General features: G+C 38.0%; 1 long non-coding RNA gene across 2 annotated transcripts; it reads left to right on the top strand.

Moving 5' to 3' along the window:
* Positions 1 to 72,458: 72,458 nt before the first annotated feature.
* On the top strand, positions 72,459 to 131,797 carry LOC131835304 (uncharacterized). 2 transcript variants are annotated; one of them, XR_009355122.1, is made up of 6 exons: positions 72,459 to 72,597; positions 73,494 to 73,660; positions 73,788 to 73,947; positions 107,380 to 107,505; positions 128,340 to 128,476; positions 130,875 to 131,797. It is a non-coding gene; the product is annotated as an uncharacterized LOC131835304 (long non-coding RNA). The 2 variants fall into 2 exon arrangements; XR_009355123.1 differs by lacking the exon at positions 128,340 to 128,476.
* The last annotated feature ends 12,382 nt before the right edge of the window (positions 131,798 to 144,179 follow it).

Raw genomic sequence — 144,179 nt, 5'->3', positions numbered from 1 at the left:
AATCACCAAGTAGGCATTGCCTGTTTTCGTTGCCTGGCATTATGAATCTCATTTCAGTTGGATCATATTAGTAGATTAGGGCAAATTAGGGTTGATAGTCTAATGTCTATGGTTAAGATAGATGATGGACTACTATGCTATTTCTCCAAAAATAATACCTACTAATTCATGGCTCCTTACTTCTGTAAGTCCTTACCCATGGATTAGCTAATCACCTTTGAAACCTTCCAAAGAAATTGGAGGCCTGAGGAGTTCGAGCCACAGTTTACACAGTTTATAAATGGCAGAACCAGAAGACAAATACAGATCTGCCTGAAATCTCCCTTTCCTACCCCATTTGGTTCTCTCTGCTTTCTTACCTGGTCTTTGGTTTCCCACTTTATCAAGCCCAGCTGGAAGAGGTCCCTCATGACTGTAAACCTTCATAGTACTTTGTTTTCACCTTCACATGGCTCCTATACTTTTCTATTAGTTATTAAAGTCATTTGACTTTTTGTATCATTTCCGAAATCAATAATAAATTCGTTGAGAGGAGGGACATGGTTACATACCATTGTATCAATCAAGTCTTTTTTTTTTTTTACTAACAACTTCATAAAGGGTCCAAATTCTATTTTTCTCTTCATCACATTTAGTGTATTAGACTTTCAGTTTTTCTCCTGTCAATTACAAGATGGCTATCACAGATCTAGGCATTTCGTTATTGTTAAAAGTAAGAAGAGTGGGGAAGGCAACACAACTGAGCTGTCTACTCATGCCTGTCTCCTGTGAGGTAAGAAAACCCTCCCAGGAGATCCCTGATTAACTTCCTTTCTATTACGTCCCAATACATGGCCCCTTTGTAGGTCTTCAAGCATAGAAACACTACCATGGTTCTGAATTTCCTGAAATGTAGTGATTTATGACTGAAGAACTTAAAAGCCCATTTTGTGCTTTAATGAGAGTTCTGTGTGATGGTAGGTAGAACAGAAAGCTAAGAGTGTACATACATGCTGCACAGCTGTTGAAGGTCCCTTCCAAGAAGCCATGCTCATTTCTATATACCAACTGTATAGCACCTGAAATTCAAAGTCACAAATTGCAAGACAGTGCTGATCTTTAGGATTGCTTGCAATTAGTCAAGCCCTCAAATGTTACTGAATACTAAGGGTCTACTTTACCTTCTTTTGTGATGAACAAGGTGGATTGTATATGTTTCCTACTGAATTATTACCCCTTACATTCTTGAGAGAGTCTTTGCTGACAGCTGACTTGTAGACCCAAGCACATGTTTAGTTATAGTTCCCTCAAGTGCCAACAATAGGCAGAATAAACTTTAAAGATGTTTCAGGTAAATAGCATTTCACCCTGTACCTTGGTACAAATTGTGAGTCAATTATTTATGAGCAGAACCCAATTTGTTTAAACCTCATTGACCTTTAATACAGTTATGACATGTGTCTTGACTTGATTCTTCCCTCTATTGATTTGGTCTGGAAAAGTAAAACAAGAGGTGAAATGGCCCCTCAGGGTAAGTTAAAATTGTAGGTTATGGCCATGTTAAATTGCTTTAGTATACTTTGTGTCCTTTAGAGTCAGAAAATGAAGCTATAAAGTAAGTTGATGTAAGTAATTCTTGTTTTTAAAAGGACCTTAAAGTGCTCTTAACAATATCATGGATTTGATAAGATCTGCTTTAGACTTCTTAATTTAAAATGAACATAAAGATGGTAAAGCCAAAAGAATGTTGAAATACTAGTGTTGTGCTAACAGCTTTGAAAGTGAATTCGTGGGAGAGGACTGATAGGAATTCTTCACTATTGTCTGCCATACTTGGGGAAAATTAGAGCAGCAGTTTCATTTAACTGCTAGGAATTTCCTGGGGGGCATATCCAGGTGTACAAAATATTTAGGAGGGTTTCAAAAGTTTTTGCTCATTACTTATGTGTTATCAAGTTCAGACAGTGTTTAAAACTCGGGCAGTTTCAAGTTTGAAATGTTCATTTTTGTGACAGGCAAATCTATTAAATCTGAGTGTTCACAGCTTTTTCGTCTCTTTTACCCCTTCCCATATTTGTCTGTAATTATTGTGGTATTGACGGGCTAAGTGGAGGGTTGGAGAAGACAGAAAGAAAACATTAATTCTCATAGAAAAGGAGAGAGAGCATCATTAGTTGAAGAAAAAAATATACTGTTTGGGGAGTAAAAATGGAGAAAAACAACAAGAGCCAACAAGGGAATGTGAGCTGGGTTTGGGACAGAATATTGTGATGTTTAGAGAGAGGGAGGAGAAAGAGTTGAGTAGGGTTCATATGGAGAGAAATAAAGAAAGCTGGTTTCAAAATATGTTACGCTGTATGATGAATGGTGTGCTTTGAGATAATTAGATATTTGTTTAAATTGTTCTTTCAAGGTAAGCACACGCTGGTTTGGCTTTATGCTGGTCCCTATTATTATCCTTGAAGTTGTCATTTCTTGCATTTTAAAGTCCTTTCTTTCTTATATACTGATAATAACCATTCTATTGATTGGTGACCTGTAAGGGAAGTATGTAACAAGAAGAAAGAGATCTCGAGCTGGATGAAATGGGACTGGAAGGGGAACATGGAGTAGTTTTACAGCACACAAATGCTGGACCAGAATCTGAGGCTTTTGAGATAATGGACCAATTTGGGAGAGAAGTTTGTCATTCCTAGGACCTTAGAAACCGCTTGAACTTCTTTGGTTTCAGTTTATCCTTCTATGAATTTGATTCGAGAGCTCCGTTTGCACAGAGGCTAGGATAAACCTTCGAGAGCTCTGCCCAACATGATGTACTAATTTAGAAGTTCCATGCTCTGGAGATTATCGGTCAACCATATAGCTCAAGAGCCTCTGTGTGAGGACACTGGAATGAAGGACGTGAGAAGCCATGTATGAAATGGCAACTATTGTTTTACAACTAGGGATGAGGTCGCAAGTTTGAACCAAACAATCACAGTTCTTTTGGTTAAGAACTCCAAACTCCATTGTTGTCATCAAAAATAGCACAACTTGTGGGAGAGAGTTGGTACCAGCTGCGAGTTAGTTTCTTTAGCTCCCTACCTGAAAGAATCATTCAGTGGGATCCACTTCAGCTCTGTGGATCGGGCTCTGTGTTCTCTCTGTGTCTGCCAACACACAGAAAACATTTTTGAGGACTGGTGATCTGGTGTGAATGCTCTGTTCTAGATGCAATGGTGTCTACTCTCAGAGTTCGTCCTCTAGTCAATGATAAGCATTAGACCACTAAGAGTGGTTTCTAACAATAATTTTCAGATTGCTGCAGTTCCTTGGAGCTTTCCATGTATTATCTGAGTTGTTTTAATAATAATCCTGCAAGACTGACAATCTGTATACGTCTGTTGCTGTTATTTTGATTACAAAAACAAAACTTAGATTCTCGGGGGTTCAAAAACTTATCTACATTGTTTGGCTAAAGCTTGTGACTTACATCTTTTGATATCAAATCTCATATCCTTTAAAATGGAATTGCATTGAATTGAAGTGACTGAAAATTAATGTAGTTGTAAAAGGGGCAGGAAAAGTTTGGAGATAGTTGTTAAGGAGTTAATCATTCTTAAAAATAGGGAATTTGTTATAGGTTCTAAAGAGGGACAAGGATTTAGAAAAAAAGATATTTGTAGAAAGTAGAAAGAAACGAACAGCTATAAATTGATGGCATATTCAAGATACATTTGAATGTATATTTGTAATTTAAAAAGGTATATTAGAGTAATAGCTAACATTTAGTGAGCACATACTATATACCAGATACCTGATATATGTTATCTTGTTGAATTTTTATAACTCAGAATCATAGGTAGCAGAACTAGGTGGCCTAGTTTTCCTGATAACACTTTGTAGCACCATGGGGTCCAGAGAGGGACTGCATGATGGATAAGATAGGTATTGAAGACAATACCGTGCTTAGCATGGAAGACTACTCTGAGGCAAGAAGGGTTTCAGAGAGGGTTTAGTACAATTTGGTAAGTGGCCCTCAGTGTAACTCTCACTAGATTTCCTTTTGTCATTAGCAGACTCACTCAAACTGGGCTCTTTAGGTACACTAGCTCTTTTAAATGTCCCTTCAAAAGACATCCCCCCTCTCACCCCCCAGAGGTAACTTTGTTTCTCACTGTCTGCTCTTCTCTAGCCACCCGGGACAGCTTCCCCATAAACCAGGATACAAGATGATTGGTTCTTTGTCGTTGACTTCTTAGTATCCAAACACCACTTACTCAGAGCCCTATTGCATGTGGCTAAAAAGTACTGTTTTTTCCTTAGATCTTGTATTTCTGTTAATAATGACTTCCGATGTCTTCTTTTTTAGATGTTAACATTAAAAAACAACAACAACAACAACAACAACGACAAAACCCAAACCCTTCTCTATTAGCCAGTTTTACCCACAAAGTCTATTCTCTCTCTTAATGAACTCAAGCCATGTTGTATGTTTTAGCTGGCCAACCAAGACAGCGTTCACTTTGTTCTAATATTATTTTTCTCCCCGTTCAATCTCAAAAAATTCTTAACCAAGTCTTCCCTGAAGGTTTCAAATAAATCATTCCTCCTGATGTTATGTTCTATTTCTGCCTTTAAAATCAAAACAAACAAAAAAACCAAAAGCGAAGACAACCCCCCCACCCAAAAGCAGTCTGAACCAACCCACCAACCAAAACCCCCCCTTCCACGTCCATCTTTGGGGTTTGTCCTCATTTATTAGTATCCCGTTTTTCCAATGCAGTAAGAAAATTCCCAGCCCAAACTTCCTAATTTCCCTTTTGTTGTTTTTATTAATAAGTATCCATTTTAAAGGATAGTAATCACCTCTATTGGATTGTAAATCTCCTTGAGGGCAGGAGACTGTGTCTAACTGCTAATAGGTACCCACACATGTATTAGTGAGCAGTGCTACCTCTAGGGGGTCAATAAGTACTTGTTGACTCACTGATTCTATAAATATAAACGGCAAAATAATCAGACATTCTGCTAGCACCTAATTTGCTCCCTGTAGGTAAGTTTGTCTCTCTGGAAGCATTGATTCTTTCAGGAAACCAGGGGTCCATTTAGCGAATTACAACAGCCTTGTGCTAACTGGTACCCTGGTGGCCTGAATGAGTTTAAGAGTCTCCCCAAATGAAGGACATCTCCCCTGAGAGTGACTCTGAATCTTGTTGAATACCTAACCCAACGTTTATTTTCTTCCACAGCATGAAAATGCTGAGACAAAGATTCCTTTGCCTTTGAGCCTTTTAGCCGTTTCACACGTCAGAAACTCTCAAGCCATAAAGGAATAAAAATGCAGTTCCTGTACCATATTCTTGCTGTTTTACATTTTTAAAGGAAAGCATTACTAAATTACAATGAATGCCAAGTGGGAAATTCACAATTTTCCTTGTAGCATTGGTTTTTGTTTTGTTTTGTTTTCTTTGTTCTGTTTTGTTTTGTAAGTGAGCGGCTTTCCAACAGATCCAGTTGTCAACAGTGCCCTCCTACTGTTTGACTCACATTCAGGAGTCATTTCTATGTGCACCACAGTACAAAAATTTTGCAATGCATCAGAGGAACATGCAGAATACTCTCTAGATGTTTCTTCCTCAGGCCCAGGCTCCTAAAGCTTTTCTGTTTTGCAGAGTTCTGTACCAAACAATGATCCTTTCTGCAATTTAAGGAAACCTACAACTGGATAAAGTTAATGGATGAATCATTGCATTCCAGCAGGGAATGAATCCTGTCTTGGATCCTGAGGAATCTGGTGTCTTTTGTTAGGGAGTGAGCTAAAAATTGGAAGCAGGTCCTTAAGAAGTGCTTTGACTCTCAAAGCATAGTATTTCTGGGGCCAGAATTTATCATTCACTACAGTGCCATGTTCCTTATTTGACACTGTTCCCCATTAAAATTGTGTTCTTCACTGTGTTTTTATTGTACCTATATACACACGCGCACACACACATACACACACACACAATCATGCACGTCTGTGTCCTGTATATGTAATAACTTGATCACTCTTGTTATGAATGACTATTAATATTTTAAACTTTTCTTCCTCTAATTTCAGAGAGTAGAGTTTGAGTCTTATTTATCCTTATGTTTTTCCGCCCTGACTCCAAGCCTGGAACCAAGTTATTGCTCAATAAACGGTAATGACAATATTGGTTTAGGGAAGACATCATTAGGAAATAAATTTTAATTTACAGAAGTTTATTCAAGTTTCCATCATGATTATGGTATTATGGCTTGCCATTTTGACACTCCTAAGGGGAATATTTATAGACTAGTTGGCAATTTACAATTATTCTCTATGGTCAATGTTAGCTAATCAATTGCATATTAAAATTGAGGGTTTGTATGAATCATCTGGTTTAAAGTTATTTCTTTGTTGCAAAGATCAGTACCATGTAAACACACCAACATCATTTTTAGCAGCATTTTAGCTTGAAGGAAGCCTTTACTTTATAAGGCAATGTTATAAATGAAAGTGTTAGACAAGTGCTCCTAAAACCCTTCCCCTTTGCCTTTTTGGCCTTAAACATCTCCTAAGGAGATGTTTAAGAGATCATGGATTTGACATGTATGAAGACCATATGTCTTCATAGCATGTCTGAAGAGGTTCATACAGTTTTTTTTTTTTTTTAGAAGATACTACTAGAAGGCAAGTGGTATGTTTACTAAGGACAAAGAAAATTATATATTTCTGATACTAATCACCTACATGACAATGTAATTTTGGTCATAAGGACACAACAACAGAATGCTGATGGCCCAGTATAACTTGCACTTCTGCTGCAAAAAGCACCATAGTGAAGGGGTGTCACTGGTAAAATTTTCATTTCTACAAAAAGCACAGGCTTCTTAAATGTGCCATGTGGTGGTCATTTTGTCTGAATTAAAATGTTCTTTCTAAATTTTTCTGTCGTTCTTTATTCTAATTTCCATTTCTAGATTTTTCTCTTCCGTGTACGGTAAATTTGGGTGTAAAAAATGAACCCCAAATCCAAAATAAGAGATGGAGGATGGGAAAAGATAGGATGATTCTTGCAAGACTGCATCATATATTTTATAAAGAGAGAGTCTCAGCAATTTATTTGGCTGTGCCGGGTGCTTGTTTAGGGAGCTAGAGATCTAGGTTTTCATTCTATCAACATCTCTTGCTGTCAATTAATTAGAATATATATTCCTATTAATTCAAGGCTATGCAATGCCTTCTTTATGTACGCTGCAAGCATGTCCGTGAAACTGCATCTGTCCTCAGTTATACCATGCAGCACCCTGGCCCAGAAATCCAGTGTTTCTGTCCCAATCTACATATTGTATGCTTGCCAAGCTGTACAGATGCTTTTTGGATTGGAAATATTGCGGCTTTTCATAATATTTTTAAATGTTGAGAATATAGATATTAACTCCACCTCTTTACAAATACTGGGAAGTAAAACCCATTTAACAGATCAAGGAATTAGGTCACCTATGATTTGGCTATAACATGCAAACCATATGAAAGATGGCTAAGTATCTTCCAACAATGGATTTTCACGAATTCGTACAGCTGTCTCACAGAAATTAAGGCCTCATGTCCTCTTCTGAAATGATCTGGACACTTTGAAAATAGAAGTGCTAAACCCCTTTCCTCTATCCTCAAATCTGCATTCTTTTATGGAGCTCTGTACCTCGGCTAATGGCATTTCAGTATACCCTGTTGCCTCAGTTAGGACTCTTTAAGTCATCCTTGACTTATGTCCCTTATTTTCCATGTCCAATTGATCATCAGACCTGTCAGTTCTCCCTCAGAAGTGTCCTCTGGCTAAAGTCCCTTTATATCATCCTCATGGCCACTGGCATAGGCCCTCATCATTTTTGTTTGGAGTATTCATATAACCTCCTATCTGTTCTCCCCAGCATCCGTCTTCCTCCCCTCCAGTCCATCCTTCACCTAGACACCAGAATGATCTTCCTGAAAACAATTCTCATCAAGTTACTTCTCCCCTTCAAGACCTCAGCTGGAGTCCCCTTTTTCACAGAATGAACGCTAAACTCCTATAGTTGGACCTATAAGATTTTTGGAATTAAGCATCAACTTCTCCGGTTATAGTTCTTGGCATTTTCTGCATGGATTCTCCTCTCTGCCTCCATTCCTAGACACTCATATCAAACTCATATATTAACGAATCATATTAATTAATGCCTTTGCCCATGTTTTCCTATGGCCTAGGATGCTTCTTTTCTCCTTCACCTCTTGCCAAGCTGGTACTGTTTGAGACCATGCAAATATCATCTCCTCCTGAAGTCCTTCCTGACGTTGGCAAAATTGCTCTTAACCCTGTTCTAGACTTTTCTCATCATGCCAGTAACACTCCTTTTACAACACTTACTGCTTTGTATTTTAATGATCTGTTAACAGGTCTGGTTGTAAACTCTTTGGAGAGAAGGACCTGACTTATATTTGAATTTGCCAAGTACAAGGATGTTTAATAAATGCTGCATGAATGAATGAATGATCCATGTTGATCTTTTCTCCATACTACAGTGCTTTGTAACCAAACCCAATGATACTTTTACTGTAAGTTCTTATACTATAACATCATATATGCTTTCCTAAAACAAAACAAATGCACATGATAAAAAGGGCTCATTGGGCAGACACCTCCAAACCTTATGCAATTTTTACTCAGAGCATAATAAAAACCATGTTTGGTATCTGAGCTAAGTTGGATCTCCCTGGCATGCAGTCTTCCTTAGTGTGGCTGGTATGGCCATAGTAGGTATCAATAACAAACAGTAATAGTAGAGTGGAGATGCTGACAATATTCTGATTAATTAAGGAGGAGTGGATAAGATAATGAACATAGATGGAAATGGAGTTAGAGCCAATGAGGTGGTTGCTAAGGTGGGCCCTGGGACCTTACAACCTGCCACAAGCTAAGAGTTTCCCCAGGCTGGGGGAGCATCTCTTTAGGGAAGGAGCCTAGAGTGCAAGCCCTCATTTGTAATTGTCTAAATGTATATACTGCAGCCTTAGAAAGTGTTGCTGTGACAAAAGCAATGACCATGCTGGGAAACATTTTCTTTCTTGCAGAAACTTATGATTCCCCTCTTGCTATGTTTTGGTTCCTCTTGTAGACCAAAATCTGCATAGTGAAACAAGGTGACTTTCACGTTGCGCAAACGTCCCCCTACTTATCAATTATATTCCCCTGTTGATCAATTGCATGTGAGCTACATCACGTTCTAACTGGGGGCATTCCAACAAAGTAGACAGTATTCGTATATTTGCATTGTCTGATTACCTAATGCCTATTCTCTCCCCTTTCCAATGAAATGCTATAGCTAATTCTTTGAAGATAGAGACTGTATGTAATACTGAAAGAACATGATTTTTTTTTTTTTTTTTTTTTTTTTTTTGGCTTTGACATCAATTTCTTTGAGTAGCAGATGCTATTTTTGCCAGTCATTAGTTTGTTTCCTCTCAAATCCATTCTCTGCTCTGCCCCTCTCTGGTGTGTGTTGCAGGGACCTACACTTCTCAATTTCTCTTCTCAAATGGCTTCTGCATAGTTTGGGCCAGTGGTAGGCACAGGTGGAAGGCTGGTGGGCAGTGGGAGAGAAGCCAGGTAATTCTCCTAGTTCTTTCCCTGGACCTTCCCTTTCTGTCACTTTCTACCTTTCGTCCAGGGGGTTTCTAGCTCCCGGAGGATCATCTCTGCCTCCATGGTCTCTGTTCTCACCAGGCTATTCTCAGTTGGGATTCTAACTCCCACTAGGCAGCCCTGGCTTTTGAGCTCTAGGAATAATCCTTCCCTTGATCCTTAGAGATGGCAGAGGCTTCCTGTTGTTGCTAATTTCTGGGTTGCTTCATATTTTCCTGTCTGGATCCTCCTAGCTCTTCCATCACCACGTTACCATTTCACTGTAAATGATCTATGGTGGGTTTCCCTGATTGGACTCCCATATGCTGTTAAAAAACACTGCAGAGTAAAATCAGACTTGCTACAGGTGCCCATTGCCCAGCTTGTTAGATAGAATCACCTCAATTTTATCCACCCTGTGCGAAGATAATGGTGAACTATAGCCCTAATATGTCCCTGGGAATGTTAGATGAGGTCTCGTGAAGAATTCCTGAAATATTAAGAAAGCCCCCCTCAAGTCTTTTCCAGCACCTTGATCACACACTTGAACTCTGACATTCTTCTCATCTGCAACACAGGCTGTCCAGCCATACTGCTGATGATGCTTCAGGACACAGCCCTGATGACTGTGCCCAAGGTTATAATATCTCATCTCTCCAGGTTTTTTTTCAGTAGACAATTAACAGGGAAGGGGATTTAAATGTGCTGAAAATCCCAGAATTTCTCTTGCCTTTATTTCCAAGCAATTCATAAAGAACAACAACACAAACTTCAGTTAGATCTGAAAACAAGCAAGTTCCAAACCCTTTGAGGAATGCCAAAAATAAAAAGGATCACCCCAGCAAGGGAGGGGCGTGGGGAACTGGCTCAGTAAGCACACACGGCAAAACCTGATGTCAGTATCTCCTGAAAAAACAGAACTGTTGATGTTTTCAGGAGAATAGGAGGATGGGATGTTCATACCCCCACCTAACAACATGTGCTGGGCACAGAAGCTGTAATCACGCAGGCTGACTAAGGAAAGAATAATGTAGCTCTTTGGAGTCGGGATTAAGTTGTGTTGGTTGATGGGTTTGGAAAAACAATATTATACTTGGCTTCTAGATAAATACTGCAGAGACCTCTTGTAAATCTTCCAGTAATTTTTTGTAATCCTTCACAAGTAGTAAAATCATTGCTGTGAGGCAGACAGGAGAGGAATCCACAAATAAGACATCTGTTATTGTTATATCAATGATGATATATGCCCAACTCTGAAATAACAACATTTAACAAGAAATGGAACCTTATCCAAAATGAGATCTCACTCACTTCCATGACTTCATTTGCTACATTAATAAGAGTAAACTGAAGTTTATAATTGAGTGATCTTATCTATTAGCATTAGTAATATATCACAGGTAGAGGGCTTTATATTTTAGATTAATGGAATTCAAAATGTTGGAAAAGTTCTATGCTAACATATAGCATGCATGGACACATGAGGATGGTGACATACCGAATGAATAGAAAAAAAAATAATAAACTATTTGCTTTTTGTGTTCTATTTTGCTGTGCATTTTTTTTTTGTATACTTCTACCTCCCCCAAGTTTTCAGGCTTTTTTTTTTTTTTTTACAAGTTTAAGATATTTTGCAACCCTCTATTAAAACAACAATGAAAGAATGTTGAGGTTTTTAATTCTTTCAGGAGACATGTAATATTACGAGTCCTGATATTTAAAATGAATATTTAGAAAAATAATGTATTACTTGAAACTAACACATTTTTCTAACATACAGGTGAAAAATTAAATTCTAAGCTCTAAAGGCTATGTCACCATATGTTTGGAGAATTTTTAAGAACCTCAAAGTAGAACTTTGGCAGTAGAATAGGCAATTATTTGCCAACACCGGATTTATGTGCAAATCCTAAGACACTTAAATAGAATCTTTTTAAATGCCTTCAAATGATATCCAGGAATCTCTTGTTTTTACTCTTATTTCCATTATCTTGGTTTGGCTTCTGTACTTTATGTCCAATTAAAACAATCATTGGCTTACTTTTGAATTTGCAAGGTAGCAACCCCATGCATCCTCAATACAATACACATAGAAGAAAAGACCTTGCTCTGCTCTCCTGCAGATTTCCAGCTCAAACTGTGTTTAATCCTTTTCCAGCCTTTGCTGAAATTGGTGACTAAGCCAAAGTTAGAATTTTGTGTGAATCTGCTTAGAAAGTAGGCATTAGAGCCAAGTAGGAAACATCTAGGCCTCTCCACATTTGCCACCACTGATGACAGCAGACTTTTGGAAGCTCCTTCTTTCGTGGGCTTTCATGATGGCCTTTTCCCCTGGCTCTTCTACTACTTTGGCCTGACCCTTTCTTCTCAGTGTACTTTATTAAACTGTCATTCCCCTTCCCCATCTTTGTATGTAAGGGCTTCTAGGTTTATGTCTCTGGTCATTTTCCATACCTTTATCATTTTATCTACATACTTTTTTTGAGCTGTATTGAGGTTTCACTGACACATAGGAATTGTGGTGAGAACACTTACTATCTACCATCTTAGCAAATTTTAAGTATACCTTATAATATTGCTAACTGTATTCACTACCTTGGACATCAGATCTCCAGGATGTATTCATCGTGTATAACTGAAACATTGTCCCCTTTGACCAGTATTTTCCCATTTCCCTCCCCCCACCCCCATCTACCATGCTTGATCATCCACAGTCAATGGCTAAGGAGAGCGGCAGGTATTGTGAGTTCTACTTGAGACCTGCATATATTTCTAAGGCACACTGTATTAGAGCATCACACTGTGGAGAAGTAATATTGTACATGAACTCACAAAGAACATCCATTTTGAACTCTTACTAGGCCTGCTTTTCAAACTACAAGTTGCTGAAGTGTGTTCTCTTTTTAATGTGTGTATGTATTTCTTTATTAATATTAAACAATGATTAGCTTGAATTTTTTTTCAAAAATGTTATTTAGCCATTATTGAGAAACCTCAGAGTATATATTGACATGGAGCTCTCTAACAATTTACTCAATAGTTAAAATCACCAGCTTTAACCTTTGCCACTCCTGTTAGGTTTATATAAATGTGTATGAACTGAGGACTTCCATCTTTAAGCTCAGTCCTCCTCAATACTTGGACTTAAATCTTAAGAATGGGAAGAAACACAAGGATTATGCCTCATCAGGGAGTGTGATCTAGAATAAGTCTTGCTTCTGTAAGGTCTCTATGACCTGCTGTTGTAAGATTAGTTCTGGTACTCTGGTACTTCTAAAATGAAGGCTTCCCTTCATCTTTCTATGTCTATTCACTGAGTATAAACAGATATCTTCTTGAGTTTTCAGATAAGCATTTCAAGATCTGGTAGGCATTGGCTTTCTGCCTTAGATCCCAGACCACTGACAGAGATACCTTTGTTTATTTCTATCAGCTGCCTTTTCTGGGAACTAGACCTTGCCTTTGGTACTTCTAGCTCCTAGACTGGCCTTGATCTTTAAACAGATTGAAACCCCAATATGGCACTGTTATCCATTGAGTTTGAGAATCAAAAAAGTTTGGGCACTCCAGCTGCTGTCCTCATCGACCAGCGAACTCTATGGATGCAGATGCTCATTTGCATTGTGAGGACTTCCTTCAGGGGCCAGCTCTATTGTTGGTCACATTCCCATTTTCAAGATAAACTTGCTCTTGTTTTTTGTCCACCACCCACTGAAATCTGAATATGCTCCATAGACAAAGCTATACAAATTTGACAACTTTCACTGGTTTCAACAGGTGAGATCAGCCTTAATGAGATAGAATCATGCGTTATTAGAAGAAGGTTTGATGATTTTATTATCCTCTCAAAGTAATGTTTATTGAACATCTAAAAGGTTCTATTTCATTAAATACGAGGAAACAGAACTACAAGACTTTGTTTCTATCTTGAAAATGTTTACATTCTAATCAGATAGACACTCATATTAGTGCATATGCACACGCGCGTTCACACACACACAAACACACACACACTACACAAGGCAATATAAATCCGAAGTGGATCAAACCAATCAGAAGAGCTCAAATAAGAGAGAAAGGACTCTGGTGTGGGCTGGCCGGGGAAGGTGTTACGCATGAGACAGAAATCAAAGTATCAAAGAAAGGAGCAGAGACTGATGTATAGGGGAAAAGGAAAAGAACAGCAGAAGTTGGAGGAAACACCTTGAGCACGAGTCTGATGGCAGACCAGCATCACTGGAGTTGAGAACTTTGGACGGAAATCATAAGGAAAAGATTTCTTACTTTTTAATCAGTTTCATTTGGAGGGGATGGAAGTTTCCCAAGGCAGCAGAAAATTGGGAAGAGCTTTCTAGTCTCCAAGCTTTGGGAGTAATATGTCATATTAGTGGAAGCAATAGGTGGAAGAAAGAGGTGGCACTAAAAGGAACCCCAGAAGAATGTTTTCAATTTAGCTCATAACTCTGTAAAGGCAAAGATTGACCCTTCCCTACTGCCACTCAAACCCCCAGGCTTGGTACTCCAGGGAAGCTTACTTTTCCCAATGAGGCTATCCTTATATATATTGCAACTGTATGTCCTTATATATTGCAACTGTATTTTGTACGTGATTTATAGAAATATTGGGGGGATGGGAAAAGGAATTTGTCTTGGGTATGTGATACCTGTGCTTTCCTTAATGAAGGAAAACCTTGATTTAGATTGCTTTACTCAATGCTAAGAATGTGGGGAAGCAGTTTTTGAAATCATACAGAACAGGAACTCTGGAACTGTAGTGTCGTACGCAGTGCTTAGTGAGGCAGATAACATGTGGTGAGCTGATGGTTGCGTACCCTCCCATCTGGATTCTATGCCTTTTTTCCTCCCTTCCTGCTCATCACTCCTTCCTCTGCTGCTCAAGACTCTGTTCTAGTGTCTCATTCATGTCTGTTCTCTCTGCAAAGAGCCCTCTAAGTCAGAATTTCCTCTTCCAACCACTCTATCCACAGCTCTTCTTGTCTTAATGATAGCACAAATACATGGCATTTGTTGAGGGTTTCGGAGGTCCCTGGCACATACAGTATGTCATGTCGTGATTGCTCTCTCCTAGAGAAACATCAGTGATTAAAATTTGAATGTAAAGGGACTAGTCCAACTTCTCTGACCATCTGTTTCCTTATTGTTAGAATAAGGATAAAATAGTCACCTTATAGGTCAATGTTTAAGATCACAGATGAGGAAACTGAGTCACACATAGAGGAAATGTGCTAAACCAGGGTCCAGCTCATGAGATCTGACAAAAGCTTGTGATTATCTCATTCTGCTGAGCTACAGCATGAGGACTTCAAGCCCCAGGGGAGGGGAAAGGGCCATGAGATTTTCTTAGTCCCTAGGGTTGCCAGATACAATGCAGGGCATCAGTTAGATCAGAACTGCAGGTAAACGGCAACTAATTTTTAGTACAAGTACATGCTAAATATTCATGGGAAATGCTTATACTTTATTATTCATTGTTTACTTGAAGCTCTAATTAAAGTAAACTTTACCTGGATGTTTTGTATTTCTTCCCCTAAATCTGGTGATCCTACTAGTACTCTATAAATCACAACATATAGACAACTGCTGAAGTGAAGGAATGTGGTCCTTGAGGCAAAAAGGAAGCGAACTTTTATTACCAAGCCATTGCCTGTCAGAACTGGAAAGGAGCATAAGGTCACCCAGTCCTCATTTCACCAAAGAGTAAATGGAAGATCAGGGTGGGGAAATGACTTGCACAAAATCATAGTGCCTATAAAGTGCCCAGACTTGCAGTCTGGCTTCCATTGCCCTTGTTTAAGCCTTCATCCACCGCACTTAGTGCTGTTGAAAAGTTTAGAATCACCCTGAAGTTTGCTGGTGAGGGCAGTAGGATTGTCTTATGCCTTATGGGGGCTTAATAAATATTTTGTCCAAAATGATGATATAATCCTGATCTGGTAATTGGGACATGCTTTCTGTGGCATAGGGACACTACTAAGTCTTGTTGATACATATCACACACACATATGCAATAGTATTGTCACACACACACACACACACACACACACACACACACACTCATTCTTAGGACTTGCTATCTCCCAAGTAGATTATTAGATGCCCTTGGTAATTATGACACTAGATAAAGTTAACCAATTTTTATATTCCTGAAATCTACAGTAGCTAAAGGAGAAACTAGGGCCACATAACATCTAAATTAGGGGAAAGTAGAAACTTCAGGGCTATGTTATTAAAAACAATTTCCATTAACCACATATGGCTATTGAGCACATGAAAGGTGACTAGTTCTTTTTTTTTTTTTTTTAAGGTATTTATACATTTGAGAGAGACAGAGCAAGCAAAAGCATGAGTGGAGGAGAGGGGTTAAGGGAGAGGGAGAAGTAGACTCTCCACCAAGCAGGAAGCCTGACGCGAGGCTCGATCTCAGGATGCTGTTATCTTGACCTGAGCTGAAGGCAGCTACTTAATCAACTGAGCCACCCAGGAGCCCCAAAAGGTGACTAGTTCTAAAACTAGTAGAGAACTAGCTGAGATGGACTATAGGTATAAATTACACACTCTATTTAAATAAAGTGTAAAAAATGTAAATTATAAAAATATGTTTTTATATTAGTTGCATTTTTAAACATTTTTGGTGTATTGGGTTAAATCAAATATATTATTAAAATAAATTTCACCTGTTCTTTTTATTTTACTCTTTTTACTATGACTACTGCAAATTTTTAAATTGTGTAAATGCATTAGATTATATTTCTATTGGGTAGCACTTGCCCAGAGGATTCACTGTTTGTTTAAATGAAAACAAACAAACAAACAAATAAAGAAACAGAGATTAGGAACCCCCCACACACATCTTGCCATCTTTTGATGATAGTATTTAACTCGTTTATTGGCTTCATTGAAGATTCATGAAGTTGTTTTGGAAAGTGCAAATCATTCTGGAAATATAAAATATCTTTATAGTCATTATTGTTCTTAAAAAAAGAAAATAGCTGGCTATGGGTTTTCTTTCCCAAAGTCAGCAAATACTTACTGAACTCAAGGTGCTTCCTTCTTTAGGGTAAGTCACATAGGCTGAGTTCAACTAAATCCCTCTGTTTCCTCATCTACAACCAGAGATCTCTGAAGGGGAAGGCCTGTTCCCAGCACCCATGGGGTACAGCACTGTCAGAACAATGAATAATGTGGCCCCATTGTTGCTGACAGATGGGAATCATTCACTTCTTAGTGTATGTTTTCTGAAATGCTTTTGAGTTCATGCCCCCATTGCGGCTGTTGCCATGGTCTTATGCTTTATGATGTTAGCCCCTTGCCCCTTACTCTGCTTTCCCAGAGAAGAAAAGAGACTTGCTGCAAATTTCACAATTGTAAAAATATTTTACTAGTCAGTGCCTTTGTAATTTCTTCTTGTATTTCCCATTAAACTTGGGTAATTCGCAGATACAGATAATAAAAGCTATCAGATATAGGGAAGCCACAATCTGATTCTACTTCATTAGAAAGTGCCCTAAGAAATCCTCCTGCGTTGGGAGCTGCATCGTCAAGTCTTGCCTTGTTCTGGTGATGGTAAGTTTTATGCTCTTGTTTTTGGCACGGAGGATCTTTTGCATTTTTGGTTAGCAGCAAAAGCCAGGATATCTCTTATGATGTCAACTTATGCGCGGTAGAAGAAAAGAGGAATATTTTGGAGATTTTTTTTTTTTTCCATTTCAACCTCATCTTTGTTAGTGCATCTGCACTCCACCTGACCTTTCTTGGTTCTGTTTTTAATTCTCCTCATATACCAGCTTTTAGTGGAGACTGTGTGCTTTAAGTAACGAAGGTCAAATTTCTGAGCCCTTGTATGCTCACCCAATGATTTCTAGCCCTCTTTAATCCTTCCCTACACCAACTGCTGCAGTAATGAGGGGCAAGGGGCGGCTGAGGATTGAGGTCGTGAGCTTTCAGTTTGTAGTTATATATTTCTCTGGTGCTTACGTACAACAGCTCTTCTTAGTTTCCTGGAGGTGGGTTAAAAAAAAAGAAAGAGAGAAAAGGAAAGAAATCACTGAATCCTACTACAATGTATTGATACTGTTTGTGTGGGTCTTTTCCTGCTTCCCTCTGTATCTTTGTTAGTAAAGGGAAGACAAAGCTCTTGTAAGTCTTATAAAGGAATGCATCCTATCTGAGTGTATACAAGGAATGCTGCCATTTGGCCATCCAGAAGAAGCCATGGTCTCTTACCTAAAAGGCTTGAAGTACAAGAGGATTTTCCTACTGACAAAAGAATCACTAAGCCTCCTGTTCTCCTTAAAGGCATTTCTTCTGCATATCACCTCTCAGGATGTTCATGACATTAAAAACATCCTATCTTTAAATCTTGGCAAGTATGTATAAAGACAGAGTTCTAAAGCTATTGAGTCACTAATCCAGGACTTATTAAACCTATTTGTAATTATTCTACAGATTTTATTGTAAAAGAGAACAGATTTAAACTAAGAGCATGTTAGAGTCAGTTCTAAAACTCTTAGTGGAAACTTGATGTTGAGTTACAGACTTTGTATAAAGCCGTTATTATAGTTCCAGATTATAATACTGAAGACTGCTGTTTTTGATGAAATTCCATCAAGGGATTTTTGATATTATTCGTGAGAACTATAATAAACATTTTCCTTCCTGGGGTAGACAAATGGGAGAAAGATAGGGAAAAAAAAAAAAAAAACCAACCCTTCACTCGTTTATTCCTCTGTTTGTTTCTTCAATTATTTATTCATATGCTTTCAACAAATATTTATCGAGCACCTACTATATGCCAGGTACTCTGTTAAACATTGGATGTTAAACATTGGATGTGTTCTGTCTACTGACAGCTGCATATTGGTACATGTTATTGAATAATTATTCAATAATTATTGAATAGAGGCTTCTTTTCATCTGTTTAATTATTAGTTTGTTTTTTTTTCTCTAATCCCTTCTTGCTATGTGATAAGCACACTACTTGGTTTCATGGGCACATATGTATCAGTCCCAGGAAGGAACTTACATGTTATGAGGGGGTTGTGAGATGTACACGGAGATCCATAAATACGAGAGCACATGTAGCAAATAAACTGTAATGGAGGCTTGGTGATAGCTAGGATGACTTTCAGCAGGAAAGGTACCTCGTGGGATACTAGGGGAAACCACTGAAAGAAATGCCATTTTAGATAGACCTTGAGGGATCCTAGCAGGTGAAGAGTAACAGAGAATGACAAAGAGATTCTAGGAAGAGGGACTACCAAAAAGACATGACCATGTCTGAACTGTGCCTACGGTGTAGGAAACCACGTAGTGATGAGATGTAAAACTTTGTAGATGACAAGCCTTGAGTGCAAGGCCAAAAGATTTGGACTACACTCTCTAGGCATTATCAGAGATAATGTAATGAAATGGTGAGTCTCTACTCTTGGACTTCTTGAATCCCACACACTCTGGAGATCATGGGGTGTTTGAAAAGTGACAAAGAGAAAAGTAGGCTTGTGTCAGAAAATACAATCCAAGACATCGTATCTGCTTTGCTCTAGGTTTGCGTATCTTTTTTTACGTTGAGTCCTTTTCCATGCTATTATGATTCTGAGTTTTATAAAAACAGTGTTGGAATCCTATTAAAACATTTGTGTTAATGAGTGAATGATAACAGAACATCATTCTTTGAACACTTTTCCCAAAGCAAACACTTATGCTTCCTTTGCACCAAAGCCTACATCATTGCATTACTGAAGGTAATCTTCAACCATGTTGGGCACGAGTCTGAAATTCAGGTTTCTCTAGGGTAGGGGGCGCAAGCAAGTCTGCGTTCCTATGAGTGGGATTCTGTGAGGACACTAAGTGCCTCCTGCCCCTGTGTTATGAGAACAGAACTCGCTCAGATTGCTGGCCCTGCCACGTAACAGGAGGAAATAAAAAGTAAGGTAGAAGTAGAGAGCAGGTGTCAAAGAGAGAAACTACTAGATTGTAAAATCCCACTCTGTGTGATTACGTTCTGAGAAAACCTCTTCCAGATCATGTTCTGAAGAGCTATCAGATGAAGATATTTGGGAAATTACTGTGTGTTTGTGTGGCAGTGGGGAGAGAGTGTCTAATGACACATTACAGTTCTAAATATTCAATTTGTACATATATTAAATTTCAAAAAGTTATATATAATTAACATAACTGCATTCTTGTAAAAATTCAGTTGCATAGTATATTGACTAACAAGTAGCAGTCCCTTTTCCTGCCCTGAGTCTCTCTTGCTACCCCTTTGTCTACTCTCCTTGGAGGTCACCATTGCTATTGGTTTTTGGGTTCTTCCAGATTTTTTTTCTATGTGTTTATACACACAGGAGCATGCACACGCACACATACCTGCAAACTCTTTTATCTTGTACGTTCATATAGTATATGGCGTCTCACAGCTTGCTTTTTAAGAACATTCCATATAGTATATATGGATTTACTTTGTTCTTTTTAGTTGCTACATAGGACTACAGAATATGGATTCCTATAGTTATTAACCATTCCTTTATTGATGAACATTTAGGATGTTTCCATTTTTTTTTTTTCACTCTCATAAACAACACTGTATTAACTATCTTTCTAACTCTGGTTTTGTGCATGTATGAAAGTATTTTCTCAACCTCCCTATTTCCTCAAAACTCCCTAAAGTATTTCCTCAACCTCAACCTCCTCATTCGTCCCTAGAGGTGGATTTGCTGGGTCAAAGAATACTCACAGAAAAGAAGACGTAATAGGATATCCAATGTGTTTAGTAAGATTTTTAAGAAAATCTTTCTTTGGCAAAGATTTGAGTCCCGTTGAAATCCTAAATCCACGTGCCTATCAAAACTATCTCCAAAGTTCTTGTTTTATTTCCGATAATGCTCAACATCCACTCTAGAAGCAAAATATTATTGTTTGTGATGAGATATGCCAATCCCATGTATTTAGGTTTCTGTGTCGCCACTCCATTTGCCAGTGCTGAACACAGAAGAGGGCTTTACAAGGCATAGTATACCTTTACTAGATAAAATCCCCATGAACTTGATAAAGTAGAGCATGGACTTCAAAGCCATATAAGGAGTTAGTTAGGTAGTTAGGTAGTTAGGTAGACACTTGTCTTTGGTAATATAGATTTTACTGAGCCGTCAAATGACAGGAAAGCTTGAAATAAAAGCCCTTATTTGAATGTCCAATATTTGTTTCTCTCTGGCATGGTTGTCAACAACAATATTTTATATTTTCTCTTTCTCAAATGGTTCAAACACAGTGCATTAAAATAAGCATGCAAATATGAAGAAAATCAGATATTTAGAGAGTTCATTTTTTTTAAACCCTCACAGAGTAAGTTATTCAGGGTGCCCATTGTGCTTTAAAGCATGAATTTCCATACAATAGGTTGTTGGATCTTTAAACAAGCTGCCTCCAGTGTTGGATGGAGTAAACCGAAAGTCCTCGCTGAGTTTTGGGATTAACCTGATGGAAATATTCTCCAGACCCAGTTTGAGCAGAATGCTTCCCTGTTGGTCAGTGGCCTTTATAAGATGGACATGGGAATGAGGACTGGGCATCTGGGCTGTGCAGGTGGAAATAATTAAGATTCAAAATGGATTTTGAAAACTGATTTGCTTTTCTCTTTCTTTGCCACACAAAAAGTAGTTCTAGGTTCCTAAAATCTCTCAACCACTCATTAAGTAAATGCATTTGTAGAACACTTGATGTTTTCTTACTTATGATTTTAAATCAACCTACATAACATATGGAATATGTATATATATACATCTATAAACACACATATATGGTCAAATCTGTGTTTCACATCAAACATCTACTGTATGTTTCACTAGGGAGACAAGACCCATGTGTTTTGCAGAAGCTTTTAAAGCTGTTTCATTTATTTTATTAGCCTTTAATGAATGTAATTAGAACCCAAGTAATTAAATGCAATTGTGCTCAGTATGTTCCTGTTGTAAATTGCCCTAAACAATGTGCATCGTGTGAACAAATTTGTGGGATTAATCGAGGATAGATAATGTTTTTGGATAGTATTTCACACTAAACGGCCGCAGAGAGAAACAAAGAAGCTGGCGCAGTGTCATTAATCTTAGTCAACTGGCAGCTCTGGTGTAATTTGCATGACTTAGGCAGTGACACAGGATGAGGCTTGCTTGGGATGGGTGTTAGATCACTATGATACGTATGTATTTATTCCCCTTTAGTCTCCTGATTTATAAGCAGAAAGAAGTTTGCATGTGGAAACGGATAAAAACAGCAGTGTTAATGGAAGGAGTTGTAGATTACCCGAATTATTACTGGTAATATACATGTTCTTTTGTTTTCATATTGAGTATTTCTGTTTTATGGTTGTTAAAAAGACATCTGTGAATCCCTGTCAAGATAGGGAGGAAAAAAAGAAAAAGAAAAAGAAAAAGAAAAACAAATATATTGTGGCTGGGTTAGTTAGGTAGACATTTATCCTAGCACGATACTAGTGGAAGAAGTTTGGCTTCTTTTTTCTCCTTTCATATCTAATATATATTGATTCATTGCTTTAGGAACCTATCCCTTTGGGGAGAGGCACTTTTGAATTGCATTATAGAAAACCTTCAAACTCCACTTATGAAAATATCATTTGGAAATAAGCACTTGGAAACATGGATAGCGAATGCAAATGCTTTCTTTTTTCATCATAAGACGTAGACTGCAACTCTGAATTACAGAAACAATTAGATAAGACATTCTAAGAAAAGCACACAAATTGAGCTTCAAATGTCATAACAGATGACAAATAAAAGGTAAGTGAATTTGGGGAGTTTTGAACTGAAATGACCATGCCCTCATGACCTAACAGACATGCTAATCTTGGCTTGCACAAGTGTATCTGACATTTATGAGCATTTGGTTTAGGCTGTTGTATTCTTTCTCTTCTGATCCAGATGAAGTTGCTCTCAAAGTTATCTATAATGTAGCCAAATGATTTTGAGGGCAGGGTATAAAGCTGTATTATCTTTGTAACACAGTGATTACACACAAAGCTATATTTAAATATTTGCGAGGAAGAACACAGAAAGAGATATGTGAACTCTAAAGTAGGAAAAGAATATATATTAATCAAAGAACTACATTTCACAACACATTTTGGGTTGAACTTCATATAGTCTTTTCTTCTACACACAACTGTTTTATTTTGATACCAATTTCTTCCAATTGTTCAAAAATTGTATAGTGCATCTTTCTGAGTTCAATTAAAAAATATACTTTAGTGAGTTTTACCCTGAGTAAATAAAGGTTTGTTTTTCCTTAGTGAATATACAGGTTTGAATAAAACTTCTTGAAGCACAGAAACTTAGGTCTCTCTCCTTCTCTCTTTCTCTTCAATCTATATAGGCACTGTGTTGTGTGTGTGTGTGTGTGTGTGTGTGTGTGTGTGAAAGTATCTCATTTTATGTTCTTATTTCAGAAACATTTAAACAACAAAAATAATTAACAATTCATGAGCATAGCTGACTCCTATTAATATGCCATTGACCTGCACAGCCCTTTTCAACATTTAAAGACCTAGGACAACAGTATCTACTATGAGGTCAGGCCTATTGATACAGTATTAAAATGAGGCATATTTAATATGTGCCTAGAAATGATCATGTTACTGCAAAAACTAGCATGGCAGTGGAGCCACAGTTAAAACGATACAGGACTGACTTTATAAAGTTTTAATAGTATACGAATCCCTTGGAATGAGAAGAAATGCAAAAACAGTTTAATGATGAAGTCATGTATATGGCTTCAGAATGATTGGACATTAATATGAGGTGGAAGAAAATGTTTTCTATGTAGTTAACTCTTTTCCACAAATGCTACAGTCACTAGAGGACCATTTGATTTAATAAACCCAAAGGCGGTCTTTCCAACCCTGGCAGAAATCTTTTTCTAGAAAGGATATGAACGGGTATCTCCTGAGCTGAATCACCATGTGGTTCAGTCAATGTGTTGCCTGAGTGATCTCCACTATTTCAATGTACTCTCTTGTCCAAGTCAAAAATACACGTGTGGCAGAAGTGATTTGTCTAGAGTACTTAGAGAGAAGAATTTCTATTCAGTTGCGCAGAGTAAATGAAAGTAATTTACTGAAAGTCTTTGCCTGGTATTATTTTGGTATGCTGTCCAAGACATGATTAGAGGCACCCATACTAGCCAGATACACCATTAATTGCTATGTCAAGTCTTCAATGAAATCATGATTGATGCTGCAGGGTTGCAGAGTCTGACTTCCCTTAGAGCATTCGGTATCTTTTTGTACATATTATAACATTCAACTTTACAATTTACACAGCATTGTATCTCTTATCAACTTAAATATTATTCACAGATTGTTATATCTTTACAACCTATGAGATGCTTCTAAAATTAAGCCCAAAGGCTTACACATAGACACTTAGAAGGAAAAAGTTATTTTAAAAAATCTGACTTGCGTCTACATTAAGACTGTTGTTGTAGAGATAGAAATTTGATACAATTAAAGCTATGGAAGTATCTGTACTATAAAATTCCTGTTAAGACACTGGAAGAAAGAGATAGGCCTGTAAGAGTTCATTCATTATAGACATGTAGGTTTGTTTGGTTGGTTTATAAGAGAGAGAACATTTAAAAAAGAAATATAGAAAATAATTGCTTCTGTGAAATCCACATAAAATTTTTTTTTAATTCTACTTTTTATAACTGGTGTTCTCTATAACTCAAACTTTATGCCCCTTAATGTTTTTATCTACAAAATGGATAAAAAATCAATTCAAAAGAATTTAGAAACATGCATGTGAGAAAGGAGATACATTTCTAGAGGCCAAGTTTCAGTGGAAAAGTAGTAGTCTTAGTTAATGATCCTTGAGTGGAAACTCTTCAAGCACCCTGCTGACTGATGTATGGTGGCAAGTGCTCTGCACTGTGTCCAAGACTGGGGTTCAAATAATAGCTTTGCTGCATATAAGATGTGTGATCTTAGGCAATCTATTTATATGTTCTTATCCTTCACAAAGGAATTATATGAACTGACTCTAAACCAGTTTTTGTACAGCACTCCTTGGCTGGACTCAGAGCCAAAGATTGAGATGCTGTACATGCTGGAGGTAGATTACTTCTCCTAGATGCCCATTGCATCTAGACCTTGCACTGAGCACTCTGTTAGCAAGAGTAGGTTCTCTGTCTTGCTAAGCAGAGACAAGCATGAATCTATGGAAGTTTATCAGCCTTGAGTAGGTGTAGCTCTTCTCCACATAATCATTCAGGGACCCAGGTTCCTTTTATCTTGCGACTGTGTCATCTCCAAGATCCTTATTGCCATCTGAAACTGACTAGCAGAAAGGGAAACAGAATGAAGGATCACATTGGAGAGGAGGTTGTTATAGGCCAAGCCTCAGTGTAACACATATCACTTCTGCTCAAATTCTTCTGGTAAGAATTTCATCATGGGACCAGATTCTAACTTCAAGAGGGGCTGTGAAATGTTACCTATGTGCTTAAAGAAAAATAAAATGGATATTAATGGCTAGCAGTGGTCCCTGTACCAAGCAATATCCCTTTTCTGATTTATCTACATATCTGCATTTATAAATTTATATGGAGGTGGAATAGTTCTTTGAATGAAAAAGGATCTTAGATCTTTTGTTCTCAATCCCCAGCTAAGCTTTAAGATTATTAAGAATGCATTTAATGAACTGTGGAGGCTCAGATAAAGACTGTATTCCAGGACCCCCTCCCCCCCAAAAAAATGCACTCTCTCAGAGAAAACCTTTGTGAAGAGTTCAGATCCAGAAGCCAGAAGTTCTTACTGTGGTCTTACCTTGGAACACCTCTTTCCATTTCTACCTCTCTAGCCCTTGTCCTGTGGCAAGGTCATGGCACCAGTTGGCTGGGTCTGGGTGGGTTTTGGCATCAGGCATAAACTGTCTAGATTTAGTTACCCTATGGACCTCTTGATGTAAAGTGTGTGGGAAACGGGCTCAGGGGTCTTGTAATTAGGAGTATTAATGTGCATTAGCATCATTTGAAACCACACACCAGTAAGTGTTGAGTACACATGCTAACCTCATTAACCATTAAGTAACTGAGAAAATACAAACATTTAACAGATTATTTACAATACTGGTCTTTTAGTGACATAAGATTTCTAAAATGTGGTTAAGTAATGTACTCTGGACAATAACAATTAGTATTCATTAGATAATTTTAAGCACTCTTCACATACTGTAATTTTTTGATATGAGATTTTTAAGGATTTGCAGTGAGATCTGAGAGTTCGGAGGGGTACTAAGCAGGAGCCTCATCAAATTTTCATTCCAGGGCAGTCCTGTATCAGGTGGAGTGAAGACAATTAGGTAAAGACGGGGATGTGGTGGATAGGAAGGTAGCCCAGTGGTGCTATCCAGAGGCAGAAACAACAAATCAGTCTCTTCAGGTTGGATTTCTGGTAGGAGATTTGCACAGAGCAGTGAGAGCAAAGATAGTATCAAGCAAACAAGGCAGATCATGGTATTGGTAGCACCAGGGAGAGCTCCCATGGTCTTTGTAGTCCTTGGAAGGCAGGAAACAAGGACTTTCCATATATCTATCCCTGGTCTATCTTGGTAGGTCCACCCTCACGCAAAGAGTTTAGTTGTTTAAGGGCCCAGGTCAGTTAAGGACATTTCTGATCGAAGAGGAAGAAGACTGCATTTTCATGAAGTCAGGAACGCTTATGATTTTTTTGAAATCAAGGCTGTAGCATTTCCATAGACTTGAGCTTAGATGGCTTTCGGACCCACGGGAGCTCTGTGAGAAATGATTGCTGTGTTTTTTTGCCCCAGTATCGTCCTGGATCATGACCAGGGATCCCAGCAACGTAAACATCGACAAACACTGCTTTCTCTTTTCCTTGTTTTGTGCCCTCTGGAGCAAGTGGGCTGCCAAAGATGTTAAGTGGAGACAGGATCAGAGGCTTACAGGTTTCACTGCCTTAAGTGAAGGCATATTTAGAACATATTCCCCTAGGGAAGAGAAGGATTTTCTTCTAGTTTCAGTCCCAGCTGGTGCAGAGAAGCCCATTTGACCCATAGTTCCATTTAATGATTCTTTCCTATAATGTTTCTGTGTGTTTCTTACCACCAATGGGGGTGGGGGGTAGGCAGCAGTGAGGGAGAACCTACCTCCCTTCCCTCCAGCCTCTAGAAAATAAGCAGTTCCCTTTGTGGCTCTGGTTTGGGGTGGGGAGTGGGGGGCACTTCCCCCCACCTTGATTTTCCTGACATTTAGGGGGGGATTTCTCTCCCATCTCCTCCCATCAGTATTGGAAATGTAGTAAAAGAGACAACCCAATAATTGTGTGGCAGTCAATGCTTACCAGGGGATGGTCTAACCAAACTTTTACAGACTGTGGGCCTGCCTTTCACATCAGACTAGAGCACTGTTGTTAGTTTAATAAAATATTTTAGTGGCTTGAAGAAATAATTTTTGTCACTTGAGGGGGGAGGTGGTTCTTCTGACTTGTTCTTCCCACATGTGCAGAAGCTTGTCAGTAACAGAAGTCTAGGTGACAGCCAGCAGTCCTTCTTACTTGTAACTCTCTTCTGGACTTGTATAACACATACTCCTGATTTTCCTCTTACCATGCAGGACATTCCACCTTCGATTTTATTTCGAGCATATACTCTTCTTCTGAGGCCATTAGATTTTGAAATTTCTCAAAATGGACTCTAACATTACCCTATTTTTAAAATTCCTTTCTGATCTTATCTACTTCCCTCCATGCCAGCTGCGGCACCACATGTCTTCCATATTTTTATCTCCAGCTCAGAACTCTTTTTCTGGGTTCAATATCCATATATCAAATGGTCTACTCAGCTTTTCTAAGAAGATATATTGAAAGCACCTCAAACTCAAGGCATGAGAGACAATTCTCAATCCACCCCCTTTCCTAGAACTGCTCCTTCTCCTGTGTTTCTCATTTCAGTGAACCTGTAATCAGTGGGCATAAAAAATTAAGAGGGTTGTCCCTAGCCCTCAAATTCTCTTACCCTTCTGAACCAATTCATCTCTGAGTTCTGTCAGTGACCTCTGAAATATTTCTCAGATCCCTCACTTCTTTCCCTTTTTTTTCTTGGAACCCCTCTCTCTCCCATCCCCATAGTTTGGTATGTACTCTGCCAGCCTCCATTCCCACCCTCAAGTCTTATATAATTATTTACCCACTACATAGCCTGAGTGGCCTTTTTGGATCACACATCTTCTTGACTCCACTTTGCTTAAAACCATTTGGTGGTTTTTCTCTGTTCTTGGGACAAAGACTAACATCCCTAACAGGGTTTCTAAGGCTCTGTGTGATCTGGGGATAACCCCTACTTCTAGCCTACACTTGTAGCACGGGGCTCCTTTCTTGTTCCACACAACCCACAATGTCTTTCCTATTCTTAAGAAACTCCATTCTTCTGCTTACCTCCAGATGTTCTATAACTGAGGATCCCCTCTGCCTCCAACTCTCTTAATATTTCCTACTGACTCTCAACATCCCTGTTTAGACAGCAGGGTAGAAGTCCTTGTGATACTCCAGTGCCAGTACAGTCTCTCTACCTTGAAGTTCTCTGATGAGGCACCATATCTCTTTGGCTTATGATTGGATTTCTAGGAAGGATGGACTATAGGGTGAGTGGCATGGAGCAGTTGTTCAATATATACCCAACTGAGAGAATGAAAGAGTTTGTCCAGGGTTATCTTTGTCACAGTTGTTTAAATCCCATAGATCAAAAGAGTAATTTTTCTCTTTGAAAGGTTTCTATCTTTTACTTATTTTCTTCCCTGGAATCAATCAATCTATCTATCTATCTATATATATATATTTCTATATCTTCACGATATAATTTTTTTTTCCTGATTGGGATTTTTTTTTTTTCCTGATGGGAATTAAGGATTTCAAAAGAAAAATCTCGGAACTTACTTTCAGTTGGTGCATGGATATATGTGTATCTTGGTGTCTTCATTCAGCATCATCCCCTAAATTTTATTTATTTCACCAAGGCCTTCTATCAGCTATTATTTCACAGTTTTCAGAAACATCTTCCAACAGAAGTCCTGTCTGAGTCAGTCTTCACAAGACATGATTGCTCTCATCTTTCACCCATGGCACACTTCTTAGATTCATTTAACTGTGTCTAACACATTTACTCCTACAACAAGTTGTGTGGGATTATCAGAGATAGTCACTCAAGCAAGTAAATTTCTGACTAGTCATTTTGTGCCCAACACCTTGAAAAGCTGGATGCTGCTTTTCTTGAAAGGCTGAAGGCATGTGGTGCTTGGTGACAGGATTTTCAGTTTCATATAAGACCATGCCAGGCAGCAGATGGCATGGGTCCTCATAAAATTTATCTTTCATTTTGTTTCATTGTTTCCTAATATCACCATAATATTTGTGAAATGGCTCACCATTATGCTCATTTTTTCTGTCTCCTTGTTTAAAAACCTGTAAAGCCCTGCAAGGCTGACACAGAGCAATAATTCTCTCCTGTGTTTTCATTGGTACAATCCCTACTCTCTCTCTCTCTTTTTCCCCCCATCAAGACCTTGGAGAGCATATCTGCAGAGAAATTACCTTGTAACAGATGTTTGTCTATTTGTATATCTGTCTATCCATCTATCCATCTGTCTGTTCATCTATCCATCCATCATCTAGTATCTCTTCTGCTTTCTTCTTCCCTGACATTTACTTAGAGTCACCCATTCTCTTGTTTCTCACTTCCTATAGTTTCACAGGAACTGTCCTGGTTCTTAGAGTAAGTACATGGTGTAAAGAAATCAAATAACCAGAAATTCATACCAAAATTCAAGGAATTTCATACCCTTGACCACAGAGAATGATTCAGGCAGGTTACAAAGCTCAATGTAGAACAATAATATTTAGGTTCAGAATTTTTATATTTTAAACACCGTTGAAGAAAAAATTCTCTGTGTGTGTATGTGTGCGTGTATGGGTACATGTGCTAAGAGGATTGCTAAGAGTAGAGAATTTGCACCTGAGAGCTGCTGAAGCCATCTTATCACTACAACTGAAGAGCTGGATTGCCCAAGAATGAAGCCCAAACAGAAAGAGGCAGAACCAAGTGGTAGTGTGAATTTGAATCCCAATGTTAACTTTGGAGGTCCTGGACCCAGTTACACATGAACCAGCTTTACCTCTGGACCTCTTAACATATGCCTCTATTTCATTTTTGGATAAGCCAATATGAATGTTTTCCCCATTGTAACCAAAAGTGTCTGGCTAATGTATTTCTTTTCCATCAAGCTAAGGTGGTCGCTACCCTAAAGATACTGAGAGAGAACATATCCAAGCTGTCAAATTTTTCATAGGAGGTAGCAAGTTTCCTAGAAGCATCTAGCCCGAGGAATTTGTTGGACAGTGATGCTGACCCTAGGATGGTAAGCATCAGATCACCTGCCATACAGGATGGCCATTTTAGGCCCCATCCATCCCTGAATATCTGTGATATCAAAGGCTGAACAATTACATTCTTGTATATTAAAGTAAAGTATCTTGATGGCTGGCTTTCAAAGATTATTATGGAGTAGAAACCTAAAGTTTTCAACATAAAACGCCCTTCTTTCAGTGTACTTCCTACTCTTTGCCTGGACGGTTTGAGGCATCACAATCTCACTCAGGTGTTACCAGTACTCGAGCTCTCTGAGAGGTCTGGGGTGCTGCAGCTGAAATCCATAAATGACCCCTCGGTTTTGCAGAACACTGCTTACATGCGAGCACATTTTCTTCAAAGGAAGTTTAGTTCTTAAAAGGTATAACATTATAGCATTTTCATTGAGCATTCAGAAAACATTTTATTGTTGTTGCTGTTCAGAATGTACAAGTCTTCTGAGCTCATTGAAGGGCATTTTCATCTATAATGAAAACGTAACATTTATAATCCTTTTACTTAGAGATAGACACTTTCCAAATTTTTTGCACACTTTAATCCTGTCTTATTGTCAGTATGAAAACATTCCTATTTTAACAGTGCATGTAGTTTGCCTTGCTTATCTTATGCTGAATATTTTATTAAATATTTTCCCACCTCCCTACTAGCTACTCAGAATTTCAATGACTATAATTTCCCCCTCTTTGTGTGTTCCATATGTGTTCAGCCATTACCCTCTTATACTGTTAGCTCTCAACTAATTTTGTTAAAGGGGTAGTTGTCCACCTTAAGTTCACAATTACTGTTTTCACATATTTAAATCTGTGCTCGGAATTTTAGAAAAGATGGATATTTTGTATAAGAATTGCTCTCCGAAGCATTCATTTGTTATTAATTTATGTGTTTGTGATTTTTGAGTGCCTACTATGGGCACAACATCTTCTTCCTTAGACATTTTTCACGGGTCGTGAAAATTATGCTTTAGAACATTTGTTTAATGATAGCTAAATTTCACACTTGCAAAATTACAAAAAGCTGTGTAAAGATTCAAGGGTCTTTGAAGCCATCTTTGGTTCCACTTACTTGTCATTATTTAATCAGAAAAGAGCCTTATTGGGACACATATGGTGTAAATAGTTCAAAAGATATTTGGATGTTTTCATGTCAGAGGATTTTCTTACCCTTCAGTCCTTAAAATGTTGCATTTTATTTTTCCACAGCTAGGCACTTTTTTTTGAAGGTGGTATGTCTTTTTTTTTTTAAACCAGAAAGTAGCCCTATTTTTTTTTTTCTCTTTCCACAGGAAATTTTTCTTTTGTATGGAATTCTTCTGGTTCTCAGGACTGTGTGTTTGTAAAAGAAATATGCATGTCTTTAAAGTTCCATCACACAAGAGAGAACTTGTTTCTTCCACCGATTTGAATGGAATTGATCTTTAAAAGAACAGGTCTCTACATACGCAACTGAGAAATCTTAAAACACTGAATGAAAAGAGAGTCATGCTTATCCCACCAAATGTTTGCTGAAGGGGCTCAGCTGGAGACTGGAAGGGAGTGACAGAAAGCATCTGAACTCAGCGAAACACCTTCCGAGCTGTCCTGCATTTATCGGGGGTAAGTGAAACTTGGTGGGTTTCCTTTCCTAGGGGGCTTTATTCCCTCTTCACTTCCAAGCATAAATTATTCTGAATTTTAATTTCGGGGTTGGGGTTGGACACTTTCTCAGACGAAAATCAACATTTTCTCCCCCCCTAAAATGTCCCTTGGCATACTATTTGGAGACTCATGAATTACAGATGTAAAACTGAAAAATAAAAGGTGAGACAAACTCCTTAATGCCCCAGGAGAATTTTCCACTACTTCGAGATTTTGGCATGAAGAGCTTGCTGCTTTTCCCTCTGGTATCGCTGGAGTGAAAACGGACCCGAAATCCCGACTGCCCTGCTGCTGAATTCCCATTCGTTAGTAGATGGGGAAGAGATATTTTCTCGCTTCCCTTCTTTTCTTTCAAACTTCTCCTCTTGGATCGACTACAGGCTACTTAAAATAGATCCACTTACAGCTTCGTGCGGGGCCTTTATAAAATGCCATCCTTACACCCAACCTCACTTCTGCTCTCGGTGGCTCTCACCTGGCCTCCGTTTGAGATAATAAGATCTCCCTATATATTCATTTAGAGGCTGAGTTTTGCCCTTGATGTTACATTATATATTGATTATCAATTAACTTTTAGGTTGCAGTTATACTTAAGTACTTTTTACACCTAGGGAATATGGCACACACTGAATTTTTTTAATAGAAGCTTCCCTGAGGGTAACATTTCTATTCAATTGCAGTATATCATACGAGCCTTTTATGGCATCTTCGGTTTGTGGACAAGTATATTCAATATGATTTGTCCAACTTTATTTATTATGCTATAAAGTTTACTTTCAACATTAAAAATGCTCTTCATGATATCTAGGTATTTAATGCCGGATATCATGCTATCATTGAAGAATCAAAAGTTATGGAATAGGAATTAGTTCTAGGTTCTGTATTGACAGATGTGTACTTTCACCACTGACTGGCTTTATGACTATGCTCAAATCAATTAATCACACTGTGTCTAATATTTGAACATGAGGCAATATTATTCTGTCTTTATAGAGACCTCGAGCCTTTCCTTAGGATCATAACCACCTTTATAGATTCTCACTGATGGCTGCCCAAAGTTTATGCCTACTGTTCGTTTTTGAAGTTTTGGTCTATGCAGTACTCTGATTTTATGACCGAAAATTAGTGGCAACTCAGTGTGGGAACATTTTTCCATCTGCTGGCTGTGCCTCTTAACAGTGATAGAAATAATAACTAATAAAAAACCAATTGTGGGGCGCCTGGGTGGCTCAGTGGGTTAAGCCGCTGCCTTCGGCTCAGGTCATGATCTCAGGGTCCTGGGATCGAGTCCCGCATCGGGCTCTCTGCTTGGCAGGGAGCCTGCTTCCTCCTCTCTCTCTCTCTCTCTGCCTGCCTCTCCATCTACTTGTGATTTCTCTCTGTCAAATAAATAAATAAAATCTTTAAAAAAAAAAAAAAGAAAAACCAATTGTAAGTAACTTATCCAAGCCCCACTGCTTTTAAGTCATGAAATCTGGATTCAGGTATCGACTATTGGACTCCAGAGTTCGAATTCTTTATCTATCATCTATGTTACAAATCTATCAAGTATATCATTCACTTATCATTTTTAAACTATTTTTTTTGCTTAACTGTTTCCAAAAAGGAGTTGATGCAGCTTTCCATAAAACATCAACACACAAGACAGTTAAAAATTCAGATAAAACAAGGGGTTGTAAACACAGAAAAATGAAGGTGAAATTATTATAATTAAAAAATAGGGGCACCTGGGTGTCTCAGTGGGTTAAACCTCTGCCTTTGGCTCAGGTCATGATCCTGGTTTCCTGGGATCGAGCCCTGCATCTGGCTCTCTGCTCAGCAGGGAGCCTGCTTCCCTTCCTCTCTCTCTGCCTGCCTCTCTGCCTGCTTGTGATCTCTCTCTGTCAAATAAATAAATAAAAATCTTTATTAAAAAAAAAAACAACTAAACCCTGTACTAAACTGACTACTGCAATATCAACAGGAACTTAGGAACGCTGTCTACTGACAAGGAAAAAAAAAAGAAAGAAAATGAAAAGAAAAGAAAAAATGTGATGGGTTATATAGCTCTCATTTAATAAAAGAAAATATTTGCACATTTCTCAGTAGGGGCAAAATTTGTTCTGATACTAAATTTCAACAATTTAGGGGCGCCTGGGTGGCTCAGTGGTTTAAGCCTCTGCCTTCAGCTCAGGTCATGATCTCAGGGTCTTGGGATGGAGCCCCACATCGGGCTCTCTGCTCAGCGGGAGCCTGCTTCCCCCTGTCTCTCTCTGCCTGCCTCTCTGCCTTCTTGTGATCTCTCTCTATCAAATATATAAATAAATAAAATCTTAAAAAAATTTAAAAAATTAAAAAAAATAAATTTCAACAATTTAGAGCATGGATCCTTCTCACCTTTATTGTTCATTCAGCAACTATTTATTGAATGCCTATTATGACTTCAGTATTATGCCTGTCATTAGGTACTCAGCAGTGAGCAAATAGTTTTCTGTCCTTATGGAGAGTATAGTAGTGGAGGAAACGACCATTAGTTTGGAATTATAAAGCAGGATCATTGCTATGTGGAAAGGAACACAGTTCTATGAAAGCACATTACAAGAGAATATGACCTTGACTTGGGGTTTAGGAGACATTTCTTTAAAGAAGCGGTGTTGGGGCGCCTGGGTGGCTCAGTGGGTTAAAGCCTCTGACTTTGGCTCAGGTCAGATTCCAGGGTTCTGGGATCGAGCCCCATGTCCAGCTCTCTGCTCAGCAGGGAGCCTGCTTCCCCACTATCTCTCTCTCTCTCTCTGCCTACTTGTGATCTCTGTCAAATAGATGAATAAAGCCCTTAAAAAAAAAAAAAAAAAAAAAAAAGAAGCGGTGTTGACACTTAGGTCTCAAGGATAAACAGAAGCTATTTGGATGCTTGCGTATCAAGGTGCTGCCCACAGACCAACAGCACTGGCACCAACTGGGAGCTTCTTAGAGATGCAGAATCTCAGGCCCCATCTTAGATCTGCTGCCTCACAATCTGCTTCTGTTTTAACAAGATCCACAGGTATTTCCTTTGAACATTAAAGTCTGAGAGGCATGGATCTAGGGGAAGGGGTGAGATGGGACAGACGAAACAGCGTATTCAAAGGCCCAGCAGTAGGAAGGAGGACTGAGGAACTAAAATACAGGCTAGGTGGCTGTAGTCTTTGTAGTAAAATGAAGAGGCTTGGCAGGAGAAAGTAGTAGAGATCGAAGCATGCCAGGGCCACCTCTCGGTAGGCCTGAGAGACATGAGAGCTTTGAAGACTTCTAAGCAGAGGAAGAAGACATTCAGATTTGTATTTGGAAAACATCATCCCGCAGTGCAGAGCAGAGGGTATTTGGAATGGAAGCTGAGCACCCTTTTGGTCTCTATTACCATGTCTGGGTTAAGACCATGGTGTGGAGAAGGTGACAAGCAGAGAGATTTGAGGGGTATGTAGAGGGTTACATTAATTGGCTTTGGATTCTTTTTAATATGAGGGAGAAAGTGAGCTAGAGGTCAAGGATTACTCCCAAATTTCAACCTTGCCCCTCCTGGATGGATAAAGAGAGTGAGATAGAAAATCCCTGAGAGACAACCAGATTTGGAGGGGAAATAACCAGCTGGGTCTTAGACATGCTGAACTGCAGGTGTTTTTGAGACACTGGAGAGATCAAAGAAGTTGTTAGAAAAGTGGATTCCCACTGGTCTAGATTAGAGATATACATGTTTAGGAAGATGCATAGGCAAAGCAGCTTTTCACTGTACTGTCTCTTGTATTGATGCCAGTAACACTTGCTAACTTAATGAACACATTTTTTAACAAAAAGATTTCATTAATTTATTTATTTTGAGAGAGAGAGAGAGCGAGCAAGCGAGGGCGCGTGAATGTGCATGAGTTGGGGGAGGTGCAAAGGGAGAGGGAGAGAGAGAATTTCAAACAGATTCCTGCTGAGTGTGGAGCCCCGTCACGGGGCTCACAACTCTGAGATCATGCCTGAGCCAAAATTAAGAGTTGAGCGCTTAACCAAAGGAGCCACCCACGTGCCCCTTAATGAAAGCATTTTTATGGAGTGCCAGACTAATACAGTCCCTCTCTACTCTTTTCTATTGTTTGAAGTAGATTCTGGAATAGACATAATCTGAGAGAAATAGTCAATTTTTTTTTTAGACTTTCTCAAATATTGATTGTCTTGACCATGCTTTGGCAGAGGTTGGATGGGACTTATCTAAAAATTGAATTCCCTGTACTTTAAACAAGAATATTATATGTTGCCAATTGCCTAGTCCATAATAGACCCACAATAATATTTGAATTGCTGATTATTGAAGTGAGAGCTGTATATTTGAAATATCTGACTTGCGGGTGGTAAAGCTGGTATTCTATTATGAAAATTAATGATCCTGATAAAACTTCTCATTCAAATATAGTGTCATCCTACCTCTCTGCAGAGAAGGGCTGTAGAGGGCCATCTGAGCTGTGCTAAAGCTGATCTCTAAAATACCTTTGATTCTGCTCAACTATGTGGACAAATAAAAGTAGTGTGGAAGATATAATTTGACTAGAAACTTTCAGTGGAGATTTTATCAATTGACTGAATTAGCTGTAAAAATATAAATGTGACTTTTATAGAATAAGTTTACTGGCTGCAAAATATACACCCACGGTTTCATTGATTAACCCATTGCGTGGAGGGAGGAGCTGGAATCAGAGGGTAATTATAAAAATTTCCAATAACTGGTATGGTAAAAGAATCAGTCATATTGTGGAAGGTGTGCGCTAGCAAACCTGTTGGTCGGCATTACTTGAATTAGCTTGGGGGTGGGTATTCTGGGAATGAGAAGCCAGGGTGGTAGAAGCATGGTTGGTCCTCAGGGAGTAAGAGCAATTAGTGGTTTGTGACTATGAATAGCAGTATTTCATTATCTTAACAGCCAACATGGCCTGTTCTGTTACCTCCTGGCTGAAAACCAGCCCTGCCTGAAATTACGCATTTGAATAGGAAGAAATGAAACCAGTGATCTTTGATTTGCGTTTGATTAACATTCTGTGATAATTTTTTTTAGCAGTGATTAACCTATAGGTTCATCTGCCTTTTAATCCATACCTAAGAAGCTATGCCATGGGTGCTGGAAGAAATGACTAGTCTTCACTGTCTTTGGCAAGAGGGCAATAATAAGACACATCCTAATGGAATTTTGTATTTGCGAGTAGGAAGGGAGGGAAGGAGGTAAAATACAGACTAGTTGTGCACTGTTATACTTAGAATATGGTCTTTCAAATGGCTGTTCCGACTGCCTTTGATTCTCGAAGAGTTTTATGGTCTAGGATCTGAGAAGGATGGAGTCAGGGCTCTTAGCTGAGATTATACGATTTAGAGGAGGAGGCAGAACAGCTTGAAATAATCCTGCCATGGAAAAGCTTATTTTCCTGACCACTTACTCTCCTGGAGCTAAAAGCGTTAAGGGTCCAATAAGCCTGAAAGAACTATCAGCTGAGTTCAAGGACTGGAAGAAGTCCAGCTTTCTCCTTCTCGGGGCTGATGTGCTTCAGAGACCCCACGCTCTTTTCTTTTTTTTTTTTTTTTTTTTTTTTTTTTTTTTTTTTTATAATTTTTTATTTTTTATAAACATATATTTTTTATATACATATATTTTTATCCCCAGGTCTGTGAATCACCAGGTTTACACACTTCACAGCACTCACCAAATCACATACCCTCCCCAATGTCCATAATCCCACCCCCTTCTCCCCAACCCCCTCCCCCCGGCAACCCTCAGTTTGTTTTGTGAGATTAAGAGTCACTTATGGTTTGTCTCCCTCCCAATCCCATCTTGTTTCATTTATTCTTCTACCCACTTAAGCCTCCATGTTGCATCACCACTTCCTCATATCAGGGAGATCATATGATAGTTGTCTTTCTCTGCTTGACTTATTTCGCTAAGCATGATACGCTCTAGTTCCATCCATGTTGTTGCAAATGGCAAGATTTCATTTCTTTTGATGGCTGCATAGTATTCCATTGTGTATATATACCACATCTTCTTGATCCATTCATCTGTTGATGGACATCTAGGTTCTTTCCATAGTTTGGCTATTGTGGACATTGCTGCTATAAACATTCGGGTGCATGTGTCCCTTTGGATCACTACATTTGTATCTTTAGGGTAAATACCCAATAGTGCAATTGCTGGGTCATAGGGCAGTTCTATTTTCAACATTTTGAGGAACCTCCATGCTGTTTTCCAGAGTGGCTGCACCAGCTTGCATTCCCACCAACAGTGTAGGAGGGTTCCCCTTTCTCCGCATCCTCGCCAGCATCTGTCATTTCCTGACTTGTTGATTTTAGCCATTCTGACTGGTGTGAGGTGATATCTCATTGTGGTTTTGATTTGTATTTCCCTGATGCCGAGTGATATGGAGCACTTTTTCATGTGTCTGTTCGCCATCTGGATGTCTTCTTTGCAGAAATGTCTGTTCATGTCTTCTGCCCATTTCTTGATTGGATTATTTGTTCTTTGGGTGTTGAGTTTGCTAAGTTCTTTATAGATTCTGGACACTAGTCCTTTATCTGATATGTCGTTTGCAAATATCTTCTCCCATTCTGTCAGTTGTCTTTTGATTTTGTTAACTGTTTCCTTTGCTGTGCAAAAGCTTTTGATCTTGATGAAATCCCAGTAGTTCATTTTTTCCCTTGCTTCCCTTGCCTTTTGCGTTGTTCCTAGGAAGATGTTGCTGCGGCAGAGGTCGAAGAGGTTGCTGCCCGTGTTCTCCTCAAGGATTTTGATGGATTCCTTTCGTACATTGAGGTCCTTCATCCATTTTGAGTCTATTTTTGTGTGTGGTGTAAGGAAATGGTCCAATTTCATTTTTCTGCATGTGGCTGTCCAATTTTCCCAGCACCATTTATTGAAAAGGCTGTCTTTTTTCCAATGGACATTCTTTCCTGCTTTGTCGAAGATTAGTTGACCATAGAGTTGAGGGTCTATTTCTGGGCTCTCTATTCTGTTCCATTGATCTATGTGTCTGTTTTTGTGCCAGTACCATGCTGTCTTGATGATGACAGCTTTGTAATAGAGCTTGAAGTCCGGAATTGTGATGCCACCAACGTTGGCTTTCTTTTTCAATATCCCTTTGGCTATTCGAGGTCTTTTCTGGTTCCATATAAATTTTAGAATTATTTGTTCCATTTCTTTGAAAAAGATGGATGGTACTTTGATAGGAATTGCATTAAATGTGTAGATTGCTTTAGGTAGCATAGACATTTTCACAATATTTATTCTTCCAATCCAGGAGCATGGAACATTTTTCCATTTCTTTGTGTCTTCCTCAATTTCTTTCATGAGTACTTTATAGTTTTCTGAGTATAGATTCTGTGTCTCTTTGGTTAGGTTTATTCCTAGGTATCTTATGGTTTTGGATGCAATTGTAAATGGGATTGACTCCTTAATATCTCTTTCTTCTGTCTTGCTGTTGGTGTAGAGAAATGCAACTGATTTCTGTGCATTGATTTTATATCCTGACACTTTACTGAATTCCTGTATAAGTTCTAGCAGTTTTGGAGTGGAGTCTTTTGGGTTTTCCACATATAGTATCATATCATCTGCGAAGAGTGATAATTTGACTTCTTCTTTGCCGATTTGGATGCCTTTAATTTCCTTTTGTTGTCTGATTGCTGAGGCTAGGACCTCTAGTACGATGTTGAATAGCAGTGGTGATAATGGACATCCCTGCCGTGTTCCTGACCTTAGCGGAAAAGCTTTCAGTTTTTCTCCATTGAGAATGATATTTGCGGTGGGTTTTTCATAGATGGCTTTGATGATATTGAGGTATGTGCCCTCTATCCCTACACTTTGAAGAGTTTTGATCAGGAAGGGATGTTGTACTTTGTCAAATGCTTTTTCAGCATCTATTGAGAGTATCATATGGTTCTTGTTCTTACTTTTATTGATGTGTTGTATCACATTGACTGATTTGCGGATGTTGAACCAACCTTGCAGCCCTGGAATAAATCCCACTTGGTCGTGGTGAATAATCTTTTTAATGTACTGTTGAATCCGATTGGCTAGTATTTTGTTGAGTATTTTCGCATCTGTGTTCATCAAGGATATCGGTCTATAGCTCTCTTTTTTGGTGGGATCCTTTTCTGGTTTTGGGATCAAGGTGATGCTGGCCTCATAAAATGAGTTTGGAAGTTTTCCTTCCATTTCTATTTTTTGGAACAGTTTCAGGAGAATAGGAATTAGTTCTTCTTTAAATGTTTGGTAGAATTCCCCCGGGAAGCCGTCTGGCCCTGGGCTTTTGTTTGTTTGGAGATTTTTAATGACTGTTTCAATCTCCTTACTGGTTATGGGTCTGTTCAGGCTTTCTATTTCTTCATGGTTCAGTTGTGGTAGTTTATATGTTTCTAGGAATGCATCCATTTCTTCCAGATTGTCAAATTTGTTGGAGTAGAGTTGCTCATAGTATGTTCTTATAATAGTTTGTATTTCCTTGGTGTTAGTTGTGATCTCTCCTCTTTCATTCATGATTTTATTTATTTGGGTCCTTTCTCTTTTCTTTTTGATAAGTCGGGCCAGGGGTTTATCAATTTTATTAATTCTTTCAAAGAACCAGCTCCTAGTTTCGTTGATTTGTTCTATTGTTTTTTTGGTTTCTATTTCATTGATTTCTGCTCTGATCTTTATGATTTCTCTTCTCCTGCTGGGCTTAGGGTTTCTTTCTTGTTCTTTCTCCAGCTCCTTTAGGTGTAGGGTTAGGTTGTGTACCTGAGACCTTTCTTGTTTCTTGAGAAAGGCTTGTACCGCTATATATTTTCCTCTCAGCACTGCCTTTGTTGTGTCCCACAGATTTTGAACCGTTGTATTTTCATTATCATTTGTTTCCATGATTTTTTTCAATTCTTCTTTAATTTCCCGGTTGACCCATTCATTCTTTAGAAGGATACTGTTTAGTCTCCATGTATTTGGGTTCTTTCCAAACTTCCTTTTGTGGTTGAGTTCTAGCTTTAGAGCATTGTGGTCTGAAAATATGCAGGGAATGATCCCAATCTTTTGATACCGGTTGAGTCCTGATTTAGGACCGAGGATGTGATCTATTCTGGAGAATGTTCCATGTGCACTAGAGAAGAATGTGTATTCTGTTGCTTTGGGATGAAATATTCTGAATATATCTGTGATGTCCATCTGGTCCAGTGTGTCATTTAAGGCCTTTATTTCCTTGCTGATCTTTTGCTTGGATGACCTGTCCATTTCAGTGAGGGGAATGTTAAAGTCCCCTACTATTATTGTATTGTTGTTTATGTGTTTCTTTGATTTTGTTATTAATTGGTTTATATAGTTGGCTGCTCCCACGTTGGGGGCATAGATATTTAAAATTGTTAAATCTTCTTGTTGGACAGACCCTTTGAGTATGATATAGTGTCCTTCCTCATCTCTTATTACAGTCTTTGGCTTAAAATCTAATTGATCTGATATAAGGATTGCCACTCCTGCTTTCTTCTGATGTCCATTAGCATGGTAAATTCTTTTCCACCCCCTCACTTTAAATCTGGAGGTGTCTTCGGGCTTAAAATGTGTTTCTTGGAGGCAACATATAGATGGGTTTTGTTTTTTTATCCATTCTGATACCCTGTGTCTTTTGACAGGGGCATTTAGCCCATTCACATTCAGGGTAACTATTGAGAGATATGAATTTAGTGCCATTGTATTGCCTGTAAGGTGACTGTTACTGTATATGGTCTCTGTTCCTTTCTGATCTACCACTTGTAGGCTCTCTCTTTGCTTAGAGGACCCCTTTCAATATTTCCTGTAGAGCTGGTTTGGTATTTGCAAATTCTTTCAGTTGTTGTTTGTCCTGGAAGCTTTTAATCTCTCCTTCTATTTTCAATGATAGCCTAGCTGGATATAGTATTCTTGGCTGCATGTTTTTCTCGTTTAGTGCTCTGAAAATATCATGCCAGCTCTTTCTGGCCTGCCAGGTCTCTGTGGATAAGTCAGCTGCCAATCTAATATTTTTACCATTGTATGTTACAGACTTCTTTTCCCGGGCTGCTTTCAGGATTTTCTCTTTGTCATTGAGACTTGTAAATTTTACTATTATGTGACGGGGTGTGGGCCTATTCTTATTTATTTTGAGGGGCATTCTCTGAACCTCCTGAATTTTGATGCTTGTTCCCTTTGCCATATTGGGGAAATTCTCCCCAATAATTCTCTCCAGTATACCTTCTGCTCCCCTCTCACTTTCTTCTTCTTCTGGAATCCCAATTATTCTAATGTTGTTTCGTCTTATGGTGTCACTTATTTCTCGAATTCTCCCCTCATGGTCCAGTAGCTGTTTGTCCCTCTTTTGCTCAGCTTCTTTATTCTCTGTCATTTGGTCTTCTATATCACTAATTCTTTCTTCTGCCTCATTTATCCTAGCAGTGAGAGCCTCCATTTTTGATTGCACCTCATTAATAGCTTTTTTGATTTCAACTTGGTTAGATTTTAGTTCTTTTATTTCTCCAGAAAGGGCTTTTATATCTCTCGAGAGGGTTTCTCTAATATCTTCCATGCCTTTTTCGAGCCCGGCTAGAACCTTGAGAATTGTCATTCTGAACTCTAGATCTGACATATTACCGATGTCTGTATTGATTAGGTCCCTAGCCTTCGGTACTGCCTCTTGTTCTTTTTTTTGTGGTGAATTTTTACGTCTTGTCATTTTGTCCAGATAAGAGTAAATGAAGGGGCAAGTAAAATACTAAAAGGGTGGCAACAACCCCAGGAAAATATGTTTTAGCCAAATTAGAAGAGATCCAAAATCGTGAGTGGGGAGAAAGGGGATAAAAAGAGGTTCAAAAAGGAAGAAAGAAAAAAGAAAAAAAAAAAAAGAAAAGAATTTTTTTTAAAAAAGAAAACACCTAAGAAAAATGTAAAAAAATATATATATATATTAGATAAACTAGTAAAAAATCGTTAAAAAAGAAAAAGGTAACAGTTAAAAAAAAAAAATTTTACCCGAAGGCGAGAAAAAAAAAAAATGAAAAAGAAAAAATTAAATTAACTGCAAGACTAAAAAAAATCACAGGAAAAAAGCCATGAGTTCCGTGCTTGGCTTTCTCCTCCTCTGGAATTCTGCTGCTCTCCTTGGTATTGAAACCGCACTCCTTGGTAGGTGAACTTGGTCTCGGCTGGATTTCTTGTTGATCTTCTGGGGGAGGGGCCTGTTGTAGTGATTCTCAAGTGTCTTTGCCCCAGGCGGAATTACACCGCCCTTACCCGGGGCCGGGGTGAGTAATCCGCTCGGGTTTGCTTTCAGGAGCTTTTGTTCCCTGAGCGCTTTCCGTAGAGTTCCGGAGGACGGGAATACAAATGGCGGCCTCCTGGTCTCCGGCCCGGAGGAGCCGAGAGCCCAGAGCCCCACTCCTCAGTGCGCCCTCAGAGAATAGCGCCCAGTTACTCCCGTCTGCCTGACCTCCGGCCGCGCTCCGAGCTCACCGAGCCTGCGACCGGTTCAAGGTAACACGGAGCTGCGAGCTTACTGTCGGCTCTGTCTCTGTAGCCGGCTTTCCCGTTCCAATACCCGCAAGCTCTGCGACACTCAGACACCCCCGATCCTTCTGTGACCCTGCGGGACCTGAGGCCACGCTGACCCCGCATGGGCTTCGCCCCGGTTTAGCCTCTGGAGCGATGTCCCTCAGCGGAACAGACTTTTAAAAGTCCTGATTTTGTGCGTGGTTGCTCCGCCGCTTGCCGGGAGCTGGCCCCTCCCCCCGGGGTCTATCTTCCCGTCGCTTTGGATTCACTTCTCCGCCAGTCCTACCTTTCAGAAAGTGGTTGTTTTTCTGTTTCCAGAATTGCTGTTCTTCTTCTCTTCGATCTGCCGATGGATTTTCAGGTGTTTGCAATCTTTAGATAAGCTATCTAGCTGATCTCCGGCTAGCTGAAGCAGTCTCAGCTTGCTACTTCTCCGCCATCTTGACTCCTCCCCCCCCCACGCTCTTTTCTACCTTCTCTGTCCATGTTTCCACCTGCGTTCTGTGTTCTAGATTATGGTCCTCATATCTTTTTTTTTTTTTAAACATTTTATTTATTTATTTGACAGAGGGAAATCACAAGTAGGCAGAGAGGCAGGCAGAGAGAGAGGAAGGGAAGCAGGCTCCCGGCTGAGCAGAGAGCCTGATGTGGGACTCGATCCCAGGACCCTGGAATCATGACCTGAGCCGAAGGCAGCGGCTTAACCCACTGAGCCACCCAGGCGTTCCTGGTCCTCATATCTTATTGTGACTTCACCTCAGCTTCTGAAATACACTTTCACAATTAAAATCACTTCTGCTTATTTCTTAAGCTTTCTTAAAGCTTAGGTTCATCCCTTAGGAACCTTGCCTGGGCCTTGATTAATCTGACCATTCTCAACCAAGCTACTTTTTTTCAACTCTTTAATGACTCTTAATGAGTATGTTGCCACTTCTCATATGTTGGGGGGAATATCTGTTGTAATGATACTATGACATTTTGATACCGCCCTTTAAACATTACTTTAATGCCAGACTTTAGAGGTTATACTTGTAAAAAATGTAGCTTTCTCTAAAATAACTAGATTCATCTACTCTGAAAACTTTATTTGACTGATTTATAACCAAAAATATATTAAATTATGATTCCTGGATGCATACATTGGTAAATAGAATGACATATGATTAGCGCATAAATTTTAGTTTAGTGTTTTTCTTTTGTTTATTGAGTGATGTAGATTTCATGAAGAAGGACAATCTCAGGATAGAGGTTTAAGAATAAACCAGGATCTTATTCCACATGTTGCATTGAAAAAGAGTTATTATAGGAGTTGGGTTGTGTTTTTGTCTCCATTCCCTCGTATTCTCAATAATAGGTAAAAATGGTCCTCCTTATGAGTACTTACATGCACTTATATCACAATCCCAAATTAATCATTGTTTCAATGTCAAAATCATCAGTTTTAAAATAACCTCATCATGTTCATTACAAACTTAAAGGTTTGAAGATATACTTTTTTGTAACTGATACTTTTTTTTTTTTGCTTTCCCCTAATAAAATACCTTAGTGAAGGAACATCTCTGTTTCTTGAGAACCACGAGACGAAATGAGCCTACTTTCATATGTAAATGCATGTCAAACTTAAACTTGGAAGGATTGGTCCATTTCTACAGCATTTAATAGGAAAGTACAACCTTTAGATTATCTCAAAATTGAGCTAAATTTCATCTTCATCCCCAAAAGAATGAGCACGGTCCTAAAAATCCCCCTGTTCATTACCCATGGGACATTTATCTCATAGAAGGTTGGCTTTAAGAGAGCCAAATAGTCAGTTTAGCGTGACCTTAGAGAAAACAAAGACCTCATTCAGTCCAAGGCATTACGGTATCGAAACTGTAATTACCTTCAGTAGGACGTTATGCATTATTTCTCTTACTCTTGGAAACATTTGAGATATAGGCTAATTTATCGCATCCTCAACTCTTGTCAGCTTTATAAAATTCTGTTGTTTCACTTCCCAGATAATTTTTCCTTGTAAAACTTTCTTTCTTTTGTCTCCTAATAAATATGCCCTTTCTGAGTCTTTTTTTTTTTTCTTTGAAAATGAAAAGACTAAAAGGACTACTTTTGTAATTAAAAGTCATTTAAAAATAACCTCAGAGGATTGTTTTTAGATATCAAAACATCTTTATGGTCCCATTTCTATGGCAAGAAAGACAAGCAACCAGGATCCTGTACATTTTACTGTAGTCTACATTAATTACCTTCTATTAAAAAATGACAAAGACCTTTTTGAAAGGGAATCTGGCACTCTTTCCACAGAAATGATGGCAGGCACCCTACTTTGCTGATTTCTTGACACTTCTAATTACCTGTATTCATTTGAAATCGTTTCCTTTGTAGAGAGTTATTGGCATGATTTTCTGAGAACAAGAGGAAAATGGAAAACATTTTAGCAAGTTAAGGAAAAAAAATCAACAGTATCATTGTTTGCCGCTTTTGTTGAAACTACCTACACGAGTCATTTGAGGGACATGAAGGTAAATGAAAGGTTATACTTTGCCCTGCACGTTGTTGCTGGTATTTGTAATGTCAATAACTGTAGAAGGTTGTCAGGAAGCTGGAGAGATAAAGGTCAATAGCAATGACAAATATATCATTGTATGTGTTTGAATATGCAGTATCAGCCTAATCTACCAGTGGAGGCTTTCACACCCTGGAAATATCAATCAGGTGCTATAGGAAACCCACCCATTGTTTTCTAGTCTCCTAGAATGTAATGGGGAAGATCCAAAGATTGAAAACCCATCCGAGATTTCTTTGGTGGTGGTGGTGGGGGGGGTGGTATCATAATCATTGCTGAATACACACAGAAACCCTCATTAACTTCTTTTAAAAATGGGATTTAAAAGCACATTAAAAGTTATTCAGTCTCTCAGATTGTTTTGCTGGTGGGGAAATCAAACATTTTTCCTTTCACCAAAATGGGAAGACTCAATTCAGTTTTGTATATCATTGCAATGAGTTAGATGCCAGAGACCTTCAGAGATACAAGCAAAATTAAATATTAACTATGTCTTTCCTACGATCTTGACAAAAATTTAGTTGGGCTAATGGTGAACCTTTATGGCAAGTTCTGCCTCCTGTTGATTTTGACATGTTAGAAAGTGTGGTCATTTGTATTCAATAATAAATTATTTACAAATGAAATGCACAATAGGTTACTTAAACCGTATCTCTACTAAGAACAGACTTGTTAAAATGCATTTTGTTGGAGCCAAACCAAAGTATTCAGATTCAGTAGACAAACGCATCTATCTTCCTTATAGTGAATTGTGCTAAAGAATTCACTTAAAACCTTTTGGGAAATGAAAAGCAAAAATAAAATAGCAAGAGATCTTTTAAATGAATGAGCTTCAACTTGGTCTCGAAGAACACCTGCAGGACATCAAGGCGGTGTGTTTGAAACACAGAGGGATCGTATTTTATGGATATCACTTTTTAATTTTTGCATCTGCTGATACTCTCCATTAACACAAGATATTTGGAAAAATCTACTCTTCCTGAGACGTTCTGCATTTTCTTGGGTCTTCTAACCCCTTTCCCTAATGTTGACCCGATGCATTAGCCATCCTTCCCAGATGCACACACGGGCCACGTGGGAGGAGAAGTGAAAGAGAGATCTGCTCCCCGAGAGTGCAGAGTGACAGGCAAAAAGAGCAGTAAACTCAGCCGCACCCTGAGGTGACAGAATAAGAGAAAAGGCTGGAGGGGATAGAGAGGGCCTAAAGGAGAAAAGAGACAGAAAGAAAGGTAGAAATGATTTAGGGAGGGGGGAAAGAGAGAAGGGGCATCACGAAGACAAAATATACAAATAATTTAAAGTAATAAATATAACATTGTTACATAGAAGTGAGACTTACTGAACCTGCAGAGAGACAGAGAGAGAGAGGGAGAGGAGACAGAGGTTGAGAGAAAGATGGGATAATATTCAGAAAGTTGATCAGAAGAGAAAGTCCTACACAGAGGGAAAGGGAAACAAAACTAGCCCTGTCACTGATGTGTCTGTTCATTCAAGGGACAATGGATAAAAGGCTCCAACTTACCTGTCCTCTGCACTGGCCTCCTGGAAACGGACCTGTTAGAAAGCTGTGTGCCCCATCGGTTGCAATGAATCTACAGTGTGCTGGCACATTTCCTTTTCACTTTTAAATATTCTAGAGAGTTCATCATGGAGATTTTGCAGAGAGTTTTATTCCTAAAGCTTAAATTATTTCCAGGGAAATAATAATTTTAAAAGTCCTCAAGCAAAAACCATAAATGAGTTAAGTAGGATATGTTGAGATTGGATTATTTTTATCTTTCACTGGTTTCCTTTTGTATTTAGTTAGTTTTTGATTACATTTCTGACCTTCAGATAAGACTCCATGTAAGTAAACAGTCTGGCAAAATTCACCATGTGCCAAGCGACAGCTATGGTACTGTCCCTAAGGTCTTATTTATTTTGCTTTGTATTTTTTGCAAATTGAAATTATATAAACAGAAGTAGAACTTTACTTTTGTCTTCTTGCTTGAAGGTAGAATTTTCTTCAGAAGGTAACTATGAAGTTTAAGAATAATAGAAGGGCTCATGTACACTCAGTATATGTAAAGCAGAGTTAACTTTTCTTTGTAATTTCAGCAACCTCCATGCAGGTGCTGGAAACAATAGAGTCTGGGTCTTGTCTGTGCCAGGGTGTCTCCTGTTTATAGGCTTACACAAGAGTGAGGGTTTATATTTTTTCACTTATTTCTTGCCTCCCATTTGGGGGGTAAAGGTTGGTTTGGAGATGAATGATAATATAGTACAAGTAGTTTCATATTTCTTGTGATCTCTCTCTTTTTTAAAGTTTGTAGTATAGCACAAAGAAATAATGATCATTTTTTTATAATGTAGGGTTATTCTTTTATGTTAGATGACTGCTATTGAAAACCAGCTTAGTAAATCGTAATTTTCTATTGAATCTACATAATTTTGCAATTGTTTTCTTTCCTTTCACAGTATAATATTTGGGCAATAATGGAATTACATAGTAATTTTTACTTTTCTCTCACCTCTTTTCATTGTTATCACTGATCGTTTTAGTCATCAGTGACCCACCATGGGAAGCACTCAGAATTCACTGAATTATTCCATAGATTTTTCTCTTCGGCCTGAAAACTTAATATAATTTCTAAGTGTAATAACCTACTCTACAAGGTGAGCGTGCTGGAAGATAACTGTAAGTCACCAGTGTTAGGGATGGGAGAGATTAGATGTAATTTTATTCATATCTAGCTTCTCTCTCTATGTAGAAAGATAAAGTATTAGACATGACAGAGTGTGCAGTTATGAAGAAAATCACGATCTCAGGTCTTTTCTGAGGTAAGAACAGGCTGAAGCCAAATGTTCCCATATTGTAGAAGTTAACTTATGCATACTTACGCACACACACACAGACCCCTCTCTACTCTCCCTGTTTCTTTCACACATGCTGCATGAACAAAGTCTTCCATCTGAAAGGAAAACAATATCTAGCTTTTAGTGTAATAGTAATCTTTTCCAGGTATTGGTCCTTCTTCAAAACTCACTAATCTTATTTATTAAGAGTCTGCTTAAGGAAATCAAATATACACAGAATTATTGTTAGGATTTTGATACCTGTTCAAGATATTATGGTCTGAATGTAAGCAACAAAGAACAACCAAAGGAAGAAAGAATAGTTAATCAAACAGAAAAAAATAGAGTGAGAGTTATTGGTAGTAAAGCTAATGCAATTAATGGGTAGAGAGAATAAGATCAACTTCCAGTATAAAAAAAGAAAGGCTTGTTCAATGTAAGTAAGAAAAAAGATACAGGAGACCACAGTGGATCACAAGCTATTTTTATGGGTTGAAAACTGAGCCCTGTTATTCAAAGACAAAATGCTGATAGATAGTCAGCGAAGAATTTAGGTAACATAAATAACCATCCACATTATATGCATTATTAATCAGTTCCTTGTTATCATACTGTGTTTTTTAGGATCCTTCCACTTAAGTTGAATGTGCAGAATTTGGAGTAGGTCCAGAGGAAGCAGCAAAATAACTAAATGGTTGGGAAACAGTCCCGATGAAACAAGGCTAAAAGAACTGGCCTTGTTTAGTCTGGAGAAGAAAAGACTTGGAGAGAATTAATAGCAGTCTTCAAGTTCATGAAGGAACACAGTCCTTTGCAGGTAGAGGTGAACAGCTGGTCTCTGTTTCCTCTGAGGATAGTATAAGACAGCAGGGTCTTAAATGCAGTAGATGGGATTTAGGCAAGATGTTAGGAAGATCAGGGGAAGTGCAGGAAGAGGATCCTCAGGATTTAGAATGTGTTGAGGGAATTATTATTATTATTTTGGGGGGTTAGTCCAAACTGCAGAATAAAAAGAGAAAATACAATCTACAAAACAGGAACCTGTAGAGGAAAGGAGACAAAAATGGAGAGTTGTGATCTAGGGATAAAGGCCATCCAGGATGAAAGAAATACCAAAGTCTAGAAGTGTGTAGAGTTAGAATACTTGAGAAAAAGAGAAAAAAAATGAGATTAAATAGGTAAGGACAAAACCATGGAAATTTGAGGGTATGGCATGTATGTGGACTAAGTGTACAATTTTAACCAAAATTTTGTTTTGGGGGTGGGAAAAGAATTCTAAGTATTCACTTGTACAATATATACCAGCTACGAGTAATTCAAAAAATTGCTGTTAGGTCGATATCCTTGAATATTAAAAATAGAGCTAACAAATGGATTTGCCGTATTTGATGTCCAATTTTATAAGAGACAAAAAATAATAGGGAAATGGGCGAAGTAGCTTCTCAAATCTTATCCAACCTTTTGATCTTATGACACGGGAACATTGTGACTGTGTGCTAAGTAAACGGTAGTACATATATAACAGACAAAACAAGATCAAGGATGTAAAAAGGAATATTAAAATCCAGGAAAAAAAAAGATTGCAAAGGTCATCAACATCCTCATCACTAGAGACATTAGCTGAGTATACAGTGGTCTGGGCTTTATGCAGATCAAACAAAGGAATGTGATCCACGAATTGAAGAAATTTAGAGTCAAAAATTGGTTGTCATTTGATAAAAATGTTGCATTACAGGTATATTACCTGGGATTGCAGAATCCATTGCACTTAAAATGACGCTTAAGTGTATATAAATGACCATTTATGCAAGTTGAATTGTTAAAGAATGTGCATTAGCTTTTAAAATGATTGCAGAGGTTGAAATCTCCAGTTCCCTTAAACCACCATTGCAACTCAAACCAACAATCAAAATTGTGTTTAAAGATTACAAATATATTATATCATGGGTCAGGGTAAGCAGCTGGATTTCTAAATTGCTTGGTTAGTTTGATCAATTTTCTAGTTACTTTTATTTCTTCAAATGGGCCCTCTACCTCTTGGAAAATGGAATGGATTCTGCTTCTATTTAGCTTTGTTGAACAAATTTCAGTATTTCACAGCTGTATTTTGTCATCGATAGGTTTGGTCTAATGTGCTTTGTAATGGGCTATTTTTTTCTGATGTTTGAAAGTTTCCTTCACTCTCAAATGCAGAAAATAGAATAGTCCGTATTTGAATTTATTTTGCCAAGATGATAGCTATGTATATTTTATAACATTCTGGTACACAGATCCTAGCAATCTAAAAATAGATCCCTGCAAATATTTTTTACTGCTTTTAAAAAATATAGTTACAAACACTTCACTTGTAAAAAATTTTGGTTTGGAAATACATCTTAGGTTTCTCTCTCTCTCTCTCTCTCTCTCTCTCGACAAAGAAAAGCCTTTTGTTCTGATCTCGCTGGCACTACCTCATTCTGTGACTTTCTGCTGTCCCCTAGTGGCATGTTAATCTTCTTGACTACTGTGTGATCGCCTCTGGAACCAATTCTCTACTCTTCTGTGCCTTTTTGTGACTCTCATTAGCAGACATTTAAAATACTATTAAACAACCCATGAGCTGCCTTTTAGAAGCAATAACCCTTTTCTTGAGCCCAAACAGTTTTCCATTTATGAATTCTTTCCCGAGTAAACATGTCTAGAGAATGCCTGCTATCTGCATACATTGTATTATCTCACTACAATAAACATTTCAGGTTTTCAGAATTATAACACAAAACTGATGAAAGCAAAATGTTATCAGTTTTGACTGGTCTATACATAACATACGGTAGCTTAAAAGGTAATTTGTGACAGGTCAGACTATTTATGTCAATGGGTTTACAAACAGAAAATTGTACTATTCCCTTTCCTTTGCTTTTCAAAATCCTGGTTGGTTACTATCATTGTAGTATTTCCTCTTTTCATGGGGACATTTTTCTGTGAAATATTTAGAAAGATACCTTGAAACTGTATGTATTTGATGCATTAGATGCAATTCATTTATGTAAAAGATTTTGCATCTCTATACACTGTGATGATTTTAAAAAAATGTTCTTGAATTTTTCTGGATGTTATCTTTCTTATGTGAATCAGAAGTATTTTTAAAATTTTAAGATGGATCAGTTATTTTATCTTCCTTCTATGTTTTATGTGCTTGAGATACAATGTTCAGCTGTAATATAGGGCTGGTAAATTTTTCAATTTTGGTTTTTTACAGCATTTTGGTTTTCTGAATTAGGGTATTTCAAAATGTATGTAATGAGAATGGAATGTAAGAATTTATCAAAAACAATACTTTAGGTTTTTAAAAATTTAATTTTAAGTCAGGCAGAATTACTCAAAGTCTGGCTTACACAATTCTTTTAAAAGATGGCTAAAATATATTAAAAAAAAAAAAAGCTAAGAAAAATTTACAAGAAAAAAAGGTCTGACAAAATCTGGCCCATTAACTGAACATTACAGAAATCCGAGATGTATAGTGAACTAATGATTTCTTGGCACTGTCTTCTTTGGCACTTATCATGGTTTTGACAATTATCACATGAATAGCAACACTTTTTTCTTCCTGAACTTTTGGAGGGGGTGGCGGGAAGGGCTCTGGGGAAAAAAGGAGGCCCAAAGCCCTGGAAACTCCCATATTTTAGTAATTCAAGTGTACAGTTTGGCCATGTGGAAGGAAAAAAAGAAGTAAACTGCAAGGTTCCGTCAAATGACAATATTCTTGTTTCTTCAAAAGAAAAGTTGGTGTGGTTTTTGAACTGCCTCTCTTTTAAAAGGTCAGACTGCTGCCCATTTTGGTCATTTTATCTGTTTATGTATGCCTCCACTGGGATAAGATATCCAAAAACAAAGCCTTAGATTACAATCTTGGCTGAAGTGCAAAGTCATCCAACCAATCCAAGAAGTCCAATTGACTATCATGTGGATAGGAAAAAGGAAGAGTTTAAATCTCCTAAACTTTTTCTCAAGAGAAAAAGTGAACCACTTTTTAAAACCTCCTTAACACAGGAGAGGACTCATGCCCTCTCCTTCAATTTTGTACCGAAGCTCAACTTCTCAAATTCAAATTATGTGGTTTTCTAAAAATACATCCTCCATCCAACATTGTTAATTATAATAGCTATTTTTCACACAGAAATGTCTGATTTCTTTTTTTTTTAAGTTGTCTATTCAGCTTGTAAATGTTCTAAAAATGTTCTCCTGGAATTATTTTTAAAAACTCATGGTATGTTGGATAATAAATATTGTTGCTCTGTAACTGGAAACATTGGAAACAACATATTTGACAGGTTAAGAGGAATGAGAATTACATTTGAAATTTTAACTAATTTCATTTTAGATAAATGTGGTTCTTTCACCATCTTAGTTCTAATGACTAAATGGGCAAACTTCTTTGCTATTGTAGAGTTTATGCCGTTCATGCTCTTGTAGATTATTTGGACATAAGAACCGGAGAAAATTCCCTTTAGGAAAAAAATAAAATTTAAATCCAAAGACAGTCTTAATAAATCTTCTCTAATGTAATATAGCATTATCAGTGGCCTATTCTCTGCAGAATTAGTTTTTCCAAAACAAATAATAAAGCTAAGCAGTCCTACTTTTTACAACTCTGGAGACTATCTAAACAAAATGAACAGATTTATAGGGCTATTTTTAGTGTGTGTCACTTGCATTACAGTTTACATTTGCTTTCGAACCTTATTTGACATTCTTGGTAGAAAAATACAGGCAGAACACTCATTAAGGATCTTAATAAAGGACAGTCTCCATAGGGCAGTTACCAAAAAAACCAAAGTCGAGGTATGTATAAAAATGTTCTTTTGGACTTGACTTTATGTCATGCTGCTTCATTTTCAGTTTTCTAAAAAGGAAAGCCCTGAGCCAAAATGCAGATTTAAGGTTCTGTTTATAAAAATCTTTAGGCATCAGTGTAGCCTACTAATAATTAAAGTAAAAGCACATTTTTGAGGGTAGGAATTTTTACACAGCAACAGGTAAGTGCTGCCATGCCTAAATAACTATTATTTTTTCATAAATTGTATATTCACATTAAAGTGAAAATTAACTTGCTGGAGAAGTATAGTACAATGTTGTGATTTTCTGCAAACCGTTCATCCGTGAACAAAAGTGCTTGGAAAACCTTATGTAATGTTATGAAATATGTCATCACACATAGATTTATGGAAAATACCATGTTATATTTCAAAATATAGATGCGAGGATTAAATATTTGCATTTCGTCTAAACTGAGTTTCTTCTAGAGGTTTGTTCCACGTGAGAAAGGCCAGTGCCTTCCATAGTGAGAGAGACACCCCCCCCTTCCACTTGCATGTACAAATAAGGAATGAAGAATTCACCTCCTTTTGTTCATTCTCAAAAGGTATTATATCAAGAGGAAAATAGTAGAAAGATAAAAACGAGATACATATTTAGCCACTTTGTCATGTCTTTTTCTTCTTTGTAAAGGGGAACGCTTTGATAAGGTTAGAATGTACAGGAAACCTGAAGGGACACCCTGCTCCATGCCTCGTGGTGCTTTCTTATTAATCGGGTTCATGTAAAACTCCCTAGTTAAGGAAATTCCTTAGCTGTAGACATCATTGAACTGAGCCTTATAAATAGAGCTCAAATTCAAAGGTAAGAAAACAGACAAGAATTTTACACCAACCACCCCTGATAAGATATGTTTTCAAAGCAAAAAAACATGTCTACAAAGTGTTGTGGTATGGAAATGTCTGATTAAATACTTAAGAAAACACGTTTCCCACACCAGCAGCCTCTTTTTTTCTTTGCATGAAATAATTCCTTAGAATAACAGAAAAAAAAAAAAAAAAAAGTAACTTGGAGCAACTGCGGGAGCTTATTAAAATTCAGCAGACCACTTTTAAACCTGAAAAAGAGAGTTCTATAAAATTATGGCTTGATACATTGCTCTCTGTGAACTTGAGTGCAATTGAAAAGAGAAGATGATACATTTGGGCTAACAGTAATATTCATCAAAACTGTTGAAAAAAATACAAATTAAGGCACTTTGGGGGGTTTCAAACAGCTTGCTACCAAAGAGTCTTCTAAGAAAGTAGGTTTGTAACTTGATCAGTGTTTTTAACTAGTTAGAGATGTTACTACAGCTACCTGAAAAACATGCTGTAAACAATGCCTCTGGTTAAAAAATTGCTACAGATGAGGTTTTTAAACATTTGAAGCTTTAAATCATCCTATTCCTTAGGCTTTGCAGTGCAAAAGAGTAGAATTTTTATAATAAATTTATCAATTACTAATTAGTTTGGTGGTGAGTGCCTAATTCAGGTTTCTATATAATATAAGGCTGGTTTCAATTTCTTCTAGCACCGGTTTATCCTGGCCTATTTAACATATGAATTAAGCCCAAATATCTTGCAAAATTCAGTGCTGTACTTATTCCTGCCAAAATAATAAAAAATAATTTATTGTTGTAATCTCGATTTATGGTTTAGTTAGGCAGAGTGAAAATATGACCTCTGTAGGAATCCCTGTAGCCCCTTAAATTCCAGTTTGCTTTACAATGAGTTCGTGTGCTGGTGAAAGTTGGCACAACTAACACTGAATATGTCAATTTAAAAATAAGCTGCTTTTGATTTTAAAATAATGTTTAAATAAAAGAAGAAGCAAGACCTGAGTCTCCTCAAATAGATTTTGTTCCTTGTAACTTTAAATAACCAAAAAAAAAAAAAAAAGAGAGAGAGAGAGAAACCAAGTCGTCTGATAAATATATTACAAGCAGAGACAGATGAGACATTTTTCAAAATTAAACTGCTATGACAAGCAGTTGTAAAGCAGTCTGCTTTCTTATTTTTTGGTGGGGGGCTGGTGTTGGAAGTTAGGGGTAGTATAATTGAAAATGCATACCCCCAGCAACTCAAATCTTCTTTTAAGGTATTCAAGTTCCTCTTCTCTTTACCAAATATACACACAATTTTAAAAAATAATTTTGCTGATCTTTATTTTCCAATTTTGGTTTTACGATGTTTTACAACATTTGCATTACGTATTATATATTTTTCTCCATAAAGCATTCTCCAAATGGTAGTTATTTATGTGAATAATAGAAAAGATGAAAATATGGCTTTTCTCCCTATTCCATTATTGAAATGGAATATGATCATTAGCCAGGGCTGTGGTTTAGTGGCAACATTTTGAAAAATAGCCTATAATAAATAGGTGTCAAATTAATCAAGAAAGGACTATTATCATTATTTTTAAAAAAGATATATACCATTAGGATTTTTTAGCTATATATAATTGTCATGAAGAAAATAGAAGGTTGTGTCTTTTAAAAATTAGCATACTCTACCTCTTCAGAGTGTTGAAAAGATTTGGTACTCAACTTGGATTTGTGAAAATCGTGATTAAGGAACTGTTCATGATCCTAATAAAGTTCTATGATTCACCCTGAATTTAGAAGTTGTTGATGCGGCAATAGACAATCCTGTGACTAACGCAGTGTCTATCTCTTTCTTTTGTAATTTGGAAAAAGTGTTTCTGAATCAGCTTCCTCGCAGCGGAGGTGCCTCACTTTTGAGGCAAAGAAGTTTACTTTGTCCAAATTCCTTCTAGTGCTTTCACTTTGTTACTCAAGTCAGAGACAAAGAATATTTTCTCAGGCATTGATTTTTTTTTACCCTCTTGTGGTTAGTAAGAATTTATCACGTAGAGGTCCTGCAGGTTGAAATGCATATAAAAATCAGTTTTGATTTCCAAAAACCATTTACAGTGAGAGCAGAAGGAACTTCAATCATTTTATCATGTGGTTCATATCATCGAGGTATACTTTTAATTAAACACTGCTCCATAAATAAGCAAATAATAGAAGTTAGCAGAGAAGCACTTGATCTAAATCATGACAGGTGCTCATTTATCTTTGTCCTAACGAGACAATAGGAAATGACACTACGCTGTTGTTTTCTATGCATTAAGATTTCCTTCTTAAACAAATGCAATTGAGGCCGTGTGTTTTCCGACAGCCCGGCACACACTGCCAGTGGCCAGAGTTTTGTCTCGTCTTCATCCAGAGGAGGATTAATCTTGGGGATGGTGCAAACAAAATGTATGTCTGGGGTCAAAGTGCAGACTGCCTTTTGGGATCTGCATTACATTAATGTCATTTTTGGGTTCCTGACGTTAATCAAAACCAACACCATAAAGCGTCACTTAGCTAATTTGTGTATTATTGTCAATGTTACCATTAATTATGCGTTTGTGAGGAAAAAGAGGATTAATGAGATGTCACAGGTAATTTACAATGATCAGGCTCCCCAGGACATTAAGAAAACACTAGCTGGGTAAGATTACCATGCAATCATAATAGTATGCAAGAAGCAAAAGTCTTTGTTGACGGACCACACTAATATTGTCCATTGTTATCAAAACCTCTCTTCACTAGAGTAATTCCTAACTTTTAAATATCTTGCATGAAGTAAATGTTTGTTTTGGCCCAAAGTGTCATGCACTATTGTACTCATTGTGAAACTTCCCTGGAGGTGTGTCTCTCTCCAAGTTCCAAGGATAAGCTATTATTTCTCTTGAAAGGTAGGCAAGTCACAGAGGATTAATTCTTACCGTGCCCCCTGAACTCGGGTTCACATGTATTATCTCTATGAAACCATTTTAGGTTGTTTGAGTGGTTGTATTTAAATCAGGCTGGGAAAATGATCTCTTAAATCACATCCTTTTCTCCAGACTAGTCCTCACTTAGACCCCTGTAAATAAATGATTTTGCTCTCTGTCATCCCATTTTGGGAGTTGACTCAGTGAGGAGAGACAGAAGAGTCTAATGTAAGAACTGTACCAGCCCAGGATGCCTGGGGACAGATGCACCGAAGTGTAGTCCTCTACTGTAATCTGAGAGACCCTGCAAGAGCAGGGGTGTTGGACATCAGTTTCCCTCTGTTGCCCACTTGCCATGTGCTGACTTGGTGGTCTGCTCAGAGAACAATCCGGAGCTGCTGGTGTGAGGAGGGGTGGGGATCAGCATGGTTGGTCCAACCTGTTATTGGAAAATCAGCCCTGATACAGATGTTCACTTGGAGCCCAAGAGGCTGCTAGGGGAGGTTCTCACAGCTGGAGCGGAGGGAGGAGCCAGAGTTAGGAACCAAGGAGTACTCTAAAGGAATCAGGAGACAGGAAGACGGGATATGTTGAGAAAGCAGGCAGTTATTTATTTCATAGATATCTGTTGATCCCTACTCATGCATGAGGCGCCATGACAGGGTTAGGGATATAAACTGGGGAGCAAAACCAGACATTATCTCAGGGAATTCAGAGCTCAGGGCTTTGGTAGCTCAATCTGCTTGCTTTTAGAAATGATCACAATGCTATAGGGTTGAGAAGAGATCAGAAGAGGGTGTGAATGGTTTATGGAAGACTTAGTAGAAGGGGACTATTTGGGGCAATCATGTGCTATTTCAATTAGAATTTTCACTGACCCGTTTTAATTTTTGTCTTAGCCTTATTTTTGTTTATTTGAGGAATTACTTAATGAAAATATAGAATTACATATTTGCTTTCATATTCATATCTGAAATCTAGGTTTGAATTCCAGCGCTGAACCTGTTACTTAACTTCTCTATGTGTCAGTATCTTCATCTGTAAAATGGAGATAATTAAAATGCCCAATGCAGTTACGAGGATTAAATGAGATAATGAATATGAATCACTTAGCATAGGACTCAGCACACAGGGAGTGTTTATCAGTCAGTGGTTTTCAACATTAAATTTGTAACAGCAACATTTGGAAATTAAAAAAAAAAAAAAAAGACAAGTAAAACAAAACAAAACAAATACAACATGGCCATACTCCAAACCTATAAAATCTGACTATCTGAGTTTGGTCTCGATGAAAATTATTGTTATAAATGAAAATTATTATTATAGTCTAGATGAAAATTATTATTATAAAGATTCAATCTTTATCATTTATTATTAATTGCTACTAGTGTTAATGTATGCGTGGAAACTTAAAAAAAATGTACCTGGTAGTCCAGAGGGTACATACATTTTTATCATGCATTTTATCAGGTACTTATACAGATAATGTTTAGGGCCATATCATTTGAATTATGGTGTATAAAAATCTATGAAATAGTGTTGTATTGCAATTACTCTGTGTGCGTATATACATGTGTGTGTATAGATCTATTTCCCTGGGGTGAGCGCAGAAGTTTGAGATGGCTAGTGTTATATGAAAGCTGTATTTAAGAAAAATTGTCCATGTACTAGAATAAGGTCAAACCACAAGTGAGCTGAACTTCGCCATCTATTAACAAACGAAAATAAAACATTTATTACATTGTCCACTCTTGCTTTTTTATATTTATGGTATATACCAAGGAGATTTCCCTGTTGGGATAAATTTCAGAAGCAGAGAGGGGAAATCAGGGGGAAGTTTAAATAAAAATGTTTTATTATTGATTTGGTTGTTGCTGGGGCTGACCATATAGATTGTGGAAATAATATAGTTTATTTCTTTTTTTTTATTGGTTCTACAAAGTAATAGCTTAGCATAGCTATTAGTTTATCTTGTAACTAACCTTTGAACTACTTCTGAATTTGTTGTTTTCCAGAAAGTGGTATACTCAATAGAATAAACACCGAATGATTTTTAATAATGTTAAGTGCACTGAAGGAGAAGATGCTAAGGAAAAAATCTGCTTTTCCTCTGGTCTATGACATTTTATGGATTTGAAATTTCTTACTTTATTATTGGTCCTTGTAGTAACAAAACCCCTGCTCTGACTAAAATTAGGGCCCATGTATAGCGTTTATTTATGTTCTGAAATTAAATGGCTAGGGTGCTTTGTCTATTCAGTATAATGTCATGTAGGAAGAAAAAGCTTTATCAAAACACTCCAGACTGAAAAAAGTTTATCAAATGATTAGATGCAATATGTAAAGAACTAGCCATTATTCCTTTTCTATGTAAATGAAGATAGGTGTATAAGATCCACTGAAATTATTATTCAAGACCTCATAAATATGTATATGTTTATGGTCATATATTTTACATAAATGCATTGTAGTGATCAGAGACCCTGATATTAGAATTGCTAAGATCCAAGTAAGGAGGAGAAAATGTTCCTCAAGTGACCACAAAAATTCTTCTTCAAAATAATTATGAAAAACTTCTCAAGATTAAGAAGCTTCCTTTTGCATGTCAAGCAAAGCTGGATAAGTAAGTATCACAGCATTTCTATCTTTCCCACTGCTGGTCAAATTATCCTAGTAACTTTATGGACCTATATTGTCAATCAAGCATTACCAAACCCATAATGTGCTTATGGAGTATAAATTCATAAATAGTTGGGGCGCCTGGGTGGCTCAGTATGTTGGGCATCTGCCTTCAGCTCAGGTCATGATCCCATGGTCCTGGGATCGAGTCCCACATCAGGCTCCCTGCTCAGCAGAGAGTCTGGTTCTCCTTCTCCCTCTGCCTGCTGCTCTGCCTACTTGTGCTCTCTCTCTAGCTGTCTGTCAAGTAAATAAATAAAATCTTAAAAAAAAAAAAAGTCATACATAGTTAACATTTCCAAAAGAATAATCTTTTCAACACCAGTCTACCAAAAGGGCGGGTATCCTCACGTTCAGTACCTTTGAAAAATAATGTGTCTATATTTCCTCTTTGAGATTCATAATATTCAAAGATTATTCAATGTTCTTTCTGTAAATAACACTTTTTAACTTCAAAAGTAATTTATCCCCAGTAAAACATTAATATAACTCAGAATTTCTATTCCATAGAACATGCTCTGGTTCTATGGAGCATGGTCATTACAGTGGTTCATGATCTACATGATACACTCTATAATTTCTGGCTCTATCATCTGGGCCAAGAACAACTCAGTGAGAGATGCGAAGTTTTAGGAAGTATGTCCAGCTTGAAGCAGAATAACCAGAGAGAACCCAGGGTTATAGCTGGTACATCAGTGCTGGTTGTCAGGTCTGCAGGGTCTCATGAAGAAAGTCAATAATGTGGAAAAATCTAGAAGTTTTGAGGAAAACATAGAGTGAAGGGTGAGAAATGGGAGTAGGCCAACTTCTGAATCAAACTGCAAGAAAGTTCTAGAGGTTCTTTTTGATGTGGTATCTATGACAGGTCATAGGGGAAACCTTTAGGGCACAGAGATTGAGGAAAAATGGTTTGCGCATCACCCCCAGCATTTCACATGTTGAGTAGACCAGGACTTTGGAAGCTTCTGACCAAGTCTGATGACCTTGAGAAGTTCTCCAACATCTTTTGATGGCATGATTAGAAATCTTTAAATTAGTGGTGCTTCTGTTGCCATTTCTAAGGAATAAGTAATAAAACTGGTGTTGGCCAGTTGGTGTACAGAGTTATATTAAGGAGATAGGGGGCATGGAGGCCTTTTGCAAAATATGCCAGCAGAAAACTTTAATCTCCATAGATCAAGGAATAGCAATGAAAATACTCTGAATGGCCATCCATGAACCTCTATATAGTGGGAACAGTGTTTCTGAAGAATACATGCCACGGTTATTGGAGGCCTTCAACTACTTTAGCTAAGGACACAAACTCGTTGAGGTTGATAGACGAAGAATGGATCCCAAACAATAAATTATTGGTTATTTCAACTTTGAGGAAATGGTCTGGGCTAAAGAACAATTTATCTTTGTAGTCTTGGAATCTAACTTTCCCAGCCCACGATAAGTAAGAACTCAATAAATGTCCATGAGATTGAATGAATATTTAATTTATGAGGTGATCTGAGTAATATAATTACAAGCAGGAAAGATAAACTAAGTGTATTAAAAATATCCAGAAACCATTTTTTTTTAAAGATTGTATTTGTTTATTTGACAGAGAGAGACAGAACGAGAGAGGGAACCCAAGCAGGGCATAGTGGGAGAGGGAGAAGAAGTCTTCCCGCTGGGAGCAGGGAGATTGACTCGGGGCTTGATCCCAGGACTCTGAGCTGAAAGCAGATGCTTAACAACCGAGATACCTAGTCTCCCTGAGACTTTTTTTTTTTTTTTAAAGATTTATTTATTTATTTTAGAGAGAAAGAGAGGGAGAGCAGTACCTATGTGCATGGGTGTGGGTGGCAGAGGGAGAGAGAGAGAAGCAGATTCCCCTCTGAGCAGGGTGCCCCATGCAGGGCTGGATCTCAGGACCTGAGATCATGACCTGAGCTGAAATCAAGAGTCAAACGCTTAACTGACTGAGCCACCCAGTGTCCCTCCAGAGGTTATGTTTTAACCATATGACAAAATTGTGACAATTAGGTACACATGAAATTAGGTCAGCTTGATAGCTTGATGTGCATTTGTCAAAAAATTGTATAGTTTTTTTTGGACAACTGATCTTGTTTCTGAGAGATAGAGACAATGTAAGATTCTATACATAGTGACTGTAACAACAAATTAAAGAGCAACCTTAATGAATTTACGGTGGAATAAAGACCATTTTTTCATCTGTTAGTCTTTTCTATATAGACATATATATTGGTCAGTTCCATCTTTGAAAATGGAAAATATCAATAAAGCAAATAGATCCATATCCTTCATACTTCAAGATGACCTATGGGTTAAGTAGGGATGAAAAGACTTTTAAGAGTATACCTTCCTCATTTCCCTTTTTTTTTTTTTTTTAAGATTTTATTTATTTATTTGCTTAAACAGAGAGTGAGCAGGAGGAGGGGCAGAGGGAGAGAGAGGGAGAGAGAGAATCTCAAGCAGACTCTGTGCAGAACATGGAGCCCCACGTGGGGCTCGATCCCCTGACCCTGAGATCATGACCAGAGCCAAAATCAAGAGTCCGAGGCTGAACTGACTGAGCCACCCAGGCGCCCCTCACCATTTCCTTTTTAACTGTATAATCTATCTGTACTGAAATATTTTTGTATTTCAAAACTCTGTGAGTAAGCAAGTGGCCTGAGAAGGAAGGATTTTTACCTGTGAAACATTTCTATGGAGATAGAGACACCATAAGATGTTGGTACAGAGAGATGTGTATAAGACCCAGATATTCTCTACATCTTCACAGAGGTGGAAACACTGGGCTTTCCTCACTCTGTGAACGTTTCCTGGACCTTTGTCACCTATCCTTTCTTTGTTACCCAGTTCTGGATTCTGGTGAGTCTTCATGTTCATTTTGTTTTGTTTGCTCTTAATTTCAATCAGGGGTTCTGATTCTGATTTTTTTGTTTAACTCATTTATTTGTCAGAGAGAGAGAGAGTCAAGCAGGGGTAACAGCAGGCAGGGGGAATGGCAGGCAGAGGGAGAAGCAGGCTCCCCTCTGAGCAAGGTGCCCAACTCAGGACTCGATCCCAAGACCCCAGGATCATGACCTGAGACAAAGGTGGACCCTTAACCCAGGCATCCCTGATTCTGATTTTTAATAACACTCTTATTTAATAGTTTGGTTTTATATTATTGATGAAGAATTGGTCAATATAATTTGATTAACCCCATAGAGACCTTCACTCTCTGCCTGTCTGTGAAAAGACTTCCTTATATGCCTGCATCATATCTCTGAGGAGCAAAGACCGAGGAGCTCCCCAAAGAATCCCTTTCTTATTTACTTTCTCCCTGTGGCGGCTCCTCTTCCACCTGGTCTTCCTCCTTCTCCCCCTTCTTTCTCCCACTCTTCTCCTCCTTTCACCCTACCACTTTTCTTCAAATCACTGGGGCTACAAACTCATTAAATCTTAGGCTCTTTAAAATACATCAAAGTGAATAAACGTGTTCTAAAATTAGTTAGGATCAGTTAACGGATCAAGGCACCAAGGACAAACACAAGGAAGACAAAGTGGCAACTGAGAAAATGATGGTGTTCTGAATATCGTTCCTTCTTTTCTCTTTTCTGCCTTGAGCTGTTCTCCCTGTATCTGGATCTTCACACACCCATAGCTCACTGCACTATCCTTCAAGTCTTTGTCTAAAAGTTAAAATTTCTTCGGGGACATCTTCCCTTACTTTCTAGACTTAGACTTTTATTATACTCTACAGCTAGAATGTCTCAGATTTATTTAATAATCTAGATGTAGATAAAACACGAGAGTCAAATGCCAGCCATCCAGAAATTTTATATAATCCTTGGGCAATTAGAAACGTGTGCCAAATTCCTTCCATAGGCAGCCTGTCACATGGCTTTCTGGAATCCCCACCTTGCGGCATCCATGCCCTTCTGGAACATGCCCCTCCTCACCTTGGGTGTGGGCGGGATATCGTGACTCACTTCTAAGGAACAGAATGCAGCACCAGGGATGAGGTGTCATTTCTGAAATTAGGTTGCAAGAAGACTGACTTCCACCTTGCAGGCTCTCTCACATTCTCTCTCTCCCTCTGAGCCCTCGCTTGCCTGGAGGGAAGCGAACTGCCATGTTGGGAGGAGCCCTGTGGACAAGACAGTGCAGCAAGGAACTGATGTTTTTGACCAACAGCTAACAAAGACCCCAGGCGACTCACCAGCCACCTTGAAAGATGTTCCCCTGGTTCAGCCTTGAGCTGCAGCCCCTGCTGACACCTTTAATTGTAACAATGTAGAAACCTTGAGCCACAGCGCCCAGCTGTGCCAAGGCTGGATTTCTCACCACAGAACCAGTGAAATAATATTTGTTGTTTTAACCCACTAAGTTTTGTGTTGTGGGGTAAACTGTGGTAGAGCCCTACATCACTAATACAGATTTTGGTATCTAGAAGTGGAATGCTGTTGTGACTGGCTGATGGGTTGAGGCTGAAAAGATTTTAGGGAGTGTGTCACAGAAAGTCTAAGCTTCCTTGAACACCTGGCCAATTTCATCCACATCTATAAATGACAGCTACCAAGAAAGCATTAATAGTAAGCTCTAGCAAATGTAACCAAGTACATTTGATTGTGTTCTCACAAAAAAATTGCTCGGATCAGGGTGTCTGAAGTATCACGAAGAGGCAGGCTAATGCATATCTGTGATTTAACATATCGGTAGCCTTTTAATGCATAATTTCCATCTTTCTCAGACATATAATGTACACCACACACAACGGATGTGTATGGTGATTTGATGTGGGGCAGGATGCTCTTCTATAGCTTTTTATGAGGTTCTGAATCTGCCCATTAACTTTTTATAGATATCTGGCTTGAATCTGTGCCTGTGAATAAATGATCACCCTTTTTTTTTTTTCTCTAATAGAGGCAATGCATGACCATCCTGCTTCAAATCTTGATTCCATTTACTAAATAATTTCTATTATAAATACATTTTAGGTTGTATGTAATTTTCTCAGGAAAATTGGATCTTTGTGCATAGGTAAAATCCCTTGTGCAAAGTATTGGACTATTTAAATCTATTTAGTGTTTTTGCTTTACATGATTGGGGAAAAAAAAAATTGTTACCTACCCTGAAGAAATTCTCACTCATGGGTAATGGAGAAAGAGATAAAAATGGTTTAAGTGCCTAAGGACATCTAAGTCGAGATAGCTAAGAGCTTAATGTTGTATTGTTTTCTAGATGGCATTTCTTTGAAAATAAACATAAATTTCTTTTTATGTATTATCAGTAGTATATATGTATGTATGATGTATATATGTATACACTCTCTATATACATATATAATAGTATATATTCACAATAATATATAATTATATACAACATATATAATAATAACAAAATATAATGTACATTTATATATATAAGATCCCTTGGTAAAAGAAAACATAAGTCCAATCAATCTGTATTTTAAAATAATGTTTCATCTATACTTGGCTGTTTGGAGAAGACATTCCTTTGGTACAAATTCACTTCTCCCATGCCACTTGAGAAAGAGGATCTTTGTAAATTCCTCAATTAAGTCTCAATGGAAAAAAGAGGTAAATAGGGGAAAATGTTCCTGGTTCCATTGGCATGTGATTATTTAACAGAATGTGAGTGACTTAGCAGTAACAGGGTCCAGCCTCTTAGAATCAATCCGTTCAGCCTCAACCACCACAAAGGACTTATATACATACATATTGTAAAAATTACCTTTATAAATGAAAATTTGTGTATGTCCAGTCTTGCACATTAAGTAAAGTAGAGTGCTCTTGGGTGCTGTGCCTTGAAGAAAAGTCTCTCTGATCAGAAATATCTTCTTCCATGGCATTCTACAGAGATCCAAGTGCCAAATATTCAGATCACCTTAGAGGTCTTTCAGGAAGCTATACATTTCAAGTAGGTTTTGCTATCATTCTAGGAGTAGTTACCAGTAACTAGGTTGTTAGCAAGGATTAATTAGTCTATATGAATAATTGGTGCTCATTGTTATGCAGCAGAAGAAGGGCCTCAGGCAGTTTGACACAGATTAAATCAGGTTTGATGGCAGTGGTTAGAACCAACGAATTTTATTTAGTGTTACTGAGAGTAGTTACCTCTTTGCTCCCACTGTCTGTTGATGAGGGCTCTGGAAATCTAGGAATAGGGTAAGAAAGGAGAGCAGGGTGGTGCCACAAAGAGGCATGGCAAGTCTTAAAGACACATTTTATTTGTATCAGTCTTGTCTAAAGCTGAAATGCGTTAAATTTTTCCTTTTTTGTTAAATATAAACAATCCATAGACAAAGCTTTAAAATATAATCTGTGTAAAGAAAGACCCTATTGTCTTAATAACCTAATTAAAATAAAGAACTCTCATGTTTTAGATTAATTCTGATAGTTTTCAAGTACATATTTTATGATTTCACTGCTAGTATCTTTTAACATTTTAATGGATATCAGATGTATAAAATTAGATCACATAATCCTTGGTCATCATGAGTCCACAAATAACTAAGTTCCTTCTTTCCTTCCTTTTTTCCTTCCTTCCTTCCTTCCTTCCTCCCTCCCTGCCTCCCTCTCTCCTCCCTTCTTCTCTCTCTCCCCCTCTCTCTTCCTCCCAGGCCATATTTGTTCAATAAGTCAGACAGTTAACCCAAAAGTGGAGACCTTGCCAGGAACCTCTGTCTGACTCTGTCCCTCTGTGTCACTTCACCCCATCTTTTCCTACCTGACATAACCACTGCTGTAAGTCCTGTGTTCCTTGTTTTGCTTTTTATATCATGTTATCCCATTTAACTATATTTCTAAAAAGTATATGTCTGTATTTTATTTTAGCCATTTTTAACCTTCAAAAACAATAATGCTTTACACAGTCATCTGAGACTTTTTTCATTTCATATAAATTAAATGTATTTAATTTATTAAATTAATACAAAATTATTTGTATTGTTATACAAATAATTAATACAAAAATTACTTGTATTGTTGCATTGTGAACAAGTATAGTGCACATTCATTCATTTTGATCACCATATAATATTTTTCAGGTATTTTTATATGTGACTGAATAATTTCCCTCTTCTTTTTTCCTTGCCTCTTTTCCTTCTGTCTCTTTTTTCTTCTCTCTAGTGTCTCTCCCATTGGTCCTCATATCCAGGACCTTTTTTTTTTTTTAAGAAGATTTTATTTATTTATTTACTTGAAGGTGGGGAGGGGGCAGAGGCAGAGAGAGACTCTTAAGTAGACTCACTGCTGAATGTGGAGCCCGACATAGTTTGGTCTTAGGACCCTGAGATCATGACCTGAGCTGAAATCAAGAGTAAAATGCTTAATCTTAACCTACTGAGACCCCAGGCACCCCTCCAGGACTTTTTTTTTTTTTAAAGATTTTATTTATTTATTTGAGAGAGAGACAGTGAGAGAGAACATGAGCGAGGAGAAGGTCAGAGAGAGAAGCAGACTCCCCATGGAGCTGGGAGCCCGATGTGGGACTCAATCCCGGGACTCCAGGATCATGACCTGAGCCGAAGGCAGTTGTCCAACCAACTAAGCCACCCAGGCGCCCAACCCCTCCAGGACTTTTTAATTGCATCTACTTATTACACATTTCTACCTGCAAGTACTGCAGACACCTTTAGCTATATTTCCAAAACAAATTTTCTCCCCACATTCCTTTTCTTCTCACAACTCCCCATCAGAGCCCTGGGACAAATGCCCAGCATTCCAGAGAAGAGAATTTGAAAATAACTGCATAAAGCAGTAATCAGATGCAGGCATATATTAGGGACTTTCTCTATTAGTTCACTTCAGTGGTTCTCAAACTTCAGTGTGTACCAGAACCATCTGGACAGCTTGTTAAACCGCAGATTGCTGGACCTCACCCCATAGTTTCTGATACATTAAGTCCAGGTGGAGGCTGATGATTTGCATTTCTGAGTTCCCAGATGCTGCTGGTCTGGGACTTTGAGAACTAATATATTTAAAAACATTTTTTTTTTTAAGTGCTCTATGCCCAGAACCGTGTATTAGTCTCATAGTCTCATCTTACAGGATGGGTTTGGAAGCTCACGTGCTGTGTGCCCAAGATCAGTAGTCTGGCTCACAATCCAATAATCTCTCAATTATGCAGGAAACAAAACTGGTATTTCCCCTGAATTCTACATATAAATTTAAGTTAATACTTGCCTTTCTTAAATACTGTACAAAGATATCTCCTGAAATTTAAAAAAAATGAGCAGTTTTAAAGAATTTTTATTTTCATACTTTTATGGAATACCTTCTGATTATACTCTTTAAATTCTACTTACAGATATACCTCACTTTACCTAATAGATGTGATTTTGATAGATTGCATGTAGGTTATGGATGTAGATAAAAAATAATTTTTTAAGTGCACTAAGTGAGCTACTTCTTTAAAAAACACTTATGTTTATAAAGTCCTTCTGGATTGTGCATAATTATCCTCCAATTTGTATCTACTATAAATTTAGGATTCTCTGTATGTCTTCTTGAACAAGAGCATGCATGCACATGAGATATGGAGCTACCATTTAGATGCACGAGAAAGGCATGCTGTAAGAGAAATAGTGACTTCCCTTAGATACCCATGTGCAATTTTAATGACAAAAGTTGTGCATTTTCATTGTATGTCATGTACAACTTCATGCTATCTTCTTTACCAGCTCATAAATGCTACTGATTTGCATCTTCTGGGCTGCTACAATATCTCATAAACCTCTCTTAGAAGAAACACAGCTTCCGTCAAAACAAGTCTTTAAAAATATTTACCTAGCTGTAATAAACAACACTCCTCAAATCTGCTGTACATAAAAAAAATAACCTCTTGAGGGGAAACACTAGTTTTATTTTTACTCATTAGGCTCTGAACCTTTGCCAACATTAGTAAATGATGTGGTCAGTCTAGCTCATGAAAGTAAGGCTTTTTTTTTTTTTTTTTTTTAAATTTGAGGTGATGATTTATATTCCTTTCCCTGGTGCTTCAGATAGATAAAAATATCATCTTTTCAAAATCTGTTCCCTTGGCACTGTGAATGAGAATCTATAGTTAAGTAAACGGAAGGGTACCAGATCAAATTATATTGCCTTTAGCAAATAATAACAATGTTAGCTCCTTGGTACTGACCAGGTCGTTCAATACATTTATTAATTTGTGTTCTTTTAAAGTAAGCATTCAAATAGTGGAGTAAAAATTTTGTCTGGAGTGGGGAATGGATTATTGCTCTACCAAGAGGGAGGACAGCTTGGAAGCTTGCCCAATATTGCTGTGGGCTGGAGATGGCCATGAACTTAGATGAGTCTGCTAATAACAATGTTGCATTGATTGTGTTTGAGAAATCCATGTGCAGATTGGTCCGCTCCATAGACGCAAAAGAAACTGAAGCATCAGGAGTAATCTTGATAGGAATTAAGCACAAATAATAGAAATAACCACAAATGAACAATTCCTGATGCTCTACTTTTTACATGAGTATGTGCTAGTTTAGTTACGGATTTCTGAAAATCTCTGAAAAGCTCTTCATATTTTCTCATTTTTTCATACTGCTGGGTATTTTTGCCCTGTGTATTTTCCCTACCCATTTCTTTCTTTCTTTCTTTCTTTTTTTTTGCCCATTTTTTTTCCTCTCTCATCTCTTTTCTTCTCTCTTTCTCTGCCACACTTTGTCTTTCCTATCTTGCCAGTCTTTTTTCCTTTCCTTTCTAGCTCCTTCTCTATACATCTTCCTTCTTGTTCTTTCTCCCTTTTTGTCAGGCATTGTCTAAGTACTGAACAGAGAAAGTAAGTGATGTACAGATAAGCTGACATAACCTCCTAATCGGACTCACTCTTTCACAAAGCAGGCTTCACTATTTAGTACCTGCAAAATAGTCTCTTAATGGTCTCTTCATTTGCCCTTCTAGTGCATGCTTCCCACAGCTAATCTGCATTCTTATCCTATTTCTCACCAGCTTAAAATCCTTACTTTCAGTCAAATCACTCATCCATCCAACCAACTATCCATTCATCTAACCATCCATCCATCCATCCATCCATCCATCCATCCATCCATGTACCCAGTGATGAATATGTTGCTTCTTTCTGCCTGTAGAGGGAAGTAAAATCCCCTTAATGTAGCAAATGTATCTATCCCCCTCTGTTCCATCTTTTATCTTTACCCTTCCCTGCGGTATGGTGGCTCGCCTCCTTCTATCTGTCCATTTCTTATTCATTCTTTGAATTCACTTAGATGTACTTTCTCCTGTGAAGGCTTTTCTGACTCTTTGCTTGCCTCGAAGAATCTGGTGCTTCTTTGCTCTTGTGCCTTAAAAAAAAATGTGTCTTGTGACACCCACTCTTGGCGTTCAGTGTAATGCAATTATTTTATTTACATTTTTTTGAAAAATATTTTTATCTTAAAGTTAATATATGCTTCTTTATTGCCTTTGGAAGATGCAGAAAAGGTGAATAAAGGAAAAGACTGTTCATAGTTCCACCACCCAAAGACAAATGCTGTTAATATTGGGATATGTTTCTTCCAAAATATCTTTCTGAGCATAAATTTTATAATTTATTATATCTTTCCAAAGGTAAAAAGTTTCTACCCTGAAGGTTTGCTAAATTTTAGTTTATATTTCCTTTTTTATGGCTTGCTTCTCTTTCTTTATTTTTTAATTTTTAAGTTTTACAATATATATATGTTTTTAAAAGTCCAATAATAGCCAACCTTATATAGAACTGAAATTTATTTTGGATCCAAGTTAATTACAAATTACAAACTCAAAATAGCTAAAAAATACCTCCAATACATATATTGACTTTTTTGTCATTGCCTGGACATTGTATTGCATTCTTCAAGTGGGCTACTTGGAATCCTCACATAACCCTGCATGACGGATGTTTTGATGTCTGTTTTATATGAGGTACTCAGAACTCTAAGAAGCTAATCACTTCTCTAAGGTCAAGCAAGTTGTGGTGATAAAATGGGGCTCAAATTTTGTTTTAATGCCAGTAGTTACAGTCTCTGGTTCACTAGGAAGCCTAAATGTAAGGTTAGTCTTCTTTCCTTATTTCTTTTCAAAACTCTATTTTTGATTCTTGCCTGATTTTTTTTTTATCAACTTTAGAAAGATTTTGTTAAGGTTTAAAAAATATCACAATTGGGGTGCCTGGGTGGCTCAGTGGGTTAAACCGCTGCCTTCAGCTCAGGTCATGATCTCGGGGTCCTGGGATCGAGTCCTGCTTCGGGTTCTCTGCTCAGCAGAGAGCCTGCTTCCCTCTCTCTCTCTGCCTGCCTCTCTGCCTCCTTGTGATCTCTGCCTGTCAAATCAATCAATCAATCAATCAGTCAATCTTCAAAAAAAAATCACAATATAATTCTGATTGGATTTGTGTAATGTGTACATATGAATTAATTTGAGAAAAATGGGAATCTTATTATATGTTGTCTTCTATCCAGAAATAGTTTATCTTTTATGTAGCTCAACAAATGTTTAAAATGATTTTTCTCATTTGGATGTTTGGATCCAGCATATCTCTCAATAAGGCCATTAATTTTTTGTTGTTAGTGCAAATGATATCTATTTCATTATTCTCTAACTAGTTATTGGTTATATATGAGAAGATATTGACTTTTAAAAATACTTTTGTATACATGCTTAAGTTTTAGGAATCAAGCATTGTAATGTTTGTAGTTTTCTCTTAAATGCTTTAACAAAAATAAAAAGAGAAAATATACAAACAACTCAGATATATGGATAAAATGAGAGAAAAGCAAATGTGGCAAAAATTTTAACACTTGATGAATCTTGGTTTAAAAAATACAGATAGTCATTAGATTATTCTTCTGACTTTTTTGTAGGTATAAATGTCCAAAATAAACAGCAGAGAAAATAATCCTACATTTGATCATTTGATTTATTTTACTAATTCTAACAGTTTTGTGTTGATTCTCTTATGTGGTGATATCCTATCCATTGTAAATCATCATAATTTTGTCTTATATTTTCTAATGTAACATCTCTTATTTCTGCTTTATATCTTCTTGAAATTAGCCAAAATTTCAAGAATGATGCTGAATGAAAATAGCAGGTATCATTTTGATGCTGTTCTTCCTATATTTGACAAGAACTAAATTTAATTTCCCTTTTTGGTATAATATCAATATCTATGTATCTGCTTATCATTATTATTTTTAAACTTTGTTCAGGAAGTTATTTTTCTATTTTTTATTCCCAGTGAGGTTTTTTCCAGCATGAGTGTGGAATTTTATCAGTGTATTAAATAATACATTCTTTTCTAATATTACTAATATTTAATTTTCAATAGTCTCTTTTTACCAGAAATTAGCAAATGGTCTGAGCAAAATGACAGGGACTTAGTAAATGCACAATAAATATTTGTTAAGTAAACAAGAAAAGGCAAAACAATGCAAGGAGAAAGATTACAATGAAGAAGAGGAGTGTCAAAAATAATTTGCATATTTTACCCTTGATGCTGTCTTTATTCTGATTTTTATTTTATTTTATTTTATTTTTTAGAGTGAGAGAAGGAGAGCGAGCACAAGTGGGAGGAGCAGCAGAGGGAGTGGGGAAGCAGGCTCCCTGCTCAGCAGGGAGCCTGATGCGGGACTCAATCCCAGGATCCTGAGATCATGACCTGAGCCCAAGGCAGAGGCTTAACCCATTGAGCCACCCAGGTGCCCCAGTCTTTGTTCTGATTTAAGAGGGATTGGTTTGATTAGAATTCTCGATATTGCTATGATTCAATTACATTGACATTTGGAGCTGATATTTTCCTTCTAATCCTGTGCAATGAAAATAAAGATCTAGAGTTTCTCAGACCATAGGGAAGGGCTACAGAGAAACCCTGATACTCCTATGATCACTCCTGTGATCCTATGTTAATATATAGAGTATTATGACCCTGAAAGGAAGCTGTTCAGCTAGGTAAAGAAACTCAACGTCATGTACTATATATACTATCGGGAATTCCAAGAGAGGCAACTTCAAACTTGAAAGCATCAACACCGTGGAGATTAATATTGTTTACTTTAACCACAGTGATATGGGAATAATTATGCCCTCTATAAAAATATTTTTGAATGTCTTAAGATGTTTCATAATATCGTCTCAACAGTTTTTTACTTTCTTCATGAAAGACCATCTGGTAGCTGAGAGGCAGCATGGTTAATGAGAGAGAGCTTGAAATCTGAAGTTGGAGCTAGCCCACGCCACTTACTACCTATGAGGCCTTGGGAAAATGGCTCCACTCCTCTGAGCTTCTAATTCTAATTAGCTTGTAATTTTTGTGAGAGTTAAAAGCAATATCAACGTCGTAAATGCTGGCACATAGGAGCTCAATGAGTGTTGGGGTCTTATTTTCACTTTTCTTCTTTTCTTCATATACAGTTTCTTTACCAGGTATAAATGCTCATTTACTCTGTTTTGGACAGCAAGGACATCATCACAGTGGAAGAAAATGACAGCCAAAGATTCTACTTAACATTACAGTCTCCAAGTCATACAAATAGAACCTGTAAATAATGCCTCAATGGTTGTCCAATGGTTTTCTTTTCTTTTCTTTTTTTTTAAGATTTTTATTTATTCATTTGAGAGAGAGAGAGCGAGCACAAGCAGCGGGGAGCAGCAGAGGGAGACGCAAATTCTGCTGAGCTGGGAGTCTGATCTGGAGTTCCAGCCTAGGACTTGGAGATCACAACCTGAGCTGAAAACAGGTGCTTAACTGACAGAGTTACCCAGGTACCCCTGTCCATTGGTTTTCAATGACTTTCTCATTTCAATATGCTTAAAAAAATTAAGGTAATACCCTTAACAGTGATTATCTAAGCCAAATTACTTCTCTCCCCTTTAATATATTTTTTCACAGAATACCATGTTGAAGACAAATTATAAGAAACTTAAACTTTGAGATTTTAAAAAATGAAAGAAAAATTAAAATGAAGACAAGTTAGAAAAAGAGATCAGAAAAATTGCAGAGCTGCTGTAACATGCTGGATGAGGAGGCCATGTTTTCAAATGTTGCAAAGGTAAGGAAGATCTCCTTTCATTATTTTTTTGCATACTGTTTAATTTTTGTCAACATTATTTCCATTTTCTAAGAGTCTGTGGAAGAACAGCTTAAGACCACTACTGAGCTGGGTGTTCCTACCCTTTCAGTGACCTGAAGAGTGGGAGCTGTAGAGCAGATCTCGGTGATCAAGCTAAGTGCTCCAGTCCTCTGCAGGGAAGTGCTGACTAGGAACAGAGGACACCTGCCCAACTCCAGACCCAGATGTGACCTCAGGTTGAGTATTAGTGTAGCTTAGGAGCTGGAGCTGTCCATTCACCTTGAAATTCCTCCTGGTCATGGTCTTTTCTGCAGCCGTCTGCTCTTCTTTTCCAATCTCTTGGAAGTAGGAACTTTGTGGAAGGAGAGATGAGGCATGACCTTCAGCTGGATTTCATAGGATGGAGCCACGAATGCTCAAAACTTCCCCAGTCTCATAGCCACCATCTCAGACCAGCTGAGTGTGCTTTCTTGTTAGGGTATGGGCTGGCAATGCCTACATAACACAGAGGAGAGTCTGTGTTACCGGAGGCAATGGTAGGCAGGTTAACATAAGGCTGGTGGTCAGCCCTGGGATCAGTAACGTTCAGAAGACACAACTCCAGGATGGCTGCCCAGATCTGGTTCTTGAAGCTTCTGGAAGCTGAGCACTGGCAGGAGGACTGGCTCTGATAGCAAACCTTTAAGAGCTCCCTGGCTAGTATTCTTGGAGGATATGATACTAACATTATTGTGGCAACAATGGCACAAGCTGCCAGCAGGAGCATTGCCTAGGTCTCTTGAGATTGATAAGGTAATGCCATGACTGTTCACTTGGAAATCAAGCTTGGTGCCACCTATGTGGTTTTCGGTAGCAAGGAACCTGGGAACATCTTTCTTCATTATTTGTAGGACATCATGGTCTCTAGTTATTATACAAGTTTCCCTTTAAGTTATGATAGAAACCCAGAACAAAATTGTATGGACTCTTCTGGGTGCTGTAAAAAAGCTACTTTAATTTTGTCAGGCTTTTTTTGAATCCATCATAAGAAAAAATGAGTAATTCTTTTAAAACTCATTTTTAAAGCAGTGTTTTAAAAGGGAATAAATGATATTTTAGTGATAAACTAATACCTGAAATCTAATTTCACTTGAAATTATTTTTATTATATGAAAAATTACACTTGCAGAATACTATCTATCCATTGAAACATTTCCATTATTAAAGCAGCAAAACTAACAGATGAGAGCTATTCTTTTAGCAAACATGTGCTTTCATAAGTCTTGCCTGTCAACCCACAGCTAAAGCTCAATGGATGTAGGACAATGTATTATTGACCATAAAAGATTTAAGATGTTGTAAATATTTTTAAATAAAGATTTACTTATTTACTTTAGAGAAACAGAAAGAGTGCACATGCAAACAAGGGAAGGAGCACAGAGAGGGAGACAAACAGACTCCCCACTGAGTGGGGAGCCTGGGTGCAGGGTTCCATTCTAGAACCCTGAGATTGTGACCTGAGCTGAAACCAGGAGTTGGATGCTTAACTGACTGACCCACCCAGATGCCCCAAGGGCAGAGAATGTTGCCTCCTTTTTTAAAAAATTTAAATTCAATTAATTAACATATAGTTAACATATAGTATATTATTAGTTTCAGAGGCAGAGTTCAGTGATTCATAAGTCTTATATAACATCCAGTGCTCATTACATCATGGGCTCTGATCATGTCCATCATCTAGTTATCCCATCCCCCAAACCCCTCCCTACAGCAACCTTCAGTTTGTTTCCTATGATTCAAAGTCTCTTATGGTTTGTCTCCCTCTCTGATTTCATCTTGTTTTATTTTTCCCTCCCTTCTCTTATAATCCTGTTTTGTTTCTTTAATTCTATATATGAATGAAATAATATAATTGCCTTTCTTTGATTTGACTTATTTCACTTAGCATAATACCCTCCAGTTCCATCCAAGTCATTAAAAATGACAAGATTTCACCTTTTTGATGGCTGACTAATATTCCTTTGTATTTATAACCATATCTTCTTTATACATTCATCTGTTAATGGACATCTGGGCTCTTTCCATAGTTTGGCTATTGTGGGCATTGCTGCTATGAACATTGGGATTTTTAGATCATTACATTTGTATCATGGGGTATATACCTAGTAGTGCAATTGTTGGGTTTTAGGGTAGCTCTATTTTCAACTTCTTGAGAAACCTCTGTACTGCTTTCTAGAGTGGATGCACCAGCTTGCATTTCCACCAACAATGTAGGAGGGTTCCCCTTTCTCCATATCCTCGCCAACATCTGTCAAGTTTCCTGATTTGTTAATTTTAACCATTCTGACCTGTGTGAGGTGGTATCCCCTTGTGGTTTTTGATTTGTCTTTCCCTGATGGCAAGTGATGGTGAGCATTTTTTATGTGTTTGTTGGCCATTTTTATGTTTTCTTTGGAGAAATGTTTGTTCATGTCTTCTACCTATTTCTTGATTGGATTATGTGTTCTTTAGGTATTGAATTTGATAGGTTCTTTATAGATTTTTGGATACTAGTCCTTTATCTAGTAAAATATTTCCACATATCTTCTCAAATTCTGTTGGTTGTCTTTTGGTCTTGTCAACTGTTGCTTTTGCTGCCCAAAAGATTTTATCTTGATGAAGTCCCAATAGTTCATTTTTGCCTTTGTTTCCCATGCCTTTGGAGTCAGGTCTAGCATGAAGGTGCTGTGGCCAAGGTAACTGAGGTTGCCACCTCTGTTTTCCTTCAAGATTTTGATGGATTCCTGTCTCACCTTTAGGTCTTTCATCCATTTTGTGTATGGTGTAAGAAAATGGTCCAGTTTCATTCTTCTGTATGTGGCTGTCCAATTTTCCCAACATCATTTGTTGAAGAGACTGTATTTTTTTCCATTGGATATTATTTCCTGCTTTAGTTGACCATAGAGTTGATGGTCCATTTCTGGGCTCTCTATTTTGTTCCATTGATCTATGTGTCTGTTTTTGTGCCAGTATCATACTGTCTTCATGATTACAGCTTTGTAATAAAGCTTGAAGTCCAGAACTGTGATGCCACCAGCTTTGGTTTTCTTTTTCAACATTCCTTTGGCTATTCAGGGTCTTTTGTGGTTCCATACAAATTTTAAGATTATTTGTTCTAGCTCTATAGAAAGAGTTGATGGCATTTTGACAGGGTTTGCATTAAATGTATAGATTGCTCTAGGTAGCATAGACACTTTAACAATATTTGTTCTCCCAATCCATTAGCATGGAATGTTTTTCCATTTCTTTGTGTTGTCCCCAATTTCTTTCATTGGTGTTCTATAGTTCTCTGAGTACAGATCATTTGCCTCTTTGGTTAGGTTTATTCCTCATTATCTTATGGTTTTTGTTGCAATTGTAAATGGAATTGACTCCTTAATTTCTCTTTCTTTTGTCTCATTACTAGTGTATAGAAATGCAACTGATTTCTGTGCATTGATTTTATATCCTGATGCTTTGCTGAATTTCTGTGTGAGTTCTAGCAATTTTGGGATGGTCTTTTGGGTTTTCCACATAGAGTATTATGTCATTTGTGAAGAGTGAGAGTTTGGCTTCTTTGTTGATCAGGATGCCTTTTATTTCTTTTTGTTGTCTGATTACTGAGGCTAGGACTTCTACTACTACGTTGAACAACAGAGGTGATAGTAGACATCCCTGTCGTGTTCCTGGCCATAAGGGAAAATCTCTCAGTTTTTCCCTACTGAGAATGATATTCACTGTGGGCTTTTTGTATTTGGCTTTTATGATATTGAAGTAGGTTGCCTCTATCTCTACACTGTGAAGAGTTTTAATTGAGAAAGGATGCTATACTTTGTTGAGTGCTTTTTCTGCATCTATTGAGAGGATCATATGGTTCTTGTCCTTTCTCTTATTAATGTAGTATATCACATTGATTGATTTGTGGATGATGAACCATCTTGCAACCTGGGAATAGATCCCACTTGGTCTTGGTGAATAATCCTTTTAATGTACTGTTGGATCCTGTTGGCTAGTATTTGGTGAGAAATTTTTGCATCCATGTTCATCAGGGATATTGGTCTATAATTCTCCTTTTTGGTGGGGTCTTTGTCTGATTTTTTGGATCAAGTCAATGCTGGTCTCATAGAAAGAGCTTGAGAGCTTTCCTTCTATTTCTATTTTTTGAAACAGTTTCAGGAGAATAGGTTTAATTCTTCTTTAAAGTTTAGTAGAATTCCCCTGGAAACCTTCTTGCCCTGGGCTCTTGTTTATTGGGAGATTTTTGATTACTGCTTCAATTTCCTTGCTGGTTATGGGTCTGTTCAGGCTTTCTGTTTCTTCCTGGTTCAGTTTTAGTAGTTTATATGTCTCTAGGAATGCATCCATTCCTCCCAGATTGCCTAATTTGTTGCCATATAGTTGTTCATAATATGTTCTTATAATTGTGTGTATTTCTTCAGTATTGGTTGTGATCTCTCTCCTTTCATTCATGATTTTAGGGGTTTGGGTCCTTTTTCTTTTCTTTTTGATAAGTTTGGCCAGGAGTTTATTGATCTTATTAATTCTTTTTAAGAACCAGCTCCTAATTTGATTGATCTGTTCTCCTTTTCTTTTGGTTTTTATTTCATTGATTTCTGCTCTAATCTTTATTAATCCTCTTCTCCTGCTGGGTTTGGGCTATATTTGCCATTCTTTCTCCAGCACCTTTAGGTGTAAGGTTAGCTCATGTATTTGAGACCTTTATTGTTTCTTCAGAATGGCTTATATTGCTTCCCACTTAGGACTGCCTTTGCTGTATCCCAAAGGCTTTGAACAGTTATGTTTTCATTTTCATTTGTTTCTGTGAATTTTTAAAATTCTTTCTTAATTTCCTCATTGACTCATTCATTCTTTAGTAGGATGCTTTTTAACCTTCATGTATTTGATTCTTTTCAAACTTCCTCTTGTGTTTGAATTCCAGTTTCAAAGCAGTGTGGTCTGTAAATATGCAGGGAATGATCTCAATCTTTTGGTTCCAGTTGAGACCTGATTTGTGACCCAGTACGTGATTTATTCTGGAGAATGTTCCATGTGTACTTGAGAAGAATGTGTATTCTGTTGCTTTAGGATGGAATGCTCTGAATATATCTGTGAATTCTATCTGGCTCAGTGTGTAATTCAAAGCCCTTGTTTCCTTGTTGATCTTCTGCTTAGATGAGCTGTCCATTTCAGTAAGTAGGATGTTAACACTCCCTGCTACTATTGTATTATTATCAGTGTGCTTCTTTAATTTTGTTTTAATTGGTTTATATTATTTGCTACTCCCATGTTAGGTGCATAATATTTACAATTGTTATATCTTCTTGTTGGATAGACCCTTTAATGATGATATAGTGTCCTTCCTCATCTCTTATCACAATCTTTTGCTTAATACCTAATCTGTCTGATATAAAGATTGTTACCCCAGCTTTCTTTTGATGTCCGTTAGCATGGTAAATGGTTTTCTACTCCCTCTCTTTCAATCTGGATATGCTTTGGCCCTAAAAAGAGTCTTGCAGACAATATACCAATGGGTCTTGCTTTTTTAATCCAATCTGTTACCTTGTGTCTTTTGACTGGGGAATTTAGTCTATTTATACTCAGACTAACTTTTGAAAGATATGAAGTTAGTGCCATTGTATTACCTGTTTAGTCACTCTTTCTGTATATTTTCTCTGTTCCTTTCTGGTCTATGTTACTTTTGGGCTCTCTCTTTCCTAAAGGATCCCCTTTAATATTTCTTGCTGGGCTGGTTTAGTGTTCACAAATTCTTTTAGTTTCTGTTTGTCCTGAAAGGTTTTTATCTCTCCTATTCTGAATGATAGCATTGCTGGATAAAGTGTTCTTGACTGTACCCTAAATATATCATGACAGTCCTTTCTGGCATGCCAGATCTCTGTGAATTGCTCTGCTGCCAGTCTAGTGTTTCTACCTTTGTAGGTTACAGTGCTGAGCTGCTTTCCGGATTTTCTCTTAGTCTCAGATTTGCAAGTTTCACTATTACATGTTGAGGTGTTGACCTATTTTTATTGATTTTGAGGAGGAGTTCTCTGTGCATCTTGGTCTTGAATGCCTGTTTCCTCCCTCAGATTAGGGAAGTGGTCTGCTATAATTTGTTCCAGTATACCTTCTGCACACCCACCCCCCTTTCTTCTTCTTCTGGGGTCCCAATTATCCTAATATTGTTTTGCTTGATGGTATAACTTACCTCTCACATTCCCCCCTCCTGATCCTGTAGTTGTTTATCCCTTTATTTTCTCAGTTTCTTTAATCTCCATCATTTTGTCTTCTGTATCATTAATTCTCTCTTCTGTCTCATTTATTCTAGCAGTTAGAGTCTCCATTTTTTCTTTCATGTCATTAATAGCCTTTTTTATTTTGAGTTAATTAGATTTTAGCTCTTTTATTTCTCCAGAAAGGGATTCCCTAGTGTCTCCTATGCTTTTTTCAAGCTCAGCCAGTATCTTTATAAACATTTTTCTAAACTCTAGTTATGACATCTTATTTATATCTATAGTGATTAGGTCCCTGGCAGTCAGTACTCCTGCTTGTTCTCTTTTTTGAGGTGAGTTTTTCCATCTTGTCATTCTTGCAGAAAGTCATCACTTTTTTATTTGTAGAGTTACACAATGCTTTTCTTAGCTCTCTAGTTAAGTTCACAGGTCTTCAGAATGATTTGATAGTTATCTAGCTGAATTCCTGGGACCAGACAAAACCAAAGTCTCCTGCTCCTCCTCCCTCTTGTCAAACTGTCCATAATGTAGTAAACATTTTGGATATTATATTCCACCCATCCATCCATTCATCCATGCGAACACCCATACTTTTATGTTTAAGAAAGAAATTACCTAATAATTTTTTGTGCTTTTATTTTTACAATAATAAATTTGATTCTCTAGGCAAAGTTATATATTTTTTTGCCATTGAGAAACATTGTCCAAGGCAATGTCCCTAAAAATAACTCTCTAAATATTGCATGGATAAATACCTAGGCAGTAGAAATGATATAGATCTGATTGTTAATTCATATTACCTATTATTTGCTATTTTATCAATTTTTTTTAAAAAGTAGGGGTTTGAATTCATGACCCTGAGATCAACACCTGAGCTGAGATTAAGAGTCACATGTTTAACTGACTGATCCATCCAGGCACACCGCTAGTAGCTATTTCAAAATAGTTTAATTCTAAAATTTGAAATATGGTTGCAAATTCCATTCAATTGTTTGAACCCTTTTAAGATGAATCTACCTTGTCATAGTATAGTTTGGAAGGAATTTTACCATCTTGTTGATGATATAGAGACACATACTGTTAGTAATATTTTTACCTATTTGAACAATGTTCCCAGATTTTTCATTAATGAACCAATATCAAATTGGCATGTCTCCAGTGACATGTCAAAATGTCCTAGATACTTCTACCTCAAAGTTCATATGACTAATTTGAATGAAGACTTAGACAAATTATGTTTGTAGAAGTTGCAAAACTGTGAGAAATATACAAAAACTTTGGACCCACTGAATCAATTTGGAATAAAATCAATGCAATGAAGTTTAATATACACACACATATGCACAGACACAAACACACACAGATCCACCCAAAATGTAAGATAAGGTATTTATGGAACCTTGCATTTTAGTCAGCAGTATCAACTGAAATATATTTATCAAGATTATTTCTTTTTAAAAAAATCTGAAAAAATATCTGAGCTCTATTCTAATAAAAATTAAAAACAGAGTAATATTTGTGAATGAACAGGTTCATTACATAGGTGTTTATAATAGTGAACTATTCAAATAAGTAAACATCCAAATGAGATCAGTTATTAGAGTCATGGCATATTCACATGATCATTCTTCCATCAAAATGAAACTTATGAAGAGGTAGTTTCCAATGATATGGTAAGACACCTGTGTATTAATGCTAAAAACCCAGAGCTGGATGATCTTCATCTATATAAACAATTGAAATTCTATGCAAGTAAAAAATGCAACAGATATATACCAAATACTATCTTTGTCTTTCTGATACATGCTGTCTCTTGGTTTTATTTTTTGTTTCAGCTTTTATGCTGGATATGTATTATTTTTTATAATTATATAAACATTTTTAACTCAGTTGCATAAATACTAGATTGAAGATGCCTGGCTTGAAAGCAGTTAATGCTGATAGGCAAATGACAGTCTCCATTTGTTGAAAATCCTGGTGCTTTCCATCCTTTACCTAACTTAATTCTTATACCAAACTCTAATTCACTTAAGATTTGCAAGACCTATACCAGGCATGTATCAGCATTCTCATTTTAAAATTCAAGCTTAGAGTCCACTTTATAATGATATGATAGAAATCATGTTCTGAAACGTTAAACATAAGCCCACAGTGAAATTAATAATAACTTCATAAGTTATGATAAGAGAGATAATACATGTAAAGTACTTGCTTCAGTATTAATAGGTAGAAAGCTCTTATAATTAGGTACACACATGGATGTATGCACACACACACACACACATACAGGTGGTGGTGGTAGTAGAGGCTGTCATGGTCATTTTACAAAATTTAAAGAATTATCACTTGGAAAGGAAAGACATTTGTGTGTGTGTGTGTAGTTTTCAAAGGATTACACCAGGACAAACATGGTGGAAATTACTGCATGCAGATATCCATTAAAGGTAGAATTTCTAAGGTATTGGCTTCCTTAGCTCTTTATCTCTGGAAATATTAAAACAGTCTGAATGTTCATGTATCAGAAATATTTTATAAGGGAGATTTATACTGAGTGAAGGCTTTTTATTAGATCTTTTATTTATTTAAAGCTCTGGAGTTCTTTTAAACTACTAGGTTCTATACTTTATATTTTATCATCCTTAATTCTTAATTATTTTTCCATATTCTTCATGCAGTCTATGACAAAGTACATCCTTTCTTCTACTGCTTTGTTTCAATATAGGCACTTGTTCCTGGAACCAAGAGAATGTTCTCTTCACCTTCACAGGTAGAAACTTTTTCACATTATTGCTGTCTGGGTTTTAAATGGCCATTACAAACAAATGTGAAATTTGCATGAACCTGATAAGATGGATGTTTTCCAAAGAAATCAAATATGATCTCCTTTCCACAAGACAGGGCAGGTGGTGTCTCAGAGGCTTAGTCTGGGCAATGATTTAGAATTTGGAGCCAAAGGAGGCGGAGACAATTAGCAGAGGCAAATCTTAGGGGTTTCCAAGGTCAGTACACAAGGTAAACAGTGTGGGAACAGTTGCCAAAGCCAAATGGAACAAAACAAGGAGGATAAACCAATTCTCAAAGCCAAGAGGGTAAAGAGCAAGAGCAGATGATTTCTGAAATGGCTTAGAGCAATGTAAAAAAGGCAAGAGTGGAGAAACTCTCCAATCTGAATTTCAGATTATGCCACACCCACAGCCTCAGGGAGGGTGGCAGGAAAAGGCAGATGCCTGAGCTCTCACTAAATTGATGTTCTGAGACAACATTAGTTTATTTAAAAATATTTAATGAACACATGAGTAAATCATTTTGCTAAGGACAATTAAAATAAAAAGAAAGAAATGGGCATGGCTCTTGTTCTCAAAGAGCTTACTTTCCAATGGAAGGGAGAGAAGTAAATAGAAATATAATAAAAAATGTAAAAATATATGTTATCCATAAATTATTCGGTAAAGAAAAATGGAATTGCTTTTTGCTTGGTTAGGTAAATATGTAAGTGAGCAAATATGAGAGGAAGATTGGAAGCTATTCAAAAGAAAACATTTCTAAAACTTTCCATTACACTATTTTTTAGATTTCTCATTAAGTACGTTCAACTTGAATTTAATTTATGAAAACAAATACATGAAATGACAATTCAAAACTTTCAAGGTTAGGAGGACACTGCAAATCAAGCAATCCATGCATTCTGCATGAAGTCACTGTGGACCAGAGTTGTGGAAGGATTTGCCCAAATCTCACAGTAGTTTTATTTGTTAAGTTCTACTTGTCTAATTAATAAGCATTCACAGGAAATGATTGTTTATGTGAGTCCATATTAACTAGTGTTAAACTACCCTTTATTAGGCACTTTTATAAACTAATTAAATTGTATGTTAATGAGTTTGCTCAACAGCTGAAAGCATTAAGACTGATAAACTTGCTAAAATTGATACACAGAAATTTATACAATTCTCAAGCTATGTGATGGTTGACTGATGTATACACTAACACTGTGAGAAAAATGCCTTTTGGATTCCATATTGTTTCTTTTGGTGTTTCTTCAGTAGGTAGTATTAGGACATGTTTTTAAAAAAATCTTTTTTATTATTTAAAAACATTTTTTATAGATTTATTTATTTGTATGAAAGAGCAAGAGAGCAGGGGGAGAGGCAGAGGAAGCAGGAGAGAGAAAGAGAATCTTAAGCAGACTCCATGCTGAACGCAGAGCCCAGTGCTGGACTTGATCTCATAACCCTGAGATCACGACTTGAGCTGAAAACCAAGAGCCGGACACTTAGCTAACTGTGCTACTCGGGTGCCATTAGGACATGCTTTATTACAAATATTCTATCTATCTAATCAAATGGTAGTGTGAATCATGCCATCCATCTCCTTTCCACTGCCTTTAGACCTAGTTGTTTAATGTTTTCTCTTATGACAAAATGCTAGCTATACAGAATGGTACTGAAACTTGTATTCATCTGTGATGCTGTCTACATTTCTTTTCAAGAGTCACTGAAAAAAACAAGTCACTGAGGACACTAAAATATAAAATATGATCTACTTAGAGATGCACAATGGCTTTTGTTTTACAGTATCCTACTTATAACTTTTTTGGTAATGAACTCAGAGGATGAACGGCACCATTTGCTTGGATTTCCGTGAGAAATCTCACACACAGAAAGGTCACAGTGCGTTAATGACAGAATCACCAAAAAACACAGATGTGAATTAAATACAAGATTTTTTCCTAGAAGCTCATTCTTTTCCAATAACTATGGAATTTATAAAGCTCAATAAAGACATAAATTCTTTGTAGCCTTCATTTGAGTTAGTATAAAAAACTATTTGCAGAACCAGCAAGGTTTTAAAGGAAAAGGGTATTAATATTATGGATATATCTGCCAATGCAAAGTAATCTTGGGATTAAAGTTTTTCTATTTTCAGGCATTTTCTTAGACAACGCTTCAATATTCAAAAACATATGGTGTTTACAATTTTACCCACAGGCTATTTTTCCAAAATGACTTCACTGATGGGCAATCACAGGATTTTCAGAATAGATTTTCATTTCTGAATTCTATTTCCTCCCCTCTTGTTTGACTCTTAACCCTTTGCTACAATCACGTCATTCACCAAGAAAAGTTAATGAATTCATTATATTGTGGGAGTAGTAAAATCGCATGTTTCCTTTAACAACCTATGTAAAGTAGGAGTAAATTAATAATTTTATTTCTACATATAAATATATAAACACAAGGATGTTGTGTATACATGTACAACTACTTGTTTTCTATCTACAGACAAAGAGATATTTTACGAGTCTGTAAATTGATGGAAGTTGGACCAGTTTTACTTAGTGTGAAAAGTCTAGCACAACATTTTAGCCATGAGAACTACTCATAATAACAAAGAAGTTTAATTAATCCAGTAGATATATTTTCATGTATTTTGAGTGCCAAAACATCTATGATACTACTCTTGGAGTCCAGAGCATTTCTAATTGGTCAACAGACGTGGATTGATGGTTTTGCTGACATTTGGGAAGTAGTAATTTCTAGCTGTGCTTTTGTGAACCTGTGCTCTTTCTGAGACACATGAAATGCATGTTAGTTAATTTCTATATTCTGCCAGCAACACAAACTGAGCATTATTGGGGACTAAGCAATGTGGAAGCAAAGTCATTTGTCCATTACACAGATAGGAGACGCTGGACTAGAATTTGAATCCAGATCTGTCTGAATCCAAAGAACCAAAATAAAGAGACTGGGAATGACAGACTTGTATGGCATATAGTGATGCTCTATTGAGGTAGCTTATTGATTATTTCTACTAGGCCACTATTGATTATTAGAGTGCATATTGATGATTAAGGAGTTGGAAGATTGTCTTCACTTACAGGCATGCAATCTGTCCAAGTGCCAGTAGAGCAGAAGGGATTCGAGGTAGTTGATGCACTATTTCTGGATACATTCAGATCTAGGTTGGGACTCTGGTTATGTTGCATTTTAATTACACAAATGGGCAAGTTATTGACCTTTCAGTTTAAACATTTCTCATCAGTAAAATATGCTTCTTAATAGCACCTCACAAATATGATTAGTGAGCTTTTTTGAGATATCCCATGTGAAGTCCACTGTAAAGATTGCTTAGTATACCTTAAAGCACTAAATAGTGTGGTGTTAATTGTTATTGTGAAATTTCAAAGTTATAAAACCATGGCTTTATTATAACACAGAAATAATAATAATAATAATAATAATATAATTTTTAAATAGGCTCCATGTCCTGCCCAGCATAGAGCCCAAGGTGGGGCTTGAACTCATAACCCTGAAATCAAGACCTGAACCCCGATCAAGAATCAGATGCCTAGTCAATTGAGCCACCCAGGCACCCCTAACAGAGAAATTATTGATCTTAAATATTCCTAAATGGGACAGAAGTCCACCAAATTAGCATAAGGGATAATTACCATAAAAGATAAGTGAGCGTTCAGGATTGGAATACCTTAAATGGCAGTTGATGGAGCATAGTTTAAAATTCACGTTTTGTGCTCTGTTCAAATGGTAGAAACAGTAGACAGCTGCTTTTAGCAGCCCTGCCTAGTGACCTGGCACAAAAGAAAATTGCTTGATATTCTAAGGTGGCTGGAAGGAAATGAAAACCTAATGAAAGTGCCTATTTATTCAATGGAAAACTTGAGTTTCCAGTAAATTTAATAGCCTGCCCCAAGTTTTGTAGGTGGCAGAGCCACGATTCCCGCTCAGGTCTAACCTGCCCCTACGCCTCTGTCCCCTCTATGATGTCATGAGTTTAAGTGAACTCTTAACCTGCTTGTGGAAGGTACCTGCGTGTGTCAACCCAGGTCAGTTTCTAGAAGTGTGCTTAGCCTGGGGGCAGCAAGTGCCAGCGAGTTAACCTTTTAGGATAGACCCGCAACCAGTGTGGGACAAGAGTTAGTGGTTAAATAGTCCAGCTTTACCACCGACGGTGACACAATTTTAAGGCATGTGCCGCAATGTCTCTGAGGTTCCCCAGCCAAAAGGAGTCTCATTTTTCCACAGCGGTAGTCCCCATACCAACGCCTCTATAGGTTTTCATTCTCTTCCCCATTGTTTCTCCTCCATTTCCCTCACAGTTCTTCCTAGGCTCATCTCCAAATAAAATGCCTGCGCCCACATCCTGGCTTTCTTTTGGAAGACTCTAAAAGATCCAGTGTATAACACGGTTGAACGTGGCATTGCGTTAGCAGAAGGAGCTGCGCATGCTCAGTGTCCTTGTTCTCCTAAGGAGTTTCCTCTAAACAATTGCTGAACCAGTCATTCCATTGCGTTTGCGGTGGAAATTCTGGAATGGATGATCTCTGGGGTCCACCCAATTTTAAAGCCATCATTCTGTGGGTTTTGTTATTCATCTCAATTCTTAGAACTTGTCCTTGGTAACCAGAAGAAGCCTGCAAGCTTGTGGTGGGTGAGTACAGGTCATTGAAGTAGCACATTCAGTCTTATGAGAAATAAATTGCCTTTTTTTTTTTTTTTTTTTTCAATTCAAAACCAGGTATAGTCTTTAAACTATTTCCTTAGATAAGTCAGTTAAGATCGCTGGGCCTATTCTAACAAAATGCATTAAGTTTTTAATAAAAAAACTACACCAGATGGGATTTCTTTTGGTTCCAAGATGTATGATTTTAAAATTCCTCAGGATATCCAATTTTGAAAGTTTTAATATACTTTTTTACATTTATCTTTTTCTAATTTTAACATCAATCTGTGTTCATTGTAAAAAATTTGGGAATAACAGGCACCGTTGAAGTAGAAAATAAAAATAGTATTTTTTCTTTCCATTCCATTTTATTCCATTTCCATTCCATTTATACTTGTATATATAGATATAGATCATCACATACACATAAATACACATATATAAATATGTACTTAAAATTAGAATCAAGTTTATAAATAGTTTGTATCATTTGAAAAACTTAACATTGTCTCACTGTATTTTCCAATATTAATCAATATTCTTCAAAACATTCTACCCCACAATTGATTTGATCCTTTTTTCACTTGTGAACATTAACCCCATTTCTTATATGTCACTATTATATTAAAAAACTTTTAGAAATGTTTGTTTGAATTTCTGATTTAGAATAAATTTCTAGATACAGAATTACTGGCTCCAAGGGTAGGAACACCTCTGTTTCTCAATACATTTTGATTTGAAAAAAGTCAGCATATTCCAACTAGGAGCGTATGAGGTAGATTTCTTTTTTAATAAATAATTTTAATAGCATTGAAGAAAAAGATTAAAAAGTGAACCCCATAATTAGCTGAGTTGTAGAAAGCTGTGCCCAGTATTTTCAAGAGCTATGCATTCTAAAAAAGTCACTGAGAACACTGTTCTGAGCTTCCTTTGCCTTTGCTGTTGACGTAAGCCACAATTTAAATTTAATGTTCTTTCCCGGGGAGGACCCAATTAGGATGCACATCCTAAAAGCATTGTGGTCTGGTAGAATTGTAGGGAGGAATTACTTATTCACACATTTTTGTTCATTTGAGGAGGAGGCCGAGTTGGCGCTCGTTCTCTGTGACCCTGGAGAGCGATGGAAGCTTGACCCTCTGCTTTGGGCCAAAAGAAAAAAAAAAAAGACACAACTTGGTATTGTACAAGCAGGTGGCTGAACATAAAACACAAATATGGAGTTACAAAATTTTCTTTCACTCTATAGAAAAAAATTTGCTGATATCTCATTTGGATGTTTTCTTTTTTTATTACAGTATTATGCATGGAAAATGGTACTTAAAAAGCCATAATCCATTGCTAAAGGCATTAGTTTCCTTTTACAGTTCAGGCACAAATGCAATATGCCACGAACGACGTGTTACCTTCCTCAATGTTTCTTCTAATAAACAGGGTAGGATAGTGGTCCTTGGGAATTTTGAAGCTCGAAATTTTCAACTGGGAACTGTGGTGAAGAGAGAGAGAGTTAAAACCACAGAAGGAACTCCAAACCCGGCTAACATAGTCCATTATTAAAGGAGACACTTTCCTACATGAGAATAAACTTACTAAATGATTCTCTCCTTCCGTGAGGTATTTAAGGAACCGTTTAAGTGCACAAAAAAATATTTTGTGGTATCAGAAAGCCTTTGAACGTTTCAGCTGAGAAATTTAATAGCCACCTTTTTCAGAGCCACTCAGGGATTTTTCAGCAATTGGGTTTGAACCTGTAGGCACATGTCATGTGGTGAGCTGTCCTCTGCAGGCCCCAAGTCCTACCCTGTAAACCTCAGTATTTTGCTTCTCCTCCCTTCTTCCCTCTGTCTGCTCTGTTTATGTATGTGGGAGAGGCCTGTTGAGTGTGGCTGATGTCTCCCAGCTGTGGCCTCTCCACTCACCCTAATTTCTTTCTCCATAGCTCATTTGGACCCAAGCAGTGGTGAAATTGCTGACTGGTGAGTGTGTCCTGCCACGGAAGCCATAGGCAAGACATGGCCATCACCAAAAGAGCATGAAGGATGGAAAACACCATCTGGACCATGCAATTTAAATACCATAAACCTCTCTTTTTTCATTTAAGAAAAATCAGCCATGCAGCCTTTTGTTACTTTCTGCTGTGGCCAAAAACCACTTAGGTTGCAATCCTCTGTTAGTGAAAGAGAAAGTCCAAAGGGACTCCAGAAGATGCATTGCCCTCTTTTCAAGTTTTATGTGCAGCTTTTTTTGGCCCATATCTCTGTGGACCTTTACTCTGCTCAGAGCATGGAAAGTGCCTCCCAACTCTACATCTGTCATCGATCACCCTGAGAGAGCTCACTAGGCTTCCTGGGAATTTGTGTTCCAGTTGTCGTGAGACCAGGAGAGTTTGTTTTCTGTTTATGTACAACCAATAACCCAAGAACAAGCGGGGCATTTTGGAGAGTTCTATGCATTTAGGGAAAAAAAAAAATCACAAAAGTGCTCCTTTCTGATTCTTAACCAGATTTAGTCATTCATTGGCTTTTATTCCAGAGAGTTATGTTATTACATTTTTATTTTTTAAGATTTTATTTATTTATTTGACAGACAGGGATCACAAGTAGGCAGAGTGGCAGGCAGAGAGAGAGGGAAGCAGGCTCGCCGCTGAGCAGAGCCCAATGCAGGGCTCGATCCCAGGACCCTGAGATCATCACCTGAGCCGAAAGCGGAGGCTTTAATCCACTAAGCCACCCAGGTGCCCCGTTATTATATTTTTATAGTGGTATTTTTATAAAAGATTTTATTTATTTGTTTGAGGAGCACCTGAGTGGCTCAGATGGTTGGACATCTTGGCTTTGGCTCAGGTCATGATCTCGGGGTCCTGGGATTGAGCCCTGCGTCAGGCTTTCTGCTCAGTGGAGATTCTCTTTCTCCCTCCTCCTCTGCTGCTCCCCATGCTCGTGCTCTTGCTCTCTGTCAAATAACTAAACTTAAAAAAAAAAAAAGATTTTATTTATTTGAGAGAGAAAGAGAAAGAGCGAGCTTGTGTTAGCAAGGAGGGGTGGGTGGGGGGGAAGAAAGAATCTGAAGCAGACTTCCCACTGAGCATGGAACCTGACATGGGGCTTAGATCTCACAACCTGAGCCGAAACCAAGAGTCAGATGGTTAGCCGACTGAGTCATCCAGGCACCCCAATAGTGGTATTTTATAACAAACAATGATCTGGTTGCTTTTTTAAAATTGACATTTAAGACTGAGTTCTCTAGCCATGAGGGTAATTCAATAATGGTTTTCTCAGTGATTGGGTTCATCATAAATAGCATTCATCTCTGTTGAGGGAGGTAAGAGAAATATTGCCCTAAAGTAAGGATAATACTGGACTCAGGGTTAGAGACGCAGCTCTGTCACCAACCAGATGTGTGACCTGAAGGAAATCACCTAACTGTTTTGACCTCAGTGCCCTCATCTGTGAAAGGAGAGCTGAGATCCTCTTCCCTTCTTTTCTATCATTATGCTCAGTTGGCCCACATACAGTACATCATTAGTTCGACAAGTCATTGGTTTTATATAACACCCAGGGCTCATCACATGTTGTGCCCTCCTTAATACCCATCAGATCTTCTTCATTTCTGCAAACCCAAACTTCTTCCTAAATCTTCGGAAGGCAGGTTGAGAAGGAAAGTAATAATAAATAGTTGCCATTAGATCAGGCCTATGAAGTGCCAGCAACCTGGAAGAATGCGTGAAATGCTCTACGTGCATTGTTCTTTGCTGTCATTAAAGGGAGCAGGTACTGCTATCTTATCCATTATAAGTGATGAGATTGAGACTTAGGACATTTAAGGGATTCCCTAATGTCACAAGAGGTAGACCTGGAATAAAAGCTCAAGTCTCTCCAGGACCAAAGCCTGACTCCTCAAAATTGTTGAGCATTTATTATGAACACAGTGGTTTCCATACATTATCCCTTTAATATTCAGAATAACGCTAAGTCTAATAGCATCATTCCTATTATGGAGACGAAGGAACTGTAGCTTAAAAATTCCAAAGCCTACTAAGAGTGACATGAAAGGTGTAGAGTAAGAGAGCCAGGATTCCTTCCTTAGCAGCCACAATCTTTCTGTCACATCAGAAGATAGCTTGGACATACTCTATGTTGTTGGGTAACTAGCTAGCATTTTGTTTACTTTTAAATTTTGGCTTTGATTTTAGATGGGCATGTTTGAATTCATTAAGCCAAAAGTTAGGTAACATCATGGAAAATGTTATTTATTCTCATCATCTTTGGACAAGACAATAGAACAAGTTTAACTTAAGCTCCTAGACCCCAAACAAAAACCTTGGAAGACCCAAAGGATTGACAGGTGGGCTGGTGGGGAAGAATGAAATCACTAAAGTCAGATTCACGCTCTTCATTTTTCTAGAGTAAACTTCTGAAAGTCAGATAACTTACTATCTTGAAATCTGGAGAATATGACAGAACATTTGCTCTCTCTCTCTCTCTCTCTCTTTTTTTTTTTACCATGACAGTTTTTATAAAGGCATGAATGAAAGTGGGTATTGTATATTGGAACCTTATCAAGTGATCGCTATCAAAAAGGGAGACTGCAGTGTGAACATAATGCGTTAGTATCAGCCAGAACTTGGCTACTTGGTCAACAGTTGGAGCAGCATTTATCTCTCATTGTTGATGGTTTCCAAACCAAAACAGAATCATTTGGGAAGTGTGAACAAACTCATATTCCTGGGCCCCCACGGGTTATATTGAATAAGAATTACTAGTGGGTGTGCCCAGGGCACCTGCATTTCTAAAAAGCTCCCCCTGACGATACCGATATGCCGCCAGGTTGGGGAACCACTGAGCTAGGTTTGCAATCCAGCCTCTAAGCAGTCTGTCTCTGTCTCTGTCTCTCTCTCTTTAAATTTAATTAATTTATTTTTTCCTCAGTGTTTCTAAGCAGTCTCTTGAAGGAGGTCTCTGAAAGGCAGTAGCGATGCTGTTCTCAGCTACATTTTGATATTTTAAGGAAGGCTTAATGAGAAAAGTCACCAGGAAACTCATTTAAATGCCACTATTTAAGACTGAGACCTGAGTCACAGAGAAATCCCCAAAATTTTTGTAATTTTTTTTTGTTTTGCTCGAAAGCATAATTCTTCCATTTTTTTTCCTTTTGAAGGAATAGGCACTAAAAATTTAGTCCATGCTTTCTATTTTCTGTAGATGGAGGAGAATGGAAACAAAGAAAATGTTTTTCTTTTCATTCTGAAAGTATGGTGCATTCCTTTTATGAAGAAACTTGGTTCAGAATGCACTGTAAAGAAAATTAAGCATCAGTTTTCATGAATTCTCTAGAGAAATATGTTTTAGAAATGTGTGCACCATATATCAGAGTATTTTACTTCCTTTAAAGTCAAACCATATATTTTGATATGCTCTCAATTTAACAAAGTGCATCAGTTCTAAAGGACAAACATTTCGGTATTATTAATTTGCTTTAGATTTATAATGTCTTTTTTCCATTATGGATATGATTTAGGTTTTAATTTTTTTTCCATATTCTTCGCTTAGCAATTAAATAGGTTTGCCATGAGGTTTTTGTTTTTTGTTTTGAGTTGATGAGAAGGGCAAGAATTATATTTGGGTCAGTGTGTGCAAAGAAGGAATAGGAATCCTCTGTGGATTATAAAAGAATGAGTAGATTTTTACAAAATGAAAGGAGAAACTAATATTGCAGATGTTCAGGATAAAATCAGTTTCTGGGAAAAACCTTAAATCAAAGATTGTAAGTTCTGTAAATTTTTGAAGTCATAGTATACTTCATTTAAAATAAAACTTTTTTTTTTCTCTAGCTAGTTATGGTTAGAGTTATTTCTTATCAATTAAGTTAGTTAAGGAAGTACTAATGGCAGGTCTAAGGAAAAATAATTCTTTTACCACTTTTTTTGTGAGCAGTTTGGTTTAGCTGCTGTGTCTTTTTCTAATAGCTGCATATTCCAAGATCAGTATCTAATTTATGTGTGAGAAACATACTTTTTTTTTTTTTAAGGCAAAGAGAAAATCAGAATGTTATGCGTCTATTCCATTGATTTCAGAAAAATAAACATACCGACAGCACAAAATGCTGCCAGAAGGATGAGGGCTAATGACTGTGGGTCTGTTTGCTTTTAATCATTTAAATTCCATCCGGGAAAAGTCCACTGGAAGGAGTATTAAAATCCAAGCTGAAATTGTCATTTAGAATCAAGTTCTTGGGAAAGCGGGTGGGCAGGGTAGAGATTGACTATTAAATGGTGAATAATGTAACATTGATTTAAGATTTAACTGGATTTTATACTTTCCAAGAGGCCGTTTGGATCAGAGCATTTCTTTGGAGAAATCGTACCTTGTTTCCCAGGCCTGTATCTGCTCACAGTTGGCTGGTGTGGTGATCATAGCACGTCTTGGGTGTTCTTCTGTGTGTGTTTGAGGAATGTCTCTCCAGTTTGCTCCTGGCTTTCCAGCCATATCGCCACAGAGCTGTGAGTCAGGAAAGGAGATTTTACTGCGCTCAGAGCAGATACTCTCCTGTATATTCCTGAGCAAAGTGACCCAAAGATAACGTGCACCTTTAACTTGGGTGAATTATGTCCTTTTACATTAAAGACTTTCCTTTCCCTGAGCTTAATCAAAATACTTTTTGATATGAGTTCCCATGCAAGCCTCACTTTGCTCCAGGGTCACATCCTCAGCTAACCATAGCTAGCTTTTTTGAAAATTCTTAACCACCAGTCTGTATGCTATTCTAGGGAGCATGTTAGTCTAAGAAAATATTCATCCTCGCTACCAGTAAAGTCACTTATTAATTTGTGTTCCATGATTGCAAATGATATTTTGCCAGTAGGAGGACAACGTGGAAAAAGAAATGTTATGTTTAATGAATTCTGATCAATCTTGTGATGGATTATTTACCAAAAGGATGAACCCTGAATGCATAGAATTTTGAATTACTTGAACTACCTGGAGAGCAGTTTTCCTCTGTGTTGGGATCTGGATGACCAGGCACCTTCTACTCTTTGCATGTGCTTCAGCCCCAAGTGAGCTTCCTAACTCAGCTCACATCCCTCAGATATGTTCAAAGTCCCTGATGAGGACATGATGATTAAGCCAGTATCTCAGCAAAATAAGCCAATAAATCTGTGGAAATGACAAAATCGGCAAGGTCATGGTGCATCAGGTTTTGGGTTGGGCATCTATTATTGAATCATTATGCACATGAGAATCTTCTGGACTGTAGTTATGCAGCGGTTCTCTAAGTTTTCTGGAGAATGATGGATGGTCCCAGCAAAATCATGAAGAATTCACCTTTGATGAAAATATCACACTTGTATAAGTTCAAGCCCTTACATATTAGAAATATATAGATAGAAATTTACACAGATCTCTATAGAGAGTTAGTATTTATTGGGAAGAAGAAGAAAAGAGAACCTTGATGTCACCTCCCCCCACTCCCGGAACACTCTGTGAAGGAGTTCAGGCACTAAGTCAGATCACAGAGCATTTTTCATGTTGAAGACTTTCTTTTTCCTTATTTTATAATTCCAGTGTTGGTGCATTCCAAGTGATGTGTTTCTTTTTCTACAAGGTGAGACCTAAATGGAGTTACTGTTTGTGTAAGTGTGCATGCGTGTGTGTGTGTGTATGTGTTTTAAGAAGGGAATCACCGTATACTAACTGTATAGTTAGGAGGTAAATGAATCTGGAAAGTGCTTCTTAGACTTAGTGACAAGGAAAAGTTTAAAAAAAGCATAATCACCATAGAAATAAAAGTAGAACGCTGAGATGGTTTGAGGTTTGTGAAAAATTTAGAAATTGATAAAGCATTAGGGAATTCTGTCTTTTTAATGGAAATAAAAATGAAGCAAGTGGATAATGTGGCCAAAGATTCAGGGCTATGTTTTCCACTTTCAGCATTTTGGTTTCCTTATTTTTAGTGTAACAAATTATTGTGGTTAAGGCTTGAGTATTGGTATTAATGTTTAATGAAAGTTATATATTTTTCCCTTCAAATATATAATTTGAAAAGACTTGCTGCATGCTTAGGTGTATAGTCTTATTACATTGAAGAGCCATTTTTTTTTTCCCCAACAGAACACATCTGTGATTATTATATGATGGGAAAACAGTTCAGAGGAAAAGTGTTTTCCCTCAGTAGGCCTATCCTGAACAGTCCTTCTGCTTGTATAGCCTCTGCTCTGGGAGGAGTTGTTGTAGGGAGTAGACCACACTTTATCTGGTCTGTTCATCTGAGCACAGATGCACTTCTTAAGTGACTACCTCTAACCAGAAAGAAGAAAGACTATAAATAGTGACTCTGCTTAAAATGATATTCATAAAGATCACCTATGCACTTAAAAGAAAGTAGGTGCTAAATAAATCTTCCAGCCTGACTCCGCACTTGCCTGCTATATATATACATTGTAACTATGCGATATAACCCCAAATAATAATAACTTGCTTGTACTCCTGACACCAATTGATTTGTTTAGAGGAATAGGGAGGTTACAACAAACTAACTTCTTCTTTTGGGGTAAGTATATTTTGAAATGCTCTTCACATCTGCCTTTTGTTTTATGAAGATATATATTATTCTGCTCCTAAATGATCAGTTTTCTTCTTCTTCCAAAACTATTTTTTTTTTCCTTTGGAGAGGGAGAGAAAGAGAGAGTGCGCGTACATGTGATCAGAGGGAGAGTGAGAGGGAGGGGAAGAACAAGAATCGCAAGCCGACTTCACTCTCAGGGTGGAGCCCGACTTGGGGCTCGATCTCGCAGCCCTGAGATCGTGACCCCTGCTGAAATCAAGAGGCAGCTGCTCAGCTGAAAGATCCACCCAGGCACCTCTCCAAAGCCATTTTCTTTTCTTTCTTTCTTTTTTTTTTTTTTTAATATTTTTATTTATTTATTTGAGAGACAGTGAGAGAGAGCATGAGAGGTGAGAAGGTCAGAGGGAGAAGCAGACTCCCCATGGAGCTGGGAGCCTGATGCGGGACTCGATCCCGGGACTCCGGGACCGTGACCTGAGCCAAAGGCGGTTGCTTAATCAACTGAGCCACCCAGGTGCCCCTCCAAAGCCATTTTTGATTCCACAATATTCTGAAGTAAAAAATCAGGTTGAAAATTAATTAATTATGGTTACCTTACAGAGGGTATTGGTTCTGAAGTCATGAAGCATATAGTTCTTTTAGGGGGTGTGGTTTAAGCAAAAAAAAAAATGCATATATATATATATATATATATATATATATATATATTGGTTCTGAAGTCATGAAGCATATAGTTCTTTTAGGGGGTGTGGTTTAAGCAAAAAAAATGCATATATATATATATATATATATATATATATATATATATCTCCTTTTGAAAAGCAGATAGAAATATCAGAATACATGATTAGTCTCAGGGGAAGTAGCAGGCAGGATGATGGCCCCCAAAGATGTCCGTGTCCTAATTCTCACAGCCAGTGAATGTGTTACCTTAAACTGTGAAGATTAATTAAGGTTGCAGATGGAATTAAGTTTGTTAATCAGCTGACCTTAAAAGAGGGAGATTACATTAGATTATTCAGGTGGGTCCAATGTAATCAAAAGAATCTTTAAAAGTGAAATGAGCAGGGAACAAGATCAGAGTGATGTGACAGGAGAGGAAATTGACCCACCACCACTGGCTTTGAAGATAGAGGGAAAAGCCACAAGCCACAGAACAGAATTGGCCTCCAGAAGCCGGAAAAGGCAAGCAAACAGATTCTCCCCTACAGGGAATGCATTCCCCCCTCCCCCAGAGTATCTAGAAGGGAACACAGCTCTACTAAGTGAGATTTTAGCCTTGTGGGACCCATTTTGGATTTCTGACCTACAGAACTGTAAAACTGTGAATTTGTGTTGTTTGGTGCATTGTGTAGTTTGTTACAGCAACAGTAGTAACTGAATGCAGGAGGTATCTCAGCTTCAGATCTGGCTTTGCTAATTCATTTCTCTCAGGTGTGATGTGAGTGGACTGTGATTTAGCTAAAGGCGAAGGTACTAGTATTCATCTTCATCCCCTCCAATAACTGGCACATTCTTAGCACAAAGGCATTCAGAGTTGTGAATATGTCCGTGAGATTTATAGACCTCATCCTTGGCTACATGTTCATAAGATTGAGCTGCACATTCAATTTCTTAATAGATTTGGGGAATATGTTTAGTGGCTTTACTTACACTAAACTGTACAACTAAATGAATTATATTTTCAAAAAACATATTTTGAGTTGAAATAATTTTGTCCCACTCAATCAACTTATGGTTGGCTAACTGGCAAGGAAAACAATCCATTTCCAAGACCAGTGAGTTCGCATTTTGCGTTTAGCTGTGTAAATATAATGAGGAAGGGAGAAGGGGAGTTAAGGAGAAAGAGAGAGAGCATGCAAAGGGGGGGGGGGATTGATTCTCCAAAGGTTTGACAATTAATATCCCAACCCCAGTCAATCTTGGTGGAAAAATGCTCAATTATGCAGTACCAGTTGAGGAATAGTTTTGCTGTCAAAAAGCTTGTACTTGTTGTGATTGAATGTGATTCAGGTAACCCCAGTGGAATGGTAAAGTCAGATAAAGTTGAGATTTGACTGGGTTTGCATGACCAATAACCTTTCCAATTTAATAGAATAAATAGTGCCTCTATGTGTGCTTAACATATTGACATTATCTATACCGGAGTGAATTATTTTTGAAGGAATGGAAGGATTTTCTGAAATCATGTTAGAGAAGACCTGTGACATGATAGCATTTGATCATCTGGATTTAAATATATCAAATGCAGGGTGTGAAAACCTGCTAGGATTAGCCCAAGGTTCAGGTAATGGTTCTGTCTTGCTGTTCTTGTATGATAGTGGTGTTCCCCTGTAGAGTTTATGAATGGAATCTAATATAATCTAATATAAAACTGCAAGATTAAAGAAAATCCAGGTCATTTAGAATTTTTCTTCATTTTTAAGTCATTAGTTCATTATGTGTACATGTATGTATCTAAATCTTTTTTTCATGGTAATTTCGCTAGCAGATTAGTGATATCAGACTTTTAAAGCATTTACAGAATTGACATAATTTTTGAGCTTTGCAAAATCATATTTGGGAAAATGTGTCAAAGCCATCAACAGAACTGATTTGGAATGTATTGTATTTTGGAACGTAAGGTATTTTTAGCATTACAAACTACAAATTAGAAGAAAGAAACATGCCAAGTATTTTAGCTTTTCTATACAGGCAAAGATATACAGTTGGGTCACTGACTATCTGAAGGGGATATAGTTGCTAGGCCAAACAATGTACCTTAATATTTTGTGGCTCACTGACTCCTTTAAAATTTCGATGAAATCCACAGTCCCTTTCCTTAGAAAAAGTACACATACATACATATGCACACACACATGTTTTTATATTATGCATTTTTCCAGAAAGCTTATATAGACCTTGAATCCCCTTCATGAGCTTGCAAGGGTAAGAACTTGTTCTTTGAAACATCGTGAGTTTCTTGTCTGGACTATACTAAGACAATCACCTTGAACTTTGGTTTCTCAGAAGACTTCAGGAATGTGGCACTTTCATATTCTAGGGAATGAATTATTTTGGATGTACCGTAATTTAACATTTTAGCCAGCTGATGACCTAACGTCAGGTAGACCCACCCAATTATTTCTGCTCAAGGTCAGGGTTTTAAAGAAAGCAGAAAGTTTTAGATGGAAAGTGGATTCTAGGACTCAGAGTAAAGAATTCAGACAAAACCAAAGGTTATAAAGTGGAATCAGATTCTGATTTCCCCAATGGGGTTGTTGAGTAAAAGTTGATGAAGGTAGGAAAGAACAAGAGTGGTCCTTACTGCTACGTCATCAAGGCCGGCAGGGTTGTTGTATGTACAGGAGGTCTGCCTGGAGGTCCCAGAGGTACTGGGGGAGGTCCCTAGAACCTGGACACCAAAGTACTGGGCCATGGATTTAGAAAATGATTGATCAAGAGACACAGGTGAAAGGGATGGGGTTGGGGAATGACTATGCAATGTCAGCATTATGGCTGACTTGATTTTGAAACTTGATCTTCGGACTTAGGTGATTTTTATGCATCTTCTCTGTTATTGGGACAAAAAGCAGGCTGGGTTGATCTCACAAGGAGGAATAAGCGTGCAAGTCTGGCAGGAGTAGAAAAGCAATGCTAATCTGGGTTCTTTGGAAAAGCACATGCATTTATATGGTCTATAGGTATCTAAATAAAATCATTAGCAGGCAAATTCTAGCATGACCTAATGTTACTTGCTCTATGGAAATCTTCTGGATTGCTCCTCTTTCCCTAATTAAAATTGTTGGTAATGTGACTGAGAAAGATGAGTTCAAATCCCCAGTAGAATTTCTGATGACCTTTGATGACTTTCATCTTCGAAGATTTCTTTGTGAGTTCTTGAAAGATTTCATCAGGAATTTGGGTTCTCCACTCCAAGACTTTGTGGCTATTCTTTGATCTTGTTCTGGCATCAACCCAAACATGGAAATTTGCCTCTTTCTTTACTTTGCATGTACACACACACACACACACACACGCTCAAATGTTCACAAACATTAGCCATTGAAACAAGGCTTTGTAAAAGTGTAAAACTGACTTTGCTGATGGTTTTAGGACATGAAGGTTAATATATTTCAACAGCTCAATTGAAATGAAATGTTCAAAAGTTGGTGTGGACAACAAATAAGGGCATTTAGGAGAAATCTAGCCTTTTTCCTCCATAAACCAAGCCATAGACAGAGCATGGAGCTGTGTCTGCCCACAGGAAGGGTAACCTTTTAAGACTCATGCAAAGACACCATGCCATCCACTTACCAACACTTTTACTGACCCTATCCAGAGGTGGCATCTTTTCTGGCTTTGTACAAGGTTCCATATAGATTAGCTGCCATTCTGCCTGTGTTAGAGTCCTTTAGCTACTCTGCCATATTGTTTAGGTCTCCTGAAGAGTGCTGGAGGCAAACTCCATGGGTTTGAATCCCAGCTTGCCAAATACAAGCTGTGTGACAGAGGGGGAAGTTATTGAATCTATCTGTATCTCATTTTCCTCTTCTGTTAGGTTGGAATAGTAAAGCTTCTACTCACTTTATAGGGTCATTGTGAGGACTAAGTGACATATAAGCATGTAAAGAGCTTAGAAACGTTGTCTAGCACGTAGTGCTCAATAAAGGCTAGTCATTAATATTCTCCTAAATATGTCATTTATGCAATAAATGACAATATTTTATTCACATAATAAAATTTCTAGTAGTTTCATGTTACTGACAGAATAAAGTTCCAACACTTCAATCTGACATTTAAAGTCTGCTCACCACATCCCTTCATCCCTCTTCTTTGACATATGATGAAGGGTCAACGTTAGCCACATGGTTTGCTCCTGGACAGCCCAATCTCACTGTTCACCCCCAACTCCAAGTCTCCTCTCATGTTGCTGGATACACCTGATAGTACAATTCACGTGATACATTCTCAAAAGGCCGTTTACAAATGCATGTGAAGGTCAGAAGGTCAAAGAAAATATTTCCTTCCCCAGTGACTGAAAGAATAAAGGAAAGAAGAAGAGAGAAATCTAAGCATTCTTTAGCTGGTAGTCAATGAGAATTGGGGTCTTCATTATCTTTGAATAAAATACACCCACCAAAGTATGTCTACTTGTAAACGAAACTACAAGGCAGATACCTCTTCTAGTTCCTTTTTCCTACCACTTTTCACCCAAATTAAGGAATCAATGTCTCTCCCAGAAATAGCTGATTTTCAGTAAGGAGGAAAGCCTAGAAGAGCTGATTTTATGAAGAGTGACAATTTAGATTATAGCAGGAGTGGGGTGTGTCATTTTTTTTTCTAAGTTGCCTTCAAATATCACCCTTTGGGCAGTCACTTAATTTGTGGGAACATGAGCATAGTTTGAATGCTAATTAATAAAAGAAGAAAATGAAAAGATGAAAGAGGGAGGGCATCCTGACCCCTACTGTTTATTTTCCTGCTCATGGTGGTTGTACTACTACTTCAGACTATTTAATTGGCCTCTTTCCCGTTCTTATGATCTAGTTCCTTCTGCTTTGTGACTGTCGCTTTGGTGTGTGAGAGAGGCTAAATGCCATTGATTTCCTTCTTTAATTTTGGTGATTATTTCTACACCCAGAGGAAACAATCATCTGAGAGGCAATCCTAAAGACTGCTGACAAACTGGCAAGGCACTCAAGAGAGCAGATGATGCTACAGAGAAGGTTTTGTGTGCCCATGGGTAAATGAAATGGTTGGCTTATCTGACCTTTTGCTTTTGAAGCTGGCATCTTGACAAAGCATCACACGGCTAAGCAGGAGGGCTTGATGCTCTGACCAGGAGAGACACTGGGCCGTTCCACTCCTTAAAAACGCTCAACTAGTAACCATAAAAAAGAATGAGATCTTGCCGTTTGCAACAACATGGATGGACCTAGAGGGTGTTAGGCTAAGTGAAATAAGACAGAGAAAGACAAATACCATATGCTTTCATTCCTAGGTGGGATCTAAAAAAGCAAAACAAACAAACAAAAACAAAGAATCATAAATATAGAGAACACACTGGGGTTGCCAGAGGGGAGGGTTTTGGGGGATGGGTGATTAGGTAAGAGGATTTAGAGCTACAAGCTTCCAGTTATAAAAGAAATAAGTCATGGGGACAAAAAGCACAGCAAAGAGCATAAAGTTAATAATATTGTAATGTTCTATGGTGACAGACAGTGATTACACCTATCGTGGTGAGCATAGTGTCATGTATAGAATTATTAAATCACGTTTTACACCTGAAAATTATTGTAACATATGTCAATTAGACTTCAATTAAAAAAAAATTACTGTGCTGGAAGGAGGAGACCTGTTTTCTATTCTGCTCTGTAAGTTTTTTGACTGCTCCACATCATAATTTTTCATCTGTAAGATGAAGGGTCATTCATTGAAATAACCCGGCATTGTTTTAAGTACCCGGGATGGGTCAGTGAACGAAACTGACAAGATTCTTGCTCTTGGTGTGTTGGGGTGGGGGGATACGGGGAATGGAGGCAGTCAACAGACACATGAATTAATACAGAAGAAAATTCCAGATACTGGTAGCAGCTGTGGAGAGAAGAACACTGGGTGGGATGCAGAAAGTGACTAGAAGAGGTGGATTAGGGGAGGTCTCTTTGAGGAGACAAGCATTTAAGCTGTACTTGAATGATGAGAATGAGTCATGCCATAGGGCAGCAGTTCCCAGAGAGAAGGCACAGTTGGTACAAAAAAAGACTAGAAGGCAACAATTAGGTGAGTGTCTTTGAGAGCCTGGCAGAATGCCAGGGTGAGGAGAATGAGAGGAGACGGACAAGAGATGTGATTAAAGAGGTGGGCGGGGGCCAGGGAAGACTTCGCTGATACTGTGAGGGGTTTGAGTTTATTCTCATCCTTGTGTAAACCCATTGAAGCAGCATTGTCCAGCGGAAATATAACATGAGCCACATATGTAATTTTAAAATGTTTAGTAGCCACGTTAAAAAAGTAAAAGAAATAGGTAAATTAGATTCAGTAAGTGTTATTTAACAAAGTATATAAAAGTATCGTTTCAACATGTAGTCACAATTAAAATTATTGAGATATTTTACACTCTCTTTTTGAATTAAGTCTTTGAAATCCTTGTGTATTTTACATTTATAGCACATTTCAGTTTGGATGCCAAATTCTCATTGGAAATAATTGATCTACATTAGGATTTCATAAAATTTACATTTGAGATGGTAGATTCACATACCCAGCTTGTTTCAAACACTTAAATGCTTTCCAATAATTAAATCCAGAATCAGTTCTTTAAATTTAGAATAATCAAAATTAAATAAAATTTAACATTCAGTTCTTCAGTCACACTAGACTCAAGTGCTCAGTAAACATGTGGCCAGTGGCTGCCATATTGGATGGGTCAGGATTGGAGGGTTTCAAGCAATGAATGACAGGATTTGATTTGCTTTTAAAGGACCACTGGTTGCTGTGTGAAGAAAGGAGTGTGGCAGAGAAAGTATAGGTATTGGGAACTGATTACACAGAGGTCAGCAAACTTTTTCTGTCAAGGGTCAGATAATAAAAAGGAGCAAGATAGTAAATATTTAAGGCTTCGTGGGCCTCATAGCCTTTGTTGTACATAATTCCGCTATTGTAACACAAAAGCAGCCATAGGTGATACATGAAAGAATGAGCATGGTGGTGTTCTAATAAAACTTTATTGATGGACACTGGAATTTGAATTTTGTAGGCATTCACATGTCGTGAAATATTAACCCTTTGATTGTTTTTCTTTTACAATCATTTAAAAATGTAAAAATGATTCTTAGCTTACAGGACATAAAAAAGAGGCAGCAAGTGGAATGGTGAGCTGGTGTTTGCTGACTGCCCCCCAAATCACGGGTATTTGGCAGGAGCCCAAGTGGGGAGGTGATGGTGCTGGGGAGTTGCAGCGGTGGGAAGAATGTGATTCCTGTGGTTGAACTTGATGATAGTGTGGGGTTGGGAGCCAGGACAGAGGAGAGTCAAGAGTGAAGGCATTAGGCTTCATTTTGAGTCTGACTAGATGGTTCCTAAAGTTGTCTTTAGCTCCAACAGTTTGTGATCTATGATTGTTAAGTGGAATCCACATTTTGACCAGAGATTGGAATGGCACTCTACCTCCTCCTTGAGTGGATACATTCCAGTATCTGGAAATTATAAACCTGGGAATTTTCTCTGATAAAGGATTATTGTCTATCTCAGCTCCTCCCTGACAGCGTCATTAAGCAATTTTATAATTTCTAATTTTTATTTTGTGGAATTCCATGGATCTCAAGATAAAGTTTTGTACAAAAGTATACTTTCGTACATGTACCAGTGATATGCTTCATTTCTGTATAGCTATGATAGTGTTTAAATTGATTTAACTTGCTTGTTTTAAAACAAGTTCTATAGGAATTCTGGATCATTTAGGTCCTTCCCTCCCCTCTTGTTGTTCTGTCCTATTGTAGTTATCCCTGGGGTGCAAAGTTTTCATGGATTAAAACAGCAATTGATTTTTATTCTTAGCTTTTATTTGAATGTATCCTTTCACCTCAGATATATTATGCATCGCCAAAGAAACTCATAAATTATAGACTAAGCAAAAGTTAAAATTAGATCTGAGTGTGGTGTAAGGCCCAAAGGAAACTATTTGAAAAGGTTACAAGCTGTCAAAAAACAATTTGTATGGCTAAAAGCCACACAGTTAGATGCTGTTAATGGAGTATCTGCGATGATTATTTGGGCATTGGTTGCTTATTACATCTCTGTGGCAACTAATCAGTGTATTTCTTTGGAAGCCAGAGACAGCCGGAATTCGGCACCTCTAGTACCAAAGAAGTGTGTGGTCGAATGTGCTGTGCCACATCAAATAAACCGCACCTCTTCTCTGTCCAGATTTTAATAATTCCCCACCCTTCCCAAATTGTCATTGGTGCTGATTGCAGGAATAAAGACTGGTTACTTCAGTGAAAGGATCATAAAGTCAATCATGTGGATAAAATTACGGAGCCATCCAGCCAGCTGGTCTCTATTTGGCCCCACTTTGGTTCATTAGTTTATGGGGTGAATTCACTCCATATTTAAGGAAAGCAAAAACGGCATCAAAACTCGTTTGTAATTAATTGCAGCTTTTTAGAAAGGAATGCATTTGCAAATGAAGAATATGCAATGCCAGAGCCTGATTTCTGATTATGTTATGCATCTGTCTAAAATGTAACTTTCTTTTCTGTTTATGTTAACGCTGGGTATAGGTTAGACACTTTTTCAGACCCTTACCACTATTTTCCGTGTTTTCAGAGTTTCTCCTTGCCAACTGCAGAAACTTTAAAATAGCGCATCATTGATTGGCGGGAGCCCGTGCATCTCCAAACAGTGTAAGAGTCATTTGAATGCCTGGCCATCTAATCTGGTGCCTGTCGCAATGTATTGTCATTCAGGTGATTAGATGGGCTTGTGCAACTGTAAGCTGAAGTTGAAATGACAATACATCACAAAAACATTGTGGTTTCCATGCTTTGTTAGTGGCAAAATGGCTAATGTTAATTACTTGGGCATTTAATGGACCCAGAAATAACAAATACATGATTCTCTTGATTTGGAAACCTTTTACAAAAGGACATAAAAGCAGTCAAGCAACTCTGGAGCTGTGCCTTGACACGTCTAACTCCTCATAAGGACCAAAGGAAGGGCAAAGGACACAGATGCTTTTAAACAAAAGGAACCCAGTAGGACAGAGCACTGATACATAATGCTAGCTCTCGTAAACACAGAAAGGAAAAATCTGTTGAACGAAGAAGCCAAATGTCATAAATATGCCTCCCTATGTCAAAGACTGGAATTAGTTCTCACAGAACACAACAGGCAAAGGCAAAACAGAACTTCAGTTGGCTACTTCTGGTGGAAATAATCTGCCCCAGAGTAAGTCAAGCCACTGACAAAAGCATTTTTTTTGGAAGTGATGGGTACTTGGGACGGGAGCCCTGTGGCTACAGAGCAAAAGCTCAAAATATGTTTGGAGGGATGTCCAAGTATGCAAATCCCTACCAGATGCCATGAGACATGAGGGCCACAGGACTCATCATGACATTTGGACCACCTTTGGATCATATCTCCTCTCCTTCCAAGTCCTGCCCCACCTGAACTTGCAACAAATTACCCACAAAGTGAAAGTTAAAGAAAAAGTCAGCAACATGTAAATGGACCCCTAGGAAAAAGAATCTGTGTCAGATGAGGGTGTCTCAAGACCCTCATTTGACATGAGGAGACTCAGACTCAGAGAAATGAAAATGATGAAGGAACTTACTCAAAATTACCTATGTAGTTAGCAGAGTATTTTACAAAATGACTTTAATATGTGTTTTAACTAATCCTCCAAAACAAATAAAACAAACAAAACACAAAAACTTATGAGGTAAGTAGAGAAAGTATGATCTTCAAAACATTTCGGGTAAAGGAAGTGAAATCCGGAGAAGTAAAGTAATTTGCCCAAGACCATCTAGCTAGGAAGTCCTGATCCCTTCTATGTAGTTCTTTTTGACTCTATGAACTTTCCATTACTATAAATTGCCTCCAGATTTAAATTCCCTTTTCTTCCCATGTAGTAGCCAAGCATAACGAAAAGCTAAAGCATGAGGAAAGAAAGAAAGGAACAAAGGAGTAGAATGAGCTTTGTGCCTAATTCCTCAGATAATAGCTTTCTCAATTAGAGTAGATAGGCTGAATACCTTCTGAGCACATCAGTTGGGGAGAAAAACCTACACCTCCAATAACACTTCATAGATGAGCCAGTCTTTGCATTCTTTGAGCCTATTTTCCCTCTCTTCAGGTCCCTCAATATTCCTCCCCCCAAATCCCCTCAAAATTAATACAGGCTCAAATAAAGTAAAAATGAATTGTTGCTTTCAAAAAATGACATAGGGCCCTGAGAAATGTATCCTGTCAGAAATGCAATTTTAATGGCCTAAGTTATATAAATGACACATAATAAAACATTATAATTACCTATTATTTACATGTGTGTTCTAAGAATTACTTAAAATTAATTGGGAGCAGGATTAACAATTTTAATCACTTTATTAAATATTCATGAGCATTCATAAAATCCACAAGGCTTTTCTTTAATGAATTAATGATATTTAATATCTTTTCACAGAATTTAAGGGCAGAAAAACCCAATTTGATAATGCAGTGTAAGGTTCTGAAGTTACTCTCCGTCTCGCTGAAGAAATGACTGCGGGCACATTGTTCTTAGCTGTCCATTCCATCCATTGGGACACAAGTGAGTCTTTTCTGCTTTTGATCATGAACCGGGTTCTCCCAGCTGAATCTATTTGATGTGACAAAAACCATAACCAGAATACCTTTGCAGCTAGTACTTACAGTTTCTAAAATATGCGTTCTGATGCTAGGGGCAGGAAATCACAGCCACTGTGTAGACCACTCTGGGCACTAAGCTGAAGGGATATCTAGAATCTCAGGGCAAGATCTGAAATTATTTCTTTCTATAATGGAAGTGAGAGAGAGTCAAGATGAGGTGATTGGGGTTAGTCATCTGGAGGGGGACAACTCACTATGTGTATATGGGGGTACCAAAGTATATTCTTAAATCTTTTTTTTTTTTCTTTTAAGATTTATTTATTTTATTTGCAAGAGAAAGAGCTGGAGAGGGAGAGGGAGAGAGGGAGAGACAGAAGCAGGCCCCACAGCTGATCAGGGACCCGCCTCACAAGGCTTGATCCTAGGAACATGGGATCATGACCTGAGCCAAAGGCAGATGCTTAACCAACTGAGCCACCCAGGTGTCCAAAGTATCTTCTTAAGTCTTAATTGTTTGTGTTCTCCAACCACCCGTACACTTTTCCTCAAATCCAGCAGGGAGGTACCAACTATAGCCAGGACTAAAGTAAAGTAAATGAGATAATTAAATCATAACATATTGTCAAGGAAATATTACTGGCAAAATGGGGGAGATTATTTTTATCTTTTCCAGTTGTAACCCTGACATTTATTATATAACTATAGTTAACCCAATTAACTATAGTTAAATAAGACATGATGCTTTGTCTAGAAGTTGAGTCTAAAATTTTACAGTTAATAAAACAACCTTTGGGCGCCTGGGTGGCTCAGTGGGTTAAGCTGCTGCCTTCGGCTCAGGTCATGATCTCAGGGTCCTGGGATCGAGTCCCGCATCGGGCTCTCTGCTCAGCGGGGAGCCTGCTTCCTCCTCTCTCTCTCTGCCTACTTGTAATCTCTCTCTCTGTCAAATAAATAAATAAAATCTTAAAAAAAAAAAGATTAAAAAAAATAAAAATAAAACAACCTTTATAATATTATGATGTGAATTGTAGAATGCAATAGTATAAATGAATGCGCAGGGAAAAAAACGATAATGAGCTCTATGTCACTAAATCCCTATGAAGGAAAATAGTCTTAGCAGAATACATGAAGGGATGGCAGATTCTCTGTTAGATTTCTTTTGCTTTTTTTCACTTCCTTTCACTCATACTCAGTTGCTAGAGTTTCCTTTTGTTTTAGGTCATCAACTAACTTGTGTTTTTCATTTTCCTTGAATATCCTTCTCAGTAAATGGTGTTTATAGGAGTGGGTTGGGTATGTGGTAAGTTTTCTGACTTCCTGACTGAGAATTTTTTCCTTTTGTTTTTACACTTGAGTAGAAAATCAGGAGTTCAAAACTATTTCTCCCCAGGCCATTGGAAGAACTGATCCATTGTTTACAACATTCCACAACAATTCAAATTATCATTCTTTTCTATGAATTTTGGTTTTGTTGTTGTTGTTTTTGTTTGTTTTTAGTCTCCTTCAGTTCACAGAATTTGTTCTCTTTGTAAAAAACGTTTTCTTTTGGGGCGCCTGGGTGGCTCAGTCGTTGGGTGTCTGCCTTTGGCTCAGGTCATGATCCAGGGATCTGGGATCGAGCCCCGCATCAGGCTCCCTGCTCCGCGGGAAGCCTGCTTCTCCCCCTCCCCCCTCTCCTGCTTGTGTTCCGTCTCTTGCTGTCTCTGTCAAATAAATAAAATATTAAAAAACAAAAAGTTTTCTTTTACCCCTTTGCCCCTCTCCAACTCTTGATCTCTTGCTAGATGGATGTTGGATAGCCACATCTTTTAACATTTCACCCATCATTTTCATCTCTTTTTCTTTTTGCTCTTCATTCAAGGAAATGGTGTCTATTCTGTCATCCTGATCCACCAGTTTGGTTACAGCACTCTGCTTTCTGTTATTTAGTTTGTACGCTAAGGTTGTCATTTGTCACCCATACTTCTAATTATCTCTTTACTGTCTATAATAAATTAGTGTCTTAAGTATTTTTTTCTTATTGTGGTCTATTCTAATTTTCTGGACCTATTAACTTCTTTATTTTCTCTGAGGAAATTAATGAGAATTTTCTTAAAGTATTTTTCTGCTTCTTCAAAGGTCAGATTTTTTGTTTGTTCACTTTCATCCTTCTTGTTGATGCCATTGACTTTTTCTCAATGGCCCCTGCTGGGTGATTCTCAGTTCATATTTGGAAATGATGGGCCAATGTAATTGATAGGGATTAATTAAAATGAATTGACTCTGTAGTCACAAATAGCAGCATGTAAACACACTTTAGTACTATGGTTTGGTTATATTTTCTTTAGTAAAATCCACGAGGAAATAGAACGGGAGGGCGGAAGACATGAAGGGAAGGCAGCTCATCTAAAGGAACAAATATTTCCGACTCCAGCTCTAGGTCTCTGTGAAATGTTTGTCCCTTTAGATGTGACGTGAAACTATAACCAGCACACTGCATATTACAAATGACAAAACAGGCAGGGGGTTAAGTGACTTGGCAAAAATAGTAATTATGATTTTCCTTTTGCATTAGTAATTATATTTAGAAAGGAAGCACATTATACATTTCTTTGAAGCCACATTGACTTTGCCCCGCATGTGGATTCGTCTTTCTAGAAGGTGATACTGAGGTGATGAAGCACCCTGAGATGAGGGTGGATATGGTTCTCTCAACTAGTTCTCTCAACTATGGTTCTCTCATCTAGAAACTAGATGTTTCTCAAATGGTTTTATTCATCTGCTGAGAAGCCAGTCTCAGTTTTTATTCTAGTGTTAATCTCTGTCCCATTCTCCATTGTTTCTGTAGAAAAGGCATTTTCAAAATAGAATTCAAGAGACATCTGCGTCTCAAATAGACCACACTCAGAAGTAGATAGAGGCTGACCAATGACCATGGTTTTGCAATTTCTAAAACATAAAAGTAAATTACTTATGACAACTGGCCAAGTTTCTTCCAAACTTGTATTGCATCTCATTTTGTGATTTTAGGTCTCACCCTTGGAAGCAGCAACTGTGTATTTCATTTTAAGATGATGTGAACAATTCTATTATCAAAGATGGCCAAAAAAGAGAAAAAGACTCAGGTTTTGCGTGTATTAAGTAGGACGGCTGTAGACGGGCATCCTGACTCGGTCATGCATTAACTGATTTATTGTGTGTAAATTGCTTAGCCATTCTGAGCTTCAGTTTCCTTATCAGTAAAATGATTATTCAACACACTTACCTTAGAGAGTTATATAAAGATTAGAATATAGGAATTCATTAAATAGTAAACTATTCTTCTTAGAATAGTCAGTTGCACAGGCACTGAGTGTTTATTGGGTATAAGATTAGGCCTTAATCCTTTAATTGAAATATATAGCCAGCAGAGTTTTAGGGAACTGAATCACTTGGGAAGATAATGCAGCCTATAAAATATATGTGCCATTCTGCAAAGTTTATAAGTCTAATCATAATTCTTAAATTGGCGCATGAAGAAAAGACAAATGAAATGCTATGAGTAATGTTTTAGATTCTTACTAATTTAACAGATTGTTAAGTGGGATTTACTTTCTGTCCTGGAGTCTTGGGTGGGACCCAAAAGATGAGGAAATCAGTGAAAAGGCTGCCCATTCTAGGAAAAGAGGCTAGGCTCCATGTGTGGGACCAACCTTTCTCTTCTAGTCTGTAGAAGAGAATTCTGCAGAGGGTTTTTTGTTTGTTTGTTTTCTGTTGTTTGTTTTTGAGACTTCTACAGAGTTTGAAGGAAGCAGGTGAGGATATACTTTTTAACAAAGCTCTATGATTGTACAATTCATAACACATAGAATTCACCAGTATAGCATGTATAATTCAATGGCTTTTGCATCAATAATTAGAAAGGAAGCACATCATAAATTTATTTGAAGCCACATTGACTTTGCCCTGCACATGGATTCATCTTTCTAGAAGGTGATACTGAGATGCTAAAGTACGCTGGGATGAGTATGGATATGGTTCAGTGGCTTTTAATGTATTCAGAATTGTGAAGACATCCCAAGAATCCACATAAAAACATTTTCATTGCCCCCAAGTGAAACTCGTCAGCCCCTACCTATCACCGTAAATCCCCACCTGCCCTTCCCAACCCACTAATCCTAGGCAACCCCTAATCTACTTCCTGCCTCTATTGATTTCATATGAGCGGAATCATACAATTTGTGGTGTTTTATGAGTAGTTTATTTCATTTAGCATAGCATTTTAAGTTTCATCCATGTTGGAGCATGTATCAGTACCTCATTTTTTATGAGACTGACGCACTACCTACTGCGCTAACAAGGCACCTAGTACCTCATTTTTAAAATTAGCTAATACTATTCCATTGTATAAGTACATTTTATTTATCCATTCATTAATTGATGGACATTTAAGTTGGGGTTACTTTTGGCTATTATGACTAATGCTGTCATAAATAGTTATATACACTTTTTGTGTGTGTGTGCATGCACATGTTTTCATTTCTCTAAGGTATATGCCTAGGAATATATTGCTAGTTAGAATGATAACTCTATGCCTAACCTTTTGAGGATGTGCCAGACTCTTTTCCAAAATGGCCAAACCATTTTCTACTCCCCCCCACAGCAGGGAGTGAGGGTTCCAAATTTTCCATACTCTTGCCAATAATACTTTTTTTCTGTCTTCTTGATGATAGCCATAATAGTAGGTATGAAGTAAAATCTCATTGTGGTGTTGATCTGCATTTCCAACATGGCTAATGATGTTGAACATCTTTACATGTGCCTATCAGCCATGTATATATCTTCTTTGGAGAATGTCTATTCACATCTCTTGTCCATCTTTTAACTGGTTGTCATTTTGTAGTGAAAGAAAGCTTATAATATTCCCAGTTTCACCCAGCCATGTGAGACTGCTCCAAATGAATGATACAAAAACCCTGAAGGTGTCTGCCAGAGGAAAGACTGACATACCATTCTCCACCTAGGATTTTGTGATCTTCAGAAACTTCCAGATCTGAACTGTTGAAATGGAGCAGAGTCTGGAAAGAGAACTGTGTTGTGATGGCCTTAACTTCTAGAGTTTGGGAGGCACTGGAGTTCATTTTACTCTGGGCTATATTGTTGATGACTAGAACCATTTAGAAAGGACCCTCCAGTCATGAGTGCTGCCTATGAAGGTTCTCTGGTCTGAATCTTTATATTCCTCCCAAATTCATATGTTGGAATCCTAATGTCCAATGTGATAGATTTAGGAAGTTGGAGTCTTTGAGTGGTGACTATTTCATAGACAGAGCCTTAAAAAAAAAAATTCTCTTATTAAAGAGTTCCAAGAAAGCTCCCTTAGCCTCTCCACCATGTGAAGATGCAGTAAGTCTGGGACCCAGAAGGGCACAGTCACCCTGCTTGTACTGAACTTGTACTTCCCAGCATCCAGAACTGTGAGAGATAAATTTCTGTTATTTACAAGCCACCTGGTCTATGGTATATTGTTAGAGCAGCCTGAATGGGCTAAGACACAGGGTTAGCAGTCCCAGGAATATAGCACTAAGTTAAAAGCTGAAGCAGAATCAGAAGTTATTGGCTTGAGCGTGTGTTCCCTATGTATGACAAAGCAGTACTCACGTCCCAGTCCAGGGATCTCCAAAGACACCCCTCTCTCTGACCAAAATAGTCCGTGAAATAAAGTCTGAAGAGAAAGAGCCACATTGCTTAAGCACTGATCAAGAAAACCTTTGTCCTTATCTCCCTCCTCGGGCTGCTCCCTAAGCCAATTTTCCCATTTCTGGTACTCAAGTTGCAAGGTTTGTGTGTGTTGGGGCAGGAGAGAAAGTTTTGAAATGATTCAAATTTGATTTAGATTAGACTGGATATTTTTACACCTGAAAATAATACTGTTCTAATACTCCAAAGTGACCACAAAAGCCACAGGGAACTTTCTGAGATATTTTTCAAACGAGTAGAAAGAACATCTAAGAGGGGATTTCTAAAAGTAGAGAAAAGGAGCCTAATTCTTGATTGTACTCCACCAGATATAGCCTGTTCAATATATACGTGCAGGACACACATATACGTATCTCCATATTCTCACAGTGTTGCATTCATTCTAGGTGGACAAGATATCTTTAGGCCCTTTTGTCTATGTGTCACAGCAAATAGTGAAATGGAGTTGTATGGACTTTCCAATCACAGAATGCGGGGCAGTGGCAGAGCCAAGGAACACGGCCCAAGACTATGACTAACAGTTCACAGCTAGAGTATGCAACCCTATGGTTTGGAACGCTCTCCAGGGCTGTTAATATTTTCAGTGACTCTCATAACTGACTGCTTAGTTCACATTATGTGATTAAAGATCTTCACTCTCCTGGGAGACCTCAGATCTTTTAGTAAGAGTCATTTTGGTAAATGAAAACACTCAGTAAACAAAATGGCTCTTGGAAAGAATAGGATATGCAGAAATGATTTTCCAAACTCGTATATTAAAATAAACAACACGTTAGCTGCAGAAAGCCAACTATTTACGTAGCAGACTCCAAGATGCCAGATTGGAGCAACAATATGGGTCAGTCCCTGAGAACCTGAACCCTTGCGTTCTGGTCATGTCAGGCCCAAGTTCAAGAGAAAGCTCATGTGCTGAAAGGCTTGGCATAACATCTTAGAGACCCAGAGCACGGAGGCCCTTTACACAAACAGAACAAATCCTTTTCAGTGCTTTTAGACCTTAACAAACATGAGGTGATGTATAAAACGTTGCTCCCCCCACCACACTGCCAGCCCCCACCCCGAGAACCCCTTGCACTCTTTTCAGCATTTCTTAAATGTGCCCCATTGAACAATCTGTATTCATTGTAACAAATACAATCTCATTGAATTAGATTCTGAAGAGACTTTCTAGGGAGAAAAAAGAGGACTGATCCTGTATTCTCTTTAGTTTAAACAAGGGACAGAGCCCCAGCAAATGAGAAATCTTGGGTGAGCTAAGTTCCCTGGAATGGGTAGGGAGGGAAGGAGTAGGGTGAGAATTGGATGGAACTTGCGCTGGGGAAGGAATCAGTTTCTAGAAAAATCAGTTTTTCAGGACTAGAGAAACAGAGCTGTTTTATGTTTGTGTGATTGTTAGTTATCACCGGGTATGTTTTCATTTTCCTATCACCATGTGATACATTTCCTTTTAATTTAAATTTCCTTGGGTGGAAGGTAGGGCTTGGAGTCCAGATCATCAGCATTATAAAGCGGGAGAGGAAAAACATGCCAGTAGCTATTTGCAGATGTAATAAAGATTTGACTGATGTGCATATTTATGGCTTGTGTTAGGTCACTGGGCATCACAGTCTGATAAAAGCTCTACTATCCCCCAGGCTCCTGCAATTCATGGCCTGGTATCATTGGGATTATCTATGTTCCTCTCATTACTCACCCATTGCTTTGGTTGTATTGGGAGTAAAAAATAATAAGCTGTATTATTATCCCTGCATAACCTAACAGAGCATCCTCCATTCCAAGCCCAATGTCAACAATACAAAGCAAATGAGGAGCACGCCGACAGATTTCTCCTTCCTTCACCAGGCAGCTGACCTCTCTCCCCTCGAGCTGTCGACCCACACAAATGTTACATTTAGGAACTTGTCCTTGATTTTTAGGAGTTAAAAATCCCTAATAACTTAACAAGCAAAACATAGAGTTACCCTTGTAATGCATCAGCACACAAATTAGCTAGACAAATAAAAAGGATTAAAAAATTCTTGAAAATAGCACTTATCATCAGTCTCCCATTCAGAAATAATGAAGGAAGATGGTTTATACAGATTTAGTAATAAGACATGACATAAATGTAAATATAACATGTTACGACCTTTCTTCTGGTGAACAATAAGCATTTTGTTCATTCTTCAGAGCCTCTTTGTTTACAATGAGTGTGGTGATGAATCGAAGTGATGACATCAATTAAATCACAAGTTTATATTATTTTCAAACAGACAAAATGCAGATATTTTAAGGCAGGTAGCAAAAATGATGAGTTACTGTCTATTCTTGGTCTCTAAATGAGTTATACATATTCAAAAAAAGAACATTAAGGATGCCCCACAAAGCCAGGATCGTATATTACTTTTACTCTAAACAAAGATAACATTTGTAGAATCCCATTAGCAATAAATCTTTTAGATTCTTTTCACTTAAAATCTTATGATCCCAAAGGGGAGAAGAGATAATCAGTAAATAGAACTCTGATATCTGTCAGGAATTTGCCTGAATTAGAGCTGAACTAACTTGACAGAGAGATTGAGAAAAAAATTACCTTTAATATTCTGGTGAATCTGTCTGAATTTTTCTTTAAACATATCACTAAAATGGAAACAAAAACACAAAATACGTTGTTCATATCTCAACAATCCGGGATGTGTACTATATAATTACCGATGATACACAGCAAATATCCTCAGAAGAAAGATATTCACAGACTATAGAAAAACCTTTGAAAATACTGAACTTTAATGTGTTTTTAGAGGTATTACATAATAAAGTACAGAAATTTCATATTATGTATTTCTCCTTTTAGTGATTTTAACAGTAGAGAAAAAAATTATATGAAATTTGTTTTATAAATCCTCCTTTTTCTTAACTAACCAATGGATAGATCAGGAATTTTTTTTAAAAAAAGAAGAAGAGATGGAAGAAAGTCAAAAACATTCTGGAATACTGTATGTAATATACTCAGCAACACATAGTCATCATTGACTTTTTGGAGCACTGTTGGGCGCTGATTTGGTTATAGAGGCCCTACGGATTGAATACCCATTTCCTAGTGTAGTAAAGTTTGGATCTTTTCACCTTATTTATCTGAAGAAAGGGATTCCCCAAAAGAATTTGGACTACATCAGGCAAGAGACTTTTCTAGAGACGGGGGTTGCTTCATTAAGATCTCTGCAGAACCCTCTTTGCTTTTCCCTTTAAAAGGTGCACTGCCCATGAACTTGAACTAAAGCATATCATGTTAACATCCTAGGTGTCCCTGGAAATCATGACAGATGGTGAAACACGGCAGCTGCGGCACTACTGGTGGCAACATCAGGGAGCAATCCTTTCCCTCAAACCAGCGAGTAACTGGAAGCAGAAAAGACCCCATAGAGTAAAACTACTTAAAATTGAAACCAAAATTTCAGAGACAATAGCAGGAAAAGGGAAGTTTTGGTTGGGACTGTATCTAGAACTATAAAAGGAAAAAGTAGTGAACATATTTTCAAATACAATTTACATTACAATAAAAACTGTTCTCTAATTCTTAGACTAGTGAAGAATTAACCAAATATTAGATTTTTGGATAATCTTTCCAACATAATTTTAGGATATCAAAGTCTGCATATTTGACTTTCAGTCATGCTGATAAGGATCAATCTTGCAAAGACATTCTATGGCTTTATTAATTTTCAAACAGGATTCCTAATCATTTGGTTTTCATATTGTTCTTTTCTGAATCTCATCTTTTTCATTTTTCCCTTTTTCAGTTGCTTGACCTTGATAGATCCACAGTGACTTGAGTAGATCTCTAATATCACCTTAGTTTTTCAATTTTAAATAATTTTTTAAAAATGTGTTTATTTATTTATTTGTCAAAGAGACAGAGTAAGAGCACAAGCAGGGAGAGTGGTAGGCAGAGGGAGAAGCAGTCTCCCTGCTGAGCAAGGAGCCAGATGTGAGATTTTGTCCTAGGACCCTGGATCAAGATGTGAGCCAAAGGCAGATGCTTAACTTAATAAGCCACTCAGGTGTCCCTCTAATATCACTTTAATAAACTTTATGCAATTTGAAGATTTTCAGTTTAACTTTTTTTTTAAAGATGTTATTTATTTGTCTGTCAGAGGGAGAGAGAGAGAGAGAGTACACAGGCAGGGGGAGAAGGGCACAGAAGGAGAAGCAGGCTCCCTGCTGAGTAAGGAGCCTGATGTGGGACCTGATCCCAGGACCCTGGGATCATGACCTGAGCCGGAGGCATATGCTTAACCAACTGAGCCACCCAGGCGTCCCTCAATTTAACTTTTAAATTTGCATTTTATATGCATAGGAAGTTGTAGACATTAGATTCTCAACAGGATTATAACCTGTTGAGGTTATAATCAAGATAGGGTGCCTGGGTGGCTCAGTGGGTTAAGCCACTGCCTTCGGCTCAGGTCATGATCTCAGGGTCCTGGGATCGAGTCCCGCATCGGGCTCTCTGCTCAGCGGGGAGCCTGCTTCCTCCTCTCTCTCTCTGCCTGCCTCTCTGCCTACTTGTGATCTCCCTCTGTCAAATAAATAAATAAAATCTTTAAAAAAAAAAAAAGATATTGATTCTCTGGATTAAAATAGGTGCTATATTAATGGCAGAGGGGACTTTGAATTGGAACTAATCTTACAAATGGTCAGTTCACCACTGAAAATTTTTGTGCTATGACAATTTTTGATATCCATAGTTCATTCATTTTCTAAAGATTTAGTTATTTATTTGAGAGAGAGATAGAGTGTCAGAGGAAGGTGTGGGAGAGAGAGACAGAGAAACTCAAGCAGACTCCCCACTGAATACGGAGCCCAACACTGGTGTTGAGGGGCTCAATCTCATGACCCTGAGATCAGACCTGAGCTGAAACCAAGAATCAGGTGTTTAACTGACTGCCACTGAGGCATCGCCCAGTGAACAATTTCTTAACTGATGAGAATCACGAAATGAATATTCAGATGAGGAATCAGACACCTGTGTCCACTTGACAATCTACAGGAGATCCAGAGAAAGCAATATAGGTGTTAATAATAGTGAAACCGCTAATTTTTTTGAAGTTGATCTATGTAATAAGCACTTAGCATGTATGGATTTGTGCTTCAGAATTCCTACTGCCATCTGTAAGAAGGAGGGGAAATTTGATTTCAGTTTACCTATTTTATAGGCTCTGGAAATGCAAATGGGTCATATGTCTCTTTCCACAAGTAGCTCACATCTCCCAGCAGGAGAAACATGTGAACAGTCAAGTACAGTAGAGTGTAATTTAAAAACATTACTAATGGTTGTAATACATTTATGATGAGTCAGCACTAGATGCTTTACTTAGATAATTCCATTGAATGCCAACAGCATAGTTGCCGAAGCTAGACTCATACCCAGGTCTTCCTGAAGCCACAGCTATGTTCTTTACTCCCGTGCCCCCTGCTTTTTCCCAGTAAGTGCAAAGCAAAGGTTTATGCCCATGTGCTGTCAGAATATCCAAGAGGGGCCCTTCGCCTCATTTGAGGGTGCTTAGGAAAGCTTTCTTGGGGTGTTGCTGTGTGAACTAGAATGCTGGAAGACAAGCCCATAGTGCTTTGCTGAGACAGAGCAAAATGGAGATGCAGTGGAGGAATGGGCTAGGTTCTGGAAATTACTCTTTGTTTTCTTCAGTATTATAAGCACAGTTATAGTATAGACCATTTTACACTACATTACCTAGAATATAACAATGCAATTTCATTTACAATCGTGCTTAGTGTTCCTGACTAACACCAGAAAATTCCAAATAAAATCTTATGTCTAATCATCATCCTCATTTTTGTGTAAAAGATTTCAAAAGCCCGCAGCCTCAGGCAGTGTACTTAGGAGGGATTGTTACTCAACTGATCACCGCAGCTTCGGATTCCTTCTACAACGTATATTTACCCAGAAATGTCACATGGGATTTTGCATTTATATAATGCTTTTTAGGGCAATGAAAACCCAATAAAATCAGCCGGCTTATTTAATGTTCAAAGTGTTTAATAAGCTTTTTTTTTTTTTTTGAATGAACCATTTAAATGAGTTTTTTTTCTTTTTCCATTAATTAACTCACCAGTGCACCAAATACGTATCAGATAAATGAGTTGATAGGGTCCCCAGTTTAGTTGAAGATGCAATACGGAAAGCACTAATTAGGCAGGCAAGGGCTCCAGATAATTAAATAGTGATTAATAGATTTTTGTGCTACCAAAATTAAAAGTAACTAATTGGTTGAAAAAATATTTAAAATTGTGTGCTCGGTACTTACATGTTGAAAGTGATTCTGAGGGATACTAAGATTTTGTTGGTTTTGTTAAGAGTGAAGGTTTTAATTTTTTACTAGTTTTTTCTCCTTCTGATATCTTGTGTCAAAGTGTTCCCGTGTTAATAGTAGAATATAATGGAAGTTTATGCAATTAAATACAGCAAGAGAGTTTATAGACCATTTATCATTGGATAAGGGTCATATACTGTGAATTCAGAAAATAAAAGGGAATTCCATTTGTAGCCCACTCTTGCCTGAAGCTCACCTAATGAAATCTTTCTCACTCATAGAATTAACAGTGTATCCAGCCGAAAAGTATTTAACATTCTCCGTGCATACTAAGCATGCAAAACTAGAATAAAACCTTGCATACTTACAGGGGATTTTGGTTGCTTTTTCTTCAGCCCAAATTAGGCGGCTCTTGTTCATTTAGTGCATTTGAAAAGAGCTGAACTTTTAAAATTCTGAACTGTCAGTCGCCGTCATTTCATTTGACAGCTGACACTTTCAGAGTGAAGAACACACACATCATGGGAGTAGAGTGAAATGCTGCTAATAAATGCTATTGTTTTTCCTGATGGAAAAGGAGCACCTTAAACAACTGTTTGCAGATCCAGCGGGTTTGTTATGATGCAAAATGCATGTTTGACTGTCACCATTTTTGTTTACTACCTGCAGAGCATAAAATTGCTGATTAAAAAATTGAAGAAACATAAGGCCAGATTCATTAAGAAAAGAAGCAGGCTTTTCTCCCCTCCACCCACCTTTACACCCCACTCTCCCATTTTAGTGTGATAAACATAGAGTCTTCCTTCATTAAGGCATGAAGCTAATAAATAATGTATGGTTCTGGAGATTAATTATAAGATTCCGGTGTTTATGGAAAATAAGAACTCTGAAAATTTGTTTGTCTGCTTCTACTCTGCTTGCTAAATTGGGGAACTTAGGAAAATTGGCTCTGCCATTTTGGAATTTTATGGAAGATGATCCATGATAGTTTTAGAGGCTTTATAGTTTTGTTTTCTATCATTAAACTTGTGAGTGAGGCTAAAGTGTTTGTGGGTAAATTTGAAGGAGCTTCCTTCTGGATACAGAAAACCTTTGTGTATCTTCTAGGGCTATTGACCTGACCAAACTATATAGCATGACACATTATATTTTATTGAAGCCTTTGTTAAGATTAGTTAATAATCTTCTAGCAAGAAGATCATTCCCATCTTGTTTAGTATGCAATCTTTCCCCTACCATAAAGAAGGAGAGAGGAATGGCTTGAGAAAAAAATGTGTTTGGTCTGTCTCATGGTCTATTATCACTCAAACACTTTTACTGCTAAAATATTTTATAAGTATTGCTATCAAACTTAATAATTGTCTTTGACTAAGTAACCTCAGTAAGATGTGTAATAGATTGAAATTAGGTCTGACTTAAATAATGAACTAGAAAGGTTATACAGTATGAGATGTGATGGTTAATTCTATGTCTTGATTTACCTGGGGTACCCAGGTATTTGGTCAAATATTATCCTGGGTGTATCTGTGAGGATGTTTTTGGATGAGATTAACATTTGAATCAGTAGACTGAGTAAAGCACATTATCTTCCCTATTGTGGGTGGGCCTCATCTAATCAGCTGAAGGCCTGGATGGAAAAAAGGTATGACTTCCTTTAAGTTAAGAGGGAACTCCCCCTGCCTGATTACTTGAATTGGGACATTGGTCTTTTTCTGCCTTTGCACTTGAAATGAAAACCAGCTCTTCTTATGTCTTAAGCCTGCAGGCTTCTGGACTAGATCCTGGTTCTCAGGCCTTTGAACTCCAGCTGGAACTACACCATTGCCTCTCCTGCTCTTTGGCTTCTAACTACAGATCTTGGGACTACTCAATCTCCATAATCACATGAGCCAATTCCTTATAATAAATCTCTTTCTATATACATATATTCTGTTTATTCTGTTTCTCTGGAGAACTATGATTAATTCATGGGGTTAAAATTCTGGAAAAAATATAGTAGTGAGAAAAGTTCAGGAGTGGATCATATTTCTTTTTTCTTTTTACATCATGACTTTGAGTTTTCAATGCCAATAATAGGAAAAGGAAGTTATTTTCAATATTGTTTCTTACTGATGAACTGACAGAGATAACTCACTTAACTGTCTAGACAGGAAACATACACACATAAATTGGAAAACATTAAAAATCTTATTACCACATGGCCTTGAACAATGCTAACATCTTATGCACATATTTATGTCATGTGTATACAAAGTGCAGTTGATTGAGAAAGTGTTCAATGGAGCATCCATAAATTAGTCCTACTGGTATTCTACATATAATTTTCTTGCTTCTCAGTGTATTTATAAATCAGGAAATGCTTTGGACTTTTATGGAAAAGTAACCTTTACATTCAAAGGACTGTATGTGCAGATATTAAGTACGTGATTTCCATGGTTTTCAGAGGAAAGCATGGAGAGTCTGTGCGCCCCACTGGGAACCTGAAAGCTCGCTCCTCTTGGAAAAGCCACTCCTCTGCTTTCTAGTTTCACTGCTCTGACCTCTCCTCCAGGTTTCCCTTAAAGTGTGTTCAAACTTGAGTCACCATCTCTACTGTTCGCTTACTCACCTTCTCAAAACCAACAGATCAGAAGTCAATGGGTGCTTTTTAAAACTCATGACTGTCATCGGATGTATGATTCCCAAGACGGCTGTGGCAAATAACCAGTCTTTCGGATGGATAATATCCAGAATGTTATGCCATGGCTAAGATTTTACCGGAGTTGCCCGTTATGCCCACAAATAAGCTGTTTGCTTGGTTTGTCATTCCCTTCCGAAGGTACTTAGGAGGGGCGGAAGCCTAGAGTGAGCAGTTAAGTTCCTCCTTGTGAGAGCACAAGTGAATTAAAGTTCCAGTGACTCAAGTCTCAGAGGCAATTACAAAGGTTTTCAGTAGTTAAACCAAGGTAACTTGCAAAGAGCCCAATTCCATTGCTGACTTGATCTTTAAATCAATATGTTTCCACGGACATTATATATGATAGCGTATGTAGGCTGGGAAACAAGGAACTGAGACCTCGGAACAGATTTAAGGGGGAAAAAGTGAGTCTTTATATGAGGTTGGATTTTCAAGTATTATCTAGGGCAAAAGTTTTTTAAAATCTTAAATTACCTGTCACTCTCTGGCAGAGAACAGTTCCAGAGACTCGGGTTGGCTCTTACGGAGTCACTCCACATAATGTCAGAGACCCCTGAAAGGGTACTTTGAAAGATATATTGCAAATTGTTATGCAATTCCCTACTCCTCTGGCCAGGAGAATTAGGAATTTGGGAGGTTTTTTATGTGGGGTAGGGGAAAGAGAGGGTAAAGAATTGACATGGAAATTTATTTTTAAGGACACTAAAATCTGGGCAGTTTTTACTGCATAGCCACAGGATACTGGCTAAAATAATTTGAAAGAAGGCAGTGGAGGGACTGAGCTAATGGCTACAGAGACTAGGTTCTGGAAAAACCCTTTCAGTACAATTTAAGTGGAGGAGGACCTCATGGGTATGACTATCACATGGCTGGGTCACAAAGCAAAGCCAGTTAATAGTGCCCTCTGAGCCATGACTCGGACAGAAGGCCCATTTTATGGATTGCAGTTGAGTCAACGTCTTTTTAAATGTTTCATGTGCCTAAAACCTTGGGCTTTGGAGAGAGACAAGCTTGAGTTCAAATCCTAGCTCCTTGGCTACTAGCAGGATGCCCTGAGAAATGGACTAAATCTTTTTAGGCTCCTTTTTTTTTTTTTTTTCTTAAAGATTCTATTTATTTATTTGACACAGAGAGAGAGAGATCACAAGTGGGCAGAGAGGCAGGCAGGGGGGGGGGAAGCAGGCTCCCTACCGAGCAGAGAGCCCTATGAGGGGCTTGATCCCAGGACCCTGAGATCATGACCTGAGCCCAAGGCAGAGGCTTAACCTACTTAACCACCCAGGCACCCCTAGGCTCCATTTCTTCCCCTGCTAAATGGGTTTCATAATAGTTACCCACCTCATATTGAAGGAGATTCTAGATGGAACCTGCTTAGCAGAGGTCCTGGCACTTAGCAGGTGCACCATGGAGTTGAGCTGATTAATTACTTACAGAAACTAAGAAATGAAAGCCGGTATCATTAGGTCAACGTAATGCAAAGTAGGTAGAATAAGGCAGCCCCAGAAATCTGAATTGGCTTCATGCAACTGAAACAGTACTGGTAGTACAATGAGTTTGAAAGAAAGAAAAAGTTTCATCTTTAGTTTTATCAGCAGTGAAAACACTGCAAGGGGGCCACTTTCTAAATGCTTTCTAACAGTGGCAGCTGAGATATTACAATTAAAAATGGACAAACGTAAACTATTGCATCTTCTTGGATAGGACTGATTCACTGAGTGTTCCTCTAGTGTGAGCGTGTCTTGCAATCTTGATACACTTAAACAAAATTGATAACAATACTTGAAAATAAGACATTCCCCAGTGACTTTAGGTGGTGAGAATGAATCTTTTGTGAGTGAAAGAATGATAAGGATGTTATAGCTCTCTTCCATTCACAAAGTGTGGTGTCGGGGGGGGGGGGATACCCAAATATCAGAAACATATGGTTTTAAAATTGTGTGCCTGAGCCTGCAACATTCACAGAGTTTTATGTAAAGAGATAAAAATCTGCGCGAGGACTGTCACAAGTTGTTTGGGTGAACAGAACCACCGTTGCTAAACCACTATTGATATTCTTAAAGGGGTTGCAATGAGAACCACCTGTAAGCCCGACAGGTTTCGGAATGGTGAAATTATCAAGGGATCCAGGTCAAAATAATGTAAATAAGATGGGTAAAGAGAGGTTGATTAGTATCAGTGAGTCACAGGGTGACGAAAACCTCAAGGATGAAGAATGCAGCAATAGGTGCTTCCAGAAGCGTGGCAAGAGTAGGTTTCTGAGGGATGAGAATATCAATCAGTGGTATTCTGGAGAATTGGGATTCCTGAATCCATGCACTTTTCATATTATTTAGCCTAATTATGCTAGGCATAAAGTGGTCGGGAGACTTCACAGCTTCAGAAAACATATACAGCATTGAGAAACAGATTAACCAGATTTGGAGGTGAAGAACTTTCTGGAAAAGATACTTGGAAGTCTCCTTGCTATCTTGTTGGAGCAGGGCAAGTTGAGGTGGGTGATACAAATTTATCAGTTGTTTTATACTTGCTAGGTGAATTCCCAAATCTTATCTCGTTTGACCCTCATGCCATAGGCACCGTGAAGGAAGTCTTGATCAGTAAAAAATCTTCATGAGCTATGTTGTTCTAGATGAAATTGATGAAGCATAGTGAAAATAAAGATACCTAGAGATCAAATGAATTAAATTTGAATCTCTTCTGAGCATTTGAGTCTCAAAGATTCTGGTCTCATTCTTTGCAGACTCACATTAGTATATTTTCTAGATATTTATTAAATGGTTGAAGCACCAAGGCTGTTTATATGGTGGTGGTGGTAGAGAATTCCTAACCAAAGAGTTCCTAACCAAAGAGTTTTAGAGAGGAGAGGAGAAATGCGTGTTAATAATTAACCTTAAAACTGGATGGAGAAGGAAGGATCAAGCACACAAACTCTGTAAGCAATGGCCTGGTCCTGCTACTTATTAGGTGGATAAAATCAGGGAAAATTCTTTTACTTCTTGAAACCTCAGTCTCCTCCTTGGTAAAGGAGCACCTATAACATGTCTAAAGCACTTACCGTAATGCCTAGTGTATACTGAGTATTCAAACATGGGAGCTTTCATTAATCATTATAAGCTATGTGTTATGTTTAGGGGCATTATGGAAGACTTGATGGCATGTTACTTGATCTGATTTTTCAAAGACCGAGATTTCAACCTTAGAAAGTAGGGTGGTATAGTTAATGAAAACAAAGGGAAACAAATGAAAAAAAGAAGTCTTATACTTTGCTGTTAAAAAACTTCTTTGCTGTTAAAAAAAATTCTATTTGTTAAAAAACTTGGTTCACTCTCCTATTTCTGGTCAGTTTTTATTGGCTTTCTATTATTTGTCAGGCACTGGGTATGTGACTTAGCCTGTGTGGGCCCCAGTCTCTGGATCAGAAAGTTGAAATAAAGAGCGTATCTATTTTTCATGGTTGGTGCTATGAGGAAGAAATGTAGCAATGTTTGAAGGAAGCATTGTTTTGATCTGAAAATTATTGCTGCTATTGCTATTATTATATCAAGGTGAACAGAAAGGATAGGAAAGTGCTGAGAGGCTGGCAAGAATTAAAGACACGGCACACCAAAAGGTAGCTATGACAGGAATGTCCAGGTATAGAAGGAACTACTTTGATGGAGTAATCTATGGAGGGCCTGAATGCTGGGCTGAGGGTTTGGGCTTTACTTCGTGCACAACAGATAATCAGTGAAGGTTTTGAAAGAGTATTACATGTTCTGGAAAGATTATCCTATACCCTATATTGCAATGGCCTGGGAAAGCACCCATTTGTTACATTATTAGTGAGGAGAACATAAAATCCTTAAGCACTGGTTACCATCCCCACCCCCACCGCCCAGCTTTTCCTGGCTCTGGTCTATGTCATTCTCTGACTATCCTTCAATAATTCTCAGCCTGAGGTGTCTATAAAAATCTTCTATGGAAATTTGGAAATGTATGGATGTCAAGGCTTTGCTCCAGACTATTGAATTAGCATAGGGATGGTAGGGCCAAAGCTATGCATTTGAAAAGTCATTACAGGTGATTCTGATGTCCCAGACAGGACTGAAAGCTTTCTTTGGAACTTTTTCTCTACTCAGTAGCTCCTTATGAGTTAGTGAGGAGGGTCTCGAAGTTATAAGAAATATCCATATGTTATGGTGGTCTATGGTCAAGATTTCAGTGAAAATAAGAAAGAGAGGAATTTTGCCACTTGGTCCTGGCTCAGGGAAACCAACAGCAGGGCACTGGGCAGTATGGGACAAAGAGACCACAGCATGCGTGGATGCCCAGGTGACTGGATCATAGTTCAGAGGGAGGAGGGTGACTGGGGATTATGGAGTTGAGTAAACAACAGGGTTCCAGGGATTTCTTCTCATGTTGTACCATGAATATGACTCAGCTACTTTCCCAGGCCCTGCTATTTCTGTGTGTGAACTTTAACACCAGCTTTTATTACCAATTCACTGATTCTGTTTTACACCCTCAATGGAAATTCCAGAAATAGAGACAATTGAATTGGTCCAGTTACTCCTGTTGGATGATTTGCCTTTGGTCGGGAGCTTTCTCTTTGGTCAAGCCAGTCATGATTGGGAAGCAGGCTCTCATAGCGTGGGATGTGTGAAAGAATTTCTGCAAAGGGGCCTGTGTTTCCCAAGAGATGGCTGTTAAGTAACATTATTTAGGGCTCACCTTTAGTGAGCACCTGTGGCACAGGTCTAAGTATTTTGCACGCGTATGGACTAATTCAATTTTCATAACGTACATAATTTGCATTTTAAATTTACTTAAAAAATAACAAAACTTCCTATAAATGTACCTTTATATAAACATTTATAAATATTTGTAGCAAATAATCATACCAGACACTCTCCTAAGCCCTTTGTAATTATTGACTCATTTAATGAGAACTTACAAGGTAGTCACCATTATCTTTTCATTTTATGAAAGATACGAGTCTGTGACTCAGAGACAGAGTCATAGACTCAACACTTTGTCAGAGGTCCTATGGTGAAGACTGGCAACACTCAGAGTTGAACCCAGGTATTCTGGGCACGTGTTTACCTGTTGTGCCTCTTTTGGAATCTGTTTCTTTACAAGGATAACCCAAGGTACTGAAATATGTTTGACCTATGGTGCATCCTGAGCTGATCTATATAGTGACATGAGGATGGACAGGTAGGATGGGACCTGCTTCTCAATGAATTCTGGTCTTCTAGGTCTGCATCTGGTGCTCTCCTCCACCAAACCATTTTCCCTTTAAAGTTCTATGTATCTGGCATGAGGTGCTCAACAAAACTCTATTAAAGAATTGTGGTATGAGTAAATGAATGAATGAATGAATGAATGAACACATATATAAGGGAGTAAGATTTCCAAAAAAATGAAAAATAATTGTTGGATTTTGAAGGAAAATGGAAAGAAATTTTGGCTGAATGGAAAATCATGTGACTAAGGATCCCAGTGTTAAGAAAGAATATGGACTTTGCCTCCTATCTCCGGAAACTCCAGTGAGACGGAACAAAGCGTTTTCAAGATTTTGCTCCTAATCTTCTTAGTTTGTAGAATGTGAGCAATTTGATACCCCAGAATTTAGGAAATTGTTGCTGCTTTTCCAGCAAAACTGTAATGAGACTCAGTTATCACTTAGTATTTTGTAGTGAGTCTAAAAAGAACAAAAGGAGAACAAGTAAAATCTTACCAACTTGCAACACAAGGCATGTTGGCTTTGGATAGGGTTTTTATTTCATGCATTTCTTTAAGGGAAAAATATACTGACCAAAAAGAAAACTCAGAGGCTCTTTTGGAATATGTTCTTCAAAAACACATTATGAAGAAAATGTATTTTTAGTTATTGAGCAAGGCAAGGATGACGTGATCGGTGGAAATGGGATACATACCCTGAAGAGGGAAACCGGGGACAGTGACAGCCCAGTTCTGTGACCTCACTGTGGAGGGAGCAGCAGACAGCGGAGGGAGACTACCAGCTGCCTATGTGCAATCAACAAGCTCAAGGGACTATGAGGAAGTTTGATGCCAAATTAAACCTGCCTATGAACCTTATTTGTTTCCTTGTAGTGAAGGGGAGACGCTGACATTCAAACAGACGAGCTGCATAAAGCAGGCTATGTACAAACTGGAATTGGGGTCTCCAATCAGAAAAGGTTTTTATGTCTGTTCCCATTGAGAACTTGGTTTAGACAAGCTCTGTTACAGTAAGTACGTTGGTTCTAATCAGGGAGGGAAACCCTAAGAAATGGTCACACAAAATATTTGGACAATGTCACATGATGCTTGAAGATTATGCCCCAGTTTTAAATGAGAGAAAGAGGACGATTTACCATCAAGAACTGCTTGTGATGTTTCTTCATTTCTGGTGCCATCTTATGAATACAATATATAGGGTACGAAGATACTCATGTAACAGGCTTATGTTATAGAATTCCCTATATTGTTTACATTCTTATTCTCTTTCAATAAGTCAACTTTTACCTTTAATTCTGTGAAACCATGTCATTTCGATTTACTTACACACATTTCTTGCAAGGAAATCAATTCATTCTGGATATCCCTTTACTGTTGTACAAAACCCCTCCCCATTGCTTTTCTCCTTTCAATTTCCTTTCTTTTCCCCAACCCACTAACCAACTGTGGCCAAGATGTGGACTATAACAGAATGGAAATATGCAATGAATCTGATTTGTAACTGAAATTCTAAAGAGATGCATGTACTGATAACTTTTTTTTTTTTTTTTAGCAAGATGGTAATGGTAATAATAAAATGTACCTTGAGTATAGGAAAGTACTAGAGGAATAGAAATTTACTGGAATGTCTTAAAACCTATCTTTTGAAATTAATTCATATAGAAAATAGATTTCTATTTGATTCTATTTTCTATTATTTCAATAGATTGACTTATTTATGTTACATTTTGTAAGGCTACCATGCTCATTATTTATATCATTCTTACAGTTTTCCATACCAGGAAAACTGGTTGTCTGTTTTGTGTTTTGTTTTTCTTTTTTTAAGATTTTTTAATTATTTATTTATTTGAGAGAGAGAGACGTAGAGAGCATGAGCGGGGGTAGGCACAGAGTGAGAGAGTTAGCAGACTCCCCACTGAGCAGGGAGTCTGACCTAGGACTCCATCCCAGGACCCTGAGATCATGACCTGAGCCAAAGTCAGAGGCCCAACTGGCTAAGCCATCCAGATGCTCTGAGGAAAGGAACACTAGTTTTTCTCACCACTTTAAGGCTGCGGAGTAGAAGCAGAAAGAAATAAAATGATATGCTTAAGTTATGAGGCAAAAAAAAAGAAAAAAAAGAAAAAAAAGAAAAAAAATATTTTGATCAACTTAGTATAAAGTGATTGTCATAGACCAGTTTCTCATATCAAGTCCCCATTCTCTAATAAATTTATTAATTTATTAAATTATTTCCTCATTGATGATTTATGAATCATTTTGTAAGATGAAGCTAATTTTCACTTTTCAGTAGTCATCTTTAGATGACTTTAGTTAAGTCCCCAAATCTAGAAGTGATGTTAATGGAAGGTGGCATGAGGAAGACATTTGGGTGTCTGACTCTCTTACTTTTGGAAATTTGGTGAACTTCAGAGAACACTACTTGCTAGCAGTGCTTTGCATATGGGACATCAGTTGGCTTGGATCATCTGGGTAGATTTCAACACGCATTGATTTGGTAAAGTGTCCCTCACTGTATTTTTCATGTACTTTGTCCCTTGATTTTGACTGAGTGTAATCAGAGAATTATAGAAATAGAAGATGTCTTGTGGCTCAGCCAAATAACCCAATCAGGTAAATAAAGAATACAATGTTGGAAGAGAAATTAGATTATTGAATATTGCTTTTAAGTTCTCAATAGAGAGTCTAATGATAAAACCCAATCAAACCAACCAACCGACCAACCAACCGACCAACCAACCAAACAACAGCCCCAATAACATAACTGCCCCCTCAAAAGCCCCAAGCAAACAAAAAACCCAGACAGTTTCTTGAGAGGGAGGAGGGGAGGGGTAGTAGGAGAAGAAGAGAGAATCTTAAGCAGGCTCTACCCCCAGCACAAAGCCCCACGTGGGGCTTGATCTCACACCCCTGAGATTAATGACCTGAGCCAAAACTGAGTTGGATGCTTAACTCACTGAACCAGGCAGGTGCCTCTCCCAGGCAGTTTTTTGACTGTTACTGGAAACCAAATGAAATGTCAAACTAGAACAGTAGGATAATATTTTTTCTTTTAGATTTTATTTATTTATTTGGCAGCCATCACAAGTAGGCAGAGAGGCAGGCAGAGAGAGAGGGGGGAGCAGGCTCCCTGCTAAGCCGAGAGCCTGATATAAGGCTGGATTCCAGGACCCTGGGATCATGACCTTAGCCAAAGGCAGAGTCTTTAACCCACTGAGCCACCCAGGCACCCTGGATAATTTTACGAAGCTAGAAAAATTACTGAAGTTTGTCATTGACATGGATTTATTTGTTTGTTTGTTTGAAATGTGTGTGTGTGTGTGTGTGTGTGTTGTCGAAAAGGTGGTAGGGTAAGTTAACTATTTTTGAGCTGCTGGTTTTCCTAAAACTCGTGTTTATTATTGACAGGGTCAGAAGAAAATGTAAGATGGGTTTTTCTACCCCATCTGACAGCTTCAGTTCGTCAGAAAAGAGAGCTAAACACAGCTGTGAAGACAGAAGGCTGAGGCAGCATTCTCTTAATGACTTGGGACAACTCTGAACCACTGTTCACAATGATTCCAGTGAATGCGGCAGCAGAAGTCCTATGACTTCGGCATGGAAACAGCAGCAGCCCTCAAGGATTTCTGGATTTTATTTTACTTATTTTTTAAAGATTTTATTTGTTTATTTGCCAGAGAGAGAGAGAGCACAAGCAAGAGGAGTGGCGGGCAGAGGAAGAGAGAGAGGCAGACTTCCCACTGAGCAAGGAGCCCCATGCCCCTGAGATCATGACCTGAGCTGAAGGCAGACTGAGCCACCCAGGCACCTCGGATTTCTGTATTTTAAATGAATGAACAAAATGATTTGTGAGGCTTGTCAAAATAAAGGGCAAAATATCAACCTTCTTTGGGCTGGAGAGAGAAAGAGGAAAGGGTTAACTACCAGTGGGAGATTTCCAAAGCCAAAGGTGCCTTAATTTCTACATAGCTTTTTTTTTTTTCTTTCCACTAATTATTATATTTAGCAAAGTTCTCTGTTTCTCACCGTTACTAAATATGGCATTTAGAATGACTGGCCCTTTTGATGTTTCATGAATTAAAACTTCTAAGTTGTTAGAAGATAATTTTGTCTCTCTTATTTAACATCATGAAAAATGATTGTTTTGAAGGTCTGAGAAAAAAAAATGATATTACAAAAAGGTGGTCCCTCTACCTCACTTCAGTTTCCACTTGAATTGCCTGATTTCTTTTTCCCTTCCTCCCTCCCTTCCTCTTTGCTTCCTCTTTGACTTTCTTGCTTCCTTCTTTCTGTCCTCTTATCCCCAAATGTACAAAGCATGCAAGGCACAAGTCAATGTTTTATTAATAAATAATATTTCAAACGTGGGTATATACATCTTCAATCATTTGCCTTTATTTGTTCATCTTTTCAATGTTGAATTGTTTTTTTTTTAAATTTTTTATTTTTTATAAACATATATTTTTAGTCCTCAGGGGTACAGGTCTGTGAATCACCAAGTTTACACACTTCACAGTACTCACCAAAGCACATACCCTCCCCAATGTCCATAATCCCACCCCCTTCTCCCAAACCCCCTCCCCCCAGCAACCCTCAGTTTGTTTTGTGAGATTGAGTCGCTTATGGTTTGTCTCCCTCCCATTCCCATCTTGTTTCATTGATTCTTCTCGTACCCACTTAAGCCCCCATGTTGCATCACCACTTTCTCATATCAGGGAGATCATATAATAGTTGTCTTTCTCTGCTTGACTTATTTCGCTAAGCATGATACGCTCTAGTTCCATCCATGTTGTCGCAAATGGCAAGATTTCATTTCTTTTGATGGGTGCATAGTATTCCATTGTGTATATATACCACATCTTCTTAATCCATTCATCTGTTGATGGACATCTAGGTTCTTTCCATAGTTTGGCTATTGTGGACATTGCTGCTGTAAACATTCGGGTGCACGTGTCCCTTTGGATCACTACGTTTGTATCTTTAGGGTAAATACCCAATAGTGCAATTGCTGGGTCATAGGGCAGTTCTATTTTCAAAAGCTTTTGCACAGCAAAGGAAACAGTTAACAAAATCAAAAAGACAACTGACAGAATGGGAGAAGATATTTGCAAACGACATATCAGATAAAGGCCTAGTGTCCAGAATCTATAAAGAACTTAGCAAACTCAACACCCAAAGAACAAATAATCCAATCAAGAAATGGGCAGAGGACATGAACAGACATTTCTGCAAAGAAGACATCCAGATGGCCAACGGACACATGAAAAAGTGCTCCATATCACTCGGCCTCAGGGAAATACAAATCAAAACCACAATGAGATATCACCTCACACCAGTCAGAATGGCTAAAATCAACAAGTCACAAAATGACAGATGCTGGCGAGGATGCGGAGAAAGGGGAACCCTCCTACACTGTTGGTGGGAATGCAAGCTGGTGCAGCTACTCTGGAAAACAGCATGGAGGTTCCTCAAAATGTTGAATTGTTTCTTAATGTATCATTTTATTTTTAGTTTTAGGCTTTTTAGTTTTTAGATGTATTAAATGCTCTGCTACCAGCCTTTGACCAATATAAACACTTTAACCGAAATTCTTATGTAGCTTCAGTATAATTCATGATAATGATATAGCAAGATTCTAAATCTAGTTTAGAATTATGAAAAGTTAACTTTTATCCACTGTAGTCATAGTGTTATCATTGTTTAATATATCGCAATCATCTGAAAATTGGAAATTGGGGTGTGTCGTATACAAATATGACTACATAAAAGTTGATTCGAAGGCTGCATTTCCCTTCCATGACAGACAGTATTTTCCTTATAACTATTCTGAAGCACGTTGCAAAAGACAGCATTCTCTCCTTTCTGACAGAGTAGCCAAGATACCATGTCAGATGTCTAAACTAGGTTACATTTTGAGAATAGAGTCCCCCCCCCACCTCCTTTTTCCTCTCTCTCATCTTAGCTTTGATTACATTCATCATGGTTCTCCTCCCATGATGTTCACTCTTGCTAACAGGTGGTTTTGAATGATATTGTTCTGGTAGGTGTTTTCTCATACTAGAATAAGGAGATTTTCACACATAAGAAATGATACTTCCTACCTGTAGTAGTTTAGTTTGGGGTCTTACAAACAGAACAATTCTAGTCAATATATATGGAAAGTAGCCTGATAATATAAGGGAGAAATATTAAAATTTGTATCTTTAAGGCTATTAATGAAAAACTAAATGTATTTCTTTGACAAAATAATTTAAAAATCACTTTATTACTGCAGGCTACACACTCTTTTTGTTCTTGGAATAATTCTACGAGTTTTCACACGTTCACGTTGCTTCAGTAGCCCTACATATTTCCTTGTTTTATGCCTGAAACTAAATTAATTACTTTGTTTAATTTCATGGACATGCCAAGCTGCAGTTATGAATAGCTACTAATACCAGGTGTTTATACAGAGAGCATGGGATGTAACAATAAATATCTACCCAATTACCAAACAACTGAGGGCAATATTGTTTCCAGGTAAGCTGGACAAATTGTAACTTCACTATTTTTAATAAGAAATGAAATAATTGCAAAGTCAGCACTGAGGTTTTGTTAAAAATCCAATGATGCCACCCTGTCAAATTACAGGTTTATCAAGAAACCAGTTTGCAAATACAATATTGTATAATGCAGGTTTTTTTTTTTTTTTTTTTTTTTTAAGCCAAAGATCTCCGGGAAAACAGAGACACCCCTTGAACATCCTTCCTACCAGTGCTTTGAAAATATTTTGACAGACCTTCACGAGGTGAAGAGAAATCAGTGTGGGAGGGCAGATCAGCCACGAGCTTTGGAAAACTGTAGCCTAGAAGAAGATACGAGCACGTTTGCCAAATACAAAATAATGATCACAACAGCAACAATGAATTTTTGTATCAATGCTCTGGACTTTATAAGGTTCATATTTTTATACAAATTATTTTATTTAATTTTTAAGCAATCTCTTGGAGGAAATCGGGAGAATTAGTATTTCTCAAAATGATTCTCATTTTACAAAGGAGAGAATCAATGTTGAGCCAGAATTAGGAGTAAGGTGAGGGCTGAAGATCAGATTGTTAGGTCAGAGGGTATTAAAACTGAATTTATGATACCTCGAAACAAATAATACATTATATGTTAATTAAAATAAATAAAGCTATTCAGTAAGAACAACAACAACAACAACAACAAATAAACACAAAAACCTGAAATTAAGTGGGACGTGTCCTTTTAAACAAGCTCCACTTGAGGGGGAGTAACCTCTGTTCCCAGTGGGGTAAGGAGGGAGTGGTAGGACTTGAGGGTTGGGTCCCCATTGAGCTTTGAGTTCTGAGTCGAAATTTAATCCTGAATTATAGCTGTCTTTTCTTAGCCTCTATTTCTAGCATTCTGCCAGGCCAGAAGAAGGAAAGTGCATGAATACCCCTCAGTTTGGGTCTTGTGGTTAACCCTTCACCATTGGGGCGGGTTTCCACCAGCCACCGAACCCCCCACACCTTACTCCATCCGCACAGGATCCTGTGTCTTATTTATCTGAACTCTCTTCACTTCCATGAGGCTAAGTTCTTGTTTAGCCGCCAATGGTAAATAGCTTTGGTTGTTTATAGTCACTTTCTCTTCCTGTCCCAGTTTGATTTTTGCCGGGACATACCAAAAATGTGAAGTCTCTGGTAACTATTTCTTGCTAAGATTTTGGGAGCCTTAGGAGGGAGCTTGTGTTTTTAAGACTTTTCCCAGTTGCCTACTCCTTCTTTTGCTATGTACATATTTCTTAAATTTGGGGCTACCAGCGAGGTATTTGTGGCTTGCTTACCTGTTGCTTTCCTTTTCGGGTATTACCTCCAGGATGCACAAGGGGCTTGGAAATGGCACAAACCCCACTGGAAAATGTTTGGTTATTTGTTCTGCTTTCTTTTTTAAAAGTGTTTTTGGTGAGAGATACATTCCTTCTAAGTTTAGTTGGTGCTGGTGATCCCTCCCCTTTTCAGTTGTTATTTATTATGAGAGCATCTGAACTCTGATTTCACTGTTAATTTTACTTAAAAATCCCCTTCAATCTTTTTTCAGTTAAATTACTAAAACACTAGGTATGCAGTCTTGTAGGCTATTTGTAGTTTTTCTATTAGAACGTACTCTTCTGTGAATATTGTCCCTGTCTAAACTGACTTTTGGCCTATCTTAGTCAAGTGGCTAACCCTTTTTAGAATCTGATTGGTAAGCCTGTATTTCATTCCGCCCCTCATGGCATTTTATACTATTGACCATTTCCTCTGTGAAACTCTATGCTTTGTTTTGGTTTCTACTAAACGTTTCTGAGTCAATTCCAATCTTTCGTGTTTTTCTTGCTTGGTTTCTTCATGAGAACTTCTTCCTTTGCTCTGTAAAAATTGTGTTCCAGGGGTGCCTGGGTGGCTCAGTCAGTTAAGCGTCAGCCTTTGGCTCATGTCATGATCCCAGGGTCCTGAGATCCAGTCCTACATGGGAGCTTCCTGCTCAGCAGAATTTTCTGCTTCTCCCACTGCCTCTGCCCCTCCCCCTGATCATGCAGTCTCTCTCTCACTAACTCTATATCTCTCTCTCAAATAAATAAAATCTTTAAAACAAAAACAAAAGAAATCTGTGTTCTACGGAGGTTTGTCCTCAACTCATCGGTCATTTCAGAGAATATGCTTTACTGTCATAATCTCACATATTACATACAGAAGTAGAAAAAGAACAAGGAATGAGGAAAAAATTAGATGTCCTTGTGGGGTTATGTTGAGTTTAAGGTCGCTATGAAATTTCTGAAAAGAGATTGTACTATGAGCACTTAGATATATGAGTCAGGGTGAAGTGAGGAAACTATGCCATGAATTTAGATAAAGAAATACCTAGAAGCAATCAAACAACAAATCTTATATTCTTATGTTGGAAAAACTCAGTCTTTCCCTCCCATGTGTCTCCATTATTTCATTACTACACTCACACAGAACACTTCTCTTCTGAAACTTCTGCTTACCGAATATATGGAGAAGGTATAAAGCTTAAAAATTATTTGACTGAGTAAGAGGAGGAACAGATATTCTGCAAGGAACCATCCCAGCCTAAAGTGGCCTTTTATAAAAGCCTTGCTAGGAGGAATTCTCTCATTTGTATTTCTGTTGGATATTGGGGAACAAATCGTGTTTAACTAGAGAAGGACAACGAAGCTCTGAAACGGTGAACAGATTGGAGTTTCTGGTGATCCATCCAACAGCCAGAGAGGTTTCCTCCTTTTGCCATAGATTGGACCAAGAAAGAAAGGGAGCAGATAAGGTAGGAAGAAATAGTGAGTAAATGGGCCTGGTCCAGTCATCTAGGGGAAGTTAACTCACTCAGCTGTTGTCTGCTTCAATTCCTGGAAATCCTTATTCTCAGGTCACAGTTGATGAGCATGTCCAGTCAGGGTTTCTGCTTTCTTTAGAAATGACATGTGGGTCTAAGAATCTATTCCTTGGAGTTTGGTGGCACTGGAAGTTTGGTTCCTTTACAATGAAGTTGAAAAGCGTCTTTCAGGAGATGTCTTTTCCAGCAGATATCCCGCCTGCCAGGCGTGATGTTTGAGGTCTTCACCTCCCGGGAACACACAGAAGAAAGATCATTCTGCTAAAGCAGGGTTATTCTCAGCAGGAAAAGTTAGGCCTCTGTGATATTGAAGTACATCCCCTTTTACCAGATGAAGATCAAAAGAAGTAGGAGCCAAACAAACCCTTTGGGGTCCTGCAGTTAACTGGGAAGATGAGTTTATGGGTTCCAAATGGGCTAGATCTGAGATCTAGAAGAACCAATGTAGTGCTTTTGACTAGAGTATTTGAAGTGTCTCTAAAGATTCTTCCAACAAGTTTTAATAATACTGTTAGTACGTTCGATGAATCCTGAAGATTGAGAATGAAAGTGTTGAAAAACTGGCCAAACAACACAGACCTATTGAAGCACTTGACTGGTAAAGTGAGGTCCCTGGTCACTGTGAAGTTTGAGGGCAGTTTCTTAGGACAGGATGATATTCTAAAACTTACAAACCATTACTAAGATATATTTATATCCTTGAGATGGGGAAGCTGTATAAAATCTATTTGCCAAAACTCAAATGGTCCATTGGGCAATTTAATATGTCCAAGAGCAATGTGGATAGGTTGTCTTGAGTTGTATTTTGGGCAGGTGGCACAAGCAAAGTGGGTGCTCTTTGTGACCTCATTAATATTTTCCCACCAGTATTTGTTCATTAAAGTTATCATCTTACCAATGGACCAATGCTTCAATGCATGCACATAGTCAGAAATGCGAATTTCAGAGTCTCTTGCAGGTCTGGATTATTATTTGGTCCAAATCAGAGCTTCTTTTTAAATTAGACCAACAATTCTTAGATTTATCATCTTTTTTCCCCCCCTTTTTTTTTTTTTTTTTCAGGAGAAATTTATTATTGAGAATACTTAGGTATTGAGACTACCTAGTCAAATTTTTGTTTTCGATTATCACTTGGGGGTATATCCTTTTGGACCAGGCAGGCATTTTGTTGTTGGTTCCTTTTTTGAGAAATATTGGTGAGGTGGTTTCCTTTAGGCTTCATTCTGAGATGCAAAGCCCAGGGACTTTGATAATGGCCAAAGTGGCTGGCAAGAGTATGACATCTAATAATTCCTGGACATAAAGATCATTTTTGATTCTGTCCCTGCTGAAAGTGAGGAAGACTTGCTGTTTTCATGGCATTCCAAAGTCATGAGTTTCTGTGGACACATCTCTATTGCCAGTCTAGGTATTTGCAGTTTTGTTCTGGGCGAAAACACAGGCCACAGCAAAGGTATACGATTCAGCCTGTTGGACTGAGGTAGCCCAGAGCCAAGGTGCTGCCTCGAGGACTTGAAAAGAGTTCCAATAGCATACTCATAATGATATTTACTATTTTCACCTTTTAAATTAAGAACTGCTGGTTAATGATGAATCGTCAGTGTTGTTCAAGGTGTTTATTACAAGTTGTCATGGGGCTCAGGGTGTGGGATCAGAAGATGCTCTGTCAAAGTCAAATAGTCATGAGGAGTATCATCCTTAGAGAAGGAAAGAAGGGCGGCCGCGTTAGGGACGTTCCAGAGTGCAAGAATAACGTGAGGAACAGTTAGTTAGCAGCAGGGGGTGGGCTGAAAGGTGTTGAATGTAATGAACAGTGTGGAGGGAGAGGACAACGGGAAGGTGATGTTCAAGGACAGGGAGACTTACCAAGCTTTCTTTTAGGGCTTTAAAGTCTAAGTCATCCTAATTCTCCCAAATAATAGAGTTCGGTTTGTTGTTTTTAAGTAAAACACATAGGGGTTGGGCCATAAAAGAGAAGTTTGTAATCCAGTTTTAACAGTAGCCAGTTAGATCAAGAATCACTCAGAATTAGTGTTTAGTTTTGGGTTTTGGGAAGTTCAGATTTCCATGAAGCCTATTTTTGGATCGCAGTGTAACTTCTGCTCTGAAACCAGGTGCTCCAAATGTGGAACTGGAGTTTGAACAAAAATTCTACTTTGAATCTTTGTGTCCCTTTAAGGTTGAAAGTTTTAACAGGTGGAATCTGTCTTCATGAGAAGCCTGAGAAAGGAAGCAGAAAAGCATATCGTGTATGTATTGTAATAAAACAGAAACTGCAGGGAACTTTATACCATCTACATCTGCCTTTAAGGTTTGGGAGAAGCAGGAAGGACTTTTGGTAAAACCCTGGGGCAGTATTGTACAGATGTATTGCTTTCCTTCCCAGGGAAAGGCAGAGAGATATTGACTGGCCTTATCCACAGGGATGTTAAAGTGGATGATTTATCCACTACATAAATCAATCACAGTGAAAAATTTGCTTTCTGTGGGGATGGAGGCTAACAAAATATGGGGATTTGGAGCTACAGGGTGTCAAAGGATAATAGTATTGTTTATGGGTTGGAGATCCTGAACAATTCTCTATCCCTGGCCATTGGGTCTCCCACAGGCAAAATAGGATTATTGCCAAAGACTAGTATGGGGGGATGAGAGGCTCTGAGACTAATACTCTTCTATTATGGGCCTGATGCCTTGAAGGGTCTCTTTATCTATGGAGTATTGATTCTGGGGAAGATGTTTTGAGGGATCTACTTGGATTTTTTTAAAGACTTATTTTTTATTTGAGAGAGGCGCAAGTAAGGGGAGGGGCAGAGGGAGAGAAACTTCAAGCAGACTCCCCACTGAGCAGAGCCCATGACCCATGAGATCATGACCTGAGCCAAAACCAAGAGTCAAACACTTAACCAACTGAGCCAGCCAGGTGCCTCACTACTTGGATTTCACAGGAAAAATAAAACTGTGCTATGGATTCTGCCAATTATCCATTAAGAATGTTGCCCCAAAAGATATGGCAGCTGATTCAATAAGGACAAATGGTTAGTGTCCTTAAAATGAGCTCTACTCCATCAGAAAGGAGTAAATAAAAGATGTTGAAGCATTGTTCAGCTGATTAGCCATCTTCGTTGCTGTTATCAAGTCTAGAATTATCTCCCCCTTTTAGGAGAAAGAAGTTACAACACACTATTTCTCTAAGAAATATCAGCCCAACAAATAAACAAGGGTTGAGGGACTGAGGAGAACCATTTCAGTCTTCCAAGGCAAGGCTTTGTCATACAGTAGGGTGGAGTGCCAGAAGTTTAGCCCTGGTATTAAGATTCATTCCCAGGGGTGCCTGGGTGGCTCAGCAGGTTAAGCCTCTGCCTTCGGCTCAGGTCACGGGCCCAGGATCCCAGGGTCCTGGGATCGAGCCTCACATCGGGCTCTCTGCTCATCAGGGAGCCTGCTTCCCCCTCTCTCTCTTTCTGCTTCTCTGCCTATTTGTGATCTCCGTCTGTCAAATAAATAAATAAATAAAATCTTTAAAAAAAAAATTCATTGTTTCCTTAAGCCAGTTAAGAGGAAGGGTTGGGAAGAACCTCCTGAAGTTCTTCAGAATCCCACAACTGGCACTTAGGAGGGCATTGGGAAGACTTGCTGGAGAATGGAAGTTGCCTCAGTTAATGTTTGTAAAAGTCTTTGTTCCAGTTTCTGGCTTTTTGTAACAATCACAAAGGTAGGGGTTGGGGGGTTGGTCTTGTCTGCAAGCTTCCATTTATGGGAGTTGGAAATTAAGGATTTTACTGATCTGCCTTTTAGTTGAATCATCTAGGGCATGGGTGAGCTGATGCTGATTGCTAAATTAAGGTTGGAGTAGACATGGTCACCCATTCCATCCTGTTCCTTTTTTTCCCTCCTTTTTTGATAAGCTCCAAGCCCAGCATGGAGCCAAACAAGGGGCTTTAGCTCATGACCCTGAGATTAAGACTTGGGATCAAGAGTCAGCTGCTTAACCAATGGAACCACCCAGGCACCCAAAATGTTGGTATTTTTTTTTTTTAAGATTTTATTTATTTATTTGACAGAGAGAAATCACAAGTAGGCAGAGAGGCAGGCAGAGAGAGAGAGAGGAGGAGGAAGCAGGCTCCCCACTGAGCAGAGAGCCCGATGCGGGACTCGATCCCAGGACCCCAAGATCATGACCTGAGCCGAAGGCAGCAGCTTAACCACTGAGCCACCCAGGCGCCCCCCATGTTGGTATTTTTAACTGGAGGCGAAAGATCCTGGTTTAGTGCATTACTGAGCGTAATGTTGAGAGCTGAATGGATTCAACATCCACTGGAAGACCAGAAGTTTACTTAAAAACAGTTTGGGATTGGCTATAATATTCATGCACAAGCTTACTGGGTTTCTGGGTACAAGCCTGAATCTTATTCAATCATCAGGTTTTGGGAAACCCTAGGGATTGTCAAGTGACATCAGTTAGTGATTGCTGATCCTGAATATATAACAAGGCAAGGGGTTGGTCTCTGATTTGCAGTTCAGAAATTTTTTTCCCGATCATGCGTGTGAGCTGTTCCCTTCCAGTGTCGGGCTTGGCCTCCACCAACGAGCCTGAGAACTAACAGGTACAAATCTGAGAAACTTGGTTGGTAAGTCTGGACTAAATTAAATTTCTTGGCAATTCTATGAGAATCTTTAGTAACTCTAGGAAAATCTTAAACTGTAGATCACGGTCTGGCCTTAGTCCAGATGGCAAAGGAAATTAGGGGGTTAGTAAAATCCTCAGAAGGTCTAATTTTAAAGGAGCAGATTCTAATGGGTTTGGGTGCAGAGGTAGTAGAGAGAGGTTTGGAGAGAAAGGGCAATTCAATTAGAGGGTCGGGATGAAAGAAATGAAAGGTATGAAGGAAGGGCAGGAAGGGAAAAGAAGATTAATGAGGCACTGAGGGGTGAAGGGGTTTCTGATGCCTTTTTATTTATTTATTTATTTAGTTGTGTGTTTCCCCTGGTCAATTTAGAAACAGCATTTTGTAAAGAGGCAATTTTAGAATCCTGGATATCTTTGGAAGCCTCAGGATACCAGTTGAAATAGGCGGCCTGTTCAGTTTATTTTCTTTTAAAGCGGTGGTCTTCTAATTTGGTTCTAAAAAAGCAAATTTGGGGAGATTTAAAGTTCCCTATAGTGGTTATTAGAGTTCTAAATTATTTTTGGTTATGTTGGTCCAATTACTTAAAAATGCATAGGAGGAAGGACCATACTTTTTAAACTTAAAAATGGTTGGGGTCCCATAGAACTCTCCTGAGTGCACTTGTCAGATTGATATCCCTTTATTCAAAACTAGAGGCTCAAAAAATCCAAATGAGTACTCATCAGGAAGGACAAAGCATTTTTTAAAAAAGATTTTATTTATTAATTGGAGAGAGAGCACGCTTGCGCATTGCAGGGTAGGGTGGGGCGGGGGAGGGATGGAGGGGAGGCAGAAGCAGACTCCCCGCTGAGCTGAGCAGGGAGCCCCACTGGGACTCCACCCCGGGAACCCTGGGATCATGACCTGAGCTGAAGGTAGCCACTTAACTGACTGAGCCACCCAGGTGCCCCAGGAAAGACAAAGCCTTTAAACAGATCTCAAATAAAGTTGGAGAACTCAGCCAAAAGGAAGGAGTTCAGATCTGAGAAGAGACTTAGGGACTAAAAGGAAAAAGACTCATGGAAGCTAAGAGAACAAAGTGCTCAAGTGGGTAGCTCACATGGTTCTCTGAGGTCATTAGTTCCTCAGTGGTTCATCTCTTTCCCAGCCTCCTATTTGGTCGCCATGGATCATTGACCTTAAAAAAAAAAAAAAAAAAAAAAAAAAGCGGGTGGAGGGAGCCAGTAATTTTACCAGCAAAATGAGTTTATTTGGGACTAGCAGAGGAATTTTAATTTAGGACAAGCAAACTATGGTAAACCATAGGAAAGTCCAGAGAACAGAAGAAAGGTGCTTAATTTAAAAGGGGTTTCACTGAGTTTCTGTGCTGCAGCTGGGCAAGGGGAATTTTTTCCTTTCTCCTGCTTGGATATGTGCAGTAAGCTTCTTTGGTGGGAGAATGCATGGGATGCTTCTTGTGGTGAGGAGTATTGTGTGACTGCTCTCCTCTGCCTTAGGGCTTCCAACTCCATTTAAAAGGATGTTTCCTTTATTGGCACAGGAAAAAAAAAAAAAGCTCCTACTATTCATATAACTTAGGAAATTAAAGGGTTTCAGGAACTCTGCCACTGGGGGCAGAGACCGGTATATATTTTCTCTTTTCTCATACTGATCTATTCCATACATTTAATGCTTGAGCTCTAGGACTATAACCCACCCCTCCATGCAGTCACATGAATCTCCCAGAGAAAAACGAGTATTAATATGTCTCTGCATGTTCCAAACTTTGCTAATTTTGCCTCACTCTCTTGCTATCTTTATTTTTTTCTATATCTCCACTTTTCTGTTTAGTAAGTCATAACGTTCTAAACCTTTTGACATAAATTTCCTGGGAGTCCTCCTACACTTCCTTCTTTTCCTTCATCTACGATCAGTCATTGATCATGTGCTATGAATTCCACCTACTGAATGATATCAGCTTTAATCTATCCATTCTGTTCTGTTTCTAATACTTCCAGCTGCAAGTAATAACAAATCTGACTAAAAGCTGTCTCAATCAAGGATTTGGGAGCTTCACTTAAAGATTCTAGAGTTAAGCTAGAGTTGTCAGAGCTCTAGAAGGGCTTTTCTGGAATTCTTAGGTCTTCTCCTCAGGGCTGTGTGCACCAAAGCAACAATAAGTAACATTTTTTTTTTTTCCACATAAAAATACCCAGAAGCCAAAAGGATAAGGTTCTTTCCTGCAGTGCTAAATCTTTTTATCAGGGTAGATAGATTTTTCTAGGAATACGTGGCCAACTATCACCACTCCGCCCCACCCCAACACACACATACACACAGACACAATCAATCTCTCTCTCTCTCTCTCTCATTACCAGCTTGAGAGCCCCTGGTCAGCAATGGGTCACACAGCTAGGCTCTTTCTGGGCTCCTGTGGTCAGGGGTGGGCTCTGCCAGGAGGAAAGTGGAGTGGAAAAATAGCTGTTAAGTGTCTGTTACATTCAATATCTTCCCCCCATTTTCTCGACTCTTGCTGGAGTTAGGGTTTTCTATAATGTCTGCCATGAGCTGTTTTCATAGACTCCTGAATTCTCTCCCTGTTGCCCATATCACTCCCATCCTTTCTCCTGGAGTGAGCTTTTTAAATGGTATTATAAATACTTTTTAAAAAAATTATTTCTTTTGGGGCACCTGGGTGGCTCAGTGGGTTAGAGCCTCTGCCTTT

The sequence above is a fragment of the Mustela lutreola genome, chromosome 7 (genome assembly GCF_030435805.1).
Source record: "Mustela lutreola isolate mMusLut2 chromosome 7, mMusLut2.pri, whole genome shotgun sequence".
NCBI classification, from domain to species: Eukaryota; Metazoa; Chordata; class Mammalia; order Carnivora; family Mustelidae; genus Mustela; species Mustela lutreola.
The sequence above is the reverse complement of the archived record's forward strand: the minus strand, read 5'-3'. Positions and strand labels throughout refer to the sequence as shown.